Consider the following 104158-nt stretch of genomic DNA (forward strand, 5'->3'; position numbering starts at 1 on the left):
ACGCTATGCATTAAAATGGCTTGACCTCCATTGATCGTGTTGTTCCAAGAGCAAGGAGACCTATCATGTTCCACTTTCAGGCACACGTATGTCACAGCCTGAATATGTAAGTTGTGGTCTTGACCTTTGCCACACTAGGCACCGACCAGGTCCTGTGGGCTTGCGGACAGTCAAACTGCGTAGGGTTTGACAACAGTGGTAATCCTGGTCTAGTCCATGCTATGATAATTCTTTTATTTTCCATTTGCAGAAGCACAAGTACAGGTACATTGGAATCCTTCTCTTTGCTGACACCATCTTGCTCTCCATATGTTGGCGGTCACAGCAGAGGGACACAGCCTACAGCACCCCTGGAGCCGGGGGGGGGGTTTAGGGCCTCGCTCAAGGGCCCACAGACATGTGATTGTTCTGCTGGGGCTCAGACCAGCCGTCTTCCAGTCACGTGCATTCGGGGGGGTTCTGATGACGATGATGACAATATTACATTAAATTGTTGGTTTAAGACATTAATTACTGCCCAATGCACACTGTTTCACAGAGGACAAGTGGAGATGAAGTGTCTTGAGGAATTGCTACGAAAACATTCTCTTCATCCGCAGGTCATATCTCCAGCTCCTGCACATTCATCTGAGACCCAAGACTGGTCTCTGCATTCAAACTGACATGACCTTTGACTTTAGGTGACTTTTCCTCTACATAGCTCTCTTTGGTGAACTTTCACCCAAATCTCTGCCTGATCTGCAATTTTAATTACTTAGCTTTGCTAAATTATCAGGTGTTGGGTCCTAAGTTTTATGAATGCATGAATGAAGTACATTCTCAAAAAATATAGTGACCTTGTGCCTATTTCCGTTATGATATTATGAGATGGTTGGAATTTTAATATCTGCCGTCGCACCCTGTCTGAAAAAATTGTGTTATATCCTGGTTCTTATAGAGTTTTATGTATGTAGGCCAGTTTACGGTGTGGAGGAAAGGATATTCCATCTGTGTCGATTTGTTCTTCAAATGAAGAGAAAAAGTAACTTTTTCTGTCTTGGTTCGCGCCTCACGGGATTCATATCGCCGCTGCACTGGGGTATCGGACGGGTATATACACCCTATTCAGGGGCCCCAGTACTATATCGGGGCCCCCTCGTTTATACACATAAAAAACTGTGTACGTCTACTTGGTAAATTCTACTGTGGGGCAATTTCTATGGTGCCCCCCTCCCCCCGTTCAGGGTCCAATGTGAAATTTTGTCAGGGGGGGTCCAGAATTTCTAGGTATGGCCCCCCCTGTCGCTACACCATTTAACGCTATTTTTAAACTTTTGCTTAACCTGACCAACAACTGCGCTCCACGCTTTAATATTGATTTGCTTGCATCCTGATCTTTCTGCACATGTCCTTTCTCAGGACATGGGTGGAGAATCAGTCCAGAATGCCTTAGGCCTAGATACTAGGTGGAATAAACGTAAATCACTCAACCCCGGATCAGCTTCATTCAGATCAGTCTTAATTCACCAATTTTAATTTGGTTCCATTACAAGGAAGTGTGTCGGTTTCATGAGCTTTGTGACTCACAATGGCCACTGAGGTGTTTTTATATCATTCCTGCATGTGGGTTTGTTTCAGGTGCGTCAGGCTGACTTGGCAAGCGAGGCAAAATCACAGGGGTCCAGCGTAACGGCGACCTCTGGGGCAGAAAGTAAAAGTACGCTGTTCCTGCACATCAGCCCCCTAATCAAGCGAATCAGCCCCCACCTACCGTTCATAAATCTCCAAACCTGTTTATATTGTACATATTTGAAAATGATCATTTCCAAATGTTGCACAATAATGAAAGGTACTCGGGTAGTTTGAGCTTTAAGGACACATAAAAGATAAAGGGTGAAGTAAAACCAAATTCTAAGTAGAAGCATTATTTCACTGGACAGGCTGGGCGTTTGGCCGCCTTCCAGTTCAGTTGGAATCTGGTCAGCTGTCTGTCTTTCTCTGTCTCTCTTTGACATTTTCACTTGTTGGGGCAGAGATCTAGGCTTTGTTTCACATAGTCTAATTGTAAACTCATTTCAAACATGGAAAAGTACATCGAATTTCCCCATGTATCTAATATAAACCCAACAATGTCATCCAGACTGTTTTAGGGGTTAGGGTTAGGGTTAGCCCTAACCCTAACCCCCCCCCCCCCCCCCCCCCACAAATTAATGTACATTCATTGCATTGCATAGTGCATTCTCATTCATTTTCATTGAAATCAGACCCCCCTATTAAATGCTTACCCCCCATTTCTTAAATCTTTAGTGACGCTCCTGCATCTACCTTTAACCACACTAGCGTTTTTAAAAGCATATAGACTTTTTTGAAAGCTGCTGTAGTGAAAAAAGTTGGTAAAAACAATTGTCTGCTCTGGTGTTCTGGAGGCTGAAGTTCTGCTGATCGTTCTTGCCCCGGCTTATCTTAGCGGGGACCGCATTTACACGGGGTTGAATACCACCCGACCTCCACGTGCGAGACTCCTCGGTGTTTGCTTCGCTTCTAGCAGCTGATTGGACGCGCCCACCGCCTCGTCGGCGTCTCTGGATCCTGCCTCCTCGCTAATGGGCGGGGCCAATGTCCAGACGCAATCCAATTGGTCATTCCGAGAACGTAAAATTATTAAGTCTCAAGAGCGCTGGAGTAAGGCGCGCATCGGAAGATATAAATACTGTACCGGGCATTCGGGAGAAAATGAGCACTGTTATTGGTCGGTATAAGAAGCTGGTATATGCCACTAAGAAAAAGAATGCTGCAAGCTCTCAGGGTGTCTGTCCGAAGCATCTCACACCTGATGAAGTGTACGGAAAAGTGGACCTACAGCGTCGATTGCCCGGGCAAGCATACGGAGATGCAAAAAATTAAAACCTTGGATGAGATGCCCGGACCGTCTGCCTTTGGATTCGTGTGGGACCTTATTGCCAGGAGGGGTCTGTCCCGGCTACACGAGTTACAGGTGAGTGTCTTGTGGTGTAAATTCAAGTTAACGAAATTTTGCATTTTTCATTCTAATTGCAAATCTGGATGCTTGTCTTTACGTTTTATCTTGGTGTGGAGTTGCACTAATTTGTGAACTACGTGGAGGTTGAGTTGCCGTTGGGGAGGTGTATTTTAAACTAGATGTGTGGTCTTTACCAAGCTTATTAAAGTGACTCATTAGAAATGAACTGAAAATAATAAATCTATAGCACACAAGCATGATGAAGAGTTTAAGATAAAAAAATATCAAGATATTTCTCTTTGAACATGAACGTCATTGTTACTCAGCTAGGATGGATGCCGACCAAAACATATTAACAACCGCAAAGCTCTCTAAGTGTTTTTTTCCTGGATGGAAAAAATTACCCTTAAATGATATCATGTTACCTTACTGGTGTGAATCGTGTGGTCATTTTAACTTGATGATGAAAATTCTTTATGCTACTAACTTCCTACGGTGTCCTTTTCTCATTGAATTCTGAATTATTAACCTTTGGAAAGTGACTTGCACATGCGTTCTCCTCAGCTGGAGGGCCGCCAGCGGTATGGACCGATGTGGAAGGCCAGTTTTGGGCCGATCCTGACAGTCCACGTAGCAGAGCCGGCCCTGATAGAGCAGGTACTCAGACAAGAGGGCCAGCATCCCATTCGCTCTGACCTTTCCTCCTGGAAGGACTACAGACAGCTCCGAGGACACGGCTATGGGCTGCTGACGGCGTGAGTACTGCTTCCAGTCCCTGTCGTGATAAAGAAACGCTATACCAGCTATGCCGTGATGGCAAGCCGCTTGACGCGCACATTTTTAAGCTTAGAGAGGAATTATCAAATTTTAGAGACTCACCCCTCCTGATTATCTTCCTTGCATTAATGATAGTAGATAGTATCTTAGCTCTGTCTTATCCTATCCTAAGATATTATCAATAATATAGATAACAATAAATAATAATAGTGGATGGATGGATGGATGGATGGATGGATGGATGGAGTACAGTGCAAGTCTTACTAGGAAAAACATGCCCTATAAACTTGGATGATGGAACAATGCAGTGATGATTCAGTGAAGGTTGAGTTAGTATCCAACAAGCAGAGTAGGGTTGTGGACATGGGGACCGGAAGCACTGAACATACCTAATGTACTGAGCTGTGCAGATGATTCTGTAGCTGAAGGAGTAGCAGCACCATCATTCATTATTCAGAATGCAGTGCAGGTTGTAGCAGATTTCTGCAGGGGAGTCTGAATGGCATTACATGCCCTAAAGAGGCCAACGAAGGGGATCATCGTGATGTTTCTCAGCTTGTCTTTATGTGAGAAGGCTAAAGTGAGTACAGGATAGCATCGTCCACAGCCGGAATGCATGTCGAAGCTGGTCTGGGATGTCCTGAGATGCTGGGGAACCAGGCTACCATAATTATATGGGACGTCAGTACCACTGATCTGCAGTCATTAGGGGGTGCAGGGATCATGCGTGAGATTTTCTAGAGAGGGGGTGCAGTTCTTTTAATCAGAGGGACAGGACAATCATGTGTCTCAGAACCCCCCCCCCCTCCCACGGTGGCTTTCAGCACTCCAGTGCTTAGATAGAAGCACAGAGGACTCATCGCAAAGGAGGGTAGACAGGTGTGATTCTGTGAGAGCCTTCAGCTCGCCCTTCTCAAACCTGGTAAAGGGCGGATTTAACTCTCCTCGTTCCCATCTTCACTACAGCCATTGGTCTTGCTGTAGCCAATGATTTTTATCACTCCTTTCCATACCGTCCTCGTGCTGTTATTCTCCTTGATCTTCCTGTTCAGATTTCTCTCCACAGAACTGACCTCATCTCCACTCTCCATGAGGTCCCTCTTCTAGTTAATGGAGACTGTTTACATATAACTTTCAATCCAGGGCTTTTTATTTGGGGAGTGACTGGTTGTTTTTAGGTGTCGTTCATCTCAGAATGTCTTCCTTAGGACCTGCTAACCTTCCTATATGAAAAAGCTTGAACATACTTTTGAATACCCTTGTATATCTGAGTTTTGTTACATCCAGTTGTTAAAATATTACACCAAGCAGCATATTGGACTTACTTGGATCTGTTGTGTATGGGTGGACCGGGAGAAAATGATCTCTTAGTGTTTGACCATGTCACATGATTTCTAACTTGGTGATGTCTTCCTGGATTATGGTCATGCACACTTGCCATCTTTGCACGTTACACACATATCCCACTATCGCTATCAAGTGCAATATGCAGTTGCTGCACTGTAAGGATTGTTGTATGTACTGTATTGCCCGTATGCACTGCATGTTATTTTTAACCCTATTGTACTCTGTTGTGCTTGCACTGGACAGTGGTCCTTCACTCCTGTTTGCACTGTCCTGTTAGTCTATAGACAAGTGCATTGGGCATCCAGCAGTGACAGACTGTATGCAGAATCTATGCATTCCTAGGTACTTTGTACCTAAACTACAGCCCAAGTCAGTGGGAGCCAACCCCCTTTCTCCTCCACGTTGACAGTGAGGGGGAGGAGTGGCAGTGCGTGCGCAGCCTCCTGGCCAAACACATGCTGAAGCCCCACGCAGTGGGGGCCTACGACACTGTCCTCAACGGTGTGGTGAGCGACCTGCTGGCCAAGCTGCGGCTGCTGCGCTCCCAGAATGCCCAGGGCCTCGTCACTGATATCGCCAACGAGTTCTACCGCTTCGGCCTGGAGGGTGAGTGGACTTCACCTTGTGTCCCGTGTTTCAGCGAAACACGTGGTCTTCCAGACGTCCTCTGATCTCTAACTTAGGCGCTATATTGTCACCCAAGGGTATGTTTCCCAACATTGCTCCTGTTAGCAACCTGCATAACTGGAACCATTGAGTTGCATGGTTCAAAATGCATAAGTCGCTAACGTTGTTAGCGACTATGCTTGTGGGAAAGGTACCCTAGGAAGAGAGTGATGTGAGATAGTAATGGGGCAATAAAATGTGCTGCCCTCTTGTGGACCTTCTGTTTCTAGGAATTTCCTCTGTGCTGTTTGAGTCCAGGATAGGCTGCCTGGAACCACACATCCCGCCGGAGACGGACCGCTTCATCCAGTGCATCAACACCATGTTTGTCCTGACCCTCCTCACCATGGCCATGCCAGCCTGGCTGCACTCGATCTTCTCCAAGCCATGGGACACCTTCTGTCAGTGCTGGGACTACATGTTTCACTTTGGTGAGTGCTGATGTGAGGAATCTCCTCGGTTTTGCTCTTGACTGGTTTCCCTCGGAGTCTGAGCGGGAATAACGCTGAGATCCACACTGGAATGAAGCTCGCGATGAGAGATAACCGTCCTGATGAAAAGGCATGTGCTGTTATATATGACTTTGGCACACACTTTAATGAGATTCATTTCTTAATCGAATAATTTTTTAATAATACACAATATAAATTTATGGGAGACATTTTGTAGAGATACCATTGGGGTAGTCATTTGGATTAGGTTAATTAAAGTAGCAAAAATGTCAATAGGCAAAAATGAGCAATCATCACATAGACACATTAGCCATTGTTCATAGCTGGCCAGTAGGGACACCATGATTAATACTCAGTGTATTAAAAATCACTTACTCTCCCTCTCTCTCTCCCTCCCTCTTTCCCTCTACCTCTTCTCCTTTCTTTCTCTCTCCTCTCTCTCTCTCCAGCAAAAGGTCACATTGATCAACGACTGGAGGAGGAAGCAAAAAAACTGACCCGTGGCGAGAAGGTGGAAGGAAGGTACCTGACTTATTTCCTGTCCAAGCAGGACCTGCCCATGAAGACCATCTACAGCAACGTGACCGAGCTGCTGCTGGCTGGTGTAGATACGGTGAGGCTCGTTTCTCTCCCAGTCCTCTAATGTTTCTTACGGCCATTAGAAGCATTTGCTGTAACACCTTTCATACATATTTTATAAATGATTCTTCTTCAGTATTTAGAAATCATTGTTATTTTCAGAAGACAGACGGGGGCTTTGCAAAGGCAGTGATTAACACCTTCCATGAAAGTCAAGAAGCTGATTATGTATGACATGTGCTGTATACTGTGATCCCCCACAATATCACAGTTCAGCTATCGTGCCCCCGCTATATCGCGGATTTTTCCCCGACGCATCACAGTTCTTTGCGTGTCGCGCACCCTGCTTGTGGTCCGATTTGTTGCGAGCAAACTTTTTGTGAACTTTTCGTTTTGCTTTAAGCCCTACGATCGCTCTGCTAGTAGTGAGCCTAAGCGCCAGAGGAAGACCTTCGCTACTTTTACATATTCCATTACATACAGAGAGAGAGAGTATATATTTAAAAAAATCTTTATTTATATGCTCTTTCTGTATCACGGATTTTCACCTATCGCTAATGGGTCTGGAACGTAACTTCCGCGATTGGCGGGGGATCACTGTATATATTGTTACAGTAAGTTACAAGTCTTTAAATTAATCCTATACATTAAAGGGAAAAATAAATTTAATGTAAAAACAATTTAAAAAATCCATATCTTGGATTATTGTATAAACTCTAGGTGAGATCACATTTGTTTTGACACAAGTGTATGAGAAGATTCTGTAATTCTAGTGGGAATGAAAATGCCTGTGTTCTTCTGAGCCCCAGGGTGACAGGTTTGGAAAATAATAATCGTCAAAAGATTTGCCTTCCTTCACAAAACCTTTCCGCTCCCTCACAAATGTTTCCATCCCTGTCCCCTTAGAAGCCCTGTAGTATCGTTTGATAAGGAAGTTTATAATTTTATCGTGTGAAAGTGGAATAGCGGGTGGCATGGTGGTGCAGTGGTTAGCACTGTTGCCTCACACCTCTGGGACCCGGGTTCGAGTCTCTGCCTGTGTCACATGTGTGCGGAGTTTGCATGTTCTCCCCATGTCGTCGTGGGGTTTCCTCTGGGTACTCCAGTTTCCCCCCACATTCGAAAGACATGCTGAGGCTAATTGGACTTTCTAAATTGCCCATAGCTGTGCATGTGTGAGTGCATAGTGTGTGATTGTGCCCTGCGATGGGCTGGCCCCCCATCCTGGGTTGTTCCCTGCCTCGTGCCCATTGCTTCCGGGATAGGCTCCGGACCCCCCGCGACCCAGTAGGATAAGCGGTTTGGTAAGTGGATGGATGGATGAAAGTAGAATAGTTTTCACACATCTCAGCATGGCAAAGAAACGAGGTGAAGGCTGCTCACCGGAACCAAGCTTCCCCCCCCAGAGTAATTCCTACTGTTATTCCAGCAGTCATTCTCACCTACTTTGTTAGACCCGGCCCAGAACTATCGTTGCTTCTGCTAACCAGAGCTCTTCTGATTTCAGATTTCCAGCACCATGTCCTGGTCCTTGTACGAGCTCTCCCGCCACCCTGACGTGCAGGACGCCCTGCGCGATGAAGTCTTGGCCGTGCTGGGAGAGCGGCGGATCCCCAGTGCAGCTGACGTGAGCAGGATGCCGCTGATGAAGGCTGTGGTGAAGGAGGTGCTCAGGTGAGGTCAATCCTAGGACGTAATTACTAGTAAATAATTCAAGATGACAATGTAATTTTTGTGGCAATCACATTAAAACGTGAATTTGTGAGACATAAAAACTGCTTTCATTTAGTTTCCATTACAAGGCAGAAGGTCTATACTGTCAGAAAAATGGGTCAAAAATTGTACCTTTCCTTGTCGCTGGGTCTGTACCCTCCAATTGTACCCCTTAGCTGTAGGTAATTGTACCTTTTTAAGGTACCGAAATGGACTCTGAGGAACATTTCTGTACCATCAATGGTATATTAATGCTGTTTGTACCTTTGAGATGTTCTGAAAGGTACATTTACAAGGGTGCAGCCCCAGTGACAAGCAAAGGTACTTTTTACTCATTTTTTTGAGTTCATGAAGAAAACGGTAAAAAAACTAAGAAAAATACCTGCATTACTAACATGGTGAACTTTCTGCTCAAATTTACACTCAAATTTGCTTAAAGTGAACGACAAAAATAATTTATTTTTTCTGTAGTAGCCTTGAAGGTCATATGAACCACTGCTTTATTTAGAGAAAGTAGCTCAAACGAAAGCCAGTGAAATCAGTGAGATGTTACTGGAGCATTTTGCAGTGCGCTCCATCTTCACTGTCTGCTATGCACCACATCCATGCTGATATGGCGGGTAAATGCGGTTTCTGCTGATTGGTGATTTGCAGTCACATGTCTCCTGGTGTCTCAGTTCATATAAAACAGAATGCTGGTCAATACTGATACAGCATTTGGTGCTTTTTTTCCCCCAGACTGTATCCAGTAATTCCTGGAAATGCCAGAGTTATAGCTGAGAGAGATATTGAGGTGGGAGGCTACCTCATCCCGAGGAATGTAAGGTTCTCCCTGCTGTTGGCATCACCTGCACACGTTTCACTTTTTACTTGCTTTAAAAATGAAAAGGTGTCTTACTGCTACCCTGACATTTTCTCTCTCTCTCTCCCTCTCTGTCTCTCACAATCGCTCTTTCTCTCTCTCTTCCTCTCTCCTCCCTCTACCTATATGCTTCTCTTTCTCTCTCACTTGCGCTTTCTCTCCTTCCCTCCCTCTTTCCGTCCCTCTGTCTCCCTCTCCTCCCTCCAGACACTCATCACCCTATGCCAGTACGCAACGTCACGTGATCCCCAGACATTCTCAGAGCCGGACAGCTTCCTTCCCCGGCGCTGGCTGAGCCGGGAGCTGAGTCACCACCCATATGCCTCCCTGCCCTTCGGCGTGGGCAAGCGCAGCTGCGTCGGGCGCCGCATCGCGGAGCTGGAGCTCTACCTGGCATTGGCACGGGTGCGAGCTGGGTTTTTCTTGGCGGCGGGGGGAGGGGGTGCATGCTCCGCACACACATTCACACTCACCTCTGCAAATCGCTTCCTCGTCTGTTGTAGATTCTAATCCACTTCGATGTCAAACCTGATCCGTGTGGCTCGGCCGTCCGGCCAATGACCAGGACCTTGCTGGTGCCACAGGGCGAGATCAACCTGCAGTTCATAGAGCGCTGACCGGAGGACGGCTGCGGACATTGCATGACTGGCCTACGCTGAGAAGATGATGCCTGGAGCGAATAGGCCTGTGATTTGGAGCCCGTCTTGGGCACAGGACCTTCCAGAATGAGCTTAGGGGCCTTTTTTTGGTTCCTGGTGAAGCAGCACCGTCGTTCTCATTTCTGCCTCCAGTTGGCTGGTGGAGTCCAGTGATGCTCAGCTTGGGGGAAACAGCATCCGAACCAGGCGAATTGGGGTCGGAGCAAGATGTGTGTGTGTGTGTGAGTGTGTGTGTGTGCGTGTGTGTGTGAGTGTGAGTGTAAGGGGCATAATGTATCAGTTGCAGTGTGTCTGACTTACGGTGAGTCACCGTAGTTTCCAGTTTTAATCAAACAGGCAGGACTTTCTGGCTAAAACTAGCCTCCATGTTTACAGGCATCATGACGATGCTTCAGAAACCTATACAGGGTTAAAAAAAACCATGAATCCTTAAAAAAAACCAATACAAGAATGAGGGACTCCCCTCAAAGGGCCCGGGCCCCAGTCCACGAGCAGATGAACTGCCAAACATCGTTGTGATTTTAGCAGAAAGTGCTAAAGTACTACTTCTATCTGCCAATACCAACAGTCTATTTATAGGCTGATGTAATCAGCTGAACCCTTTTAAAATAGAAATTATTAAAGGTACGGTACATAGTTCCTATGTCAGCTCAGACCTGTGGAAGCCAGAGTGTCTATTTCCAGTGACCTGAGTGTGATGTGGGTTTTGGGGATCTATGTCTCGCGAAGGCCTGGCATTCGCTATAAGGAATTTCAGGTCCTCAGTTCTGCTGAACCACATGGCTGTAAGTCTTTTGATGAAATAAACCTTTATCCACTGTTATAAACAATTTTTGTAACGTGAGAGTGTAGATTTTGTACAGCTTTACTCACATTGTCTCTCAGGCGATATTGACAGAGATATCGGCACCGTAAACCTTTGATTAACTGTACACCTTTCTTTTCAACTGTATTTATGACCCAAATCCCCCATGAAATGCAGTACAGTTTCCATGAAATGCAGTACAGCCAGCGTTACTGTTAATTCTTTTTTTATCTTGACATTTCTGGATAAAAATGACTGAAAATGAATGAAAATGTAAGTCATGTGGAAAGAATTATGTTAGCGACTGTGCATAGTTATTCCTAAACGTGGCGTTTTCGCCGTATTTTATTTTGCATTGTATCAATGTTAGGACATTTTAATATTTTTGCCATTTAATAAAAGATGTGACTGTCTCTTTCAATTTCATTTTAAAAGCTGTTTTGACCTTTGGTTGCCTTAACTATAAATGGACGTTTTTTGGACAGTAACACTAGTTATCTTTGTACTTTCTTGCTTAGCTGGCTCCTCTGAATTAAATTTCAGGTTTTACCCTTTGGTACAGCTATATATTTTAACTGAATTATTTCAGGTTAAATGCCTTCCTCAAGGCTACTGCAGCTGGCCTCATTGTGGGACGTGAACAGACCACCAATCGGGTTTTAGGTTCATGTCTGTACTCGCTCCTGCTGCTGCTTCAGGTTACAATTTGCTTTGCGTTGCTGAGCCAGTGGACTAATAATCTTCTCAGTAATAACTCTCCTGAAAATAGCTCTGTCACATTTGCTTGTCTTATGGCTGAAAGCAAAGGTTTCTGCCCCCAGTCTCTTCTCTTGGCACTGGAAACCTTTGGACTTCAGTGCTTACATTTGACTCAATTAAACTTCACTCTCTGTGGGCTTCTTCCATGGCCCAGCTGTATGTGTGTGTGTAGGTTTAAGGCTCAGGTTTCCTACAGTTACTCCTATTCCAGTGCATGAACCAACAGTTAGAACTACTAGCATGGTTAAAATGGCTGTAGTATGTGACTATGTGCATGTACACTATATTGTCAAAAGTATGTGGACGCAATTAGAGGAATTTCCTGTTTAATCCACACCCACTGCTGACACAGATGTATGATTAAGCCCACAGTTCTGCAATCTCCTGGAACAATCATCATCAGCAGAATGGGTGGTTGTTGAACAGGAGGGCTTAGTGACTCTCCTCTTGGCGCCATCACAGGATGCCATCTTTCCATCAAGTCAGTTTGCCACATTTCTGCTCCGCTAGAGCTTCTCCAGGCCAAACACGCATGAAGTGATTGTGACAAAACATCTGGGAACAAGTTCAGTTGTGAAGTGGTCGACAAACTACCAGAAAGGGACCTGATCACCCAACATCAATACCCAACCTGAATGGCAGCAAATCCGGCAATGTTCTAGTATCTAACGGAAAGCTTTGCCGGAAAAGTAGAGGCTGTTAAAGCTACAATGAGCTGACCAACTTCTTATTAGTACTGTTGATTTCGTAGATGCTGGACAAGCTGGTATCCACATCATTTTGGTCATATAGCATTTATGCCCTGCAATGGACTGGCATCTCATCCAGGGTGTCCCCTGGATTATGCCCTGTGCTCCTGGGGTGGCCTCCAGACTCACCACAGTCCTGTACTGGAGAGGTGGTATGGAAGATGGATGAATGGATGTGTATGTATTTTTCATCACCAAATCATTTAAAATATATAAAACTCCTGTAAAACCAAGCCCTGAATGTTGCCCAGTACACTGATCTGTTTTTTGTACATCACTGATACGATATTGAGAGGCTCTGCTATTTTCATTCCTAAATGCACTATAGTTTCTGCAGTGCATGACTTCAACATCCAAATAAGCATGCAGTGCATGCCTTTAGCATACAAACATGCAATCACTGCATTTATCATTCAAACAAGCATGCTGTGTGTACCTTTAGCATTCAAACATGCAATCACTGCATTTATCATTCAAACAAGCATGCAGTGTGTGCCTTTAGCATTCAATCAAACATTCAATCACTGCATTTAACATTCAAACGAGCATGCAGTGTGTGCCTTTAGCATTCAAACATGCAATCACTGCATTTATCATTCAAACAAGCATGCTGTGTGTGCCTTTAGCATTCAAACATGCAATCACTGCATTTATCATTCAAACAAGCATGCTGTGTGTGTCTTTAGCATTCAAACATGCAATCACTGCATTTATCATTCAAACAAGCATGCAGTGTGTGCCTTTAGCATTCAATCAAACATTCAATCACTGCATTTAACATTCAAAGAGCATGCTGTGTGTGCCTTTAGCATTCAGTCAAACATTCAATCACTGTATTTAACATTCAAACGAGCATGCAGTGTGTGCCTTTAGCATTCAATCAAACATGCAATCACTGCATTTAACATTCAAACATGCAATACATGCCTATAACATTCAAACAAACATGCAATGTATACCATCAAGGGCCTAGATTTGATGTCAACACTGAAATCCTTGACCCCTCTATACACATGCAGTACTCCTACAATATTGGAAGGACCCTATCCTTTCCATCTATACCCAAATCTACGCTCTTGTATGCCTTTTACATCCAAACCAGTGGTCAGAGCAGCATCAATGCATCTCCCCCTTTTTTATTCACCCCTCAGTCCTGAGCGACACACCCCATAAGTGCTACTGTGCTACAGCAGTCAACCATGGGCCCCGACCCTGTCTGTGGGTCAGATGCTAAACAACCATGAGTTCTATGTGAAAAACTGGAGAGGTGTAAAGGAGGGGATGTGGTGGAGAGATGTAAAGGAGGGGATGTGGTGGAGAGGTGTGAAAGAGGGGATGTGGTGGAGAGGAGTAAAGGAGGGGATGTGGTGGAGAGGTGTGAAAGAGGGGATGTGGTGGAGAGGTGTAAAGGAGGGGATGTGGTGGAGAGGTGTGAAAGAGGGGATGTGGTGATCCAGCACAGACAGATGTGGGCTGACAGACAGATACAGCGTATGGGTCAACCATCCGAGAGACAGTATGTCTTTCTTCCAAATATGTAACTTAGAAGTAAATGTGCACAATTACATAATCAAATGATTTTGTAAAAATGTAAAAATCCCTTTAGAATTAGACTGAAGTGACACGATACGACCAAGAAGGAAAGAAATGAACAAGGAATGTGCAATGTTTCCTGGAGGTTAGCACAATGTTTGAACTGATCCATCCTGAACATTTAACAAAGCACTCTCACGGATTCTCTGCGATATTTATAAACTTTTAAATATTTTTTCCGTTACAGAATTCTTATAATTATCGAATTTAACTTGATGTACGGTTAGATAGCATCCTAACGCAGGTCTGTTTAATGTTCAAGCTCCGCTGTTGCTATCGCCATCTGCTGGGAGAAATAAATTGTAACTTAAATAATAAGAGCATATCTACTGCGTTTCAGTTCCATTGTCAAACCCCTGTGTGTCACCTCTTGTTAACATTATACTGCCAATAGGCTTAGGGCGACCAGATAATCAATTTCAGGGAGGACACTTTGAGATACTTCAGGTTTTACAAACTATTTTACAACTGGAAGGCTCTTCTGCTTGGCTAAAAACTTTGACTGGTTTGATTCCTTGACAGCTGTTACACATTAAACGTAGTGACTCGTGCATGATTATAGTCAGACCACTCAGTATACAGCAAATCCTGTCCAGTCTCAAAGTGTCCTGATATGGATTATCTGGTCACCCTAAACAGGGTACACAAAACATTCACATCGGCGATCAAGCCATCCATCCATTAAGCCACTTTAAATATCCGTTTATCCAATTACAATGAAAGGGTAAAATAAAGTGCGTGATATTGTCTCATTGGGCTCTATGCACATTTCTATTAAATAAAGAATCCGACTAATATCAAGCGCTGGCCTTGATTATGTATAAACAAAGCGACGATTTAGAGAAGTACGGGTTTCTATCTGACGTCATTAAAGTGTGACGCGTGTATGTGTCGTGATCGAAATTGGCCATTTATAACGATTAAAAATGAACGAACTGTCATTTCATTGGTAAAAACGTACAGTCAGTGTCATTCGAATGAATCCTGTACTCAAAGTAAATGACGAATGACAGAATTTCGTGACCAAATATTCACATATTAGCTTCATGTGATTGCAAGCTGAGTAAAAACACTGTGACACGTGAGGACGTTTACCCACGGGCCTCTCCGTTATAACATTACAATGAACCTCACGGAAGATCAGGAAGGGTATATGTTTCCCGTTTGTGACGGATTGTTTGCTGAAACTTTCTCCGAGGATAGTGTTTACAGGTTCGGAAAACAGGAGTTAAAGATAAGGCAGCTGTTCGGCGCTAATCTCGGCGTGGCCGCGCCGGTGTGGGACGCTGTGAGTTCACAGTTGCATCAGTTAAAATGTAATACTATCGATTATTAAAACTGTAGGATGACTTGTACTAAGTATGTTTTTTGTACCTGACAGGCACTCTGTCTCTGTCGCTACATGGAAGAAAAAATGCTGGACTTGAAGGGAAAGAGAGTAATTGAGCTGGGAGCCGGGACTGGTGTCGTGGGCATCCTGGCAGCACGCTTGGGTACGTTAGATGAGCAAACCAGTCCTCAGGGCACACTGGACAGATCCACATTCCATGTTCCAGCTCCCAGAACACCTGACCCAAGCGATTAGGGGTTCCGAATCTCTGAATACCTTACAGGTGTGCTGAGAACTGGGATAAAACAAAAATGTGGATCCTTCCAGTGTGCTCTGACGACTGGAAACACCACGATAGATAATTAGTTTTCGTTTCTGTCCAACAGCGATCATGCCTGTTTAAGGAGAAGTACAAATAAATAAATGATAAATAATGCATAGGTCTTTTAAAATGCCTGTTTTCCTATGGTGACATAACTTTGAAATAGTTGTATGAGTTCAAAATGTGTGGGGAATTTAATTTTAATGTTTCCCTGCTTGTGACCCATTTTGACAAAATAAGCAAATACAATAATGTCTAAAGTGTTCATTTTGCATCACCGCCTAATTTTGACAGTATCTGTACTGTTTAATTACAGGAGCATCTGCGACTTTGACTGATCTTCCTCACGCCATTCCTCAACTGGAAAGCAATGTGTCTGCAAACATGCCCCAGTGTGGGTGGCCCTCTACCACCCCCACAGTAATCCCTCTGTCCTGGGGCTTGGATCATCGTCAGTTTGCCACAGACTGGGATCTCGTTCTGGGCGCTGACATCGTGTACTTATCAGAAACCTATACTTTACTGCTGGACACACTGACTCATCTGTGCGATGGGGGGGCGGTCTTGTACCTTTCATCTAAGATGCGCAGGGAGCACGGTACCCCTGACTTCTTTGAGAACATTCTGCCACAGAGGTTCGACTGCCAGCTGGTGTACAGTGACACAGGGCAGAATATAAGCATCTACTGTGCCACCCTGAGAAAAGATGGAAGTAAAACTATGAAGTCTTGCAGATGACGTGGTGCAAAGGCAGCACAACATAAAACAGTGTGTGTGAGTCACATTTAATTGTCAGCAGCACTCTGTGCTCTGGAAGCCTGAGTCCCAAAATAATAGAATGCAACCTTTTTTGAGAATTGTAATTGCTGTTTAAGGTCTTCCATAATATAGTGGACTTTTAACAACATATTTAGATAATTAAAACTTTTTATTGATTTTGTATTTGGTTTTCAGAACTAATATTTTCATGCTACAGCACCAATAACTGTACTGTTCAAATTGAACTACAATGGTATTATGTAGAAATAAAGAAAGAAAAGACCACATTGCAGTTTTATTGATTTGAAAAAGGTTTTGTTAGCACCCAGAGTTTTTTGCCTTCGCCACCTGATTCTCCCGTCCCGACTTTCGCTGATGTGTGGAGTCGCTGTTCAGTGTGAAAAGCCTGTTTGTTCCGCTGGAGAGTTTTGAAGAAAAAGAAATAGTTGCCCCCTGGCTGTGCCTGTGCTCACCCGACAAACAGATGCTCTCTTCTGTCTGTGTCTCAGCCCCTCTCCCCACAATCATTTTTCATTGTCAACAGTTGTATGATTTGTGTTTTTTTGCTGTTCCTATTCTTGATTATCCGTTAAAGGGGAAAAGGCACTTTTTTTCAGCAGGACTCTTTAATTAGGAGAAACAAACATAAAACTGACACCTTCTATGTAGCTCTGTGGGATCTGGACCAAGATAGATGCCTCTTAGGTGTCTAGGTGGTAGCAGAAGTTTCTCCTGAATTTCACCTCCACCCTTAATCAATGACATCTCATTTTTGAATGATTTGTGGCCTTTCACCAAATAAAATAACCATATAATGCATTTGTGGCCCCAATCAAAAGAGTAATAAAAAAAGTATGTGTATGAGTGGAATGTAACACTTGTTAGAGTCAAACCTTGCATGTTTTTGTAAGAGTGGGAGGTGAATGCTTTGTTGTTCAAGCCAGGAGGTACTAGGGAGAAGACATAAGCTGGGTGACGTTTTGTTTGGAGTTAATTAAAAATGTGTTTTTTTATTAAGAACTTTAGCAGTTAACAGGGAGGCTCCTAGCTGTGATGGATGGTGCCATGGGGAGGGAGGGGGCTGAAATGAGGCGTTTAATAACAGACTGATGCTCAGTGGTGTTGGACAGCACCATTAACCTCCCCAGCATCGACAGAGACACATTCATCCTGCCTTCAGGTATGGACTATTGCATTTTTTTTTTTTAAAAAGTTGTTTTTTACCACAACTTTTGTGCTAATTTGAAACCAATGATTGTGTACAGTTGTGACAAACAGAATGACTGTCAATTTGAGACGCCAAGCTTTTGGTTATATGGTTGAGTTTGATATCGAAGTGCAAGTGACATTGGCTAAAGTTTTAATCACAAGAAATATAATATTTTGAGCACCAATAGAACATTAAGGCTTTAATTTGACAATATACCGTATGATTCGAATTAAGTTAATGTTTTCTTAGCTAACAAAAAATTAGTAATGTGTTAGTTCGCGGTTCACATTAAGGATATTCAATGCAGAAATAATGTTTAAGTTAATACTTAGGACAACAGGAACTCCAAAGTATTTTCAAGCTGTAAGTTTTCAAGAGATGTATGTTTCCTTGCAAGGCCCTTGGCTGGCAGATCACTATGACGGACTTCACAGGAGGCAAAGGGCAACCACCTCCGTATAACAAATGTTGGACTCTTCCAAGACAACATGTCTCGCATATGTAAGTCCTTTCAGAATCGCAATTACAGAATGCAGTATGTCAGTTTTGACCAATTAAAATAAAACCAACAAAATTATCAGTATATGTACTTATGTTAATTTCTCAAAAATATTTTGGGATGGATGGATGGGTATTTTGGCAATACCAAAGAAAAAACATTTTTATATGTAACATGGGGCAGGGCTATGAAACCACAGTGGTAGAGCAGTATGACTTAAATCCCAGAATGAAAGTTTTTAATGATGAGTTAATTAAATGGCATCATCTGAATCAGGACAGGACTCCTAGGAATCGATATACGTCTTGCAGCTGATAATTACAGTTCACTGCAGGATGGTAATACACTATTGGAGGAATACAGAGTAATATGAAAGTGCTATTGTATGTTTTTCCCCAGGCACCAAGACAAACGGTATACATCAGATTTCTGGCATGCACCAGCCTTCCAGCAGCAGCAAACATGCACACAAAATTTCAGCCGTGATTGTGACGAGTGGGCAGCTCCAGGCTCCGGCATGGGTGGAGTTTTGCGGGATCACACCAACTGGACTGAGCAGCCAGTGTCCTGTACCGCGGGTGCTCTGAACGGTGAATCTCACTGCAAAGGTTACAGTGAGTATCAGAAACAGGGAATGGAGTGGAGGAAAACTGAGATAGAGAGAGTACGGAAAAAGCAAATAAGTGAAAGTAGGAGGCAAATTGAAGAGTGGAGGAAGAGGTGGGAGCGAAAGACCCCTCCGGACTACAAGGCAGGTGTAAAGGCAAACCGGAGCTCTGCCAGCCACCATAAGCTAGAGGCCTGGACAGACCGATACAGCCAATCACCACCCAGAAAGAAAGACATGGATGCCAGAATATGGGGGAGTGTCCAGGGAGTGCAGGATAGGCTGAAGATCCCAGATAGAATAAGCAGAGCTGGGAGCAATGATACTCAAAGAATCTTCCATTCATCTGAACAGTATAATCACATTAGAGGATGGGAACAGAGATATCATGGACAACTTATGGTGCCCCATACTTTGCCTCAGTCACCAGTTCTTGGAAAAAACTGGAGGAAGGATAGAAAGGAAAACAATCCATGTTTACAGCAAAGAGTTTTTAATCAACCTCCGTGCTACATTCCACCACCACCCTACCGTGCCCCTCATACTATCAAGCATCAAGAATATGCTTACAAGTATCCCACGCTCCCAGTCTCCAGAAAACAAGAATTTTATGGAGGTTTACAAAAAGAGAGAGAAGGTTATGAAAAGTGGAAGAGAACAAAGTGGATGGATATTGACTTCAGTCAGGGAGAAGTTGGCAGGAGGACCTGGGAAGACCCCATGGCTGCATTGAAATTGCTTCCAGAATGTTTCGCTCAGCTGGTTTCTTCTAAACATTCAGAGATGATGGCTGAACCTGGAAAAGTGGTGTCAACTCCATCTCTTGCTAGTTCTAGAACTACGTTCAAGAAAAACAGAGGGGGAGAGACTCTCTTTTGCCCGGTGTCACAGTCTCGGGGTGTAGCCAGGTTGACTGCTTCCCCTAAAGAACACTTACAGTCGTCTTTGCAACGGCTGAGTGATGCACCACTTACCCAGAAGGAAAATGTCGGTACGGACATATCTAAGAGAGGATGGATAGAGAGCATCGGTGGTTCACAGACAGAGGTTGATTCTGGAATGATACAATCTAAACAGCCAAATAAGCCTCTTACTTTTACTGCAAATCAGACTTCTCATCTGAATGTGAACCGTGATTCTAGGCAGTACTCTGCTCCATCCTGGCTGCAGAACAAGCCGGTAACTTCATACAGAGAAGACCTGGTCGGTGTTGTTCAAGGTCGACCAAAGAACATCGCAGGCAAAAAGAAAAATCCATCTGACAGGGATGAGGCTTTGGTGATGGGCTCTAAGGTTCATGTGCCCCCTGTAATGAAAAAGGAAACACAGCAGCCCTGTAATCCAACTTCTAGGGAGTTTCCTTTATGGAAAGAGCCAAGTCGTATGACCAGACCCAGAAATGTATCTTCAATTCAGTGCATTAAAAGTAATTTGGAACGACAAAGTGAAGTGGACCATTATGAAAAGCAAAGAGACAATAGTCGTTTCATCAATAAACACATGGCTAAAGAAAAGGGAGGTACTGCATCCAACAGGGGTGACGGCATTCTGGTTATAGATGCTACCTGCGTTGTTGTCAGAGCAGAATTTATTCCTTCTCCAAAAAAAGAACAAGTGCAGTACATATACCCACCTGAGGGTAAGAATTATGAGGTTTGTAGAGGTCCAAGCAGTGCTATTTCTCAACTTGATTTGGATATTTCACAACGGAATATCATTATGCAACGTGGAACAGATGTATCACCAGAGATACTTCTAGAAGAACCAAAAAGTGAAGATGATCAAAAGTGCATCAATGAATTGCCCCAGAGTAATGGAGACGCTGGTATGGAAGATGTGAGGAAGACCAGCTTGCTCTCTTCAGCAGCTTTTGAAAATGGGAGCCTGGTGGAGAGGCCTCTGAGAATTGTGGGAGGTACTGTCCACAAACCCAATACTAATCATGAGGCTTCCAGTCAACCTGCGGTAGTTGGCTTGTCAAATGCATCTGTTTACATGCAGCCTGGTCCATCCCCTCCTCAGGCACGTTCCAGCTCTCTGTACCCAAGTGACAGTTTTGAAGGAACTGATTCCATCTTTGGTGACCAGTTTTTATCAGATTTGGATGGAGCTGCTGCTTTGGGACAAAATCCGAGAATCAGCAAAGAAAAACAGTTAAATGACATGGGACACTCAATGCCGCATGTGTCTGAAAAGAGTCCAGTTATTAATCATGTTGAAAAACAAGACATCTTAGTGACTGAGAACATGTACAGCGAAGAATCTTTACCCATTCCTCATACCAAACAGGAAATGTCTCATCATAAAGAGGACATTCCTTTCTCACCACCTAGATTTCACTCTGTCTCAAGTCAGCTGTTGCCTTCTGTATCCTACTCTCTCTCTCCTTCCCTGTCACACACTCCCCCCTACCTCAACCTTGAATCACTCTCAGATTTTCCCACCCTTAGCTTAGATACAACAGATACAGACAGCATCTCCCTGCCTCCTCCCCTCTGTCATCCGATTACCATCTCTCCAAATTCAGAGAGAAGAGTCGCTGCATCTTCTCAGTCTCCAGAGAGTCATGCTTTACCTTGTTCCCTCTGGGATGCCGTCAGTCGAATCCGGAGGCATACCGCCCCGGACTCTGAGAACGAAGAAGAAGAAGCTGGTGAAACGTGGAACAATCAAGGGAATATGAAGAAGGAAGCAGAACTTAAGGGGACGTTGTTTGCCCAGGGTAGCCGCCAGGAAGTAGACAAGTGCAGTGAGAAGAAAAATGCGTCACAGCGTCAAGAGGATTTAGATTTGGTGGAAAATGGATCACATAGGAGATCGAGAGATCAGGATAAAGAACCTGTCCCTGCAGATGGAGCCAGTGGTTTGCAGGTGGCGGAGAATGTTTCACTTAGTGAAAAGACAGGGTTAAAAGATATAGAACGGTATGAGAATGAACTGCAGAGACAATGTGAGGATGACACACAGTCCTGGAGCAGCTCTGATAGTCACACTTCAACAGGCACTGTGATTACGGGTCAAGAAATACAGGCGATCAGTGAGGAAATGATGCCAAAGGCAAGAGACTGTGTGTCATGGATGGAAGCCATCGGCAGCCCAACGTCTACTGCATGAGTAAAGGTGACATGTTAAGGACTGTATGCAGCAGTGGAAAGTCCAGAGTGGACATGATTAGTAGACGTACATTTTATTCCTTGGTTGCATGAATGAAAAGAAAATAAATGAAAAGGGGTAAATTAACAACTAGAGAAGTACTGGAGAAAATTGTATTTGGAGTGATGGCATAGAAGGTCCTCCATACTTTGAGGTTGTAGGTGGCCAAACTGAAGAAAAAATAGAGAAGTTTTCCATGAAAAGTGACAGGTTTAAACGGAAAGTACTTACTGAAGAAACCCATTGTTTGGAAGATATGCAAGCCAAGAGTTGTACACTAGAACGTTTGTTGGAGATTAGAAAATTACAATAGTGAAATGAAAGCAGACATGTCCAGACTTAATTTTGCCTCTGGAACTGGAAAAAGGAAGAGAGTTGTGGCAGTTAAGACACAGGACAAGACAAAATCAGGGAAACTTAAGAGGAGACTCCTTTAATTTAGATTAATTCACCCCCCCCCCCCTTAATATACAGACCTTTGTATTTAAGTTATGAGATTGTGCCCCCCAGTTGAATTGGGGAAAAACATGTGCCAGTACCCGCCTTGTTAGTTAGTACCAGCGGATATTGAGAAGTGCCAGTACCCTGAAGAGAAAAACAGACTTGCTGGTACTGTGTACTGGTGAGTACCAGCCAACTCCAAGCTCCAGTACCCCCCCCCCCCCCCATAACAAACTCTCTCCTACGTCGGCCTTACCTGATTTTTCTTTTTTATTTTATTTATTGTTTAGATGTACTTTTAAGTATTACGATTATTCTAGGTTTGCATTAGTGCAAGTTATGATTATTGAAATGCACAGAATATGGAATGATTACTGAGTTTGTTATTGGATTTATCTGAATATAACACACATGTTATTCAAATAAAAATGTATGATTATCACTGATATAGCACTTATCTTTTTCTGTAAATATGCTTTGCTGTTCCATCAACTTTTATATCAGACCCATGGGTTTCCTAAGCAGTGTTAACAAAACAACTGGCATTCTGTCCAAAGGGTAAGATCAAGGTCCACAACAACCCTGATAAGGTTAAAAAAAGTTGGAATATGTTGGAATCATTTTTGTATGTACATGTAGTCATTTATAATTATAGTGCTGTGCAGTCACAAATTATGTTTAAATGATCTTTTCGTTGGTGTAAAACTATGATGTCTGTCAAAGTGTGTTAGGTTAGCCATTTAAAAACCACTCCCAACCTGAGTATTTCCAGTAATCATCTGATACGTCAATGTCTTTTTTGATTCAACACACCATGTTTGATTAACCAATACCTCGTTGACTTGTGTAACTAATTAAGTTGATTAATTAGGCTAATTTAGCTGGTGGTAAAATTAATTGAATATACGGAAAGGGTGGGGTGCCGCCGAGAGAGTTTTGGGAACTGAAGCAATGACCTTCTGTCCATCCAACTAGATATCAGTATTTTTTGGAGAACAGAAAAAACATAATTGTTAGTTTTATTGTGTTCCTGTTAATTTTCATATATTCTAATGTTACATTAAGTGTTTTTATGAGTAAATACACGTAATACTCAGATAAACAGCTATAAGCATTTTGTTTGATTGCCTAAGACTTTTGCACATTAATGTATTTTGTCTTGCAAACAGGACGAAGGCAATTCCATTTAGTGCGCTGTAACTCTAACTTATTAAGTGTTTTTTGTTCGTTTGAAATGGTAAAGAAGCCTCTGTCACGATCGTACTACCAGTAGGTGGCATTTGTCGGAATCCACACATGTTTCCAAAGACGCCATTTCGCCGGCATTTTACAGCTTCCGGTTTTGTACGTTACTGACAGAAGACAATAGCCAATAACGGGAAAGCTGCAAATCTTGTAGCCAATACGCAGAAAGTAGGTGTGTTTTCCGAATACAATGCGTGACATTGTATGCCGATGTTGTAGTTCGTGTACTGATGTCCTGTCTTTTTATTTTATCTGTTTATTTCATGTAACATATAAATTAAGTTGTCGCGCATTTATGTGCAGAAAATAAAGCTGTGGAGGTAAGACTTGATCCAATGTTGCATTCTCTGACGAGTGTTTCCGTTTGTAAAATTTCCATACATCCGAGTTAGACAGCAAACGGCGCCAGTCAAACTTTGGCTTCTCGTGGTTAGTCGCATTATCGTGTGACTGATCAAAGCATGAGTCGGTTGAAGGATGTCCGTCAAACCACAGGTTGATTATTCCGGTAAAATGTAACCACTGCTTCGGTTTGATTAACACTTGTGAGTTAAAACAAAAAGAGCACAATGCGGTTAATGTTACGTACTAAGCGGTCCGACGACTCTCCTGTCACTCGCTCCTGTTTCCCAGGAGCGCGATGGCGTCAGATTCGCCGATTGACGGGGCTGATGTTTGACGTTTGGTATTTTTATATACTATAAAACGTGAATAGAGTGGCTGTTTTTCACATAGTTTTTGGAATGTTGGTAGTTAAGTTATAAATAGCATTTGATAAATGTCATCGCGCCTCGAAGCCAGGGGTCCCCAACTATTTTTCTCCAGGGGGGACTGGTGATCGGTGGTGATCGCCGCTCTGAACTGTGTCTTGGGTAGTTATGCATCCTACCATTTTCCATACCGGCTTGTCCTGTGCAAGGACACACACAAACACGGACACACACACACATTAAGTGCAGGTATGCCTCGATTAATTTACTAGGGTATGTTACTTTGAGGAGGGGGCGTAGCAAGAAATTTTGCCCCCCCCCCTCAGTATATTTTGCGACGGATGGGTGGTGGGGCTTTCCTTCCAGGACCATCGCCCCGCCCCCCGTCTACGGCCCCAAGTTAAGGAGTTACCTTGATATTATACTTGGTAACAAAAACATCACGTTTTGTTCAGTTTGGATGATTGTGTGTTTCTGTTTCCGTTTTGACCATGTACTGACATGTTTTGCATATTTTTCATTATGAATCATAAATTGTAGAAGTCAGTATTGCTACAATAAGTTTGATCACTTAACGTCCCATTGTCTATTTTTTCATAACTTCGTCCGGTTCGGATTATGAAATAGGTTTGGTTTCCTACTATGCAATACAGTATTCTGCAATTTCCTTCAGGATTATCTATCTATCTGTCTGTCTGTCTATCTATCTGTCGGTCTGTCGAATGGAGTTAATGAATTAATATTAATTAAAATTGAAAGTTACACATTATATGGTCCTAACAAACTTGCACTGTTTTCACAATCTTTCCCCCATCCTGCTAAAATATCATGATATCTCAAATTATAGTGAAGGTTCAATTAATGGCTAAATAAAGTGTTACGGCGACCCTGTGTTCTTACACCCTTATGGGCTATAGACATTCGGCAGTAACTGTGCAAATATAGCATTTATTTTCCTTTCAAATAAGTATACGTTTTTATATCGAAAATCAGCCGTCTTTTCTTGTGTTAAGGGCAAGGGCATCTCAGACCCACTTAAATTAAATTAGATGCTTCATCTCTAGATTGCAAGTCTTTTTCGTGACTTGCATTTGGGCGTTTGTGAGGGTTTTCTTCAGTTAGGCTGACAAAGCAGATAGGCTGTGATGGAGTTTACTGCTGCTTGGAGATTAGGAGGCGCTGAAGGCAGGGAGAGTTTAAAAACTGTACATGCTGCCTTTGTGAGTCTCTGGTGTTCTTTGTTTGTTTCTGTGCTCCTCTTTTTCTGCACATTACTGGACTAACAGACAGATTAATGCTGTTAACTTTGTTTTCACCGTAACAGTAAGAATAAAAGGTGAGAAGCAATGACTCTAACATTTAAACTTCTTTAGAAAAAGCTTTTTTTTTTTTTAGAACACTACCTTACCTGAAATTCATAGGAAATTAGTACCAGCTAAATACAGATAAATGTTTGTAGAGGGCAAAACTGGTTTTATGTGTCTGGTGCCTCACGTAGCAATCAGTAAGTTGCTACCATACACTCATTCAAAATGCGAGCAATTAGTGGTTGGTATATAATCTGCATGGTGTGTCTAGAGCCGAGTTGCGTCGATTATGTTCTATGGCTGTTATTAAAATTATGACATGGATTCAAAGAACAAGCAAGTGCAGTTTGTGTGAAACACTGTAAAAAGCTTTATGTCTGCTGGTTTTGTGCATATTTCGAAGTTAGTTTGGATTATTTTACGTACAGTTGAGGAAATTTGCTCTACAGGGCAGTACTAAATCAGTGGGGTGTTTTTGGGACATAGTCAAAATAACCCAACAAACTTCCTCTTGAACAAGGACAGCATCTGGGCAGTACCATTAAGAGGTATCTAAGTACTTTAATAATATGATTTTCTATAAGGATCGGTACCATTAAAAGGTAGCAATAAACAGACTCTCATTTTTGCAATAAGAGTCGGTGTGCATTAACTACCAAAACAGACAATGCTGTTTCACACTAAATGCGTTTTGAAATTCTGCTGAAATGCTGAGGAACAGATATGTGCGAAAAATGTTTGTGCTCCTCCAGAGTCATGTGATTCTGATTCAAAGCATCTGCATCCCAAAAATAAATATGTACATTGAAAATGAGGTCAAATAAATTACACAGCGACTTTCAAATGCTGTTTGTTTTGATGAGTCGTTTGCACATCAAACGAATGGATAGCACTATTGGTTTATGACCTTTTCCCAAACTACAGGCTGTAGCCTACATACTCATCATTTCTCACAACCCTCTGTATATCATTGTGGAGTCCACATGCGTGTAGTGGCATGCGGTTGCACTCGGGCAGGTTGGAACACAGCCTTGTTGGTTGTGACCTCTGTCACAATTTAGCATTTGTACTTCTGAAAGCGCAAATAATATTAATGCTCTCTTTCCAATAGCAGAGTTGCGAAAAATGGAAGCTTTGTTATTTTTTTCTTATAGAATGTATTAGATATATACTGCTTATGTAATAAAATGTATCATCATCAAGTATGTTATCAAATTCATAATCACCACTGCTTAGCAAGAAACTTAAATTAATTGGTTTTGTCCTGGATACTCGCCTTTATTGAGTACAGTATAATACATTAATCACCTAAAGGAACAATAATGTTACAATGAAGCGTGTTTGTGTTGGTGTAAATCTTTGATGAATTGTGTTGCCGAAAGTCTGCAGTAGTGTAACATTTTGCTGACAAAGTCGTGCGGTGTGTGATAGAGTCTCGTGAGACGGCACTTCCCAAGACATCCTCCCAGTATCATGCTCTGAAGGCCACGGCCCAGAGACCACAGAAAAAAGGGGGGAGTGAAGAGGGGGGGGGAGCAAAACAAATTTTTGTGGTGTTAATGTGTTTTGAAAGTACATTGCAAAGGTACTGACTGGCTGAGCTTTGACCTTAAGTCCGCAAAAGTAGCTTTAGTGTGACCTTGAGACTGGTATAGTCAGTAAGACCCTCTGATACAGTAATAGTAGACGCTGTCCCACCACAAGAACTTTTTTTTTAGGAACCAGAACCTTTTACAGGGACCGGGAACTTCTGTCGCATTCCCACCTCAGGGAGTTTTGAGTTCCTCGCAGGTAGTCACAGAACCATTTTTTTAAGGATCTTATCTGAAGTGTGTACTTTTCACTGGACTGTGAAAAACTGGGTGGGGCTGTTAGTGAGAAAAGGGATAGAAGTAGTGAAGCAAAAATGAAGCAGATGGTTTTTTCCTATTAAATTAAATACATTAATGAATACATTTTGCCTGCTTTTTCAGATTTGTTAACTGATTTCTATTTTTGTCTAGTAATGCTGGTGCTGGTAGTGAAAGTCGCCCGCATTTATTAGTGAAACAATGTTTTTATTCTGTGGAAAACGGAAAATCGATCTGCTGGCCTGATTGGATAAAGAACTTTAAACATGTCCAAGGCTGTATAAATGAAACATAACTAAAATGCTGTGTCCTGTTTTGAACCAAAGGACCGATTTCCCCCCCCCCCCCCCCAATATCTAGCCAGAAGTAACAAAATGATTTGTTCATCCTCCATTGTTTTGGGGGGGCGATGTAGCTTCATAAGAAATTGCACAAGTTTAACCTACAAGCTTTTTGGGCCCCCCGTGCTTATTTCGCATAAAGGTCATGGTTCCTGTTATGCAGTGAGGCAACCGAAGAACCTAAGTGAGAAAGTGCCTCATGTACTTTTCGCTAGTTACTTAGGTGATACTGTAGCAGTTCCCCCACAACCGCGTTCAAGAAGAGTGCTTAGAAGATGAATGTATAGATATAACGGTTTAACTACAGTGAAATACAGCGGATTGCTGGGTATGATTCAGAGTTCGCTGTAATGACAGCAGCAGGTAGCCCCTGTCATGAAGCATCGGCAATGTGACTGATAGCCCTTCCATTCCAGTCCTGAAAAAGGTGACCATATAAGTATGTGTCTCAGTAATTCATTTATGTTTCTCCTTTTAAAGTATGTGGGTTTTTTAAATTGCTCACAGTGGCTGCTTCACTAAAACATTACTTTCACACTGTGGTGAGGTGAATGCAGTGTGACAGTGTCTTGGTTTTCTGCATTCAGGGAAGTGAAATTCGCTAGTAAAGGAAGCAAGGCTTTCTAACCACAAGGTCACCTCTGCTTTCCACAGATTCTCTTTTCCTGAATGCATCAGTTTTTGTTTTGTAAATGTTCTCTCTTGGTACCACATTCTTCCGATTTTTGCAGCATTATAATGACGGTGCAGATTTTCCCTTCTGCCCTGTCACACCATGTTTTTTTGTTCGTTTGTTTTTGTTTCGCCTTAAAAACTCGTGTCATCAATGTTCTCCAACCTTTTACCTCCATCTCTTGGCTTCTGTACTGAGGTTTGAAAACGGCCCCCAGCTCCAATTAAAATGCTGTATTTGGAAATATGAATGCATTTCTGTTTTCTGCAGCCTGATTGTTATCTGTTTCCCTTTGGTGAAGCTTTCGTCCGTTTGATTATTGGCCCGTTTGTCCTTCTGTCTTCATGAACACAGACCAGGAGCCAGATCTCCTAGAAGGTAAAAGACTTCACTGTTATTGTTCAAGACACAATCATGTTGGCTCGTTGATAAGGACTGGGAAAGACAGTCAAAGCGACAAACATTTTAATTGAATAATGCTGTCAACACCATGAAAATTTTGTATTGGATTTCTCTGAAATATTTCTAACTTGAAATAAAGCAATTTCTATATTGATATGTCATTTTTAATTGGATATAAGTTGCGTTATGCAGTTCCATTGACAAAAGGCTGTTTTGTATAGACAATACTTTAAAAACACATAGTATCCAATTATGGTAATAGTATAATTATGGTAATATGTGATCACGTGCAGTAAGTTTCAGTGCCCACCTGAAATAGGCCACTTCCTGAAAGAGACGGATTAATTTACTGTATATACTACATATAACCAAACTACATAGATACAAATGAAGCTGTAGGAGGCCTCAGTTACCTTTTTTTTAAATATTTCTGCAGAGTAAATTGGTCTTTAAAGAAAGAGGTGAAAGGTTCCGGTGCAGGAATGTGTGAGAGTGCAGACAGGCAGAGTTCAGCACGCGGTGGGCTGTTGAAACAGGAAGTGGGTGGCGATTGTGCCGGCGGCCAGGCTGCCCTTAAATATAGAGCCTGGGTGGCTGAGGCTAGAGGCGGAGAACATGAGACGAGCAGAGCGAGAGCTGACAGGGAGGTGGCCATCGGTGGAGGTCCACGCATAGCCGTACTCCCCTGGCGAAGGGTATCACTGGCACGGCAGCTCAGCATGGGCGAGCGCGCCAGACTCAGTGAGTAACTGGGTGGCTCAGGTGGTTAAACTCAGGCCGGTGGGCTTTGCGATTGACAGTCGGCACCGATTTAAGCTTCTCAGTTGGAGCATGGGGGCATTATTTGAAGGTTTTTTAAACTTTGCTTTCTAATTGGAATGCAGTACTTATTAGCCTCGTTCTGGCATGTTGATGGTCACTCCTCTTTGTAAAAGTTGTTACTATGAAAGTCAGGGCAAGAATCTCTTACTACATTCTGTCTGGCAGAGGATGAGCCGAAACATGCTGCTTATGAACCACAGCAAGCGACGCTCGTGTCCCTCAGCCAGTTATTTCTGTCCACACTGCCTATGTTAAAGGAGTCATTATTAATATGAGGAGTAGCGCTGACTCAGCTTTGCCTCATTGTCTATTTTTTGCCTCCTTAACCCCCCCCCCCACCCCCATGCATTGGTGCAGAGGAGACGCAAGAAAATAGAGCCGTTCAAAACTCCGTGTACAGCTCCATTGGACCACCGACGGACGATGATGCCTTCACCACGTACTTTGAGGAGAAGATCCCTGTTCCTGAAGATGGTGGTCAGGTACTGTGAAGAACCCTTTACTGTCTAGCATGTGCAGCTTTTCAGATAAAGGTCCAGTTTACTATAACCACTTCGTTGTTATCAATGAGCACAGCTGGTGATGAATGCTTTCCTCAATGCCAATGCGATGGATCCTCCAAACCCCTTAGATGGGCTTCAGCTTTCGGAAGCTGTGGGCTTTCACTGGACCTGGCTTCCTGATGAGCATCGCGTACCTGGACCCAGGAAACATCGAGTCTGACTTGCAGTCTGGTGCCAAAGCTGGATTTAAGGTACCCTCTCTTTCCTCCGTTTTTGTACTGCCTGCATCTATTAACGTACCAATGACACCTTTGTCTGGCCATCGGTTACTCCCAGCTGCTTTGGATTCTGCTGGGCGCCACCATCATCGGCCTCCTGCTGCAGCGACTCGCGGCGCGGCTGGGCGTTGTCACCGGCATGCACCTGGCAGAGGTCTGCAACCGGCAGTATCCCACTGTAAGTCCACTGAGCTGCGGGTACCTGGGCTTGACGTGTGCCCACAGACTGGGCTAATGAGAGCAACAGGCGGTTGTGAAAGAAAAGGAAAGGTCAGGTGGTACACGGTGCTGTAATGGTTGTTTACTTCTGTAGTATCTTTTCACGGCATGCTGGAGACTTGCGCTACTTGTTACTTATGTTGAGTTCCCTTCGGTTTTATGCCTTTCTGGTTGAATATATGTGTCTTTCTCATTCATGGAGGCAAGTGAAGCTATGGAGGACAGTTACCTGCAAATCTCTTTGCTCCTTTTGCATGTCAGATTTTCACACTGGCATCTTACACTACATTGTTCTTAAAGTTACTCGGCCTCGACGTCTTACAGCTTTTTCCCTCTAGCGAGCTCAAATACTTTCATATAATTATAATGATTGAAATTTTCTTTTGTATATTAATTAATATCTAGTTTGTACGACTTCATATGCATATTTATTGTATTTACTGTATTTTTCCATGTGTGTCTATCCTTACATCTGCACCGTAAGAATTCCTTGTGCGTGTTTGTGCTCAGTGAATAAACCTCGATTCCAGCTCAGCAGCTGTTTTTCTGTCACCCTCAGGTTCCTCGTATAATCCTGTGGCTCATGGTTGAGCTGGCTATCATCGGTTCGGACATGCAGGAGGTCATCGGCTGTGCCATTGCATTCAACCTCCTCTCCGCGGGCAGGTCGGTAGGCGCCGTCGGGGCAGCACTGGGCGGCAGGTGAGGCCGCCGGGTATGAGGTCATTACGCTGATGATGCTTCACGCCGATGCTCCTCCATCCTCACAGGATCCCGCTGTGGGCCGGCGTCCTCATCACCATCTTCGACACGTTCGTTTTCCTCTTTCTGGACAAGTACGGTAGGTGGCCTTCCCATCTAGAGACCTGACCACCACAAACTTCCCCCCCGATTCCTCTGTACCTTCTCAGCATCTTAAAAGACTCTCGCTCATTTGTTTCCCTGGACATCAGGTCTGAGGAAACTCGAGGCCTTTTTCGGATTTCTCATCACGATTATGGGCATCACGTTTGGATACGAGGTAACTGAGTTTTCGATTGACGACCTGAATGGCCAACTGACCTGATTAATATTTTTTTTAACGTTCGTCCATATGCTCAATTCGTCTCCGCAGTACGTGGTTGTAGGACCGAACCAAGGAGAACTACTGAAAGGGATGTTTGTGCCCTACTGCAAGGATTGTGGTCCCGTCCAGCTAGAGCAGGCTGTGGGCATCGTGGGAGCCGTCATAATGCCACACAACATCTATTTGCATTCTGCCCTCGTTAAGGTACCAGGCCTCAGGCCCCCAGGAATGTTCATGTTCTACTTAGGGACAAACAGCTGTAGGGTCACAGAAAGTAGCTTCAAGGCTGAAGCTTGGAACAGCATGAAATAGTTGCAGGTTAAGGTGGAGTAACTTAGCCACTCCTCAGCGAGGCTGTGAATCTCTCGGGAAGCTCACTGTCACGTAGCAGATCCTCTCACATTTTTTTCCCCTCCAGTCTCGCCAGGTTGACAGAGCCAACAAGAAGGAAGTGAAGGAAGCCAACAAATACTTCTTCGTAGAGTCCGCAGTAGCGCTCTTCGTGTCCTTCCTCATCAATGTCTTTGTGGTGGCGGTTTTTGCCGAAGCCTTCTATGATCGCACCAACCTGTACGTGGTGAGTCCCGACCCAGGGCGTCACTCGAGTTGCCAATTTGCCCCATTTCCTGCAAGTAACAGGCCAATCATCCCTGCATCTCCCACCTTTCAGCATGAGAAATGTAACCAGACAGGAAGCCCCCACGCTGCCCTTTTCCCCCAAAATAACGGCACGCTAGAAGTGGACATCTACAAAGGGGTAAGCAAATGGTTCTATAAAGGGGTCTTTCTCCTCGTTGTGTAGGACTGTCCCGATCACATCCTGATGTCGTCGCGATTATAGGCCACCTGCGCAATCATCACCTGGGCTTCCGATGACGGGCGAAACATTTTAACGGACGCCAGCTTTTCAGTGGGAAAACCATCCGGACGTTTCCTCACTACTTTAGCAGTGTGGCTAAATTGTTAATGAGATGCATATTGTGACACCCAATTTATACAGACTGCTGTTTTTTGGGCATTACAAAATGCATCATCATTAATATTTTAGCCATATTACTCATCCATCCATCCATCCAACCATTTTCCAAACCGCTTATCCTACTGGGTCGCGGGGAGCCTGGAGCCTATCCCGGAAGCAATGGGCATGAAGCAGGGAACAACCCAGGATGGGGGGCCAGCTCATCGCAGGGCACACTCATACACCAGTCACTCCTATGGGCAATTTAGTAACTCCAATTAGCCTCGGCATGTCTTTGGACTGTGGGGGGAAACCGGAGTACCCGGAGGAAACCCCACGACGACATGGGGAGAACATGCAAACTCCACACGCATGTGACCCAGGCGGAGACTCGAACCCGGGTCCCAGAGGTGTGAGGCAACAGTGCTAACCACTGCACCACCATGCCACCCTATATTACTAATCTGCTTACCAAATTGTTGGCGTAGATAAATGTCCGTTTAGAAAATCTGGCATCTAGGCCAATGTTTCGCCCGTCATTAAAAGCCCTGGTGATTATTGCATGTGCGTGATGGCGACAGCCCATAATCGTGGAATCGTGTGTAACACTGACACGGCGCCCCCCCGCGCCTCTCGGACTGGAAGGGCGTGGTTCTGGGCTGCTTCTTTGGTCCTGCAGCGCTGTACATCTGGGCGCTGGGCATCCTGGCGGCAGGGCAGAGCTCCACGATGACCGGGACCTATTCCGGGCAGTTCGTCATGGAGGTCAGTGGCAGAAGCGGGAACCGCCGAAGCGGGACGGACCTAAATCGGTCACTGGCTCGGCCTTTTAACTCCTTTCCATCTGGCGTCCACCTCAGGGGTTCCTGAACCTACGCTGGTCCCGTTTTGCGCGGGTGCTGCTGACGCGCTCCATCGCCATCACACCCACCCTGCTGGTGGCCATCTTCCAGGACGTGCATCGCCTCACAGGCATGAACGACTTCCTCAACGTGCTGCAGAGCATGCAGGTTGGAGCGCTGCCTCTCCGGCGTGGATGAATGTGGTTCTCCTTCATTTTTGAGCCATTCGAGGGGGTTTATCTCTCCTCTTCTCTTTTCTAGCTCCCGTTTGCTTTGATCCCAATACTGACGTTCACCAGCCTGTCATCTCTAATGAATGAGTTTGCTAATGGAATGTAAGTATAACAGAAGGTGTCCAGAAGTGGTGGTTGAGATCTTCTGCCCCATCATGCTTGAGTTCTCCTACACTCCCAGCGCCCCCCCCCCCCCACCCATGAGTAATTCTGGCCCTTAACCCTAAAGTTGAGTTTCCCTCCGATGCTTGAGAACTTCTCTCCCATGCAGAGCCTGGAAGGTTGCTGGAGGCACGGTCATTCTCCTGGTATGTGCCATCAACATGTACTTCGTAGTGGTGTATGTCACCACCCTAAATAGTGTTCTACTCTACGTGTTGGCCTCCATCCTCTCTGTCGCCTACCTCTGCTTCGTGGTTTACTTGGTGAGTGGATCATGAACCTGACACGAATCAAAACCTATATTTAAAAGAAACAAAGAAGATAACAGTTTTCTCAGCACATCCATTTACCAGTGCAGATAATATATATAGCGATTGTTCTTCCAGTACCATGAGTGTTTATCTTCTATTTGACTTCATGACACAATTACTATTTTTACTGAGCTAATCACATACCTGGAGATGTTTCCTTGGTGATGTTCCTGGTTACTTCTACACTCTAGAGCAACTGATGTCCATGCTTGTTCACCACTTATGTCTGCTGGAACTCTTCTCCCAAAACGTTAATACTGTCACCCTATTGCTGGGCGATAAAATGATAATGATAATTACGATGCAATTTCCCTCGATGTCAGTGCGACAACTGCACGATCAGTTCAGTGTGATTTGTAACCTATTGTGATGATGTCACTTCCTCTGAGGTTGTTTGTCCGTAACAGCAGTGGAACACAAGCGTAAACAAGCGGGGGTTTTATTGAATAAATAAATAAAGAGCAGAGAGGTAGTCAGAGGGAAAAAGCCAGCGATAAACTGTACTGTCGGTGTATTACTAGTGTTACTCCCGATTACAAAATATTACTATGATTTATTATTTAAATTAGGTGTTAGTTTGTAGTGGATTCAGTTCATCATCTTCTAAATGTCCCATTCAATGGGAATCCTACAGGGAATCCTAAGGCAATTGTAAGCATAAATGCAGCCTTAAAGTAAAGAAGTAATTCATTATTATTGAAAATAACGATTTACGAATTATACCGTGATAATTAACGGTATTAGCCGACATGGGAAATAAATCATCATGGTAAAATATTTAGCCATATCGCCCAGCCATAAGTTGCACCATCAAGAAACGTATGACTGATCTGGGTTCCGCACACATACAGAGCCGGGAGTGGGAATGAAACCCATGCTCAGTGGGCCACCATTCCACCCTGCAGTTCATCTGTGCATAATGCCTTTTCTCTGACGTTGTCTCTGCAGGCTTGGCAGTGTTTGGTCGCCTTGGGACTGTCCTGTCTGGACTTTGGCAGCAGGGTAAGGAATGGTCCCATAGTGCTGTTAGAGGAAGAGTCCGAACCCGACTGTTAAAACACAGCGGCAGGGGTCCCACAGCCGTCCAGCTTTCTTCACACACCAAAACGAAGAGGGAGTCACAAAACTGTAGGGTGGCGCCTGGGGTGTCTGTGCTGAGCAGCGTCCCAGTGCTGCATGTGAACACAGCCGTCTGCCCAGCTAGTTCTCAGACACTCACACTGAGATATAACTACTCTGGGTGAGGTTTATTTATAGAGACAGCTACAGTTTCTCTTTGCATTTAACTTAAAAATGTTTAATATAATACAAATTATTACTGAATATTTCAATGAATACTCTCCGACTGTAACCAGGATATCAGCTGGAATGAGAAGAAAGTCAGGTGGAATTCTATTAGTTAGATGATCCTTTTAAACATTAGCTAAATGCTTTCTTGTGTTTATTTTACAGAATGTATAACATATTTTTATTTCTTCATTACCTTCAACTGTAAGTTATCAGAGGTCAAAATTTTGAATTGTTAGTGGTGAGTTGGCAGTAAGACATGATTTGTGCACTGAGCATTCAGGGTTTATGGGTTTTAATCATGTGGAATTATCAAGCCTCTGGTCTGTGTTTTTCTTAAGTAAGTTTGCACTTGACTTTAATAGGTCAGATCCCTGCACGACCACAGTGAAACGTGTTTCATACTCACCAGCTAGTAAGCTGTTCTGTTCAGTAGCTGTTTTCTGTTAGACTCATCTGACAGTTTTATTAAGTATTTCTTAGACAATCAAGAGATGTGATGTTTGAATGCTGAATATGTTTTGTCTTGAGTTTTATGTTCTGTATAATTCAGTTCTTTTGAAATAAGCACCTTCCTGTTTTCGGTTTTTTATTTACTAATTGTTAGATGCGGAGATTGTTCTTTATTTATGACTAGGATTTGTAATAAATGGGTACAAGAAGTATCTTTTCAGAAATTGCAGAAGGTCTCAGTTCTCAGTGGTTAAGTTAATTTAAGCTTGGAGTGTTAATTTAAAGAGCTGGATTGGGGCGGACAGGCTGCACGGTACATACATGTGACAGATCTTTGTAAAAGCCACTCTGCCTCTTTTTATATTTTCCGTTACATATGTTTGGTTTTATCATCTATTCTTTTTTCACACTGAATGATCAGTTATCGAACAGGATATTGGTGCTTTTAAAGCTGAGGCACCACATGAAATAGTTGCACTAAATCACATTGCCAAAGGTTCTCTGTGTACATGTGTCTGCATTTCATTTTATGAAATAATTTTACTTTTCTTGTTTGGGCAGATGTTAAAGCATTAAATGATTGAAGCTGTACGGTTTCCTTTAATATACTATAAAACTACTACTTGGTTTTAAGACTTACTTCTGTCAATTACACGGTTTTCAATATTTTAGATCAATGTCACCTTGTATTACAGTGATTGTTTCAGTGGAAACTGGTTACACCTGTCTTCCCCATAATCACTCGAAATGAGATCCATTCAATAACCTAACTGTGATACCCAAAAAAAATCAATGTATGGAAAAGCTTGTATTTTATTTCTTATTGAAATTACTTGAATTGCACCCCAAATAAAAATTAAAACCTTAGACAAATCCAGTTGTACTTTTTTGTTTTTTGCTACACGTGTCTGTGATTGATTAATCAATCCGGTCAGCGCCGGTTCGAACAGCAACACAGTGTAAATATCGTTTATCCTTTAGGATCGAGATTTTGATTTGTGTCGTTAGTTTCGCCGTAACTGTGATCCTCTTACTGCAGTAGTGTGACTGAAGTATAGTTTGAGTGCTGTGTTAACCATCGGGAACCTCTTCCCACCCTTTGTTCCTCCCTCGCAGGTGCAAATGGGGATCACAGGCCACAGGAACGTTTACTTACTGAATGACATGGAGGTGCCAGAGGGTGCTGTGGTCTCGTGTGCGAGGACGGAGACTGAGAGTGGAGACGACAAGCACGGGCAGAAGGAGTGACCCCCCCTGGATAACGGCTGGAGCGGAAATGACTCCTGTTGAGGCAGTGCTATTTCGCTGTGCCTTATGTGTAACGTGAGTAACGTTGCACAAAAGTGTCTTTTCTCTCGGCGTCGGCTTTGGTTATAGTGGGTGTGAAGGGAACATTTAAGTTTAGCAGTGAAACAAAGTTTAAACCTGTACTAAGCTGCAAGATCGTGCTGTACTCTGACGACCTGTGTTTTCTTGACTATTTCCTGTATATTTCAGGGTTTTTGAAAACCTTGACATACCGGGAAATTAAATTTTAAATCCTGAAAATATGAATTGTTTTAATAATTTAAGATGGATTTCTTTACAAAACACTTAGTAGAAATGCATATGTATTTATTATCGTGTGCTTGCATATTTGGCCGTACAGTGGTTCATTGAACAGGACTGCTGGGATAAACCTGTAAAAAGATAAACCTCAAGGTTGAGGCTTCAAATTAATCATCCAATCAATCATTGAGCTTGCAGGCTTTCCTCCCAAAGTCCAAAGATGTGCCATGAGACCAACTGGCATCTCTAAACTGGTCACTAAATGTGCGTATGTATGCGCAGTGTCATAGACTGTTACCCAGAATGTACCCAGTGCTCACTGGGATAGACTCTGGGCCCCTCCTCAACCCAGTCCAGGAAAAGAGGTTGGAAGATGGATGAATGATTTTTAAATATATTTTTACACTCACAGTGGCCTGTTTATTAGCTGCACACGCTTGCTCACACAAACAGCCTGTTCTCTTAAACCCCAAATGATGTGTCTGCAGATGTTTGCAGTTTTCGTTACCATTGCTGGTTTTTTTTAATCCTCTTCATTTTCAGGTCCATGGAATCCTGTATCAAGCTTATTTGATTTTGCTTAAAATCAGTTATGGGACTATGCAACGAAATCTGTTTATGTACGTCGACATGAACTGACTATTTTGGCAGCCGGTATCACTCGGTGCGAACCAAAAAATATACCAATAAATTTGAGGGAGTAATAGAAGGATAAAATCCTTTTGATGTTACACATCCTCAGTATGGCATTTTCAGGGGATTTGGCAGACAAATCAAAAGAATCAAATCTCAAAGATGCTGACATTTTTGCCACTAGGTGGCGTTTTAAAGAACTGAAATGCTGTGTGTGATATAAAGTATCAATTTATCACGTTACAGACAAAGTGCTATTAAATGTTTTAAATAACTTGCATTTCACTGTTACAGGTCTTTGCTCTTTTAACTTCATTCTGTTACAAGATACATTTGAGTAATGTATACAATCTGATATTCCAATGTAAACATTTTATGCATATTACTAAATGACTTTGTTCTAACATCTAATGTATTGTTACCTCTTTAAATGGTAAACATGACACATGGTATTTGCACAAAATAAATGATCCATACAAGGACACCCGACAATATATGGGTAATATTCAAATTGTATTAACAAATAAAAACTAAAATTTTTATGGTATTTTTATTTGTAGATTACTGACACTTCCTGTACAGCACACTAAGTACTGTACCAAAATAAACATATAAAATCTGTATCCCTGAATATTTCTCTTCTGGTTTTCTCCCTACTTTTAAAGAGAATTTACGTTCAGTCAGCTTTTGAGCAGCTCCATGCATTTCTTCTGATATTAAGCACATTTTTGGCACTTTGATCCTCATCTAAATGTACTAAAATCCAACTGCAAATTGCAACCTCAACACCAACAGGCCTGCTTGTGAAGCCTGCTTAAAGTGGCTAATGGAAAAGCAGGCCTCCAGAGGTGAGGCGCAGGACGGTGGACACCGAGGGCTGTTCGGATGTAGTGACGTCGCACTGCGGTGGGTCCTTGGTGAGGGATGGATCATACATGTGCAGAAGTGCTGGACAGGCCCCATGGGCTGAGGCACCTTCATTTTTCATCACTGTTGGCGTTTTCCGGTGACATGTACTCTTTGTACATCGAATATATGACACCTGAAGGCAAATATATTAGTAAGCATTAGTGGAATATCGTCAGGAATCCTATAGATTCCACTCTGTCTGCTGCCAACTCCTATAAAACTAGCATATTTATGCACCAAGGAATCAGTTTTTCTGACAGCATAACCAACACGGGGAGCCAATGTTGGAGAGATGAGCATGAACGTCCGACAGCGTTTTTTAAACCATAATCTGCACGTTTTGCTGGGACAGAACATTCACCATGACAGACCATCTGAATTAAAAGTGCAACGAACCACAGTCGGCGTGACATTAAACAAGCAAAGGTGAGTTGCATCAAACACGGCATGGAAGGCAAACGGCTCCCTCAAACCAGTTAGGAAAAGCCACTCACCTATCGTCATGGCAGCCACCACAAAGCCCTGAGCTCCCACTCGCATGTGGATGAGATGTAGGGACAGTTTTCTGTCCCCTCGAGACTTGAGCTTAAACAGCCCGTAGGCGACGATGGCCACAAAGCCAGTCATGCCTGCAGTGCACACAGCATCGAGGGCCACGCTGACAAGCCGTCCAGCTACCACACGCCTGCTTAGCTCCGCCCACTCACCAACAACAAACGTCAGTCGAGAGCAGCAGACACAGAAATAACAGCTGCCAGTAGTCCAGCATGAGAGAGATTCATTGTTAACTTACCTACTGGTACAAAGGGGGACTCTTTGGCCTTTCTCACTAACTTGGAAGACGCTCCATCGTCGTCAGACCAGTTTTTGTCTGAAGACATTATGAGTGCTGGGGTAACTGGAAGAGAAAAACGTCAAATGTAGTGAACATAAAATTCATTATTGATAATTACTGGGTCCTGTCTAGGGGGTATTGGTGCCTGGTAAACATATAAACAGAACTATTCCAGAATGTCTTCTGGCTTCCCAGTGGCCTGACCATTGCCGTGATGTAGGGTTGGCCCAAGGCATAAGCCAACTAAGCAGCTGCTATTGGCCTAGTGGCCACCAGGGGGCCCCACATTTGATCAACCTGTCAGAATGGGAAGGAAGGTGACAAATGACAAGTGCGTTAATCAAATTTTGCTCAAGGCCCTGAAAAGGGTTGTACTGGCCCTGCTATGATGGACCTGCCACCTTCTTACTGATCCACCCTCTTTTTATAATCAACTTTTCTGAGCATTACACTCCTTTCCAGTGACCTGGGTCTCTTTGTAATAGACTCAAAATAAGATCAATCTGGTCATTTGTGCTTCAAACAGAACTACAGCCTATTATGTTGCTATTGATCCTGATGATGTGATTAGGGCTGTGGATGAAGGTGTGATGCTTGTTCTTCATTTTACAAAAGCATGTTTATACCGAAGCATGCAAATTACTTAGTGGTACGGACAACATTTTAAATTTAGCAAATGCTTTTGTCGAAATGCAACAGACAACTTAGGAAACTTTGGGGTCAAAACAGAGAGCTAGCCTTATAATCTACTGAGCTTCACACTACCCTTGACTTCTTCACAGATTGCGATCTTCTTCACAGATTATGACCGTGAGAGCATCATTTGCATATGTTGTATATATGAGCGCAGTAAAATGTGCATGTCCGAAGCGAGATCGGCTGGCACTGTTTTCTACAGACGTAATATCATTTACAAAAACAGCGAATGAAGAAAAAGCAAACAATTGGCAGCGCTAGTTAGGGAAAGACGCATTACATCTTCACAGCTCCCATCGGCTCCTATCTGATTCGTCCACCTGACCGCATCTTTTAATGGCCAAGGTTGACATTTTATGTACGGTGTCGCTCGCATGACACAAATTCCGGTCTATTTATAATATACTGTGCGATTTGCGAGAACAGGAGAGAACAGTTTGGAGTCAAGTATATACAACGTACATAGCGATCCTACATGCAACACAGAAAAAGAATAAATATTTAAAAGCTAATATTGTAGACTGCATATGTAATACAATTATCCGGTTTCCTCCTTTCGGTTAGATAATGGAAACGTGAGATTTATGCATTTTGTTTCCGTTAATGTAATTATACTGTTTCTTTTACATATTATTTATTAGGCTACGTTTCCTGAAGAACATCAGGCATTTCATTCTTGCGAGACATCTCAGATAGTGACTTGTTACTGAGCCACTATGCACGTAGCTAACAGTATATGTCCCAAACGCGATCATCACGATGATGATGATGATGATCATGATATTAACAGTGACTTACCTTCCCGGTGCCGATCGATTAGTATGCCGGTCAAACACGCACCTGTGTGATTTGGCAGCTCCCTGCTCCGCCGCCCGTTTTTGTGTCTTCGATGCGTGATGTCAGGTGATGTCATCTTGTCATCTTTCACGCAACACCATGTGTTCCCATTATAACAAAAGGGATCACAAATAATTTCGAAGAGATCAATTCATAATTCTGAATGCCGTGTTTCCCTAAAATATAAGACAATCATTTGATAGTCCAGGTTGTTTTTCCCTACATCAGAACGTTATCCTGAAGTACACCTTAAAATCACCTTTGAAAAAAAAAAAAGTGGTTTTGTTGACTAATGAAAAATGATCGCTATACTTAAAAAGAAATCGGCAGGTTTGGCCTCAGTGAATAATATTTGTGGTTAGGGTTAGATAATGACATAAAACTTAAGTTAACTGGGTGGGGTGAAATTATTCTCTGCACTATCCATGCCAGGTGATAATGTTACACGAAAATAACAGGCCTAATCATCAATAGAAGCAGATTCATCATTCATTCAATCTGCATTGTAGCTATATAAAAATATATGATAAACGATGGCGAATGTGCAGACTACACTATGGGAATGGTGATTTCGGTAAGTCTTCGTTCTCACCACAAGGAGACACACAGTCCACTCGAGTGAGCATGGGCGCAGAACTGTATATGCGCTCCTGTATATGGAAACGCTTAACTTTCACTGTATTTATATTACCCTGGGCAACCACCGTAACGATAGCCGTGTGTGTGCAATAAAGTAATTCAGGTCAAGTACCTTGGTCATAAAAAGAAACCCTTCTTGTGAGCTGAATCGCTGAAATCCCATAAAGCCCACCTAAACAACAACATTTTCTGCCTTACCAAGGTAACGTTTACTTTGTATATTTTCTATCAGTATAATTAATTCATTCGGCTTCTGCCGTGACTAAGATAGTTAGTTTTGATCAGTTTAAACACCCAGGCCGAATCTGTGAACACGAATGTATTTTAGTGTGGGGGTTGGGGCGGTAAAAGGCATTATATAAGAGATTTTTCCCGCCTCTCCGTCCTTGTTTCTCTCCCCACCATGTTTTGTTTTTCTGAATGAGCTGCTCTCTCCCTGCTCAGGCCTCCAGGCTGCCCAGAAGGCCCCTTTCCTTTCCTGGAAACAGCCTTGCAGGGGCCACTCAGGGGCAAGGGAGGAGCTGAAGGCTGCTTCCTGCAAATCACATGACCGAAGACTGCATTTATTCCCTGCCATGCTTGCGTGAAACTGTACAGGGTGTCTGAAAAAAAAGCTGGTATGTGACTGGGAGTGTGCTATATGTGGCCAGACAATTTATTTGAATAAATGCAGCTGTTTGTATTCTGTCCTGGTTCGCGGCCCCATATCGAAAGGCAAACTGCATTAGATTTAAAAAAAAATGTTTTTCATCTTTGTGCGACAATTCAAGACACGTCAGAACTACTAAACATAAAAATGTGTTTGAGCTAAAACAGTCTATTCTAAAATAATTATAGCATTGTTTGATTCAAATGAATTTTTTAAAATGGAACTCAAAGCCAAAGATGCATACATTTCTGCAAAAAAGGGAAAAAAATGCATTTCTGTATACAAAAAAAACAAACGGAGCGCAGTGTGTATCACTCGCAGAGATTCTCTACATTTTCATAACGGAGTCATATTTTTACAGTGAGCTAAATTCTTTGCTGTGTTTGCAGCTGTTTCCTGGCCTTTTCTGTGACCTTGGGTGACAGAAGGTAAATGAAATATCACGTGCATAAAGACTTGGTCTTTAATATGACATGAATGCAAGCAATTGTAATAGGACAGAAATAAACATACTTTGGAGCGCTTCTATTTAGCATATTTTTTAACATAAATGCTCACAGGAACCATTTCTAGAAAACAGGGCTTCTTACCTTTAGTTAAATTCTGTGTACTTCACTAGGTTTGCACAGCACAGAAATGCATAGAAAAAAGATTAATGACAACAAAGTTACTAGCAACAATTATTGTCTCCCAGCTAATGAAACTACTACTTTTCCTCTATTAACTTCTAAAGATTTTTTTGTGTGTTTAAGGAAAATATAGATTCAGATAAAACAGATGTTAGTGGACAGTGGAATCTAGTACCCAAGGTTGATAGGTCCTTCAAAGTGTGCCCTTAAATGTGCGTAGAATTATTTAGTGGCTTTCAGTTGTACTGCATGTGAACAAAATCTATACCACTTTCCATTTTTGTATGTTTTAGTGCATAATGAATAGCTGCTAAGTTGCAAGTAATGATTCTGTCCTCCAGTCAAAACCAACATTTATGTTGCTACCTGTGGAAAGTTGTATTCATCCGTAAACTTCAGAAATGTTAAGTAAATACAGGCATGGTTACTGGAGGTGGAAACATTCAGTTATACAAGTAAAATCTCCTAGTTATCTGCCTTTATGGTTTTTCTGTGAGGAGCATCACACACTCAACTGCTATGTTTCAAGAACTCAGAAATAGCTTTTTCAGTTATGTACACATGCATGTTGATTTTTAAGTCTCTCAGAATTCACCTGTAAAAGTTAAATTTGAGAGTATTACATAATTAAATATCAGCAGACATTTTCTGCAACATGAAAAAAACCAAATATACAATTTATCTGACAGATTTTTAGTCATAATTTTGAATATTTGAAAATATAAGTAAACAGTCAAACAAATAAATTATAACGATATATAACCAGTACTCCATTTTGACTGATTTTAGTTTGCTTTATTATTATTTATTATTATTATTTCTTATGTTTCTTCATTAATAGCGGGATTTTGACCATGTTTTCAATATTTTTAGGGCTAGATTACTTTTTGGTCTTTTTTGTGACAAAGTATTAATATTTCCTTTATTGCCATAAAAACAACAAAGAAAATAAAAAATAAGAAAATAACAGAAAATATATTGTTACCTAACAAACTAATTTAAGGTCATTTAATTTTATTTAGTCCTTAACAAATATAACATTTTGTGATAGAGACCAAGGTAGCATGTGAATCCATGTTTCACATTTAAAATGAGGTAAATGTATCTAACAAATTATGTCACACCTACTGTAAATGTATTGAGAAGTTTTTTATACATATATTTCTACTGCAGTGATAGCAGAGTGTCTAAACATGAATTTAAATGGAAACGTTTTCGTTGTAAAGTAAGATCACACTATTTTCTTGATTTTGCGTTTAAAGTTCAGCAAAAATTATTTCATAGATCTGGAATGCATTTTATTCATTAGTTCACACGTCTGATGCTAAACATTTGGGTTAAAGCTATATCAAGCAAACCCAAATTTTCCTTGACTTATTTCAATATGAAAAGTAATTTCATGTCCCCCTTTATTTCCAGTTAGGAGAGTATTCCAAATGTTTCATTAAAGTTTTTAGTATTTTATGCGAAAAAAATGTCAGTGATCCCTAAAAATAAATTATGAGAGTATCTGTTAAAATTATATTTACCTACACATGTGTATGTATGTATACTTAGAATATTTAAACCCCAAATCAACAAAATACAGAATATAAAATTTGTATTTTCTTACAAGAAATATTTAAATTAAATCTAATTTCATACATACGATTGACTATCATTATTACTATTATTATTTATACTTTTTAGTAATAAATCAACAAATGTTGCAAACTAATCAGAACTGCCAATATTGATCACCATAAATAATTGCTTTAAAAGACATACAAGATTTTGTTTGGTTGAGTTTTGCAGACATAGCATTTCCCAAGTACTTATACTGAACTTTTTAGCTGTCTGAAAGCGAGCATCATGACTGTTACTATGCAGCCCATCCCGATGCAAACAAAAAATGTAATAATAGTTGCAAATTTGACTAGAGCTCTTATTGCACTGACTATGCAGACACAGACGCCCAAAAAATGCATGAAACAAGAAAAACATTGGAAATTCTTAATATTCCTCAACTAAAAGAGAAAACTCCTTGTAAAACATAAAGTGGGCTTTCTTCTTAGGGGTGAAAGCCACCACACAGGAAAATATATTACCTTTTTTGTAATATTACTGTTCTTTGATGATGCTCATTTTCACTTGCATCGTAAAACTGCAGTTTAGCCCGTATCAGAGTACATGTGAGCGAGGAGGGAATGTGGGACTTACAGCCCCTTTAGTTCCTGTACATCTCTGGCTTCCCTGATCCAGCACAGAGTCTCAGCACCCGCTGTCTCGCTCTAAAGCTCTTGGCTCTTAGGAGGAAACTGCAAAGGTTACAAGGAGAGAGGGGACAGCAGACAGGGAAACTGGAAATTAAGGGGGCATGGGGCAGAAACAAACTTAACGTGTTTGTTTCGTTTTAACGGTGATTTGTGGCACTTGACAACGTCTGACTGCTCTAAGCGATGCAGGCGTTCGCTGTGATGTGTCAGTTCACTTCTGAAAAGCTGGGATCCTTTAATCCCAGGTTCACACGATAGAATCCCATCACTCATGCCTACTGAAGCTCAAAGAAAGTCGACAACAAACTTTTTGATTGCGTGCCAGAATTTGAGTTTTGACCAACTACTAGTATTATGGTTGTTTTATTTCAAACTATAGCTTGGTTTTGTGGTACATGAATAGACTTGCTTGTCACCACGTCCAGAGTCAGCAGAAACTGACTCTAAATCTTTCCTTGTGCTAGTAATCCTGCTCAAACTACGTCGCACTCCCAGTCTAACCTTTCAACCTTTCTCCAGCTCCGCATTTCAAAAGTTTTCCTTTAACAGGCGACAACATTGTACGCATAGTTGAACATACCGTTCCCTGCCCCAGCTCTGTACGTGTTTTTTTTTTCAGTGTGAGGCCTGACCTGTAGTTTGGAGCCACATTTTTGTAGCCCAATACTGTCTCTTCGAAACACAAAGAAAGACATTATGAAGGAAACCGGAGGTTAATAACAAAGTAGTCAGAGAGATGGTAAGATAACAGGAGATTTATGTAGAGGTGAAAATATTAGCCCTTTCTTCACATGGAAAGATCAAGGACACATGAAGGTATTCCTTGAAAATGTAAAACTCCATAGACCTTCTTAATAGCTTAGATTCTCCACAATTTCCCTAGCAGAGCCAAAACCGTCTCCATTCCTCACGCATCTGAGCAAGTTAGTTTAGAGCAGTGAAATACAAATATGTTTGACTAGTGATTTTATTATCAAGCTTAAATATTTTCAACATTATATCAGCGTCGCATCAGTAGTGTGGCTGGAATACCAAGGACAGGGGACACTGTTCAGATGTAGGTATCTCCTGTGGGATAGTTCATACAGATCAGTAACACTATTACCTACAACGTCTCCGAAAGGTCATCTTGTGATAATCCAAAAAACTGAAACTATAAGTCAAAAGGTGATAACTCCAGAAATAAATGTTTTAATAAAAGCCAAAACTATTTGTACAGGAAATAACTTTGTGCATTTTTTCATAATGTTATAAGAAAGAATCACGATCCTTTTCAATGCTGTCAAAAAAGACTGAATAAAACCGGTCTGATTGATTCAAACTAGGAAAGTCTTCTGGTAATTGTCCACTAATGACTGTACTGGTAAATGATATATTGCAAAAAGTGAGAAAATTCTAGTAAAACGGTATGGATTAAAAGTATTCAATCAGTTTTGTCTGTTCCATCCACCACCTTTACATGTTCTTAGTAGAAATCAGCACTGGTTTCCAAGGTTTCACTGTTAAAAACTTAAATGGCCAACCCAAAAAGGAGAAAATGTTCCTGAGTGTTTGAATAACATTCAAAGTTAATCTTACATTTTCCACAGAAAGAAAATATATGTCAACATAATACACAGAAAATACAGTTTGCACCAAATGTCTCCTCAATGGAAACAGGCAACAAGAAAGTCATTCCAAGAAAGATGTTTACGGAACCTGCTGAGGCTTAACATCAGAAAGAAATCAACCCAAGGCAAAGTTAAAGATCCACCAGGGCTCTTCCACGAAGCTGGATTTCTCAGTTAGCCGGGCTAGGGTAAGCTATAAATCACGATTGTCCAATAGGAAAGCTTAAATTAACCCAGGTAAGTGAGATCCTGCTTCGTGGAACAGCCCCCTGCATAGGTATCCATGAAAAACAACAGGAAATGTCTTATATGCCGTAAACAGGCGTGCGGTTGGGAAATTCTGTATTCTGGAAATGCTGGAAATATCACCAGGGTTTTCACGATCATTTTCGTAAAACTTAAGTAACTGATAGTAGCTTTTACAAATTTCAGCATTTCAAATCAGGATATCCGTAATCTTAATTTCTTGTAACACGTCCAAAATAAGTAAAATTTTGTGTAAAACGCCTAACTGTGATAGGAGCCATTCGAATAGACTAGATGGCTTCATCTTACACTGTGAAATCATATCGTCAAACCACCGACTGTATATTTTGGTCCTTGCAGCACACAAAATGGTGATCAGTTTGTCAATACATTCCCGTTGCGTCATCGCACTCAGGTCTGGCAGTGAAACTTGACGAAAACACTGCTCGCAAGCTGCAGACCAAACTTAAATGCACGCAGATTGCATTTTAACGTCGCCCCATTTTGTTTTGTAATACATGCTTCTATATCCAGAAGAGGTTGAGCTGCGGGTTGCAGGTATAATTTCATGCACTGACGCGTATAAAGTAACGAGCCTTAGAGTCCCGCAACAAAGCGCAGGAATGTGTTTAATGCTGCGCGTAAGGAGCGGAGAATGCCCGGGGAACGCCCACTTACGGGCCATCCAATCCGCGTCGAGCGTCAGTTTCAAGGCGCCCCCAGATCTCCAGAAAGCCCGAAAACAAAGCGCCGAATATCCCCCCCAAATGCTCACCTTTTCGATGGCACTGACCCGCAGTGCCCCGTACGTCGAAGGAGGGGCTCTCCACTCTGCCGCCCAGTTTCTCATTGCCTCCACTGCGAACCCATTCGCGCTGGGGTTGTTTATCAGTAGTAAGGGGAACTTGAAACCGCCTACCCCCTCCCACCCTCACACCCACCCCCCCTTGCCCCATTTCCTCGGTTGTTTTGCTTTTTTCGCCTGAATTCTCCATGTTGGAGCAATAGCGAGGTCTTTCATAACGACGGGGGGGAATGTACACAAATATACTGCTGGCGAAGACAACTCTAGAAAGGAAGAAGACGATCACCTCGGCGCCCCTCGGCCACGTGAAGCAGAAATTTAGGCGACGAGAGAAATAACAGCAAGACGGTCCGGACTCCCTGTACTATAGCTCTACTGCATATACATACTGCAAGCGCTCGCTTTTAGGGGGGACAGATTGGATGCTGTCGGACTGTGCATTTGTTAGATGGAAAGTTCTATTATCACCCAAGTACACAAAGAGGACCCTCAACTGCAGTCGAAAACAGGTGAGCGGAGCGTGCCCGCGATCCGCCGCTGGCTTCCTGGCTGCTCGCTTCTCTCTGCCGCTGTTTGCAGAAACCGTGCAGCGAAGAGACGCCCGATCGGACGCCACATGCAAAAAAATACGTGTTTTTCCTGGTGGTGCGTTCAGTAGCATTTGTGTGTTTTTTTCCCTGTCCGCTTGTCCCGATCTTTACTCTAGGAAGCCAGCAAGTCGATCAGTTTTTTTTTACTTACTGATCCCGTTTAAAATGTGCAGAGCGGGAAAAACACCAGGAAGCGTCGCGACCATAAATATTGTGTGATTGTGAAGCTGTACTGTGGTGGGCTGGCAGTCTGTGCTCGATGCTGTGGTGTAAATAACAATCGCCGCGCAGTCGGCGTGCCCTGAGTGCAGACCGTCTTTGCGTTTCGTCGCTTGGCGGTTTTTTCCCCCTCAAGAATTAGTCCTGTCAAGGGCATTGCCAATGCAGCTATTTCCCTTCGAAAATAAAATTCAAAGGTTTGTTAATCAGTAACCTTGTTTGCTAGGTTTTTTTTACAGCAGCCAGCCTGAAAGGCGTTGCAAACTGGTATTCCGGGTTTATTTGCGTTGTTGTACGTTGTAACTTTAAAACCTTTTCAGCTACACGTGGCGAAGGTTGATAGTGAATCACTTATTCTCATTAAATCTTACACGTTTTTGACAGTGTATATTTTTTGTTGTTATATGCGAAGCTAGAGCTATATGAACCGACATAAACCTGGAGGTAGCCTCCATTAATTCACGACTTTTTTCTTTCTTTTTGGAGGATAGCATAGAATGTCGATATTTGTTTGCCTTTATCTTTTTTGGGGGAGTGGTGGAGGTTTATAGGACATTGGACAGTGTTTTTTTTTATTTAAATTCATCTTAAACAGGAAAAGGAAGCCAAATGTTCCAAAAGGAAGCCGTAATCTTTGTAGTGTAAACGAAGGAGGAAGCATTAACTAATGGACATTGTCCACAAAATTTTAAGTCGTAATAGGGCATATTGGATGAGAGAACTTTCAAAAAATTGAATAGAAATTAATATACATCTGTATTTGCTTGTATTCATTTACCTATCTGTGTATTGGAATATTATTAGTAATTTAAAATGGATATTCATTTTGTCGTGTGGCATTTTCAGGAGGTCAGAAAAAATGTAATAAAAATTTCCCTTATTGACTGAAATAAATTGACCCTCCTGTTAGGCAGCATCGAACACTGATGGTACCTCCGTAGAGGTTTAGAACATAATAAATGTGTGACTCTGGTCAGTAGTAGGTTAAGATTTGCATACTTTTAAATGGAAGCCGATTATAAATTGCCTTGCTGGCTAATCAGAACCAGTGGTTTTGAGTGACTTATTGAAATTATAGATTCTTTTTCATGGAATATTGGATGACTAGGGTGCTTGTAACTTAATGCAGAGTCGGTTTCCTGCCAGTGACCCTGTGGAGCTCTATGATTGTCCATGTAAGTGTTCATGCTACACAGCATGCCGGATGTGCTGCTCTTAAGGCAGAGCATGTAGGTTCCTGTGAGCACCTGGCTATCCCACCACTGTTACTCTCCTGGCCTGGATTTTTCAGCACACTCTGAACCACAGAAGGTCAGCTTTACCCGGTAATGGTCTCCTTACTGATTTGCAACACCTAACACATTCAAACTTCCTCTGGCTTGTAGTAAGTCGAAAAAGATGTGTCCCCCAGGATTGTGATAAATGCATGTCAGATAATTGATTATCTGCTTGCTGGCCACACCGGGTCTGTGACCCCCCCCCCGAGTCACGTGGAGTCGCGTGCCTGCAGCAATGAGACACCGAACGATCGTGTCTCCAGCACTTTGCTCTGACACCGAATTATCCCTTGACTGTCTGGCTGGACGCCAGTGTTTTCACTCAGCTGGCCGAAGCGTCTTACTGTCTCCAAATCTCTCCGGCCCGATTACTTACGTCACGTCTGCCAAAGAGGTGTTGCACAGTGCTGGGCACATTTTATGTGGATTTCATCTCCCATTTCTGATAGGCGCTACTCACACTGAGAGACTGATGGAAGTCCAACATCACAGCTGCTCTGATGTCTATCCATTCACTTGACTGTGCATGTCGGGCTAAGAAACAAACTCAAGCGTGATGAAAATACATGTGCAGATTGAAGGGCTGCGTTCCGCAAACAAAATTAGCATTTCACTGTCATCCTGGGGAGGGCAATCTTATCCGCAAAAGGCCAGTGTGTATGCAGGTTTTTGGGGTGACCATTAGGTCAGCTGTTCACACCCAGATGCGAGGGATCTTTAGCCAATCGGTCCTCTAATCTAATTGGGGAGTTGTAACGAAAATGTTCATACCCAACGGCCCTTTCTGGGTAAGATTGGCCACCCCTGCTCTAGAGAATATAATATATTCCTATTCGTCACTGGTTACAAAATACCGCCAGGATATGCATGCATTTAAATCCCTTTCTGCAACTGTACAATCAAATATTTACTGTATTCCATGTTCATGCTTGAGGGAAAAAGGCCCTTTGAAATAGAAATGTTTGGGTCCCCAATATGGGTTTGTTCCGAGGAGCTAAACTGTTTTCAAAGCTTGCTGTAGATAATAATCAAATTCCAGCTGTCACCATTCTCCTGAAAATGACCGCAGGGAGGGGCCATCCTGCTTTTGGCTGCTTCTTTGCACTTAACGCTTTTGGAATGAATGCTGGGTCAAATTTGCGGAAGGGTACTTTTCTCTGGCCTCGCAATCTCCTTGCCGCCAGTTGTATGTTTTGTTCTTAATATCATCCTTTAATATTGTTTCCCTGTGTTGTTCTCAGTGAAGCATACTGTGAAATATGTGGATTTTAAGTGATGTCCAAGGTAAATTGCCTTTGTGCAGCACTCTGCACTGGGTTTTAACTCCACCCTGGTTGGGTCATGAACCTCAACCTCTATTTCTTCATCAGAGTTACAGTTTGAAGAACAAATTGCATTTGTCTGATAATTTAGATCTAAAATTTCATTGTTGTTTTTGTCAAATCTGCTATAGCATTTTTCTCTGGAGAATAGGGAGCTGTGCTCCTTTCTGATTATTCATGGGTTCAGATCCCATGAATAGCTGGGTCATTATATGACTGTGGGTTCTTGAGCAAGGCCTTAACTCCAGCTGCTGCAGGGCTGCTGCAAGATGGCCGGCTCTTCTCTTTGATGGCAGAACTTGCTCTTACCTGTATGTACAGGTGTGTCTGTATCTCATTTTCTTTTAATAGGTCCTGACTATGAAGGTCCACTTCGCGCTCTTCACATCTAAACAGGGATATGCAGAATGCCGGCCCTTAATCCGTCATTGTTTTCCATCGGTCCTGGTTTATCAGCATTAAAGGGTACTAGTTTCAGCTGTTCACCTTTTTATGAATCGCAGCGTTTAAATGGGTGCTTCCTGTAACCTGCTATTATCCAGGTCTATCAAATCTCCTTGTTTGACATGAATTCATTTAAGTTTGAGTGTCTTGTGGCTAAAACTCCCGCAGTCTGTCCATTTTCGCCTTTGTAGATCAATATCAGCAGTAAATGACACTATGCATGGGCTCCCATAATTATCATTCTTCAGATTATGATGGAAAAGTAAGAAATGTATAAAACGCAAAATGGGGCTGGCAATTCACTGAAAAAATATCAAAACCAGCCTTTAGAACCTCTCTGACTCAATATTGCATACATTCATGGACCGTCCCCTTAAAGGAATACTACGTCATCTTCAGTCACGTTCCTCCGCCTTGTTTGGCTAATGTTAGTCCGCGTTCAAAGAGAAGCTGGCAGCATGGATGACACGACTGCAAACCAACAAATTGGCCTCAGCCTGAGCAGCTTATACCTAAAAAGACTGCTGTGTCTGGCCACATTTTATCTTCAGTGAAGATGAAGGTTTTGAAGCCTTTCCTGTGTTCTGTGTCTGCATCTGCATGTGCTGATATTTTACGTTGTTTTACGTTTTTCGGTGTTTCCTCAGGTAAGATCAAAATTGCAATGCCTCTTATCAAATCTGTTCTTAAAAGTGGTTGGTTGGACTGACGAAAGCAACCGTTGAGAAACAACCCATGATGTAGAAGGCTGAAGTATTTGTTGCTTAATCAAAAAAGAAATTTAGTTTGTTGTTTTTTTTTCCCGCCACAGTCCAAAGACGTACAGTTAGGTTAAACGGGGTCTTTGAATTACCCATAATGCATTAGTGACTGACTGAGTGCCATATATCTGCTGCGCAATGGTCCATCCCATTCAGGGTGTGCCCCAACCTTATGCTGCTTGACACCATTTGCGATCTTCACCAGGATAAGCAATTAGAAGACTTATGTATAGATTGTGGTTTTTTTTTTTACCCCAGTATGGCATAGTTTCTGCAAAAAAAAACTTCTAGCATTTTTGGGATTCCAGTACAGCTTTGAAGTGACAGTCTGCTATACCTCTCCTTCCCTTTTTCTGTTTGCGAAAGTTGCAGATTGAGTGGTGAGTGTTTGCTAAGTAAATGGCACGTCTCGGATTTCGTTTCCCTCCATAACTGAAAGTAGCGCATTCAGAGTCAAGTACATCAGCTCTAGTCACTCGGGAAGTTTCTGTGGGAGAAACACCTAGTCTGGCATATTGTACTTTTTTTTTTTTAGTCAATATTGTAGGTTCTTTACTGAATAAATAAAGCCAGACTGACTGGTTGCCCCTGGAGGCATGTTTGAGTTAAAAATGCGGAAGCCATGTAAGGTGCTAGAAAAACAGATGTCAGTGGGAACGTCAATCCATCAGCTAAAATGTGGCATTCAGATGTCAGCCATGTGATGTGTCTGCACAGTCTGCACAGTCGTGGCCGTTTCTCTGTGCCAGCTTCTGTGCTCCGACTGTTGCTGGAGAACTCGTCTGGATCAGCCGCCGATTCTTGATCAGAATTGGAGATTAAATTTTTTGATTGGGTCAAGGATCTTGCTGAATACCACCAGCGCAGTCAGTCCTTCAGCCATAAGTCCAGGTATTTTCTTTACTAATACATTTATTTTTAAGTTTTTATTGAGGAACTTCCTTTATCTGTCTAAAGTTAAGTAACCTAGTATGTTTAAGGATTACTTAAAGTTCTGAAAGCTAGAACCCAAGATTATTCACTTACTAGAAAGGAAAACAACTGTGTGAATTGGAATTTAGTGATTAAATGTCACTGTTGACGCACCACAGCACGCAGTGCACAACAACAAAATGTATTCTCTGCATTTAACCCATGTGTGACACTGTGACATAGCAGGGGGCAGCTAATTCAGCTCCCGGGGAGTAGGGCTTGGGGGGGTGGTACATTGCACAGGGTACCTCAGTGGTGCCTTTCTGGTCGAGGATTTGAACCTGAAATGGTGGGCACCGTGTAGTATGTGCAATAAGCAATTTTGGGTGAGTTCATTTTCATAGTTAGTGGTGATTTCCACCCCTGTTTCGGGGAATGGTTTCTTCGTGATATTAGCCTGTTTTGAGTCGTGTGTTTTAATTGACACCAAAGCCCCAGACAAAGGTAACGTGTGATGAAGTTTTATGATAATTATAAATGAACACCAGGGGAGTTATGTTCTGAGTGCCCACAGCCGAATGGAGTTTGAGGTGCCCATCCCGTGGGAATCTGTGCACTTCCTGGCTAGTGGAAAGCTCAGGGAATCTCTGGGAAAAAAGGTCTGGCATCACTGAGAGGCGAGCAGTCAGGGCTGCGTTTGAGGTGTCATGCATTCCAGTGGGTGTGGTCTTCAGAGTGGAAATCTAGCTCATTGTGAAGTGTCCTATTTCTCAACTTGCAAATTTGTGAACGATTTATTATTACTCTGTCAGTGTTGAAATGTTGAACATCTTGGATGCCATTCTTGGTTTTATTTTAAATCCAGCTCTCCTGTCTTGGGTAACTTGATTAGCTCTCTGCATTGTTCATTCCTTTTAATTGTCTAATATTTACGGCGTTGAATATAGTGTAATGATTATATTGACCACTGTTCAGATGCTTAGATATTTTGGCAAAGTATATGGGAAATACTATTATTGTTGGTAGTATCACTTTAATAAGAGGAGAATGTATGTAGATACGCATATGAGAGAGAGAGCCTGAAGTAGAGACCAGAGCGCTACATCTTTATAGGCATGTCTCTCTGTGGGTGTGTCCGGCTGTGATTATCTACTTGACTTCCGTGTTGCGTATGTCCTTCTCTCCGACTGTGATTATTCACTTGTCTTCCATGTGGGGTCTGTCTAGTTGTGATTATCCAATTTTCTTCCTTGCGAGGTCTTTTCCTTTGTCCAACTGTGATTATTCACTTGTCTTCCATGTGGCATGACTCTCTCTGTCCAGCTGTGATTATCCGCTTGTCTTCCTTGTGGCGTCAATCCCTCTGTCTGGCTGTGACTAGACCTGGCTTATAAGAGCAGGCAACCACCAGTCCTTGTTACTTCTCTGTGATGAGACTACAATAAATATTTGATGCATGTTCCCTGTGGTCATATTCCTGTTTTTTTGCAGAAGGAGAACCAAGGGAGTGTAGTTTCTTGGCTTTGCATAAAATTATACTTAATAATTGGCGGCTGCTGTTCCGGCATGACTCGTTATTCTGAATATGTGGTTGTATGGGAAGAGTTTGTTTCCTGACTATTAGTACATTTCAGGTGCGTTATGATCGTTAGAGGGGAAACACTTCAGTATTTGTGAACATGTCTACCCGTCATCAGGGATTTCGGTCACGCTCGGGTCGTCTGAGGCGTAGATGAAGCATAACGAGCAGCCTCACTGCCCTCCCCAGGGTGTCGGCTCAAGACCAGTGTCTGGGTTACAGTAGGTGGTCTGTGAGCATGGGACCAGATGGCTCTGGGCTTTGCTCAAAAGTGGCACCAGAAAGGGAGTGGGGGGGGTGCAAGATGGGTGCAACAGCGCTGACTGTATGAAGCTCAGTGGTCAGGACTTGTATCTCCCACACGGCACATTCAGACACACAGAAAACTTTATTAATCCTGAAGGAAGTTTCATGGGAGTGACATGAGAACCACACAGAGGCTGTTAAAGGGCAGCTGCTTCGCAGGGTGTCAGGCTGAACGGCTCTCGTCGACATGATCTTTATTTACTATTCTGACCTTCGAAAAAGGAACTTTGATTTCTCTCTTGTTTTTAAAAATATTAGATTTGACTTTTTTTTTTATTACATTATGCTGCTGAATTGCCAGGTTTACTGGGCTCCCATGTAAAAAGAGCAGCACAGTAAGCCAATGAATCATTTTGCATCATAGTAAACCATGGATTTTTGTCTCCATAATTTCAATAAAAATACAATCAAAACATTTGGGAAAGTAAACCATTTACATCAGTTTATTATGCTTCAGCTTGAATTTTGATTACTTTGTACTTATCTCATGTTGTCGGTTATTAGACAAACAGAATAAACATCTGTACACAGCAGTGATGGTTTCTGCAAAGTAACTGATAATATTTAACCATAACTGAGTGTTCTGTTACTAATGTTTACCTAAAAACAAAACTGTGTAGGGTTACTAGTTACTAGAAAGAACCAGAACAAGGCAGCTTGGGCTTTTTATATGTGCTCCTGTTTTTCAGTGTAGATAATTATAGACCCTTAGGACGTCACTTGGGGAAACGAAACTGAAAAACGGCAAATCTCACAAAGAAAACCCATCAATGACATCTGAGACCAGCTACATTGTTTAATACTTATGACATAGCATGCAAAAATATTGATTCTCCCATTGATGAGGCAAAATCCTTTCTGGTTTAATTTGTGCTTAATTTAGTCTCAGCTGTGCATTTTCTAATCTTCAGTCGCTTGTGTTGTTTGATATTTTTTTTAATGTGCTTTAGAAAGCGATGTATTAACATGAGGTGGAAGTCCAGCTCTTGGAGCCAGAGTTGTGCCTAAATATACAGTTTAATAATCCCCAGTGAGGCATTGAAGTCTGTAGCTAGTGCATTGTCAGTCTATTAATGCGATCCGCACTCTGCTGAGTGTCGGTTAATGGCTCTGACAAAAACTTCAACCGGCTGATTATGAAGTTAATAACAAAGTTGGCTCATCCTTAAATTCTGAGCCAAAGTCCTTTAGAAATAATGAATGAATGAATACATACAATATTGGGAAACTGGGGAAATTAACATGTAACACATGCTGAGAACCTCCGTCTGTGAAAAATGTCACAAACTGTAATGTTACCTTCCACACGTTTTGGTAAAACTTTGGGTACAGCCGCTGATGAATGAAATGGGAATTCAAAAATGAGAATATCACATGTTGCCTTAAAATGGGCCCAAATAGTATATAATTTCTTGTAAATTTGTAGTATTCACTACTAAGCATACTTATATTTATATGCGAACTCCAAGTGGAGTTTAGGAAATGTTTCCAGCGATTGTCTGTAGTTTTGTTTTTCCCCTGTGACTTGTCTGTGTCTGTCTCATATTTTACTTTTGAGATCCACAGCCCAGTCCTCCTTTACCTCTATATCTTTGTGTTCCACTAGCACAACATTAAGATATGCTGATGAATTCGCAAACTAAGGTGGGGTTTGCAGTTTTAGGTTTTTTTTTTTGCTGCCAAAAACAATTATTCTATGAACTTTGACCTTTTAAGGCTCGGCTTGCTTCTGATGATAAACTTGACCTTTACTTTAACTTCATGCCTCTTGGTAAGAGCATTATCTTTGTCCTTGGGAATAATACATGCATATGACTGTTGTCGACATTTGGGACTGGGGATACAAGCGCTTAAACATGTAAACGATGGATTTCTGGCCGGCCTGTAATAACAGGTCATCCTCTTCTCTTCCAGGCCAAGTGAGCAAGTCTTCCCCCAAAAAGCCCCGGAGCAGAAATATCTTCAAAGCGCTTTTCTGCTGCCTCCGAGCACAGGATGCCCCTCCGTCATTACCTCCGGCCCAGGATACTCTGCTGCCACCTGAGAACAATGGGACTGTTGCCAAGGTAACAGCGTTGTTCCTGTTCATTGCTGGTGTAAGATGTTATCGGGACGGAGTTTCTGTTGTAATCTTTAAATAACTTAAAATGAATGTGCGGCCACTCGTGGCAATGCATGCTGGCTTGTGCTTAGTTCACATTACACCATTTTAGCCGCGATGTTACGCTAAGCAACAGATTTAGAAGTTTTGCCAGCGAAACCCTGAAATCGGAGGCTGACTGGTGTTCGATTGGTGCTGGCAAATCGGCCCTGGGTCCCTCTGTGCAGGCCGATCGCGACGTGACCCGACGGAGTCGTCGGCACATCGCAGACTTTTCAGCTCCTCCTATTCCCATTGGTGTGAAAAGTGTTGTCCTTCTCAGTCTGTCTCTCTGCAGCTTCGATCGGTATCCACACACTGGTGTTCGCAATCTCCAAGACTACATATTTCGTCTATAAGTTTTTATACTTTTATTTTGTGCCCCACGTACAAGATGTTGGCAAAAATGAACATTTCCTCTATTCTGTTTATTGCACAGTATACTACAGCATAAACATTTATAGATATATTTAAAATGTTATAAACGGTGCAAAGGTGACATTAAAACAATATCTAACGATGCTTGACACAAACCCTCTACCAGAGCAGTCTGCTTGAAATAATGACAAGAGGTGACTCCTGACTAATCGACCAATTCGCGTAACAACCTAATCGTCGGAACGGAACTCTATTGTTAGGTGAGGAGTGTACGCGCACACACACACACACACACACACACACACACTCGTATATACATATATGCCAATATATAAATAATACATACATGCCAATATATGCACGCGCACGCACACACACACACACACACACACACACACACACACACACACACACACACACACACACACACACACACACACACACACACACACACACATATGGCCATAGCCAGGAATGTTAAGATACCGCAGTCGAATAGTAGGTGTGACCCATAATGGATCGTGGTTATTGGAGTTGCAGAAAATATACTGAGGACTAGACCTTGGTGTCCTTAAGGGTAGGTATGGACATATATGTATACATACATACAAACATGCACGCGTAGTTCCTGGTGAACGATTTTATAGTGTGTGCCGACCTTTCGCTGATCAGCCGTGTAGCGCGTAAACTGCAATGACTAAAGACTCCTGACTACAAGACAGGACTTGTAGTGTGGAGGGTTTAGTGATGTGATGACCTGTAATGTCATGCGTTGTGAACTTGGCATTAAGTAGCCTTCCTGGTTGAATCTTTGTGTTGTTTATACTCGGAGGCCACAACCCACGCCACATGTCTTCGCTAATTACGCATGAAATTTGGATAAGTAATGTAAAATAACTGAATGAATAAATAAAGTAAAACTAAGATTTTCTTTCTTCTGTCACGGGAAATCTTTAAATACCACTGGAGACCAGGGTGTTCAATCACAGCTTCATTAGAAACGGCGATGGCTGTTTTGTAACCAAATGTGTCATGTCGAGTCAGGAGACCTCTTCGGGTGAGAGATGCTCCCCCCCCCGGCAGCAAGTCGTCTGAAAGGTCAAAACTGTAAATGCATTCATCAGCAAAGGCAACACTCAGAATGGGAAACTGCCACTTTTTAAAAACTGCGAAAAGGGAATGAAACAAACCGGGAGCGACCCAAGTGCCAGACTCACCCTGCTGTTGGGGGCCGTCAGGGTGGGCACGGCTAGTGCTGAGCTGGGTACCGCTTCATCTCTTATACCACTTTTAATTTTTCGTGCAGTATGATTTTGTCTTATACCGCTATTGTGGCATTGCTGAAAGCCCAGCTGTAGCACTACAATGGGCAGCAATTATACAATGTTTGCTGATACAGAACTTCTATAGAAGGCAGTGCGGTGTGTATTGAGAGGGGACTCCTGTCAGCTGTTCGTACCCCCTTCTTACTTACGGTTATAACGTTATAACACAATAATTATCCATATAAAACTGCTACAGACGGCAGTGCGGTGTGGATTGAGAGGGGACTCCTGTTAGCTGTGCGTACCCCCTTCTTTCTTACGGTTATAACGTTATAACACAATAATTATCCATATAAAACTGCTACAGACAGCAGTGCGGTGTGTATTGAGAGGGGACTCCTGCTAGCTGTGCGTACCCCCTTCTTACGGTTATAACGTTATAACACAATAATTATCCATATAAAACTGCTACAGACGGCAGTGCGGTGTGGATTGAGAGGGGACTCCTGTTAGCTGTGCGTACCCCCTTCTTACGGTTATAACGTTATAACACAATAATTATCCATATAAAACTGCTCGTCATTATAGTATTTACAGCTACTGCTTCAGTCTGTGCCTGAAAATTTGGATTATGTATAATATAATTAGGGCTGCAATCAAATGCATGTTAGGAAAGCATAATCCCTGATATTATCGATTTCTTACTGTAATAATTATTAATCATGCCAGTTAAGCAAACGTGTTGTTACCAAGTTAAATATGTGGCAATAATCAATAAAACACGCCACTATTTAGCTATATGTGCAACATTAATGTTAGTTAAATAATTCTTATCAATCTATGTACACGGTTATAATCAATAAAACATTGATGTTGAGCTCAATAGACATTAATAATCTAATAAAACGTGTCCATTATACTATCAAACTACATGTAAATGGTTTTACAATGATGAATAAATATTAGAAAATGTTTTTTATTGATCTAAACACTTGCTGCCATGATAAGGGTGAAATTGCGGGGGGGGTTGGGGATAATCCTGATGAAATTAAGCAACCAGAATCTCAAAAATACAGTGATACAAATTTTTGGTCACACCCAGCACTAAGTCGATGGGTGAGGAATTTACTCTGTCGGTAAAGGGTGAGGAGCCAGTTAATCCCACAAAATGGTTCCTGTCTTCCTCTTAGCAGCTTGCAAGTTTTTCTTGTTCTGTAATTCGTAGGATTCTCCAGCAGAGTTAGGTGATGTGAAATGGTGGGAAGAAGGGACCACTCAAGCCACTGCCTCACAGTACTCAAGTTAAATCGTTTTTATTTATATACTACGTTTCAATACAACTAATATTTTGCCAAAGTGCTGAATAAATAATACACAAAATAAATAAGTAAAATGCAAAATACAAGCAGAAACACTGGACAGTGTCACCCACAAGATAAAATTTAAGATAAGAGATGCAAAGGACAGAGAGTAAAAGTAGGATTTGCTTTTTAAAGGTAACACTCATAAGTGTGAACTGCTTCACTGTGGCTTTTACACTGTGTGTGTAACCCCTCTAAAAAGGTGTGTGATTTAAAAGCTGTGGGTATAAGACACTGGAAGGGTGCATTTCAGCTGAGAGCAGGATGTAGAGGGAGACATTTCAGAGCGCTCTGCCTGTGCATGTAGCACGGCGCTTGTTTGTGGCTGGGGGGTGGGGGGGGACATAAGGAAGAATTCAGCTTTGCGCATGGAGCCTAAGCTGCTGTTATGTAACTGGGATCTGTTTGTTTTATTGCAAGGCTGTCCTTTTTATTCTAGTTTTTAAAGACTAAATGCCATCTAAAAGCTGTTCTGGGTGATATGGGAGGGCCGTGTGCTCCTACTTAAAAGCCACATATTAAATGTTTAATTATCTTTTTGCTGTAAAGCGTGTGGAGCCTTTAATATGGGGGAAGGGGCGGCACACTTTCTAGGAAACCCAAAGAACTGCTCAAACGTGCCAGTGAATGCATGTCTTACAGTGACAGGGGACTTGGCCTTAGGGCACTTTTCCACTGCACCAGACACTGCACTTTTGGTACTTCAGGAAAAGTAGTACCAAAGGTGTGGTACTTAAAGCTGTTGGTACTGGCACAGATTTTCGGACTGTTTTCTTAGTTAGTAACGTTTTTTTTCGACAGTGGAAACGCAAAAGAGCCGACAGTACTGTACCAAATGTACGGTACCCGGTGCAGTGGAAAAGCGAAAGAGCCGACAGTACTGTACCAAACGTACGGTACCCGGTGCAGTGGAAAGGCGAAAGAGCCGACAGTACTGTACCAAACGTACGGTACCCGGTGCAGTGGAAACGCGAAAGAGCCGACAGTACTGTACCAAACGTACGGTACCCGGTGCAGTGGAAAGGCGAAAGAGCCGACAGTACTGTACCAAACGTACGGTACCCGGTGCAGTGGAAAGGCGAAAGAGCCGACAGTACTGTACCAAACGTACGGTACCCGGTGCAGTGGAAAGGCGAAAGAGCCGACAGTACTGTACCAAACGTACGGTACCCGGTGCAGTGGAAAGGCGAAAGAGCCGACAGTACTGTACCAAACGTACGGTACCCGGTGCAGTGGAAACGCGAAAGAGCCGACAGTACTGTACCAAACGTACGGTACCCGGTGCAGTGGAAAGGCGAAAGAGCCGACAGTACTGTACCAAACGTACGGTACCCGGTGCAGTGGAAACGCGAAAGAGCCGACAGTACTGTACCAAACGTACGGTACCCGGTGCAGTGGAAACGCGAAAGAGCCGACAGTACTGTACCAAACGTACGGTACCCGGTGCAGTGGAAAGGCGAAAGAGCCGACAGTACTGTACCAAACGTACGGTACCCGGTGCAGTGGAAAGGCGAAAGAGCCGACAGTACTGTACCAAACGTACGGTACCCGGTGCAGTGGAAAGGCGAAAGAGCCGACAGTACTGTACCAAACGTACGGTACCCGGTGCAGTGGAAACGCGAAAGAGCCGACAGTACTGTACCAAACGTACGGTACCCGGTGCAGTGGAAAGGCGAAAGAGCCGACAGTACTGTACCAAACGTACGGTACCCGGTGCAGTGGAAAGGCGAAAGAGCCGACAGTACTGTACCAAACGTACGGTACCCGGTGCAGTGGAAAGGCGAAAGAGCCGACAGTACTGTACCAAACGTACGGTACCCGGTGCAGTGGAAAGGCGAAAGAGCCGACAGTACTGTACCAAACGTACGGTACCCGGTGCAGTGGAAACGCGCCCTTGGATGTAAAAGGGGTTCGTGGCGAGACGCCTGGAGCTGGTGCTTCATGTGGCAGGAGGTGAAGTGATTTGACCTCTTATCACTCTGCATTTGTTAAGGTCCCAGGAACCTGCCTGCTGCCCGAGGTGACCCCCCAGGACCAGGGTAAGATATGTGTGGTCATCGACCTGGACGAGACGCTGGTGCACAGCTCCTTCAAGGTATTGCAGCATTCTTCCTTTGTCGTGACTCATGTCTGCTTTTGGGCTCATAGACATGCTTGTTTTGGAGGTTCTAACCTTGTGCTGGTTCTCTGTGCCCTACAGCCGGTCAACAACGCTGACTTCATCGTGCCTGTGGAGATTGAGGGAACCACACACCAGGTAGAGCTTCTGCAGTGATTGAACCAGAACTTACAAAGGAACGGAAATCCATTTTAATGCCCTATAAATTATAGTTAGTTCTAAGGGCCTTGGGGTTACAAGTCGGTTTTGTTGTTTCTTGGGGCAAAAGATTTTTAATAATTGCACCGGCTTTATACCAGAACGTTAGGCAGCAGGCCGACTGTTCACCAGCTTAGTCGATGTCTGTATCAAAAATAATCATTGGGCCACTTGCTCCCTCTGCTGGTCAAATGCGGATTTTTGGCTTGTATCTTTCTGTGAAGTAGTTTACAATTACAATGCACTAGCAATAAGCTAGTAAAGGCCTTAAGTATGCAAAATGTTGTTTAAAAATATAAGCATGTGTGGAAAAGCCATGCAGAAATGTTCTGTGTTAGATGGGCCAATAGAAACGGTACCCCCCCCCCCCCCCTTTTTTAACATTTTGTCTTACATTTGGGTGTTCCATCCATTTTCTCCTGAGCTTCACCTCTGGCTTTTGCCTGGTTCAAGTAATCCAGGATAGGCTAGTTGACACCAGCACGGCCTATTCTTGATTACTTGTTTCAGGAGGAGGTCATCGTCTGCACTGATCGACTGCCGACAATGGCTGCATATGAAGTTACGTGAGAAGTATTACAAATTTGAGTTTAGTCCTGTTGAACGTACAGCCTCGTGTTTGCTGTCATCCTGAAACTGGTGACCCTACGGATCTTAATATGAACTGTAAATCGCTCCCAAACAAGGGCAATGGTTTAGTTCCAGCATCAGTAGGAACCAGGTGATGTCTTGTGGCAGGTGTACGTCCTGAAGAGGCCACACGTGGACGAGTTCCTGCAGAAGATGGGAGAGATGTTCGAATGTGTCCTTTTCACTGCTAGCCTGGCCAAGGTAAGATTGCTAAAATGCTACTGGGTGCCCCCAATGTTCACTTTAAACTCCGCATTGTAACATTCGCGAGTCGTGTTGAGTGAGTGTTGGGGTTTTTCCAACTCTGGGGCCCCCTGCGGTCTGCTGGCTTATTTCTGCATGGCCTCCAGGTCTCTCATCCATCCTCCCTGGTATCAGCATCACTCTGTAAGACTGCAGTGCTGTAAGATTAAAGTTCTACAAAACTAATAGATAATCTGATAAACATGTTTTTTTATGAAGCAGTCTGTATTTACAAAGTCTGTATTTACAAAGTCTGTATTTTCATGCATTCTTTCGAAGTGTCAGTCAGCCCCACTGCTCCAGCCCTCCGTCACCCCCCTCCCCCGACGACACCCCCTTTAAACCTCTCCTTCCACCTGCTCTTGCCATGCTTGCTCCCCTCCTACCTGTACCACTGACGCTTCAAGGGACAGCTTCATAGCCTCAAAGTTCCCCGCTTGTCACTGATTGGGAATCGCTTAATTCTCTGTCATAAATGGGCAAAACCAAGTCAATTTTTGAAGGAGTGGAGTGTTAAAGAAGCTGACAATGTGTAGGTAACGATGAATTAGTCAATATCTGACTAAAACAAATGATGTGATGAGTTTTAAAAAGTGTTTAAAACCGCGGAATATTGTTTCTTGCTGTACGTTTCCTTGGTGATCCTGAGTAGCTTGAGACCTTCAACACCTGCCAACTTAGCCCCCATTTCCCCGCCTGCCCCAACCCCCCCCCCCCCCCATGTATCCTGCCCCCCTCCCAGTACGCAGACCCAGTGACCGACCTGCTGGACAGGGGCAGCGTCTTTCGTACGCGGCTCTTCCGGGAGTCCTGCGTCTTCCACCAGGGCTTCTACGTCAAGGACCTGAGCCGGCTGGGCCGAGACCTGCACCGGACCCTCATCCTGGACAATTCCCCAGCGTCATACATTTTCCACCCGGAGAATGCTGTGAGTCTGGCCGGCGTGACTATCTGGTCATAAACACCTCTAGGACCTGGGGGGGGTTATAAGCTCCATTGGCAAGCTGTCTGCCCCTCCACCCCCCTAGTCTGTGCTGATTAAAAAAAAATATATATCAGAAACTTCGCTCTTAAAGTAATTACCCCCCCCCCCCCCCCCCCTCCAGGCAGCAAGGAAGTTTTCCTTCTGCCTGATAAGTACCGAAACGTCCCACATAGGTAAGATGGCCTACATACCAGCCCACTCTCGATTAAACCTTTAAGCCATTGACACATTGTTTAGCGCGACAAGAGATTATCGCGGCGATTCACGGCTGAGCTCCGGCGGCCATCATGGACCAAGTGGGGAGCCCTGCTGTCCGAATCCTCCTTCGCGTTGCCTTTCTCATGAAGTCGTGGTTTTGTAGATTTCACGTGTGGATGATTTACAAGGACTTGCATCACCACATTTATTTTTTAGTCATTAATAACCAGGTGTGAAGTGTTTGTAAGGATAATTAAAAATTATTTACAGATTTTAACATTGTTTTTTTAACGTTTCCCAAAACAAGTCCTTAGAAATCTCATCATCGCGAAAGACATCAGGACCATTAAGAGCCATTTTCACATTCTTAAAAATTGCTTATCAACAGTCTTGCTGAGTTACTTGAAACTCAGAAATAATGTATATTTTTAAATTAACGTTTTTATTTGATTTTGACTGGATTCTGTCATGACCGCAGCACCTTCTGGAATCCACAACCCAATGTTTTTTTGTATTCCACTGAAACTTGACAAAGTTTTTAAATTTAAGTGTCCCAAACCCAAAGGAACACAACAAACAGATTCTACACATGCATTTAAATGCAGACTACTACTTTTTAATTTATTAAATTAACACTAAATATGGACCCTTTTGCAGTATCGATAGAGGTTTCGGAAATGAGGTTGATGGTTTCATGAGAATCACCCACCAAGGCATAGGGTGTGTATCAACACCAAGAACGCAGAGAGTATTCTTGCTAACTTAGCCTCCCAAGTACGACCTTCGGTCGCAATGGATCATGGGATTTTTCTCATTATCCTGGATGCAACTGATGCATCCTTGATATTTGAGGCGGGACAAGAATGACGTCTGGGGTTTTTTTTCTGTCCTCCATACTTCTGTTCTTAAGTGTTTGAATTGTACTTCAGAAATGGAAGATGACTCCAAAAACACAACAACGGTCAATCAGATATGCCGATTGATAAACTCCCTTTACCATGGCAACGGTTGCTATGCTTGGTGATGTTTTGTGCTGCGATGCGAGTGTGGGGTCTTACCCTGCATAATCACAACATACCACAGAAGGGATCAGATTGATTGGCTCAGTCAGTTGGCTCTGGATTGCAGTTATTGCTCTGAACGCCAAGCGCTGGGCCCCACTGCCCTGAACGTACACAATGTCCAGGCCTCTGTGGATACATTTTGCATTGCCTTTCTTATCTATGTATTCATGGTTTGCATATGTGGTTTTTTTCCCTCCTCTCTCCCTCCTGTGCTGTTGCATTTGCTGGTTGAACAATGGCTTTTTGTTAAGCATGTACAATAGATTAAAAGCATAATGCTGTCAGCTGTAGAACTGTCGTAGTGTAACATTGTTACTGAATGCAGTGGGCATTGATATTGTAGTTAATTGTTGTGCCGTGGGAGTGGACTGACCTGCTCTCCTGCACTCCTTGTTGCCTCACAGGTGCCTGTGGTGTCCTGGTTCGATGACCTGGAGGACACAGAGCTGCTCAACCTTCTGCCCATCTTCGAGGAGCTGAGTCAGACCGAGGACATCTACGCGCAACTCCAGCTGCTTCGAGCCGCCTGATACCTGTCCCTCCCAATCCTGTCCCACGTTCACCAGATCGCACTCATGAAAATCCGACCCCGTTGGAACACAGGCGTCGTGTTCGGCCCCAATGACTTTGCATTGGAGTGAAAACCTGTACTGCCCACTGTCCTCCATCTCTTTTGATAGCCAATGATGTTACCTGCCAACGTCCAGGACTCACTGCCACTTACGGCTGGTTCAACAAGCCAGTGTTAAGGATCTCTGGACTTTATCGCCATGAAAAGCAAGAAATCAGCATTTTATTTTCAAATTTTCAGTAGTTCACACTTGCACATGACTTTAGAAAGCACTATCTTGCTGACTGAGACTTTGATTATAGCACTATCACGTGGTGGACTCTCCCTGGATGTTGCGGTAACCAGAATGACCTTTCACCTTTAATGCATCATGCTGGTCGCTTTAAGCACAACAAATGAAAGCCAGTTTTCCAGTTTTGCTCTCGGAGAACAGAAAGTCATTTTATAGCCTTAAGTAATCTCAAGGAAACACACAATGCTGAATCAGTGGGTCTTTCTGCCCGGTGAAAAGCTAGCAGTAACTGACACCTGACTTGGGGGGTCCTTGGGCTCCTGGCTGTCCATCACTGTGCCTTTATTTAAAAAAAATTAAAATCTCAGCTTAGTTATGTTCTTTCATGGATTTTGTAAGTTTTAGGTTATAAATATATATATATATATTTTAAAGTTGAAATTTTGTGCATCTGGTTGTTCAGTATATGGGAAGCTACACATATAATTAAAGGTTTTCTGAGGAAGAATAGCCATACAGAACCCTCTAGACTTCGTTAGGGACCATCCATGAGGGCTTAGACCACAGTATTATGGTTTATAGTGACCATACATGGTTTACTCTATGCAATGACATGTGTACACGTGTTGCCGGAGGGGGGTTTTAAAAACCATTGTTGCTACGCTCTTTTCCCAAAAATGTTGTTGTGTTGGTGTTTCCAGATCTCTGCTCTAGGTGGCAGTCTTGAGCTGTGGGGCTGGAGCTGCCAGTGTTGGCACTGGATCATGCACTGGCCCACTTGGTCTGCTACCCAGATCCACCATTTCATATTGGATCCACAGGAGATCACGTCGCTTCCACCTGCTCCCACAGTAGCAGCAGAAATATGCTTGACAGAAATTTACTGTAAAGTTGCGTAATAGTAAACACCTGCTGCATTATAGTATTCATGGCGCAAGTGTGGTGTTTTGACTGCCGGTAAGATGCATTGATTTTTTAGTTTGTTTATTTTTTTTTGTGTGATTTATCTCAAGAAATTGAAAGTAGAGGAGAGTCCTAGTGATCTTTTAAGGGGGGGGGGGGGCGGCGGACTTGCGAAAGAGGTTTGTTTTTGCCCCCCCCCCCCCCCTTGTTTCCTCCTAGCTTGTGTTTAAAAAAGTCTGGTTATGAGTTAACAGCTGCCTGCTTGTACTCCGTTGCTTTTCTGGTCATGTAAGCACCTTGCTTTTTTCTCCTTTTAATTTTTAAAATTTGAGCATTGAAGTGCCTGAGTTGAGTCTTTATTAAGAACTTTGACTGAGTGGGAGAAGAACTCACTTTTTTTGTTTATATAATGAAACATTTCAGACTGCAAACTTTTTAAAATTTCAGGCCATTTCTTTCCCGTAGAGGATGCTGAGTTAACATCCATTTTTCGTCTCCCTTGCGATTTTATTGTTGCAGGTGACAATGGGTGAAATGACTGTGAAATGACCCTTTCGTTTTGCATTCCTAACTCGATTTACTCTGTACTGTCATATTACCCGGAAGGGGTTACAGTGGGTGGTATAAGCGTGTGTGTTTCCGTATGCGTGCCGTCGGTCAGCCTTTGTATAAACTGTCCCGTTGTGGTGGTGGGATGCGGTGTGGGGTTTATGGGTGATGTACCGCTTTGATTATGCCAAATACAAGGTCAGTGCTGGCCAGAGTTTCACAGCTGCTCTTTATTTGGGGACCAAAATCTACCATTTTTTTCTAATCCTAAATAATAAGCTTCATTGTGGGTGGAGGGAAATCTAATTGAACCTGAAAAGACAGTGTAATAATTTGTGCTACTGCCAGTATTTTTCCTGTCCCTGGAAGCCACATGGGTGTTGGGTCCGATCCTTCCGTTTTTGCACGTGGGGTGAGACGTCAGAGCCAGGACTGGAAAATAAACCGATCTGAACGGTTTCACTCTGGGACTGTTTGGGCTGCTGGAGGTGAAATTGGGGCAGGAGACACAAATGGCTCTTGTTTCTTTTTAAAAATAGGAGCCGGGGGGGGGTCTGTCCTTATTCCGGGCAACTTTTCATCAGTTTCTGTCACTGAATTGCTGTTTGAAGGGGCTTTTTGAGGCGTCACAGTCACATGGGGGAGAAGCTTATTGATTGGGTTTGAGGGAATTGCCACAAAATTCTTATAGAAAGCTGTTTGTTCCATTCCTAAGTACTTCATATGCAAATGAAGCAAACAAGCTTTCCTACCCAGCTGATTAGAGGCTCTGAAGGTATACTTAAAACGCAGGTATATATTTTGGGATGGGAATGAATATCTTATACACTGTTGTGGTTTCAAAAATATTTACTTCTGAGCAAAGATATGCATCTGAGTTATGCAACCTTAATTGATGAAATTTGCGCTCCGTCGTCATTGTGTTACTGTGTTTGAATTCATGATGATTGCATACTGTTGACAGCAGTGATCCTGTTTTTGTGCGGTTTAAGTCTTGACAATCCGATGTTGGATATTTCCCTCCTCTGTCTATGTTTAAAGTACATCCAGAAGGTTTTCCATAATTCTAGGAAGCCAAGTTATGTTCAGCCGCTTGTTCACTGTGACATTGCCCCAGGTCTGTTTATAAACAGCTGGTAATGTTTGGGCCCAGTTGTATTGCCGGTCCACAAACTGAATACATTATCGAGGCTGAACGTGCCAAGTTCCTGTTCAGCTTTGTATTTTCAGGGTGTGGTACCTTACCATGCACATGTCAGTGGGGCCTGGAGACCTTGCGGAAGGCAGAACGGAACAGTAACTTCTTTAATTACACTCCTAATCTCCAAATGCTGTATAAAGTATTAGGGAAAAAACTTGAAATATATATTTCTATACTGTATTTTTGGAGCTTTTGAAAAACATTTCTGAAAATGGTAAAAAAGTGGTTAATAAACACGTTAATTAAATAGTCTTGTGTTTGATTTTCGTGTTTGCATGCAAATAAAGTGTTACGGAGTGGCACAGTTTGGCCTCATGGTACCAACAGCTTTGCCTTTGTAAACCCTGCCCACCATGACATTATGAGGCAGTGGATATATTGAACCCAGCGGTTTTGCATTGACAAGGCACTTTCCAGACAGAATGCAAATCCACAGAGGGTGGGACTCCAGGGACAGCATGGTGGATTAGCCCCTTTTGTCCTCAATGAATGTGGAAACCAGTGCAGCATGAAGTCAGTTCTGACAGGCTGCAGAGAGAAAATTTGTATGTGAACACGCCAGTTTGGCTATGATCAGGTATGATGTGTGTGTGTGTGTTGTTTTTTTTGCTCTGCCACAGCTCTCGTTTGTTAAATTTTCATTCATTTGCCAGACACTAAATCACACGAGATTCACGTTCAACCTTATTTACAGCGTGCATACTGAAGTATGCGAGTCCTGCTGTACATAACATAAAAACACTATGATTGACAGCAATAATGTCAATGCAAGCGCTGTAGCATGCAGGCAAAATGAGGCAAGAAAAGGAATACAGAAATAGTTATGTTGGCATACATGCCGATTGCACAATATATGACCGATTTGGGTATATAGTGCCTGAAACACCAGGTACGGGGAACATCCCTGCTGCATCTTTCTCCAAAGTGGATACATGAGCGACCTCTAGGATCGCAAACAATCCGAATATCATACCAGTTTGTTTTAATGTATCGCTCACTTCATGGTCGTCTCATCCCTGTAACGGACAGTGATGTTCCTTATGTTGCCTTTGGATGAAAGTTTGTAAATATTTGTTTCATTTTCATGTTTACAGTCTGGTGCCAGTGAACTATGTTTAAATATAAATCAGAAAAAAATGGTCTACAAAATGGCGTCAAACTCTGGCAAATGCTTTCTGAAATACAATTTTTCAAGCTTCGATTTCTATTGCTGTACTACTATGATATTGTCTTCTGCTGCTTTTGTTACATTATGATTAATAATTGAGCAGATGAAATCTATAATTTCAGCCTAATGCATTAATGCCACTAAGTACCCCTCGCTCCCATCTCCATATAAGGCTTTACAGAACAGATCTCTCCTCATTTGCCTGCTGGGATAGAGATCTTCTTCTTCCTCATCACAGACTGAATTCTGATTGGAGAAGCCTTGCAAATGCAAATCGCAAGCAAATGCTCAAGCCTTTGGATATTGAGTGCTCAGTATGTCACGGGCTCTCAATCTCATCTGGATTCCCACCCGGGACACCGGACTCACAGCTCGGATCCAAACCCACGAGCATCCCTTCTTCAATCAGCCAGTCCAGGTACCATCCTTCCGCCGGGCACCCATCTCTCATCTCCACAAGCTTTTGTCAGTGTTTATTGACAAGGTTCTTCACTCCTCGTTTTCATAATTTAATCAGTTAAGATAAAAAGACTGAGGTATTAACATTAAAAAATAATAAAATGAAATGGTATGTTATCTTGACTAAATATGGCAAGATTTTATGGACGGGAGGTAAGAACAACTGAAAACACGAGAGCAAAGTATGAAGAAAGTTTTTTGTGTGTTGGAAGGATTTGTTTTTATACCTTCAATTATTATGTATACACACATTGTGCAACCATTTTTTGGCTAATATGTTCTCTCCTGATATTTGTACTTTCTAGCACTGTGTCGAGCTGGACTTTTAGAGTGTAAAACTGATTAACGCAACATTCGAAATAAGGAGCAACTTAATCGATTAATGTTCTCCAGTTTGTGTCGTTAAGGAGACTAGCCTGTGGAGGATAAAGAGCCAGAATGGATTACATATTTCGTGCTGTGACTCGCTCTCCCGGGATCATAATTTGGCGTATTGAGGTAATATACTAATTGCTCATTTCGCATGATCCATGATGACATGGGCTCTGCTCATGGGATGATGTGGATATACAAGTGCTCTGTTTCACACATGTAGAAGATGGAGCTGGTCCAGGTACCTGAAAAATCCTATGGGAACTTCTATGAAGGTGACTGCTACATCCTACTGGCGGTAAGTGTGGGACACTGAGTGCCTGAGGTCCAGGTCTTCTGCAGGCCTACAGTCTGTTATTAACCCTACCATATATAGGCATCCTTATTTTTTACGCCAAAATGAGAGTCAGACTGTTCTTGCTGCTCTGTAAGGTTGTTCCAGTGTAGTCAACCGTGTCACACGCATGCAGTGCAGGTGACGCTACAAATGAACCTGGCATCAATCACAAATCCAGTGGCTTTGCATGCATCCACCATAGATGCCTTTGAACCAGCATTAAAATGCACCCAAGCCTCAATGACTGCTTTGTTTGTTCTTTCCTTCCGTTAACATGTTTCAAATCACGGTGTAATATCCCTTAAAAATAACCATAGTTCTGTGCTGACAGCAGCAAAGCTGACCATGCAAAAATCAATGTGTGCATTCCTGTCACTGCACACACTGCACTGTCACTGCACGAATCTGATAACCCGTCTGCTTTGCATGTTGATCAGAGCAGCCGTGCAAAGGACAGCCGTTCACTGCGGCCATCTCTCTCCGCAGACTGCCAAAGTAGGCTCCTCACTGTCCTACAGCATTCACTATTGGATTGGCTCCCAGTCCACACAAGACGAGCAGGGGGCCGCTGCTGTCTACACCATCCAGCTTGATGAATACCTGGGGGGCTCACCTGTGCAGTACAGGGAGGTGCAGGGATACGAGTGTGACTCCTTCCGTGGGTACTTCAAGCAGGGGGTGATGTGAGTAACCCTGAGAAGATATGAGGCTCTGAAACCTATACTGGGTGGGATTACCATGCACTGTAAGTCACTAACTGGTTTATACCACACCCCTTTGGTTATTTATTGGTTTCTATTGGCTTAAATTAAAAAAGGATTCTCAATTCCCATATCGCACAGCTAAATGCCAGTACTGCTGGAGGTGGGGTGGGGCTCATGTGGTTAAGCCCCTGTGACTGATCCAGATGTTGCCAGTTCAAGCCCCAGCTGGAGCTGAATAGTCACACCTTCGTCGAGCTCTCGAGCAAAGCCCGTCTGGGAAATGGCCTGACTGTGCTTGGACCCTCAGCGCTCACAGAAAGTCTCGGGACGCTTCCTTCACTAAGTAAAAATATTTAAAATCGATTGGCTTTATAACAAATCATCACTTTATTCGTTTGTTTACAAAAAAAAATCACATTCGAAACAACCATTGGTTATAGTAAAACACTTATTTCAAGTACTATTAAATCAAAACCCAAATTATACTTCTAAAACAACTGATTTGAGTTAAAAAGTCAAAGTTAAAAAGCAAGTGTGTCAAGACCTTCTGTGAGCTCTTTATGCCTGAAAGGAGAGCGATGTAACATGAGGGACAAGTGGCATTCAAATGGCCTGTAGTCTTACTTGTGCAAATGGGAACCAAATCATCATTTCAATTCTTACTCTACGGTTCTTGAACCTACAGTGTTGTGGTGACAAAGCCTGAGGCCTGAATCACAAAGGAAGATTTCTTGTTAGATTTAAGTCTCACACCTACCCTGGGGTCAAATTGACCCCCAAAGGCACTTGTCAGGCTTTTCTCATTGTAACTTTTCCACACTCCCGCAATAATTAAGGTAGTCTGGGCTAAATGCAAAATGAATGAAGGTCAAAGTCCATTTAAACTGGGGTACCTTAAATGAGACAAGTTATCTGGTGAAGCAGTGGCTTGGTCAGCACAGTGTGCTGGCATGCTGGGGACACAGGACCAGAGATGCCATGTTCCTCTTTGACAGCTACAAGCAGGGCGGCGTGGCATCAGGAATGAGACACACTGAGACCAACACTTATGACATCAAGCGCCTGCTGCATGTCAAAGGCAGTAAGAGGGTCATGGCCAAAGAGGTGAGATACATTTCATTGCATGTTGCACCTGTATGACTATGTATGTGACAATTAAAGGGGTTGCAGTGGAAGCAATTGCACCCCCTACTGGTCAGATGAAAGTGCTGCTGAACATATTAAGTTCAGTTACACTAAATTATATTGTATAGTTATATTAAGCTTCTGAGAAGGAACCTGGTCCTCAGTTTATTGAGGCTCTAATCTAAATTAATTTAATTAAGGAACCCTAGGGGCGGCATGGTGGTGCAATGATTAGCACTGTTGCCTCACACCTCTGGGCCCCGGGTTCGAGTCTCCGCCGGGGTCACATGTGTGTGGAGTTTGCATGTTCTCCCCATGTCGTCGTGGGGTTTCCTCCGGGTACTCCGGTTCCCCCCCACAGTCCAAAAACATGCTGAGGCTGATTGGACTTGCTAAATTGCCCATAGGAGTGACTGGTGTGTGAGTGTGCCCTGCGATGGACTGGCCCCCCATCCTGGGTTGTTCCCTGCCTCGTGCCCATTGCTTCTGGGATAGGCTCCGGTATTGCTATGAAAATTTCATGAAAGTAGGAGACATTCTTGAAAACATTCTTTCTTCATACACAACACACTGTACGTTTTTCTCCTTGCACTCCCACAGGGAAATTGTCCAAATTTACAGACTGTTATAATAATAAACAAAATGTGCTGTTTATCCATCTCCACACAGGTGGAGATGAGTTGGGGCAGCTTCAACCTCGGCGATGTCTTTCTGCTCGACGCTGGTAAGACCATCGTTCAGTGGAACGGACCAGACAGCAATCGCCAGGAGCGCCTCAAGGTACGAGGCAGGCGTGCAGCACCTCTGCAACTGTCATGCCGTCTGCGTGTTCCACCGTAACCTCAAATCCAGTTCTATGACTCCTGGATTCTGCACTCTGTGCTAACAGTTTATGGCAAGACCCGTAACATGCAGGGTACTTACACAGCTGTCTGTGTTAGGGCATGATGCTGGCGAAGGACATCCGAGACCGGGAGCGAGGAGGGCGCTCGGACATCGGCATCATCGAAGGGGATGATGAGGGCCATTCCCCGAATCTCATGGAGTTCCTGATCAGTGTCCTCGGGGAAAGAACCATCCAATTGGCCAAAGGAATAGCAGATGACATCGCTGACCAGGAACAGAAGTCTCAACTCATGCTCTACCAGTGAGTTCCTCATTCCAGCTGTAATCATCATTCTTAGGCACTGACTTGTATTTTAATTGCTGCTAAAAACCTGGGATGAAGTACTACAGTAATGGAACTGATCTCCAGTAACACCCTTGATTCTCCTCCAGTGTTTCTGATGCTGATGGTCAAATGAAAGTAACAGAGGTTGCTACCAGACCACTGGTACAGGATTTGCTGAGTCACGATGTGAGTTTCTGAGGCCCCACTGCAAATGGCTGAGCCATGGAAAAAAAAACCGAGAAAATAAATGAGTTTTTGACACTTTCCATCATTCTCATACATTTGTATTAACTGCTACCCCAGACTGGAGCAGAATTATGATTTTAGTTTGACTGTTTGACTTTTCTTTATAGGATTGCTACTTCCTTGATCAGGGAGGGGTGAAAATCTTTGTGTGGAAAGGGAAAAGGGCCAACAAGGCTGAGAGACAGGCAGCCATGTCCAGAGCTCTGGTGCGTAGGAGCGTGTCAGCGACAGCCAACGATCATTTAAATACAAATTTTACGATTTTACCGGGGATGGAAGCAATTGCACCCCCTACTGGTCAGATTAAAATGCTGTTCGAACATATTAAGTTCAGTTATACTAAATTATATTGTATAGTTATATTTAAGAATATGGCTTGTGTTAGTCATATAAATGTGTAATAATTATTTATTTAATATTGTAAATGTGCTTATTGTTTTTTCATAAATGTACATACAGAGCTGTGCAAAAGTCTTACGCAGGCATAGAAAATGATGTTTAAATGATATTCATGTGGGTGTAAAACTTTGCTATTGTGTCTGTTAAAGTGTGTCAGCTTGGCCATTTCAAAACCCCCCCTAAAGTCACCCAGTATTTGCAGTGACCGTCCAATATATCCGTGTACTTTTAATTTGACCACGAGCACACCTCATACGGCTAATCAGCACGTCACTGACTTTCAAAACTATTTAAATTAATTATTTAAGTGAGCAGGTGGTGAAATTTAATAACCACCTGAGGAGAGGTTTGGGAACTGAAGCGGTGGTCATCTACCCATCCAGCAATAATTTTTTGGAGAATATAAGAAATTACTGTTAGTTTTTATTGTGTTACTCTGAATATACATATATTCTGGTGTTATACTGTGTTTTTGGTTCGGGACAAATATATATTTACTACCCAGATAAATAGCTTTGAACATTTCCTTTGGCTGCCTAAGACTTTTGCACAGTACTGTATGTATCTGAGGTTGGCATAAGCCTGTAGGAAATGACTGGCTGGGCTCTCTCACCTTATATCCCCTGGGAGAAAAGCCCAGAGTCACCTACGTTTACATCCATCCAACTTCGAACTGCTCATCTGTGATATTTACAAATACTTCTAAATATATTCTTCTAGAATTTTATATCCAAATTCTAGAACTGTAAACACTGCCGTACAGAACAATGCAGTATAATTTAACCCTTCTGATAGGTGCTTATCCAAGATAAGTGTAATGCATTGTAAAGGGGGTAAGAACTCATATATGCTGATTCTGAGCAGACCAGTTACGTTGTGCAGGAGTTCATCAAGCTGAAAAACTACCCCATCACCACCAACGTGGAAACTGTGAATGACGGTGCAGAGTCTGCCATGTTCAAGCAGCTGTTTCAGAACTGGAGAGTCAAGGATCAGACAGTGGGTACAGGCAAGACCTACGCTGTGGGCCGAGTGGGTAAGTTAAAGGAGGGTCGCAGAGTCGGGGGGGATAATCTTTGTTTATATATGGCCATGTTTACTAATTATGTACACAGTCATGTATTCAAAGGATAACTAGAAACCCCCCCCAAATACTAATCGATACATGTAAACTGATACATGTTCTACCCATCATTGGCAAAAATGACGCTTCCCTTCATTCTTCATACTTTAAACTTCACAAATTTCATTTTGAGGCTGATGAATCACTAGTAAGGAACCGCTGTCCCAAAATGCAATACAAACGCCAGTGTTGGTATTCCTGTCACACAGCGAAGGTTGCGCAGACCAAGTTTGATGCCACGCAGATGCATGCCATGCCGGACCTGGCTGCCCAGGAGCGCATGGTGGACGACGGCTCGGGAAATGTTGAGGTAGAAAACGATGTGCATGTATGGACTGAGCCGTGTGAGGCTGGGACAGCACATCAGCAAGGCTCTGTCTGACAGATCTGGCGGATCGAAAACCTGGAACTGGTTCCTGTCGAGCACCAGTGGTATGGTTACTTCTATGGCGGTGACTGCTACCTGATACTCTACACCTATGAGGTCCATGGGAAGAAAAGCTACCTCCTGTACATTTGGCAGGTAGGTCTCCACCTACTGGGAAACTTGTGGGCTAACATGAACCCTACTGCAGTCCGTATGAAGGATCTGACAGGTGCACTACCTTCTCTCATTGGCTTAGGGCCGGCACGCTTCTCAAGATGAGCTGGCAGCTTCGGCATTTCAGGCAGTGAACCTTGACCAGAAGTATGGCGGGCAGCCTGTACAAGTACGCGTCACCATGGGCAAGGAGCCTCGCCACTTCATGTCCATGTTTAAGGGTAAAATGGTCATTTTTGAGGTGGGTGTTTGTTTTTTTTCCCTAAACGTTCCTTTTGATTCCAAAATAAGAGATGTAAACCTACGAAGAAGATCCTCTTTGATTGTAACAAGCTTCTGAATATTTAAGTTGACATCGTGTTATGGTTTCTCTCGCTTTTCTTTGTGGGTTCAGGGCGGTACCTCCAGGAAAGGTGGCACGGATCCAGAACCACCCATCCGTTTGTTCCAAATCCATGGTTTCGAGCCATTGAACACCAAATCCATTGAGGTTCCGGCACTTGCCGCTTCGCTGAACTCCAACGATGTCTTCCTGCTCATAACCCAGACCGGGAGGTTCCTGTGGTGTGGGAAGGTGAGTGGGACACAGCTGGCCCAGGAGACAGACTGGTGGCGTGTGAGCGGTGAGATTAATGCCTGTCTAATGTATCAGGGTTCCAGTGGAGATGAGCGTGCCATGGCGAAGGAGATCAGCTCTGTGCTTGGGCAGGGCTTTGAAGAGATCATAGCCGAGGGTTTGGAGCCACTTGAGTTCTGGAATGTTCTGGGCGGAAAAACAGCTTATGCCAGTGAAAAGAGGTGCACAAAAATGCACATAAATATGCATTTATACAGCTTCCTCCGACGACTTCCTTCTTAGGATTTTAACACGATGTTGCCACTACGGCCTTTGAACAGCAGTTACTTCAGTTACGCCAAGAGATTGGCAAATTTCTGTTGGTGCTTCTTAAGTTTTTTTGGCTTTTAATTCTTTACATGTGGTTTTAAATGTTACAGTTTCGGGCCGTGTTGCTCTCTTTTCCCTAAGATTGCAGCAATCAGTGATGGATCACCCCCCACGCCTTTTCGAGTGTTCCAACAAGACAGGACGCTTTATTGCTACTGAGGTGACTCAGTTCAACCAAAGTGATCTCAACGAAGATGACATCATGCTCCTAGATACATGGGACCAGGTACTGTCCTTACTTCCGTCCTTATAGGAACCGGGAAATGACGCTAAAATAATCACAAAAACAGTACAAAAATACAATAAACAGCACAAAAAATGCTACAACTATGTGTGCTTGTTGTTGGACCTTAGAAGATTCTTTTTCCTCCAACAACTTACGCAAAACGTACAATATTACCCTCTTACTCATCAATACAGCTGGACATTCTTTGAGGTTTGTTGGATTAAAGCCGCTGCATAAAATACCAGAGCCGGGCACCTCCTCATATGTACATTGATTTATTTAACAGACACCTATTTTCCAAAGCAATGTACAGATGCGAATGCAAGGTCAGACTGTCCCTGGAGCAATTCGGGTTAAGGGCCTACCAGTGACATCGCTCTGCCGAACACGGGATCTGAACCAGTAACCTTCTGTTCGCCGGCACTGAGCCAAACACCACCCCCATATTAAAACAGCAAGGCCATACTCTGAACCCCTTTGTTATCAGCTGACCCAATATCTGTTTGCAAATTTGGTTTCAAATGTACTGTCTGTATAATATGCTTTGTCTGCCATCTTGCTTTGGGTGTGCAGATCTTCCTTTGGGTGGGAGTCAATGCCAATGAAACCGAGTACAAAGAATCAGTGGTGACCAGCCAGGAGTACCTGCGCACCCACCCTGCCTCCCGGGACCCTGACACCCCCATCCTCATTGTCAAGCAAGGATTTGAGCCCCCTACCTTCACAGGGTGGTTCACTGCCTGGGATCCTTCAAAGTGGAGTGTGGGTGGTGCTTCTTCATACGCTCCGCCTTGGTCTGGCGCTTTTCTTTACCTGTTTAATTCTTTTTCGCTTTACTGCTTGATCTCACTGAAGCCGATTTTACACCGTTAATTCAGCGAAAGTGTCCTCTGTTAAACTAATGTAAACCAGAGTTGCTTTAACTCGACTTTTCTCTCAGGAAGGAAAAACATACGAGCAGCTGAAAAAAGAGCTTGGGGGTGTCGCATGTACCATCACAGTCCCAACAGTAAGCACGCTGTCCTGGTTATTTTTAGGTTAGAACTTGCATTATGCTGGCACATTTAGCACAAAGTCATGACTTCAACCAAACAACCGATATGCAGCCAGTTTTTGATGATGAAATTACACAGTGGGCAGCCACACACATACTCAGAGCTCGTATTGAAATCACCCTTCGCCTGTCCCCAAGCAAAAGTCCGATGCACCTGAGGTGGAAAGTACTCCGACCAACCAGTTCCACCCCCCAGAGAAGCTAGTTAACAAGCTAGCAAATGACCTACCGAAAGGCATCGACCCTGCGCAAAAGGAGGTAGGAATTGTTATGGTAACTGGCCACTTTTTGTGGTGCATTTCAACATGGCGAAAAGATCATTAGATAATCATAATTTCTGACTTTGTTGTTCTAGGGCATCATTTTTGTGTAAAAATGAATGTTTGTGTTTGGATTTCCCCATCAGAAATATCTGTCAGACTCGGACTTCTGTAAGGTGTTTGGAATCTCCAAGGACAATTTTGCCAACCTGCCTCAGTGGAAGCAGTTAAACATGAAGAAAAACAAAGGGCTCTTTTAAGAACATTAGAGCCATTATTAATTTTTGATTGAAAAATTCTTGTTTTTAAGGATCATGCTTTAAATTAATGAAACTCATGGATGCTCAGTCAATTACAGCTTTATCTATGAACTAATAAACATTTTTAACATTCGCTTGTTTCAGTGATTGTTTGATTCTATTGCTTTTACTTAAATTGAAATTTGCATGAAATAAGCGCTGACATATTTCGCGTGTGAAGTGAACACGTACATCATACGTATAGGTGGTCGAAATGCGATTTTATCAAAACAGGTTTTTAATGTGTAATTTTACATTTTATATGTAACAACAGTAACCATTTAAGCAAGTAGGAAAAGACTGGAGGTAAACGAAGTGACACGGCGCAATTAAATTGGCACATTGAGCAACGCTGAATGGTACGTGGGCGGTGGTCCCCTCCTTCCCCACCAATGCAATTCGCATGCAACACACATGCAACACAAATGCAACAGTTGCGCTTTTGTTACACAAAATAGTGGGTGTCACGAGGGCTACTGTGACGTCAGCACACAGGGCTCGATGCGGAGGCGGGTGCGCGGCGCGCGACTGGAACGGTAAACAGAGCAGGGGGGGTGTCCGTCAAGCAGCTATTTCGGGTGAGTTTGTCGGGGATGGGGGGCTTTAAATGCGAAATTCGGCTGTAGGGTACTGAAGGCGTACCCGCGACCCTCACCTTTTCCTCCCTTAAAACGGGTTTTGTTCTGTCTCCGAGTCCGGCGGCCGGTCGCTTTGCGGCTCGGCGACCGTCGGCTCGGCTGTCATTTCGGCCCGAGGCTCAGCAGTGTCGTCGACAGAATTAGCCGTCCGGGGATACCGCGTTTATCGCGCTGGCTTCTGCGCCTTTCCGCCTGCAAAACACGGCGTGTCAGGCAGCGGTGTGCAGTGCGGCATAAACGGCCGAGCGGCGTAGCCATAGAGCTAATAGCGCTGGAAGGGATTGCAGGGTATCTCACATTAACGCCGTCAGTGTGGAGAGGGAGGGGGACTGACAACGCCCCCGGCTCCTTATTATGCGTTGCCTTTCTGTGCCGTTAGTCTTGGGGTGTGTTATTGTCGGCTTTCGCATCTCAGGGGTGCTGATCCGGCTATCATTTATTCATAGAGTTTGTTCATCGTTAACTAACTACTACTATTAAGCTACAATTTGTCGTGCGGTTGTTTCAATTTCAGCTTGGTTGCAAGTAAACAAAATGTAAGTTGTTCAACACAGCAACTCAGTAATACAATGAAATGGGTTATTAAATACTTCTTTAGCTATAATAGGCCTATAAGAACGTTCACTTACCTTAAAACGGTATTAACAATTGAACTATTTTGCTGTAAAGTTTAAGTACTACTTTCGGTGCAAAGTGCACATGTGGATGAAGAGTGTTGAAGGTTGACAGGTGAATAATTAATCAGAAGATTGCATAATATAAACAGATATTGTAGAAAATGCTATATAGAATCAATAAATGGGACAAATTCATTTATATACTGAACGTTATTTGGTGTTAAGAGCACCATTCCTACAGAAAGAGAGACCTGTGATTTTGAGTTTGGCATGACATTAGTATGACATTTGTCCTGTTAGGGTGGGTTTGGTCCTGCATGCCAGGCCTTTTTCCTTTTTCTGCCTTATTTCTCTCTTGCTGTATGGTCTGTTTTCGGTTTATTACAGAATTCCAGTTGACCTTTCTTCATAGTTTATGATCACGGCCAGATCAAAACCTGTTTTTATTACCCTAACCTTTAGTTCAGTTACACGCTCGGAATATCCCTTAAAGGGCAGGTTGGAGACCCACTGACTTATTTCTCTGTTTTTCTGCCGCGTCGTTACACTAAGAATTTGCTGAATACAGGGCACATAAGTTATCTTTATGTGTAATTAATCATTGCAGGAAAAAATTAAAATAAGTAATCATGTTTGGTTAAATGAGCTGAGGGGTTGGAGCAGACACATGTTCCAGCATACATTAGTGGCCCCTTGAGGAATCCAGTTTAAGCTCGGGGCCCCAAATGAGATTTTCAAGAGCCTCTGAGGAAAACCTGCCATTTGTTCACGCTGAGCTGGAAATGTGGTTTAACATTATTTAAAATTTAACAAATCATCACCCTTTGTGTTTATTGTAATGTGAGAGAAATCATGTGGTTAGTGTGAGTTAATGCAGTTCATCTGAAACAAAAATGGTAAATCCTACGACCTCGTAGGCTGCAATCGGTTCTTCTGATTTTTTTAAATGTAAACACAACACGAAAAATTGATTGATTGATTGATTGATTAATTACAGCCAAGTATATATTGTAAGAGTACATAATGACTGAGTATTTTTTGCAGGTAATCTCTGGATTAAAACCACCTGAAAATTTTGAAGATGAATGTGTTTGATCGCAACATAGACTTCGATGCTCTATTTAAATTTTCCCAGATGTGAGTAACCTGTATTCTCCAAAACAGTTTGAATATGAAGATATTTGTGTATGTGTGGAACAGGGACCATTCAAAACGTGTGTATGTGTGTGTGTGTGTATTCTATTGACAAGTGTTGCTCCTCTCTGACTGTCCCATGCAGCTCTCCTTCCACCCAGGAGCACCTGAAGAATGTATACTCTTGCCTAGCTGTGTGCATGCTTGTGGCTACAGCCGGGTCATGTGTACATTGTATAACACAGCTGTTTCAGGTAAGCCTGTATTCGGGAATGATTTAATCAATATTATAATTCTTAAAATAGGAATCTGTCAAAATGTTGTCATTAGTGTTATGCAGTTTTTTTACTCATGCTGAACTGTCTAGAAACATCCATATCTTTTTGTATAGACATGAGCCTGGCCTTTTTACGCATTACAGGGTGGCCTGCTCTCTTTGCTGGGTTCCTTAGCTATGATGCTTTGGTTGACCATGACGCCGCATAATCATGAGACTGAGAAGAAGAGGCTGGCTATTCTTGCTGGCTTTGCCTTCTTCACAGGTAAACCAGTCAGCTGCTGCCAAAGCACCCGAGTGGTAGGTTTACACTTTCTCACACATATTAAAAAAATGCTAACGTGCTTCTCACTGTCAGGTGTCGGGCTGGGGCCAACCTTGGATTTTGCTATTGCCATCAATCCCAGGTAAGACAATACATTCGAAAATGTATTTCTGTACATTGTGAAGTGTACTGTAGTTAAATTGTGAAGGCATGTACTGCGCTTTGATAGATTTGCAGAGCTTTGGTATTCTAATCGAGTACAGTGATCCCCCGCCTATCGCGGAAGTTACGTTCCAGACCCATCAGCGATAGGTGAAAATCTGCAATATAGAAAAAGCATATAAATAAAGATTTCTTTTATAGTTTAAGCCTTAAAATACCCCTCCCACACACTTTAAAAGCGATGGCGGGGGTGCGATAGCTGAACCGCAATATAGCGGGGGATCACTGTACCTTCTCTTGATGGAGACCCGTTTGAACCCTTTGTGGTCTTCTTGTGGTCTTCTCCATACAGCATCATCGTGACAGCATTCCTGGGCACCTCTGTAATCTTCGTATGTTTCACTCTGAGCGCCCTCTACGCCAAGCGCAGGAGCTACCTCTTTCTTGGAGGTAAGGCCATAATCCCCCCCCCCCCCCCCCCCCCCCCCCCGTGGGCCGCTGAGGTTCACTATGAAGGTCGGTGTCAGCACGGCATGTTGCTGCTAAGGTTGTGATTCGCCACAGAGGTTAACTGCTGGGGCTTCGTGTGTCAGTACTGTTCTGTGCTCAGAATACTGCTTGATTGCCACATTAGCTTCGTTTGCTTGTCACCTTTTACTAAATCCACACTCTTTATTGTTGCGGCACCTATTTTATGACAATACTCAATAAATAAATGTCATTTAAATGAGTATCTAATTTGGAATTAAAATAGTCATTTAAAGGACTATTTATAAACATGTAATTTAAATAATAATTTTAATCATAATTTAAATTATTATCTAAGTACTTATTTAATTGTTATTGAAATGATGATCTAAATTACAGTTTCAATCATGCCAGCAACCATTAAAATGATCTGTTAAAGCCACCCATCAAACTCAGTGGGCGGGTTCTAAACAAAACCTAACATCTGATTGGTTACATTGCAAACTAAGTCAGATCAGTGTAACCTAGCTAATTGAAATCTCGTAAATAGCTGCCTTTTGTCTGTTCTGTCCTGGGGCTGAATAAATATTCATTTAAAGTGTTATTTAAATGACATATGCATAAATTATCATTTAAAGGACTATTTAAATAATCATCCATCCATTGTCCAAACCGCTTATCCTTCTGAGTTGCGGGGGGTCCGGAGCCAATCCCGGAAGCTATGGGCACAAGGCAGCCAACAACCCAGGATGGGGGGCCAGCCCATCGCAGGGCACACTCACACACCATGCACACCTATGGACAATTTAGTAACTCCAATTAGCCTCAGCATGTTTTTGGACTGTGGGGGGAAACCGCAGTACCTAGAGGAAACCCCATAACGACATGAAAAGAACATGCAAATTCCACACACGTGACCCAGGCGGAGACTCAAACCCGGGTCCCAGAGGTGTAAGGCAACAGTGCTAACCACTACACCACCAAGCCGCCCCCCTTAAATAATCATTTAAATGACAAATGTATTGAATATTCTCAGTTTGGTGCTCAAACTGCATCAGTTTTGATGCAGAAGCAGTAAGCTGCTTACATTCACCGCGGTAAATTGGGAATTTCTTGGATTGATGGACAGATCTGTGGGGCTTGTTAGAAGCATATAAATTCCCACCACCTGACTCCCTCTGTGCTGGAATGGATGACAGCTTCCACCTAGTGCCATCCTGTTGTGCTTTTTAAAATGCACATGTATTCTCCTCCAGTAAATATTTGTGTAGATGTATTGAATTTCTCAGTGATTTATGCCTTATTCATTTTGAATTCCGTGGAAAGCACATTTTCAATTTTTTTTGTCTGCCACACAGTAATTAATGGCTGCTGTACCCATCACACAGTATTTCAAGTGCCGAATGACACTGACGAGCAAACCACGCGCTCACTGACATACTAAGTATAGAAACTTGTTTGACGAATGAACCTTTTTAATTTATTTGTTTGCCAGATATTGATATGGAGACGATCCTGGAAAGCATGTTGCTTTTTAAATTTGTAACACTTCACAGTCTATAAACGTACTTGTGGCTTTTCTTGTCCTTCAGGTGCTTTGATGTCGGGGCTTTCCATCCTGTTCCTGGTCTCCTTGTTTAGCATGTTCATCGGATCGGCTTTTCCCTTCAAGGTGAAGTACCTACTGCCAAGGAACTCCGCCTCTCCTCCATCTGTGTCTGAAGTCTATTTACACCAACAACAACTAGCACAATGCATTTTATTATACAAATACACACACACATATATATATGTGTGTGTGTGTCTGTGTTTATATATATATATATATAGGTCACCGTACAGATACTATCTATAATTGTAATGTTAATTTGGATATATTTTTCTATATACTTTCACTGCCTTAGTCTTAGCACTTTCGTAGTTATCTTTAATGTAATTCGTTGAACTTTATTGCACTTTATTTGGTCTCTTGACCAAATCAGTCTACATTTTACTACCTGTTTTATTTGTATAACTGTGTGTGTGTGACAAATAATGCATCTTGACCCCTGTGAAGGCCTTATGTCCGTTAAAACTCTGGCTGCGGGTGGCTCAGTGCTTCAGTGCACAGATCATAGCTCATAGCTGGTGGAGCCCGGTGACCTTTCGGAGAAGTTTCCTGCTATAGATCTGTGTAAAAATGCTACCGCTAAACTGAGAGCCATGAACGCCTTTGGGAGCGGTGCCGGACATTCTTGCCCTTTCTCTGTTCCCAGGCCCATCTATACATCGGACTGGCCATAATTTGCGGGTTCGTGCTCTTCGATACTCAGCTCATCATTGAGAAGGCAGAGATGGGCGATAAGGACTACATCTGGTGAGTCTGCTTTCTGCGCTAACACTGCAGCGCTGCAGTGTCACGCTCCTCATAACACTAATGTGCAGCGAATCACAGCACTGCAATATAATCTGTCTTTAGGATTTATTAGCGCTGTGTAAAATGACTGCTGACATTGCTAAAAGATTATTTGCCAGTGGTCAAAATTTTTCTGATACTATTATGATTATTGCAGTAATTTTACGAGTGTTTTAGTGTGTGTACTGTAAAGCTTCTGGTAGTGTTCTCCTCTTTGATGAAATACGCAGAAATAAAAGTCACGTTACACTTCCCAGAGTTCTTCAGCTTTTTCTGTTCGAATGGTGCATGCAGTTTTACTAAACTATGCATTAATCCCAAATCAGCAGTTTGGGAATGACTGACTGATTCTGCCCGATGCTCTTTAAAAGGCACTGCGTGGACTTGTTCCTCGACTTTGTGACCATCTTCAGAAAGCTCATGGTCATCCTTGCCTTGAATGAGAAGGTAAGATTTTTTTTTTGTGGATTCTGCGCTTGCAGTACAGATTGAGGCCTGACGTCTTGTTCACTTGGTCTTTGGTCCATTTCAGCATTTTAGTCTTGAAATGATCATTGACAGATATACTAGTGCAGGACCCCTCCCAAAGCCAAAGCCTGCCTGACTGTTGGAATGTTTGATGTCCTTTAAAGTAGGGATTCCCAACCGTTTGACGTCTTTGATCAGAACATGTAGTAAAAAAAAAGGCGTGGTTTGAACATGCAGTGGAAACCGCTTATAGTGATCACGATTACAGTGATGAACCACTTATATGAATCAAAAAAGCTTGGGACAGAATCATTCCTGTATATTGTTTTATACATAACAGCATTTTTTTTTTTAAACTTGCCTACTTCGCCTTGCGTAGCCCATCAGTGCAACTAATGCTACGTGCACAGAAAACATGACGAGAAGAAGAGAGCCACCGAGCACAATGTTGTACTGTGTTATAGCATATTTGAATTATAACACAGATCAGTAATTTCATTTGTAAAGTGCTGTAATGTGAAACAGCTGTACTGTATTTTGAAAGAGTCAGTAAATATCAGTGCTGTCCATTCTATTACCTTGTATTCATGTAATAAATACACAAATGTCAATTCGAGGGTAATCTGCCTGAGACATAAAGAAAAAGGAGAAAAAAATCAGTCATAATGATCATTTGCTTATAGTGATCAATTTCACCCAGACAGACATGATCACTAAAAGCGGTTTCCACTGCATATAGATTCCTTTTGAAAAATTAACTTTCTACTCCAGAAAAGCCCTTGTGTTCCGTGGCCCGGACTGGGAGGCGGAACCTTGCTTTAAATCATGTACAGGCGGTTCTCGAATGGTGCAAGTAATGCATTCCATAAACCCTTATGTAAGTCAAATTTTACGCAAGTCAGATCTTCCCATAACATTCACAGATACTTTACAGCAAAAAAACACGTAAGCTAAAAATACGTTAGAAATACTTACTAAACACATATTACATAAATGAAAAGATAAGGTTTCAGTTTACTTGAAGTTGTACGTTGTCTTCTTTTGTTAGTGCTTCCGTAAACACTATGTATCACAAACATTTTTTGCGTTAGTTTGGATTTTATGTGAATCGCGGGCTGTCAGTTTAAGTATCTGAAAATGTATTTTTTTTATTATTTTTACATTTATTAAAGTGTAACGTTGCATAAATACTACGTATTTGTACACAACATACAATTAGTGTAATTCAGTTCTTCCATACTTGCATTCCTTACATTGCTGCATGTGCTCCACCCTCTAGCTTTCCTTTGTGCTCTTATTGTCGAGGCATGACAGAAACAAGGGACAGATCAAATTTGGTGTGGCCTCGCCCTCTGAAAGCATGTTAATTATTTTTTAAGTCATGTTGTCAAGTTAAAAGTTAATTAAAAAGTGAGTTCTACTCGAAATCCAATCCTGCCTTCAAAGAGAGCAACCAGACTTTCCTACTCGGTGGTAGATAGAAAAGCATCGGATGCTGTAGCCCTTGTACTGTGTTTCTTTCTGCCTCATGTTTCAGGGTGAGGTTGTGTGTGTGTGTGTGTGTGCTGTGTGTGTGTGTGTGTGTGTGTGTGTGTGTGTGTGTGTGTGTGTGTGTTGTGCCTCATCTTGGCTTGTTCCCTGCATTGTGCCTCTAGCTTCTAGGATAGGCTCCAGACACTGGGGCCTTGCATAGGAAGAGCGGGAATAGAAGATAGATGGCTGGATGTTTCAGAGTGTCACGCTTAAAGAAATCCCACCATTTTTAATAACCCATAACCTTCCAATTGGTTCCCCTTGAAAATTTTGCTTTGTTTGAAATAATAATTCAGTACAGACTTAACTTCCCTGAAAGAAGCACAGCCTTGTGGGCCTGCTGAACAGGGCCTGACATGACTCTGTCATACACATACACTGTGGTACTTTTGCTATGTTTTCTTAGTTCTTAAAGGTACTAAAAAGCATTTAAAAAAAACAATTGTTCAGCACTAATCAGATGGTACTGGGGCTTCATGGTAGGTTCTCTAAGATTAATAATACAGTGGCCGTGTCAAGCTGGCTGCAGTTAAAACAGTGTGATGGGTAATAAAAAACCGGTAATATTTGGTGAAAATTTGAGCCACCAGAAAAGGTCTCCTTAAACTTGCCTGGGCTCCCTCACGATATATATATATATAAAACCATGAAATTATATGTAAGAGCATGAAAAATGAAATTTCAATTACAGATAAAGAACTTGTTGATTAATCCCCAAAATATGTTGCGTACCGTGGTTTTTAGCTACCGTACCACCCAATGAGCCAGCTACAGTGTGTTTGGAATACAGATTATGCTTTTGTGGGTACCATTAAGTAAGCTTGCAGCATAATCCCACAGGTTATTTGGCAGAGATCGAACTTCAAAACTTTCCAATCTGTCTCCAGTTAGACTGAAATCGATAGAGCGATTTGGCTGGGCAGATCTCGGCGCTGAGATGAGATGTATTTTATTAATCCCTAAGGGAGACTACTGACTTGCCAGTACAGCTAAAAAGGTACAGTCCCAAGCAATTATAGAATGAGAGAGTAGAGAAAAATATATAAGGAAGAGCTCTAGAGAAAGCTTAAAGGCAAAGAACATCAGAAATCTGGAAGTTATACTCTGAACGTTGGAAATGTCTGATATGTTCGGAAACGTACTGAAAAAGTACAGAACTGCATTAAAGATAAAAAAAAAAAAAAAACCCTTGGAGATGTTGGAGGTGAGCATAGCCACCCTCACAAAATATTATCATGCCCAGTATTTCATCTGAATCATTTGCTTCAAGCTCAGGTTGTCCAGGATAACTGAGTGAACGTGCTTCCTAACTGCTTTATGTGCTAAGAGTTATTTTTGGGGAAAGTAGTTGCTAGTCGTCAGTAGACTTTCAGCCCTGTTGCTACCCATATTAGGGGTGTCAGAGTCCACTCTGGGAAGGTGGCCGTATGCTTCAGGCGACGTCCAGACAGAACGAAAGCAGCACATCGGCAGGAACAATCTGCCACATGCTTAAAGTGATGCCACAACCCTAGAGGATGCAAGAGCGAGTGCATGAGTGACTTATAAAGGAGATGACAGCCCTTTTAAAATGGAAGTCTCTCTCTTTATTAATAGCCACTATTGGTTTAATACTAGCAGTCGCACAAACAGGGAAGCGACAATTTACATGACACACGCTAAGGAACATGCTAATTACACAGTTACAACATTTACTATAAACAGAAATACACATACATATATTAAAATGTGCATATTGATTGAAACTAATTTGCAATATTTAAAGTGCGACGCAAAGCATGCCAGTAACTGTCCTACTGACCAATCCCACAGCGCCACATTATGTCAGCCAACCGTGGACAGCATCAGAACAAACAGGTGGTGGGGCAAATCGGTGATCACTTCTCGTGCAACATCGTATTGTCAAAACAACATCGATGCCATCGTTATACGTTAAAGAACCTGTGTCCAGATGAGGGTCTCATTTTTCTTTATACAAATTGACAGTGTTACTTAAAGAATTCAGAGCACCGTCCGGATGAAGGTCAAGGAAGGTGCAGAACTTATTCTGTACCTCACTGATGATCTCTTTCTCTTAAAATCTGTCAGTTCTTTGGGTTTGCTGATGTTCCTCTGCAGACAGTGGACCTCCAGCCCTGAAGACTGACCAGCATTGGTACCTAGAGGAATGTCTGAGAGCTCCTCTTCGATTTAGATCTGAATCTTAAATGAACCCTGGTCAGTTTTGAACTTCATTGGCTAGAAGTTGGCATGCTGCGCAGATTGAAGTGGCTTGATAAAATACCATTAACTCGTAAGGATCCTGATTTCTGACATGTAAATTGAAACCTAACCGGGTCCCTTTTTATGGCAAATTTTTATGTCTTTCATAGCCGACGTTTGAAATTACAGATTAGTAGTGTGATGGACGTCTGCTTGGACCCTGCTTTCCCTCCTCCCTCAAAGAGAACATGAAACGAAGCGCAGATCACCTTTCAGAACCCTCAGAAGGAGCAGATGGTCTTTGACAGGATTCAGCCCTATTAGTCAAAGGCGTTGTCGACACCCACGGATCCTGCCGGCTCTGTGCTGTTGCCGCGGGGATTAGATGTTCAGTGGAAGTTTTCCTTTTTTTTCCCCTCCATATTCCTCGTGTCGTTTTAACGAGCTCCTTTATTGCGGAGGCAGCGACTGCTGCGTCCTGAGCGACGTTTTTTTTCCTCCCTCCCAGAAATATCTGTAGTGCTGTGGGTTATGTGGCGTTCAGGCTGTGCTGTCTTTCTGTGTGTTTCTCCACTCACGGTGTGCTCCATGTGCAGGACAAGAAGAAAGAAAAGAAGTAGAGGAGTTATGTGCGGATGAAGGCGACGCTGAAGACCACGTGTCCTCAATCTCCTGAACTACTTTTAAGAATGCACCAGAGGAAACCATGACCCGGAGTAGTATCTTAAATCGCAGTGAAGTTTTCACTTTAACTTTCAGATAATTATTTAGATTGTTTTGATTTTGTATAATGATGTAGAGTCTAATTTTTCGGGCAGTTGAATTTTGGCTTCACACAAGGGGTGACATTTGAGCTGTAATTTTAAGTTTCTTCTTTTGTGTCGTGAAATGGAATATGTGTGTATGTATACTTTGTATGGATCGTTGCTAAACTGGGCTGCACAAGACATCTGATAGAAAATTCTATGTCGTTATTGTTATACTTTTTTTCATTTAAGTTTTTTTTATTTTGTGTACGGTAAAAGATCAGTACCATCAGATACCCCGCCGAACAACTACAACTGAAAAAACAAAGCAAAATACAGAATTAAATCACGCATTTTGAGTTCTGCATCTTGCCAAGAATTCAGCACAGAAACTGATCTGGTTAATCCAGGCTGTAGGAGATTCGAGAAGAGTAACAGCTACGTGCTGCAACATTCACAAATTCCGCAATAAGGCTCGAGGAAGAGCGTTGCATTGAATCACTGTTTTCTTGCCCGTGGTCAGTCTAGCTAATAGGATTCTTTGAGTTATCGTGGCTGATTTAGCAAGAAAATTATATGAAATAAAACTGTAGGTCTAGTACTAATACAGAATTGAGCCTCAATCGTTTATTATAACAGAGGCATTAACTCATTTGTGTAATGCATTTGGAACCAAGGATGGTACGATTCACCGATTCGCATCAGTGCATAAAAGTTCATGATGTGACTGCCACGATTAAAAAAGTGCGCCGGATACAATTTGGGATACATCATTTCTAACAACTTTGCATCAGTAAAATCTAATTTATTAATGTAGAATAGGTAGTTAAATCATTTTGCTTGATTAATTTTGTATTATTTTTTTAGTTCACAACTGGTGTTATTAATGTTTTTATGGTTGTTATGCTTCCAAACGTCTTTTATTGCGAACCTGCTTGCGTTTGTAAGCTGCTGCTCGCAAAATCAAGCTTACTTCTGTCTGAGTTTGGGAAACTAAAATATATGGCTCCTGGCTCATCCGACTTTTAGAGGAATAAAACTGAGCCATCCGTTTGTTTTTATTTTGAAACGTATTAATAATGAGCCGGGTAGAAGTTTATTTGGTTCGCGTTAAATGCTATATGTTTAGCAAAATTAGATGTATTTAAACCAGTAACTGGTTACATATTACTTGATATAATTTTGTAATATTTGCCCATGTTTTGGAATTAACATAGAAAAGTTTAATTTGTGACTTTTGTAAACTGCTGCACGCAAAAAAAACACTTTTCTGTCTGTGAAGGGAGAAGAATCGCCATTTCATTATTATGTTTATGGGAAAGTGCGGAAGAATCTTTAATAATAATTAAGCTTGTTTTTTGCTCTGGTACTTTTTATTTAAATTTCTTTTTTTAGATTTAGGCCTGCAGGCGAGTCTTTAGTTTTATTTTGGTGGTGTAAATCATCCACCTCTCCCATCGTATTGCATCCTCACCAGCTCATAAAATCCGTGAAATCCGACTGGAACCGCAGTTGCAGTGGCTGTGCCGGACCTTTGGCACCTCCCTCTCCATGCCACGTCACATTATTAACATACCAAAACACAACGAATTTCCCTGTCGGCAGGGTCCCGGCCTGGCCTGGTCAACCAGCGCGCGGCCAGGCTTAAATAAATAATTATTAGTAGATGTCTTGTGCCTTTATTATTAGGAAAGTAGAAAATAATCTGACCAGTAGTTTAATATTTAGATTGATCCCCCAGTAAACTGTATCTCAAGCGCAATCTCTCATCTCCACTCCCCCACTGCTCTGCTAGTCTCTCGGCCAAATCTCGCGGGAGTTGGAGGCGTGTCTGGCGTCGCCCCGCCCCGTGTCATGGCGAATCGCGCCGCATCGCAATAGGGCGGCATCCTATCGCAATAGGAATTGCTGTATATGCATCTTTAATATACTGGATTGTTGGCAATGCATAGTGATGTGTGTCGTATCGAGATTATCTTTTATTGAAACAAAACAGTGTCTACCTTAAATTTCAGCTTTTCAAATTGTCATTCAGCCTTGAAGCTTAAAGGATTCTTTCCCCAGGGTCGGCGTCATGGTGGAGGGGGGCATTAACAGTCCATCACCCCCCTCCCCCTCAAATTCCACCCACCTGTCTGTAATTTTATTTTTTAATGAAGGCATTCATTCTGTAACATGTGCTGTCTCTCCCAGATACATTTCTACGGATCGTCTACTAACCCAATGATCTCCCCAACCCAATCGACAATTTTTTTACCGTCGTCACTGCTGCCCACCCCCCGTCAAATTTCCTCTGCCGCCAAGACTGACACCCCCCCCCCTTAAATATTTTTAATTCTTGGAAAAGAATCTTAGCTGGGAGTATAGCAGTAACCAGTTCTGTCCAGCGGGTGTCACTGTTGTTTAGCTTTGAATTGCATGGTTTACTGCTTCTCTTGCTTAATTGAAGGAAAGACTCGTGTATCTTTTATCATGACTTAAAGATTTAAAGTTTTTTCCTTTTGCCTCCTAATGAGGATGTCTGAATTACTTGTATGCCTTTGCCAGTGCTTTGAACTTTGTCGTGAGAAATGTTCTTGCGGTGAATTTCTGACACGCGTCGGCCCTTTAGGCTTCGCTATCGATGTTTAAACCTGGGGTCGACCTGACAGGAAAGGTCAGACATCTTCATTCCTGTTTCATTTTATGTTCCTTGCAGGGAGTGAAAAATGTTCCCTCTGATCTGTGAAAGAACCATGCTTAAGACCTGCCTGCCTTGGCAGACCTTTGCAGAAATTACTGCTGCCTTTCTCTGTGTGGCTTTTTTTTTTACCCTCGAGGTATTTGTGAAGATTGCTGGTGGTACAATCGCGTTGAGAAAATGACATGTAGTAACAGAAGTGTGAGAAGCGTAATCTTTTTTCCTCCCCTGAACAATTCTGGAGAAAAAAGTACCAAGTGCAATGATGGTGGGGGGTGAAGGAGTGCTATCTCTGTGTGAACCCAGTCTCACTGTATGTCCTGTGCTGAGCTATTGTATTTACCCCCCTCCCCCGCCACCCATGTTCATCTCCTTCACTACACATCAATTGAGCCCTTTTAACCAAATTTTCTGAATGAAGATATTTCTTGGTGTTCAAATGGCTTCTTTCCAATTCAATCCATTGGAAGGACCGCAGCTCTGTCGCATGTTTACTGCAGTTCTGTTGACATCAAAATGTAACATATCAAATGCGTTCCCCTCCCTTTCATTGGGAAAGTAGTCTTTATTAATTAGTGCCAACAAAATCAGTTTACTGATTTGTGCTTCACTAATTTTGGGAGAAGGGGAGGGTGGCAGGAATGTTAATACTGTGAAAGATAAAGTTTGGAACTGCCATTTACATTAAGCAAGACTGTAGAACTGAAATTTGTTAAATAAACTGAATAATGGATGGTTGTTGTGTAAATCGATTGTCTCCCTTCCACATGTTTTCAGCCTCTGTACAGGAAAACACACCCAAAATCAGTACATTACTACTTGATGTATGCAATTCCTCCTGTACCCTGATCTTTCTTCAAGCTGAAGCATTCATTTGCTTTCCAAGTTGCTTGATTTTATAATATTTTAAGCACAGAACAATCTCACCAATATCAGAATTACAGAGATGCCGGAATGTCACCCATTGCTACACTAATGCAGAAAATGCTGCTGCAGTTTGCCAAGTAAGTGACGTGTCAGCCAAGTCTAGTTTGAAATAAATATGTTTAATAGCACTTTGAAATTGACAGGCATAAATGGGGAGGGCACCCCCTATAACCACTGAGGGATTGTGTTACCCACGGTAACCACCCCCACGCACATTTTACATCTACACATAAGACTAGGATTGCTTTTCACATCTGTGGGAGGCAAAGCAAGCAAATTGTTTCGCAAACACTAAATAACTTGTGTCCAAAGGTTCACTGCAGTTTTAATGTACCTCTTCCAAATTTATTTAACATTTCAGGTTATCAGTAAAGGAATTTCAGGTGTTAAGCTGCACACCCTGCCTGTCACCATGTTTTAGGATTAACCATTATGTACAATTTGTTGGGGTTTTTTGGGCACATGGGGAAACGTCTGTAATTCAAACTATTGCTGAGCACGGTACAATTTGGAAAACTTTATCTTTGACTGAAAACTTACATTTCATTCAGTTTGTTTCAGTGACTAGCGCTGATTTGCAGAGCAACACTGTCCTTCTTTAATAAGTGGCCCAAAACCTGATTTAAGATAATGTAATTCAGATGATAAAGTACAAAAAGTGGAGTTGTTTAATGAACCGCATAAGACTGAATAGGGGAGAGCTTCAGTCAGGCAGTAGGTGTGGAAAAACACACGTTTCCAAGCAGCATTTGTGTTCATGCATTCCTACCATAACAACCGGCCCTCCCGTCTCCATTTGTCTTTATTATATAAATACGTACAGAAAGTAAATGTACCCGAGACAAGAGACGTCGACCACATTGCAGCCCCCACCACCTCATTCCACCCCTCGCAATCACAGAGGGGCAGATAGGGTGGCAACAACGATCGAAGCAAGCTGTAGGAGAGGGGGAGTGGGTGGGTGGAGCCAAGATGCAATAGAGGCGCGGGGAGGGCGGGGCCCGTTGCAGAGAGGGGTGTTACAGCAGCTGATGCAGACTGAGCCCACGTGTCCCGGGGAGCAGAAAGACTGATAGCCGGCAGAGACGATGAGGCAGGTGGTGAAGGAAGCACACGCTTTCCTGTAGAACACACCTGGGGCCGCAGCACAATGGGGAAGAACAGCCATTACTACACAAAGTTTACATATTTACGCACGTTCCAGAAACTGTAGTTAGAGAAATGGCTCAGAAATACGGGCAGTTCTCAATGGCCATATCAGGAAATAGTGACAAAAAAATCTATGAGGATCAAAACGTGTGGAAATCAGACGAGCAGAATTGACTGCCGTCTCACGCCCTTGAGAAGGCACCTCGAAATGTTATTCCTGCCTTTACAAAAAGCAAAGTTCAAAAGGCACCGTGCAATGAGGTGCAGATCTAATGAAACAGGGGATTTTTTGCAGTTACTCATTGAAATCATCTTTTGTGCATGAACAACTCACCACCCTAACAAGGTTACTGTACACATTATTATGAAACTGTTCTCCGGTTAACAAAAGACAAGTTTATTTAGAAATACATTCTGAGATATCAAATGTTCCAATAGCCCCTGCGCTGTGTTTGTTGGTTTCATGTTTACCGTGTTTTATGCTGCTCTCTTCCAAGTATCCCAGCTTCCTCCCACAGTCCAAAGACGTGCAGTTCGGTAAATTGGAACCTTGAAATTTCTTATGCTGTGTGACTGTGTATGCGCCGTGATGGAATGCCACCTGGTTCAGGGTCTCTGCCTTACTGCCTGGGAAACTCTCCAGGACCTTCATGACCTTGTACTGGATAAGCTGGAAGATGGATGGCTGATGGTATCTTCTCATATGTGTGTTATATCTTTTTAAGGATTTTATTTAAGTTGATGTTCAGGCTGCACTTCCATGCTATTGTGATGCTCAAAGGTTAGCTTTGAGGAGCTATCCACGGGCCACACGTTAAGCGCCCCGTATGTTGTTTGTAACCTTAAATAAGCTGGCTTCCACAGATATGTAGTAAATTCCGGCAAAGTGTGAATTCAGAAGCAGCAAAAACATTAATACCCATGAATCATTCCGCTCACAAACATTACTCAGTGTTGTGAAATGTCCTGCATTAGCATGGTGCTCACAGTCAGACAGACTGATCCCAGTTCATTTCCAGTACAATACGGCCTGGATACGCTACGTTAAGCTTAGCTGAAGGATGCAGGGCTTCTCTCACCGTTGGCCATCACCATGACCTCCTTCTGGCAGGCGTTCTGGATGTTCGCCGTACAGTTGACGATGAAGTGTGGGGCTGAGCAGTCATCCCCCAGTGGGCTCTCCTCGCAGTGGTAGCACTGCATCTGAAATGGCCACACTGATGGACACAGACAAAGGGTGAATTGATAAAACAAGGATACAGAAGCTGGCCGGGGCATGACACTTAACCCCACTTCTCCCAGTAGGAGGCTGTTTCTGGGAACACGGCACCAGTGATGATGCTTAGAATGTACATTGGACATAGTGATAGAGGGATGGAGAGACCGTTAATTTCAGTTTCCCTATTTCAAAGGGACAAAAATTTTATTTCAGCTGAACAATTTACGCTCTGTGTTTCTTTTATGTTCTCATAATCTTTGAAAATGACAAAATACTGCAGTGTTAGGCAGCTTATTGCCTAACCCCATTTGGTCAGTCTAATAGCTTCTCCATAAAACTGACAGCATAGCTCATGGCCACAGGGCGCGCTAGCCCAGGGACAGCCGCTTGTGAGATATAGCTGATAATCACTGCAAAGGCTCTGGGCTCCTCTGGAGTGTTAGATTAATGTTAATCAGGTCCACAGTCCGAGGAGAAGAGTGTCACGAAAGGGAGCCAAGACACTGTGGTGTAATACAGTCTGGCATTCGAACTGGCTACAATTATAAGAAAAAAACGCCTATCGAAGCAGTGTGTGTGTGCATCTCTCTCTGCGTATATGTTAAATTTATCCCGGAACATATTTTAAACGCATTAAGAATTTAAATGCCCCATAAACGAGAAAAATAGCTCAAGTATACCTGAGATGAAACTGCATTCACAAAGTAGCTAGACTATCAAACTGCCCATTTTCCTGTCGCTGTCATGAAGCTGAACCTAATGAAATGCACAGTTAAACTAAAGTATATATATGCTTCCTTGGATATATTATATGGTGTTCTTTCCAGTTGGCTTCTTCATCTGAACCGAGCTAAAGACTGAATATAAGGATCCATTAAAATCTTACCAATAAATCACGAATACTTCCATTGCTGAGTACTGTTACATCCAATTTTCATGACGTAAATAAAACCTAAATAAAATGTTTATATTGTTCTCTTCAAATGTATATTGGCAATTCGGGCATTTTTATGCTCCTTCAACTGAATATTAATTTGTTTAGTCTTATTTAAGTATTATAAACACGGGATCAGAAAACAAGAGCAAATCACACCTGCTTTCCAAAAGGACCTGTGGCTTATAAGTGTGGATTAACGCGACTAATAAATATGTTAACAAGCAAATCCATCCAAATCCGCCAAGGTTGAGAAGCGTATTTTTTAAAGCAAACACAATAGCATTTAAAGACATTATGTTGTATATATGATTAAATGGCTTTCTGGATTTTTTTATATACTGCATTCATGTACTTAACCTCGGAGCGTCTGTGTTTCTGATATAGTGCTGGTGATGGTAAAATTAGCCACATTATTTCCAAAGAACAGGAAAACAAAACGAAAACTGAAAAGATTGTCATTCACCGCTTAAGCGCCACTAGCGATCAGTCGTGCGTCAGTAATGGCAGGCATGAGACGCGTAAAAACGCATGAGAAGTCATCTAATCTAACGTGACAAAGGCTTATAAAGCAGAATAACACAAAAAATAAAGACGGTGATACTATGAGGAAACATATGTTGCCATGTAGATATATCCAAGAGTAACTTTACCAAAAATGGTTTGTTGACGCGTATCTAATAGAATTTAGCGCTGGACCAATTTGGCGTAAATCGGTAGATCGAACTACGTGAATAACAGCGTCAAGTTCTTTTGTATCAGGATGTTTTTATAAATCCAATAATAAATGTTACGCTATCGACTGCTTCATTGCAAGAAAATTAAAATGCATTAACAATAAGAAAGAGTCCGACTGTACCTTGGCTGAAAACGCACGCGCACAAAGTGGCGCAGATTATGAGAGCGCGCATTTTCCCATAAACTCCATGAACGAATTCGCTGTGGTTTCCTCCCGAAACGCCGGTGATTCGCGCGATCTAGGTCATCCTGGGCGCAAGTTCAGCCGCCGATAGCAACTGCAGCGTTAACTGCGCCGGTGGCCACAGAGTGATCGAGGCTTTATTACATTTAATGCGACCTCACAGTTGAAAAGAGCCGCAGATCGCTGCTTGCTGTGCTCGTCGACACAGCAGGAACTCGCACTATCGACCACTTCACCGGTTACGCTCTCGCCTGTATGTGGGGAACCGATTAAAGGTTCGTTTTCTCCATCTCGACAGAGCACCTCCCTGGGAAAGGATCACTTACATGAAATTAAGCGTTTTCAAAAATCACACTGATTACCCCCCAGCTGCCACGTGAACTGCATGTGTGTAGAGTTCAGTGTGTTTGCTCTGGCTGGGGTGAATCGCTTCTCCAAAACAGCTAACCGAAGTAGGTTGGACGGCACACGCGGTGACAAGCCAAAGCGATCAAAGTGACAAGCTGTACAGACAGTCCCGTATCACTGTCACCGTGTCTTTAATTGGTCTCATGTGTTCGTCCCAAGGCACGCTTCTTAAATCGCTGGTCGTGACATCGAACATCACAACTTATCGCCACGGGTATGGAATCTTTCCATTATTGTTCTGCAGCCACAAGTACACGCATTTGGTGGAATCACCTTTAATAACAAATGGTGGTGGGTGGTTATTTCAGAACGGGTCGCCTTTCAATACTCAGTACTTCGCTGTGGTATTTGGACTTGCTTATCTCCTTTCTCGGAACCAATTTACTTCCCTCGCTTTAATATTTGGAACATTATGGGTCACCCTACCACATTTATATATTTATAAATACTATTGCAAGGCATCAATTCTTGACCCACAGAAATCTATGAAGGCATTTTTTTACAAGTGGCTTGTACAGCAATAGGGTCTAAGGAATGAACTTTGTTTTAAGGAAATAAGTGAAATGCATGTTATGTCATGGTGACAAACACACACAACATTTGGAGAACGAGTGAAACTCTGCACACGCAGAATGTAATCAGGCCTCAAATCCCTAACCCTAGAGTGTGAGGCTACACACTGAATCACCAGTCACAAGAAGCCAATCTAATCACGTTAACTGTCATGTCATTTGCATATTAAGTAATTTTACAAACATTTTTTGACCTTGGTCAGTGGAGTGATCCTTAGGACAGTTAAGTTAAAATGGTCAAATTTAATTGACAGAAATATTTTTTTGATGTTTATCACATCACCCAGATGATTTTCTTGTGCTAAAATTGACATGGCGATGACTCAAAAGACGTCCTGGCTTAAAGGCACAGGGCACGCGTCACCCTTCAGAGCCAGAAGGAATTAGGCACAGCTGGTCATTAGACAGCAGATCATGAAGCTCTTTGTTCTGCAGAATGTGTCAGTAATGTTAGTCTGAGATAACAGATTTAAATTATGCATCCCAGGTGCAAAAACAACAGGTGTCTCCTTAGATAGTTGCTATACTTCCACAGCCGTGTAAAACATTGAGACCACAGCACACTTTTTTGTTTCACTAATTTCTCTGTTTATGGTTGTGCGTCTGTGAATAACGTATTTGTTTTTGCAAACTGCAGCCTGGTTCTTCTCTGTTTCTCATTAATGAAGGGCTTCTTCCTTGCTTTATGGGACTTCAGTCCTGCTTCTAGGAGCCTGATGTAAACTACCCCAGCAGTGCACCTCACACCTGCACTTAATGTTTCCTGCTCCGTTTGAAGGTCACTTGATGTCATCCTCTGATCCACGAGAAACTATCGGATAATTTAAGTCATCTCTAGCATTAGAAGGTCACTTCCACCCTCTACCTGGGTGGTTTCTGGTTGTTCTCAGTGTCTCCTGCTTCACCTTATTCTTGTGTACTGCTGTCTTAGAAATTTTGAACCTGGAAGCGACCTGCTGCTCAGTGTAGCCTCCTGCCAGCAGAACCACGATTAAGCCAGGATTTTAAAATGCAGAATATAATATATTTTTTTCCCATGGCTATACACTAATTCTCCTCATTCTGATACATTCAGCCTTTATACTTTGATCGTCAAAAAAAACAAAAGTCAGAAAGTCTATAAACTCACAGTCCTCTGCAATTTACTCCAGTTGAACATTCGATTGGAAAACACTCCCAGCGAGAGTTCAGCGTCTTCGTACGGATCACTGAATATTGTACACAGTGTCCTGTTATTAGAGGAACAGATACAGCAATAACCAGGAATGCGGTGCCCATTTCTGACACCTTGGATCTGTAAAAATCCACAACTTGCAAGTTGACCTAGAGGACCGGCGCAGAGATGAAGATAAACTTGTCACTGTGATCCCTGTCACCCACCACCCACCACCGCCTTCCAACACCCCGCAGCATTAAGCAGCTACTTCTGTGCTCATCGATTTCATCCCTGCCTGACATCACACTGTCATCTGGAACGGTTTCCTTTTTGGGCTTCAGACGGTAATACATTCTCTAACTGCGAAACGTGAGCATTAAAGGCAAATAAAACAATTTAAAACGATAATTACAGCTCTGCTTAGAGCTCATTTCCCCCCTCAAGGTGATACAAATGGAGTCATCTATTGACTAGAATGATTATCTTTCCTGGCTTTTTCCACCCAGACGGGATCCATCTTACAGCTTTGCAAGAACTCCAGTGCTTTAGCAAGAACTCCAGTGCTTTAGCAAGAACTCCAGTGCTTTAGCAGTTCTTAAAAAGAGATTTAATACATTTAATTAAGAAAGTGGGGGAAGATAAAATGAGACAGAATTGGTTACCTGACAGTAGATGATGAAATGATTAAACGTTGGAACTTGTGACCAAAAGGTCATCGTTTGTCCTGAGAGGTTTATGTCTACCTGTAAGAAACCAAATATTCATTTTTAGCCAGGGAGCAGAAAAACTGTACATTTAATCATTCTGGATAACAACATATCTTAACCAAGGTAAACGTTAATAGGGTAAAATGCAACTGTTTTGCTGGGTTATTCTACATAAATTTAATAATTGAACTTGAATACCCAAGATTTCTGTGGTGAGAAACTGCAATGTGTTTGCCTATTAGTTCATTGATTCTATTTGATTTCATGCCTATGGACTAAAACGTCAGGGGACTCTCCTGTTCATCTTCCACAATAAAATAATTAAGGATTAGAAATCATCAGGTTGGTTGAAGATGGAGATTTTCTGAAATACGAATATTATTTTAATGAGCAGAACATAGAAAATAGGCAGGGACACTTTCTGGGTGTGAAATTGTGTCGATTTGCATTATTTCTGATACACATATGATACATACACTATATGAAGAGAACTATTGAGACACCTGACCATTACACCTACAGGAACCTTTATGACACCCCATTCTAAATCCACAGGCATCAATATGGAGTTGGTCCCCCTTTGCAGCTATAACAACCTTCTAAGAAGGTTTTCCACAATATTTTACAGTGTGTCCGTCAGGATTTTTGCCCATTCGAGCAGAAGAGCATCTGTGAGGTCAGGCACTGAGGTTAGAGATGAAGGCCTGGCTTGCAATCGGCATTCTGGTTCATCACAAAGGTGCTCGATGGGGTTGAGGTCAGGGCTCTGTGTGGGCCAATCAATTTCTTCCACACCAAACTCACCCAGTTGTGTCTTTATGGACTTTGCTTTATACACTAGGGCACAGTCAAGCTGGAACAGAAAAAAGCCCAAATTGTCCCTGTAAAGTTGGAAGCATAGAATTGTGCTTGTGAGAGTTTTACTTGCACAAAAATGTTCTGAGGGCAGAACTAAAAATGACTGATTCAGAGATAACCAATCATCTTGTACAGGTGGTGGGTCCAAGGAATCAGAGGAGGCGGGACCAAGACATATGATTGGTTGGTCCCACCTCCTGTGCAATCTGACTGGTTATCTCTCTGAACAAATCATTTCTCCTTCTGCCCTCAGAACATTTTTGTGTAAGTAAAACTTGCATGAGCTAGAATTTTTCAAATTATCTTAGTCTGCTGAAGCATGAAGAGTTCCCTTCACTGGAACTAAGGGTTTTAGCTCAACCCCTGAAAATCAACCCCATACCATTATCCCTCCTCCACCAAACTTTACAGTTGGCACAATGCAGTCAGGCAGGTAACGTTCTCCTGGCATCTGCCAAACCCAGACTCGTCCATCAGACTGCCAGTCAGAGAAGCGTGATTCGTCACTCCACAGAACACGTTTCCACTGCTTCAGGGTTCAGTGGCTTTACGTCACTATCTTACGCTTGGCATCGTGCTTGGTGATGTGAGGCTTGCATGCGGCTGCTCGGCCATGGAAGCCCATTCCATGAAGCTCCCAGTGCACAATTTTTGCACTGGAGTTAATCACAGAGGAAGTTTGGAACTCTGCAGTTACTGAGTCAACCAAGCGTTAGCAACTTTTACGCACAGTCTCAGTACTCGGGGCCGCACTCGGTTACTTTAATAACCAGCCCCATCATGGTTGAGTTTCGGTTATTCATAAACGCTTCCACGTTGCAATAACACCATTTACAGTTGACCGTAGAATATCTTACAGGGAAGAAATTCCACAAACTGACCCATTGCAAAGGTGACATCCTATGACAGCACCATGCTTGAATTCCCTGAGCTCTTCATCATGCCCCGTTCTTTCACAGATGTTTGTAAACCTGACAGCATGGCTGGGTGCTTGGTTCAATACATCTGTGACATTTAATCATAATTCAGTGATTAAGAGGCGTTTCAATGTTTTTGTCCATATAGTGGACAAATGGCAATATTTTGGTAGCAGAAGTCATACTGGATTCTTTAGGTACTATGTGAATATTATACATGAGAATGTAACAAATTATTTTTACTATACAGGAAACTTCATCTCTCATTAATGTTTATCTAGCCCAAGCAGCCAATCCATTCAGCCATGATGCAGGGGGAATGAGCTGCTAGCCCAACGACCGGATCGGCCGACAAACCACTCTATGTCCCTCTGGTCAGAGTAATACCTTCACGCAGTGCGGGGAACTTGCGAAAGCCAAGAAAACACATTTAAGAAAGAGGTGACTCTTTGCACAAGACTGAAAATAGACATTCCAAAGGAAATGCAGGGGGACATTCTTTAGCATGTACCATTAAATAAGGTGAAGCTCGTACATCCATGGCGTAGACATCGGACCTCGTTTCCCTACATTTAAATCCATTCATCCCTGATTAGTCACACAAAGGGAGCCCTTTCATACCGAGAACAGCACATGAAGTCCCCGGCGGTTTTAGTCTTAAAACACAAAAGGGAACCGGAGGTCTCGCCTCAGTCTCCTCCATTATAACGAGACTTAAAAGGCAACGGGGGTC

The 104158-nt window shown here is 42.7% G+C and overlaps 9 protein-coding genes and 1 long non-coding RNA gene across 17 annotated transcripts; 8 read left to right on the forward strand and 2 right to left on the reverse strand.

Moving 5' to 3' along the window:
- The first annotated feature begins 2658 nt into the window (after positions 1-2658).
- Positions 2659-11307, forward strand: LOC125723653 (25-hydroxyvitamin D-1 alpha hydroxylase, mitochondrial). Its single transcript, XM_049000474.1, has 9 exons — positions 2659-2974; positions 3524-3714; positions 5493-5689; positions 5980-6180; positions 6651-6814; positions 8288-8454; positions 9232-9313; positions 9563-9760; positions 9859-11307. The coding sequence occupies exons 1-9, from the start codon at positions 2750-2752 to the stop codon at positions 9970-9972; spliced, it is 1539 nt and encodes a 512-aa protein (XP_048856431.1). The 5' UTR covers positions 2659-2749; the 3' UTR covers positions 9973-11307.
- Positions 11308-14766: 3459 nt separating this feature from the next.
- Positions 14767-16618, forward strand: LOC125723579 (EEF1A lysine methyltransferase 3-like). The gene is made up of 3 exons (XM_049000313.1): positions 14767-15208; positions 15302-15413; positions 15889-16618. The coding sequence occupies exons 1-3, from the start codon at positions 15044-15046 to the stop codon at positions 16308-16310; spliced, it is 699 nt and encodes a 232-aa protein (XP_048856270.1). The 5' UTR covers positions 14767-15043; the 3' UTR covers positions 16311-16618.
- Positions 16619-17458: 840 nt separating this feature from the next.
- LOC125723637 (uncharacterized) lies at positions 17459-22496 on the forward strand. The gene is made up of 3 exons (XM_049000423.1): positions 17459-17511; positions 17939-18042; positions 18440-22496. The coding sequence occupies exons 2-3, from the start codon at positions 17960-17962 to the stop codon at positions 21759-21761; spliced, it is 3405 nt and encodes a 1134-aa protein (XP_048856380.1). The 5' UTR covers positions 17459-17511; positions 17939-17959; the 3' UTR covers positions 21762-22496.
- A 1153-nt stretch (positions 22497-23649) lies between these two features.
- Positions 23650-37451, forward strand: slc11a2 (solute carrier family 11 member 2). Of its 3 annotated transcripts, none has more exons than XM_049000428.1 (17): positions 23650-23806; positions 28669-28745; positions 29949-30073; positions 30223-30345; positions 30431-30550; positions 31151-31257; positions 31362-31432; positions 31545-31612; positions 31706-31861; positions 32076-32234; positions 32328-32414; positions 33261-33380; positions 33476-33625; positions 33719-33792; positions 33962-34115; positions 35112-35165; positions 37020-37451. In XM_049000428.1, exons 2-17 carry the CDS (start codon positions 28712-28714, stop codon positions 37149-37151), a joined length of 1734 nt encoding a protein of 577 aa, XP_048856385.1. In that variant the 5' UTR covers positions 23650-23806; positions 28669-28711; the 3' UTR covers positions 37152-37451. The 3 variants fall into 3 exon arrangements, with proteins under 3 accessions (XP_048856385.1, XP_048856386.1, XP_048856384.1); XM_049000429.1 differs by lacking the exon at positions 23650-23806 and adding an exon at positions 23817-25532; XM_049000427.1 differs by lacking the exons at positions 23650-23806; positions 28669-28745 and adding an exon at positions 28764-29510.
- A 1245-nt stretch (positions 37452-38696) lies between these two features.
- Positions 38697-48294, reverse strand: LOC125723642 (HIG1 domain family member 1C-like). 3 transcript variants are annotated; one of them, XM_049000435.1, is made up of 5 exons: positions 48165-48275; positions 43240-43264; positions 41323-41445; positions 39787-39891; positions 39138-39622 (listed from the first exon to the last, which is right to left on the reverse strand). In XM_049000435.1, the coding sequence occupies exons 3-5, from the start codon at positions 41435-41437 to the stop codon at positions 39351-39353; spliced, it is 492 nt and encodes a 163-aa protein (XP_048856392.1). In that variant the 5' UTR covers positions 41438-41445; positions 43240-43264; positions 48165-48275; the 3' UTR covers positions 39138-39350. The 3 variants fall into 3 exon arrangements, with proteins under 3 accessions (XP_048856393.1, XP_048856392.1, XP_048856391.1); XM_049000436.1 differs by lacking the exons at positions 43240-43264; positions 48165-48275 and adding an exon at positions 38697-39126 and having other exon boundaries at positions 39488-39622; positions 41323-42473; XM_049000434.1 differs by lacking the exon at positions 43240-43264 and having other exon boundaries at positions 41323-41537; positions 48165-48294.
- Positions 42066-42682, forward strand: LOC125723644 (uncharacterized). Its single transcript, XR_007386955.1, has 2 exons — positions 42066-42202; positions 42445-42682. It is a non-coding gene; the product is annotated as an uncharacterized LOC125723644 (long non-coding RNA).
- Positions 48295-48333: 39 nt separating the features above from the next.
- Positions 48334-69888, forward strand: ctdsp2 (CTD (carboxy-terminal domain, RNA polymerase II, polypeptide A) small phosphatase 2). Its single transcript, XM_049000430.1, has 7 exons — positions 48334-48703; positions 57519-57670; positions 62742-62843; positions 62949-63005; positions 63804-63896; positions 64681-64866; positions 66590-69888. The coding sequence occupies exons 1-7, from the start codon at positions 48643-48645 to the stop codon at positions 66713-66715; spliced, it is 777 nt and encodes a 258-aa protein (XP_048856387.1). The 5' UTR covers positions 48334-48642; the 3' UTR covers positions 66716-69888.
- A 132-nt stretch (positions 69889-70020) lies between these two features.
- avil (advillin) lies at positions 70021-80165 on the forward strand. 2 transcript variants are annotated; one of them, XM_049000425.1, is made up of 20 exons: positions 70021-71227; positions 71662-71766; positions 71864-71938; positions 72464-72660; positions 73677-73785; positions 74476-74586; positions 74748-74953; positions 75085-75163; positions 75331-75429; positions 76505-76658; positions 76955-77055; positions 77131-77268; positions 77369-77527; positions 77681-77860; positions 77939-78084; positions 78314-78458; positions 79032-79220; positions 79399-79467; positions 79651-79770; positions 79919-80165. In XM_049000425.1, the coding sequence occupies exons 2-20, from the start codon at positions 71707-71709 to the stop codon at positions 80030-80032; spliced, it is 2451 nt and encodes an 816-aa protein (XP_048856382.1). In that variant the 5' UTR covers positions 70021-71227; positions 71662-71706; the 3' UTR covers positions 80033-80165. The 2 variants fall into 2 exon arrangements, with proteins under 2 accessions (XP_048856382.1, XP_048856383.1); XM_049000426.1 differs by having other exon boundaries at positions 71676-71766.
- A 338-nt stretch (positions 80166-80503) lies between these two features.
- tegt (testis enhanced gene transcript (BAX inhibitor 1)) lies at positions 80504-94390 on the forward strand. Of its 2 annotated transcripts, none has more exons than XM_049000431.1 (10): positions 80504-80649; positions 82371-82463; positions 82606-82714; positions 82882-83002; positions 83096-83144; positions 83517-83614; positions 85225-85304; positions 85888-85988; positions 86399-86474; positions 90827-94390. In XM_049000431.1, exons 2-10 carry the CDS (start codon positions 82408-82410, stop codon positions 90848-90850), a joined length of 714 nt encoding a protein of 237 aa, XP_048856388.1. In that variant the 5' UTR covers positions 80504-80649; positions 82371-82407; the 3' UTR covers positions 90851-94390. The 2 variants fall into 2 exon arrangements, with proteins under 2 accessions (XP_048856388.1, XP_048856389.1); XM_049000432.1 differs by lacking the exon at positions 80504-80649 and adding an exon at positions 80927-81245.
- A 327-nt stretch (positions 94391-94717) lies between these two features.
- LOC125723643 (ly6/PLAUR domain-containing protein 1-like) lies at positions 94718-99264 on the reverse strand. Of its 2 annotated transcripts, none has more exons than XM_049000438.1 (3): positions 99134-99264; positions 96812-96949; positions 94718-95717 (listed from the first exon to the last, which is right to left on the reverse strand). In XM_049000438.1, the coding sequence occupies exons 2-3, from the start codon at positions 96933-96935 to the stop codon at positions 95479-95481; spliced, it is 363 nt and encodes a 120-aa protein (XP_048856395.1). In that variant the 5' UTR covers positions 96936-96949; positions 99134-99264; the 3' UTR covers positions 94718-95478. The 2 variants fall into 2 exon arrangements, with proteins under 2 accessions (XP_048856395.1, XP_048856394.1); XM_049000437.1 differs by lacking the exon at positions 99134-99264 and adding an exon at positions 98745-99119.
- Between the last annotated feature and the right edge of the window lie 4894 nt (positions 99265-104158).

The sequence above is a fragment of the Brienomyrus brachyistius genome, unplaced genomic scaffold (assembly GCF_023856365.1).
Source record: "Brienomyrus brachyistius isolate T26 unplaced genomic scaffold, BBRACH_0.4 scaffold50, whole genome shotgun sequence".
Lineage (NCBI taxonomy): Eukaryota > Metazoa > Chordata > Actinopteri > Osteoglossiformes > Mormyridae > Brienomyrus > Brienomyrus brachyistius.

Bases quoted from the DNA above. Each gene is read 5' to 3' on its own strand.
- LOC125723643 (XM_049000437.1), bottom strand. From the start codon at position 98,796: ATGCGCGCTCTCATAATCTGCGCCACTTTGTGCGCGTGCGTTTTCAGC. The intron at 96,950-98,744 runs GTACAGTCGGAC...TGTGTCCATCAG, and splicing joins CGCGTGCGTTTTCAGCCAAG to TGTGGCCATTTCAGATGCAG. The intron at 95,718-96,811 runs GTGAGAGAAGCC...CTGCGGCCCCAG, and splicing joins GGTCATGGTGATGGCCAACG to GTGTGTTCTACAGGAAAGCG.
- ctdsp2 (XM_049000430.1), top strand. From the start codon at position 48,643: ATGGAAAGTTCTATTATCACCCAAGTACACAAAGAGGACCCTCAACTG. The intron at 57,671-62,741 runs GTAACAGCGTTG...GCATTTGTTAAG, and splicing joins ACAATGGGACTGTTGCCAAG to GTCCCAGGAACCTGCCTGCT. The intron at 63,006-63,803 runs GTAGAGCTTCTG...GTCTTGTGGCAG, and splicing joins TTGAGGGAACCACACACCAG to GTGTACGTCCTGAAGAGGCC.
- LOC125723653 (XM_049000474.1), top strand. From the start codon at position 2,750: ATGCCACTAAGAAAAAGAATGCTGCAAGCTCTCAGGGTGTCTGTCCGA. The intron at 2,975-3,523 runs GTGAGTGTCTTG...CGTTCTCCTCAG, and splicing joins CCCGGCTACACGAGTTACAG to CTGGAGGGCCGCCAGCGGTA. The intron at 9,314-9,562 runs GTAAGGTTCTCC...TCCTCCCTCCAG, and splicing joins GCTACCTCATCCCGAGGAAT to ACACTCATCACCCTATGCCA.
- avil (XM_049000425.1), top strand. From the start codon at position 71,707: ATGGATTACATATTTCGTGCTGTGACTCGCTCTCCCGGGATCATAATT. The intron at 77,056-77,130 runs GTAGAAAACGAT...TCTGTCTGACAG, and splicing joins ACGGCTCGGGAAATGTTGAG to ATCTGGCGGATCGAAAACCT. The intron at 78,459-79,031 runs GTACTGTCCTTA...TTGGGTGTGCAG, and splicing joins TCCTAGATACATGGGACCAG to ATCTTCCTTTGGGTGGGAGT.
- LOC125723642 (XM_049000434.1), bottom strand. From the start codon at position 41,437: ATGACATCACCTGACATCACGCATCGAAGACACAAAAACGGGCGGCGG. The intron at 39,892-41,322 runs GTAAGTCACTGT...TTTCTCTTCCAG, and splicing joins AATCGATCGGCACCGGGAAG to TTACCCCAGCACTCATAATG. The intron at 39,623-39,786 runs GTAAGTTAACAA...TGTGCACTGCAG, and splicing joins GTCCCCCTTTGTACCAGTAG to GCATGACTGGCTTTGTGGCC.
- tegt (XM_049000431.1), top strand. From the start codon at position 82,408: ATGAATGTGTTTGATCGCAACATAGACTTCGATGCTCTATTTAAATTT. The intron at 83,145-83,516 runs GTAAGACAATAC...TTCTCCATACAG, and splicing joins GCTATTGCCATCAATCCCAG to CATCATCGTGACAGCATTCC. The intron at 85,305-85,887 runs GTGAAGTACCTA...CTCTGTTCCCAG, and splicing joins GATCGGCTTTTCCCTTCAAG to GCCCATCTATACATCGGACT.
- slc11a2 (XM_049000427.1), top strand. From the start codon at position 29,252: ATGTGTGAGAGTGCAGACAGGCAGAGTTCAGCACGCGGTGGGCTGTTG. The intron at 32,415-33,260 runs GTAAGCAAATGG...TCGGACTGGAAG, and splicing joins AAGTGGACATCTACAAAGGG to GGCGTGGTTCTGGGCTGCTT. The intron at 35,166-37,019 runs GTAAGGAATGGT...CCTCCCTCGCAG, and splicing joins GTCTGGACTTTGGCAGCAGG to GTGCAAATGGGGATCACAGG.
- LOC125723637 (XM_049000423.1), top strand. From the start codon at position 17,960: ATGACGGACTTCACAGGAGGCAAAGGGCAACCACCTCCGTATAACAAA. The intron at 18,043-18,439 runs GTAAGTCCTTTC...GTTTTTCCCCAG, and splicing joins AGACAACATGTCTCGCATAT to GCACCAAGACAAACGGTATA.
- LOC125723579 (XM_049000313.1), top strand. From the start codon at position 15,044: ATGAACCTCACGGAAGATCAGGAAGGGTATATGTTTCCCGTTTGTGAC. The intron at 15,209-15,301 runs GTGAGTTCACAG...TGTACCTGACAG, and splicing joins CCGCGCCGGTGTGGGACGCT to GCACTCTGTCTCTGTCGCTA. The intron at 15,414-15,888 runs GTACGTTAGATG...GTTTAATTACAG, and splicing joins CATCCTGGCAGCACGCTTGG to GAGCATCTGCGACTTTGACT.